Here is a 144,179-nt window from a genome sequence, read left to right on the forward strand (position 1 = left end):
GGAACATGGAATCCCAAGCATGGTGACTATCAATTACTCTCTGCTTGAGACTTAGTGACTCCTAAATAGTCTCCAAAACTTCTTCCACACGCCAAGGTGAAACCTAGGGCCTATTAGCCTTGTTGGCATGTGGCCCAAAATGGATCCAAAAATGCTCCCTAAAGTCTTCAAAAGCTAGTAAAATCAGGCCAAAGATCAAAACAATTGCAGGAGAAGAACCCTTAGAATGGACGAAAAACACTATCGGGAGGCAAAAACCCAAGGAAACAATGAAAAAATGAGTATCGAAGGTCTGAATAGTGAAATGCACAGTAGCCGTCAGATCTGGCTGATCAAGGGTCCAGATCTAATTAGCGGTTGCAATCGGCGGTGGAAATCGGCGGATATCGGCGCGGACCATATGAAACTTGCGATGGTGACCGATGGAGTCAACGTGGACCATCGATCAAGCGTGTAGATCGACGACCCATGTTGCATCAAATGTTCACTATCGAAGATTACAAAGAGTGCTTGCAAATGGCCTGGGGCATGAGCGATATGCGATTGTGATTAATCGCATCACGATATTGCAATTGGCAAACATAACGGAGCAGGGCCTATACACATATATATATGTGTGATATGGTCAACCGGACCCGATAACATTATGAACCATATTATCTATATATTGAAATCCGAGAAACTCCTTTTTCCTTTGTATTTGCGTATTTCGTTTATTAAACGAAATACAAAGGATGTAGCACCGATGCGATATTACGGACCCGAAATGGTTTATTAATGCTATTGAACACCATTTCAAATCCGATAAAGCGGGATTTTCACATTTTAATGTATTTTCCAATATAAAGTGAAAATCACAAAATAGGCAGTATTTCGGGAGAGCCAAAGGCGATAAGTGGTTTGGGCTGGGCTCTGCCTGATCCCATATAACGGCTGCCACATGTCTAGGCTGAGGAGAGTGAAAACCACCCTCATCGGGCGGTTAACTCCCGTACGAAAGAGTTGCCCAAAATGGATCACAACCGTTGGATCTAGAGCTCCCAGATCAATGGTGGAGATGTGATATCGCTACAAAGTCGGACCCAATAGAGGAATAGATCATATTTAAGGAATTTTGAAGTCTAGAATGAACAGATCTTGGCGAGATTTCACAGTGATGCAACGTTTTTCTGTGTAAAATAGAAAAAAATCATTTAGTATTCGAAAGGATGTCAAAAGCCCAAAGACCCATTCCTTTGCGAAACAGAGGTCGGGAAATAGAGGCCGAGAGACAAAGGTCGTGAGACAGATTGCTGGGAGACATATGGCCGGAAAGGGAAAAAAGGCCACAACACGATGCAGCCCGCAACAGAAGCGATCATGGAGTGTCGCTAGCACGAATGAGCCACCTGACAGCGCATCACATTTACCAGAATTTGGTTACTATGTTGTTAGAAGAAAGACCTTTGGCTCATATCTGTTAAATCATTGCATCAAGCAGTTAGAAGCCAGAGGGGATAGATCAAGACACCTTGAGCCTTAGAGAGCCCGAAGGCATTGTAAAAGGCTGATAAATTGCTGAAAGTTAGAAGTAGTAAGGGTTCAACTTTTGGATATTGTGGATACTCTGCTACTCTAGCTTCTCATCTTCATTCCAGCAATATAAGCTTCTTTTGTTGTTACATGTTCAATTCCCATTTTCTCTTTTGTTCTAAGCTTGCACTTGAATAGGTTATTTGTGTTTTCTTCTGTGTCTAATGCCAGATAACTGTCATCTTATCTCTGCGTTAATAAATTAGATTTGCAAAGCTTCATTTACTTCCTGTCGCTGGCCATTCATATGTGTGTATGTACGCATTTGCTGGTACAGTCAGTATTCTTCATCTATCCATTGAATCTATAAACTATTGAACATTAGTGGTCTAAAGCCTTGTAAAGCTAAGGGTGTTCATGCATGTCTTGAGTGAAAATAGTTTTGAAATAGTCATCTGACTTGATACAAACCATCATCCATTCCAATAGTTCAGAGAACAATATTGAAGATTTATATGTTACCAGGCATCTCCGAGTTACAACCTAGGAGAGCTTCCTGGAGTGATAACATAATTGGCACTGCTGTCGGGGAGAGGAGACTGAAGCTCAACTTCCCTGGGAGACGACACAGATTCAACTTTGATGATAGGAAAAGTCTGGGCACTTTTTCGGTTGTAATCGTCTATCTAGTGACTCTACTGGAGGACGAACCTCTTGGTGATTCCACTTCATAGTTCTGGCTCAGTTTGTGAGGCATACTCAGAGAAATACTCAGAAGCCACAAGCTGACCCAGTACTTGACCCTGAAAAAATCATCAAAGAAAGAAAGGTATTGCAGAAAGGAGCATCAGGTTCAGGTAAATCTAAACAATATTCTATATCTCTTCAAGAAAATCCTACAATAGAACAAATACATGTTGAGAGCATAACATCTAATACTAGCAGTGAAGAAAATATCTCAGAAATTCATAAAGCTCCTTATTCTTTAGTTTCTCCTTCTGTTCTAAGCCCAAAGAGAGCCTCTCCTCCTATCCCTCATACTCCTTTATTCTTCTCAATCACTCCTCAACCCTCTATCATTCAGATTTCCAATACCATTATAGCCACCACAGCTATGGAAGGTCCACAACCTACCAAAATGGAAAGAATCATAGTTGCTAGGTATGGACCTCTAGTACTGCCCACTCCTTTGAATTCCCTTCCTACTGGAGAATATCAGAAGTATAGGCTTAAGTTCACTGGGACTTGAGGTGTTACATCTGAGGAACATCTTGAAACATTCTATAGCTATGCTGATAACCTGGACATTAGTGAAGATGATGTATGGATGAGAGTATTTGTCCAAAGTCTAGATGGAGAGGCTAGAAAATGGTTTAGAGAACTGACCCCAAGGTCTATAGTAGATATTGACACTTTAGATGATGTATTCCTAAAGAATTGGGGGGATAAGAAGGATCTACTCTACTACCACACCGAATTTGGGAACTTAAAGAGGGAAAAGGTGAGTTGTTGTTTGATTTCAATAAGAGATTTAACCACATGTACATCAAAAATACCAGCTAAAGTAAAACCCACCACTACCTCTGCTAAACTCACCTATGCTAGTGCCTTTGATTCTGACTTCTGTCTACTGTTGAGGGAGAGGTGATGTGCTACTTTGGCTGATATGCAGGATGCAACCTTGGAAGTAGAATCAAACATCATGGCTGTAGATAAGCTCAAGGTAAATGTTGATAGAAGGAGACAGAGGGGCGAGTCTTCATCATCTTCAAATATCAAGATAGATAAAATGACCAAGATGATAGAGTCATTAGCCTCTAAAATCTCCAAGTTAAAGGTTGAGAAGCACCCTGGGAAAGGAAGAGTTCCTAATACCTTTGCTCCTAGAAATCCAATTCCTTATAGAAGAGCTAATGAGTAGTTGCAGATTTTTCAATGAAGAAAAGATGCCAATGAATACCAAAGGGTGAAGACCCCTTTCCAGAATGTAGTCATGGAAGAAGAGCAGTTTGAAGAAGATGATGAGATCCATTGTTTGGAAGACAAAGGCAGTGCCTCCTTTTTGACCTCAGCTGCCTATGAAAAGTCATTATTCAATGACTAGATCAACCAAGAATGGGATGGTGAAGTTGTTCTGCAAACTGAAGATCGACACAGATATGATCTGAGGTCGAAGATGAATAATGCCAAGGAAACTCATGTTCAAAGAGTTGTTGTCCCTGCAGTACAGCAAGCTAATAAGCAGAAGCGACTGGCAGTTGATCCCATCATCCTCAAAGCTCCAACTCACGAGGTAAGAGGCCTTGATAAGTCTCCTTCTCCTTTTAGTTTTGAATCAGAAATCCAGAAGCTAAGAATACCTATACTTCTCATTGAACTAGTGAATAATGAGTCCTTCAAAAGATCTATCCTCAAGGTCCTTGAGCCTAAAGCCATCCAAGCCTCTACTGACTATGTAAATCTGCAAGATGATAAACCAGTTGTTTTTCTCAGCCCAATGACTAAAAATTATGATGACAACTCCCCATAATTCTATGTCTCTCTAAATATTCATGACAAAATCCTTCATAACTGCCTTATGGACACAGGAGCTAGCCATAATCTAATGCCCAAGGCTATCATGGATGAATTTGGTATTGACATTACCAAGCCTTATCATGACCTATTTTATTTTGACTCTAGAAAAGTGAAATGTTTGGGATTAATCAAAGACCTAGCCATCACCTTGTCTCATCTGCCCATGAAGAGCATGATGATGGATATTGTGGTAGCAGATGTACCACCCAAGTTTGGCATGTTGCTTTCTAGAGGTTGGATCAAGAGATTAGGTGGAACATTGCAAAATGATTTGTCTTATGCTACTATCCCAGTTTTTTGAGGTGAGAGTAGGATATTATACAGAGAAGCTCAGTTGGATTATGTCATCAGTGATGAAAGGAATCCCACTAATCATCCCATTTATGTTGTCAACATTGATTTTGGAGCTTGTATTCTTCAGATTGAAGAATCCTAGTTGGCCTCCATGCAGCTTAAGAAACCAGTTTGCCAGATCACAGAGGAAGAAGGCCCACAAATTTGGGACATGTTCTTTGATGGAGCTTGCTCTAAGGAAGCTGCAGGGGCAGGTGTAGTCCTTGTGTCCCCCACACAAGAATTCATCCATTTATCTTTCAAATTAACTTTTCAGGTCACAAATAACATAACAGAGTACAAAGCCTTGATATTGGGCTTAAACGCTGCTAAAGAAATGGGCATCAAAGGTTTGAAAGTGTTTGGAGATGCAGACCTTATCATTTAGCAGGTCAACAAAACTTTCCAAGCAAAGCATCCAAAGCTAAAAGCATACAGAGATGAGGTATGGAAGCTCAAGTACCCTTTTAATATTTTCAGCATTTCTTACATCCTGAGAATGAAGATCCAACTTGCTAATTCCATTGCTGTGTCTTCTAGCATGTTTATTCCTCCTTTGCCTCCTAAGTTGACTTATGAAGTTCAGGTGAAATATAGACCATCTTTGCCTGACAATGTCAAATACTGGAAAGTTTTTGAAGATGATGATGAAATTAATAGGTTTTTACAAGTCGTTGATGAATTTTCTAAAATGCACATCGACCAAGAAAACGAAACCATTGAAGAATGCAACCAGTCCAAGCTAAAGGACGAGATTGGTCAGGACAACATTGTTCAGCTGCCTAGTAACCATATACCCAAAGGATTGGTGCCCCTAGAGAAGCTGTTTGATCATAATGATGTACCTTATAAGCCTGCCAAAAAAGAAAATGAGTCTGTTGTTCATAAACATAATGTAGGGAGTCCAACCCATCCAAAGTACATAAATCTATCCACTCACTTGTCTTTTGCCTAGAGTTCCGAGTATTGCACCCTAATGAAACAATTTGCTGATATTTTGGCTTGGGAATACAGTGATCTTAAAACCTATGACACCAACACCATTCAACATAAGATTCCGCTAGAGAAGAACACCATCCCTTTTAAGTAGAAATTAAGACCTATCAGCCCTCTCTTATTGCCTTTGATTGAAAAGGAAATCAAGAAGTTGTTGGATGCCAAGATCATAGTTCCCCTAAGGTATTCAAAGTGGATAGATAACTTTGTGGTAGTAAGAAAGAAGAATGGAGAAATCAGGCTTTGTGTTGACTTCAGAAATCTGAACAAATGCTCTAAAAAAGACAACTACCCCCTGCCTAAGATGGAACACTTGCTGCAAAAAGTTTCAAGGGCTAGAGTCATGTCTTTCTTAGATGGATTTTCAGGTTACAATCAGATTGATGTACATCCAGAAGATCAGGAAAAGACCACCTTCACTATTCCTTGGGGCACTTTCATGTACTCCAAAATGCCTTTTGGATTGATGAATGCTGGGGCTACTTTTCAGAGGACCATGGACATAGCCTTTGTGGGAGAGAAGCACAAGTTTGTCCTTATTTACCTTAATGACATAACAATCTTTTCCAACACTCACAAGGACCATTTGCAGCATTTGAAGAAGGTGTTTCTAAAGTGCAGACAGTTTGGAATTTCTGTGAACCCAAAGAAGTCACAGTTTGCTCTAGAAGAAGGAAAACTGCTGGGACATATTGTTTCTGTTGAAGGTGTGAAGATCGATCCAACAAGAGTTCAAGCAATTCAGACATTGTCCATCCCAAGGTCAAAAAGGGACATTCAATCTTTCCTGGGTAAGATCAACTTTGTCAGGAGGTTTATTCCAAACTTTGCAGAACTAGTGAAGCACATCACTTCCATGCTGAAGAAAGGATCAGAAATAAAATGGACAGATGCTACAAGAAGCTCTTTTGAAGCCATCAAACAAGATATCATGGAAGCTCCCACTCTAATCAGCCCAGATTACACCAAGGATTTTTATATCTTCTCTTTTGCTTCTTATGATACACTTGCAACAGTTCTGTTGCAAAAAAATGATGAAGCCGTAGAGCACCCCATGGCCTTTTTAAACAAAACTCTGAGGGATGCTGAACTAAGGTATGACCTTATTGAAAAACAAGCTTATGCTCTCATAAAATATTTAAAGGCATTCAGAATTTATATTCTGCATTCCAAAGTGGTTGCATATGTACCTTCAGCCTTAGTAAAAGATGTCCTAACTCAGCCAGATATTGATGGAAAGAGAGCTAAATGGATTGCAAAATTCATAGAGTTTAACATAGAGGTGAAGCCCACTAAGCTTGTCAAAGGCCAGGGCTTGGCTAAACTTATGGCTGAGGAAAATTGCAGTTTGTTAGACATCAATTGCATGGGTTCAAATTCAGGTGATGAGCAGACAGAGGAAGCAGCAGAAGAGCAAGAGCAGAATCAGTCTTTGGCTGAAAATCTAGCCACCTGTGAATGGTATTCCAGTATAGTTCATTTTTTGTAGAAGCTAGAAGTCCCTCCAGGGCTTAGCTCAAGTCAAGCCCGAGCCATTAAGCTTAGATCAGCCAAATTCTGCATTAATAAAAACCTACTTTATTGGAGAGACCCATCAGGAATCCTCTTGAGATATCTAGATAAAGGACAATCTGTGGAAGTCATGCACTAGTTCCATTCTAGCATCCGTGGAGGGCATCATTATTGGAAAACCACAACCCATAAGATCCTGAGAGATGGGTATTATTGGCCTACTCTGTTCTCTGATGTGCGTTCTTTTGTGAGGTCTTGTGACAAATGTTAGAGGTTTGCAAGAAGACAATAGCTAAAATCACTGCCCTTGAAGTCAGTACACGTCAATGGTCCCTTCCAGTAGCGGGGCTTGGACTTTATAGGTGAGATCAACCCACATTCCAGTGACTAGCACAAATGGATCTTGGTAGCCACTGATTATTTCACCAAGTGGATTGAGGCTATACCCACTAAGAATTCTAATCATCAAGTTGTCATAAAGTTCTTGAATGAGAATATTTTCACTAGATTTGGTTTCCCAACCAAACTAGTCACTGATAATGCAACATATTTCAAGGCAAAAGAATTGGTGGACATGACTGAATCCATGGGCATTTAATTCATGCATTCTACCTCATATTATCCTCAAGGCAATGGCTTGGCAGAATCATCTAACAAGAGTCTTGTAAGGATAATCAAAAAACTATTGGAAGACAACAAAAAGAGTTGGGATTCCAAGTTGAAGTTTGCACTATGGGCTGACAGAGTTACCAATAAGAATTCCATAGGAAATTCTCCATTTAAGCTAGTTTATGGCGTTGATGTTATTTTTCCTATCCATCTTATTCTCCCTGTGGCCAAATTATTTCAAGAAGAACAAGATGAAATGAATGACATGGTAAGGAGAATGAATAACCTAGTTGAATTACAGCAGATCAGAGAGTAGTTGGTTGAGAAGTCAAAAGTTCATCAGAAGAAAATCAAAGAAACCTTTGATAGGAAGGCAAAAGTGGAAAATTTCCAAGTTGGTGATTGGGTTCTCAAATGGGATGCATTGAAGGAAAAGAAAGGTAATCATGGTAAGTTTGACTCCTTATGGACAGGTCCGTTTATCATCACTCAAATTTAGTAGAACAATACCTTTATTTTGCACAGTCTGGAAGGAGAAGATGTTTTTGGTGGCCCAGTCAATGGGCGGTTCTTGAAACTTTATTTAATTTAAGGCTTCAAAGCCTTGATATTTTAAATATTTTTTTCAGTTTTTAGTTTTATGCAAAACAAACTCCATGCCCAATGGAACACTAGGAGATAGATTTGTTTTTGGTTTTATTCTTGAAACCCCACAGGGAGGCTTTCATCCCTAGAAGGAGCTAGTGTTAGCCTTGTTGGCATGTGGCCTAAAATGGATCCAAAAATGCTCTCTAAAGTCTTCAAAAGCTAGTAAAATCAGGCCAAAGATAGAAACAATCGTAGGAGAAGAACCATTAGAATGGCGGAAAAACACTATCAAGAGGCAAAAACTAAGGAAACAACGAAAAAAATGAGTGTCAGAGGTCTGAACAGTGAAATGCATAGTAGCCATCAGATCTGGTTGATCAATGGCCCAGATCGGATCGGCAGTCGCAATCGGCAGTGGTAATCGGCAGATATTGGCGTGGACCATATGAAAATTACGATGGGGACCGGCGGAGTCAACTTGGACCGTCGAGCAAGTGCGCAGATTGATGGCCCACGTTGCATCGGAGGTTCACTATTGAGGATTATAAAGAGTGCTTGCAAATGGCCTGGGGCATGAGCGATATGCGATTTCGATTAATCTCATCGCGGTATCGCAATCGACAAACACAACAGAGCAGGGCCTATACACACACATATATATATATATATATATATGCGCAATATAGTCAACCAGACCGGATAACATTATGAACCATATTATATATATATATATATATATATATATATATATATATATATATATATATATATATATATATATATATATATATATATCTATATCTATATATATCTATCTATCTATCTATCTATATATATATATATATATATATATATATATATATATATATTGAAATACGGGAAATGCCTTTTTCCTTTGTATTTGCGTATTTCGTTTATTAAACGAAATACAAAGGATGAAGCACCAATGCGACATTACAGACCTGAAAGGGTTTATTAATGCTGTTGAACACCATTTCAAATCCAATAAAGCGGGATTTTCACATTTTAATGTATTTTCCAATATAAAGGGAAAATCACAAAACAGGCAAGATTTCGGGAGATCCAAAGGCGATAAATGGTTTGGGCTGGGCTCCACCCGATCCCATACAACGACTGCCACGTGTCCAGGCTAAGGAGAGAGAAAACCACCCTCATCAGGTGGTTAACTCCCATACAAAAGAGCCACCTGAAATGGATCACAACCGTTGGATCTAGAGCTCCCAGATCAACGGTGGAGATGTGATATCGCTACAAAGGCGGACCCAATAGAGGAATAGATCATATTTAAGGACTTTTGAAGTCCGGAATGAACAGAGCTTGGTAGGATTTCACAGTGATGCAACGTTTTTCTGTGTAAAACAGAAAACAATCATTTGGTATTCGAAAGGATGTCAAAAGCCCGAAGACCCATTCCTTTATGAAATAGAGGCCGAGAGATAGAGGCTGTGAGACAGATTGCCAGGAGACAGATGGCCAGAAAGGGAAAAAAGGCCACAGCACGATGCAGCCCGCAACAGAAGCGATCATGGAGCATCGCTAGCATGAGTGAGCCACCTGACAACGCAACACATTTACCAGAATTTGGTTACTATGTTGTTAGAAGAAAGACCTCTAGCTCATATCTGTTAAATCGTGGCATCAAGAAGTTAGAAGCCAGAGGGGATAGATTAAGACACCTCGAGCCTCAGAGAGCCCGAGGGCATTATAAAAGGCCTATAACTTTTGGAGACTGTGGATACTCTGCTACTCTAGCTTCTCATATTCATTCCAGCAATATAAGCTTCTTTTGTTGTTACATGTTCAATTCCCATTTTCTCTTCTATTCTAAGCTTGCACTTGAATAGGTTATTCATGTTTTCTTCTATGTCTAATGCTAGATAACTGTCATCTTATCTCTGCATTAATAAATTAGATTTTCAAAGCTTCATTTACTTCCTGTAGTTGGCCATTCATATGCGTGTATATATGCATTTGTTGGTATAGTCAGTATTCTTCATCTATCCATTGAATCTATAAACTATTGAAAATTAGTGGTCTAAAGCCTTGTAAAGCTGAGGGTGTTCATGCATGTCTTGAGTGAAAACAGTGTTGAAACAGTCATCTGACTTGATCCAAACCATCATCCATTCCAATAGTTCAGAGAACAATATTGAAGATTTATATGTTACTAGGCATCTCTGAGTTACAACCTAGGAGAGCTTCCTGGAGTGATAACATGGCCTACAACATACATACAAGTAGTTATGTGCACTTACCTGGGCACTACCTATATTATGGACCAAGAAACAAAGCTTGTAAAGGGTTCCTAGATAGCTTGGCTATTCGCAGGGACCCAAGGATGATCACCCCCAGACAGTACCAACCGCATTCAGCACGAGGCTATAACCAACTATTCAAGAAAGGGTTTACCTTGTCATCCTAATACCAGGGATACAAACGAAACATGACTCCTAGCGTTCAGAAAAATTCAAATCAAAGAATTCATAGAAAAGATGCAACCTTGTGTGAACTGTAGGGACATAAAAACAAGTCATCCAGACTCAAGAAGACATGATTTACAAAAAACAACATAAAAATATATTAGACCAAATCCTGAGTAAAATGGAAGTGTAGGTCCAGTCATCAAGGTGTGCATCACCGAAGATTCAAGGATGTCCCTCATATAAAATCATAGGTCAACAAGAATAACAGAGGAGTACCTCCTCAACGTTATCACATCTGATACAAGCTGTCATCAATGTAATTACCATACTGTAATAAGGAGTTCTCATGGTAATTATCACTACAACATATAAATTTTCTCCTAAGCTATCCATGTACCTTTAACATTGTACATCACATTAGCCAATTATGTAAATAGTAGTAACACAGTCATGTAATTTGCGTAGTAGCACCATTTCGACCATAAATGTATCACATTTTCATTATCATGGAAAGTACATAAAGAACACTTATCTTATAAATATTTGGGGCAACTAAGTTTGGGACTATAACTCTCCACCCAACCATAGACAACTATAGCTAAGCTTTACTTGTAATTGTCACCCCCAAGCCAGATTCCAAAGCATAAGTGTGGGTTCTTCTAAGTGTTTCTATCCAACCAACACAACTGAAACATGATGTCACAAGGTCACTGTTGCCTTCAATATCCACCAGTTGAGCACCTTATAAATCACACTCTTTAGGCATACATAGAGAATGCGAATATTCCACAAAAAAATAACTCCAACACACCTATCAAGAAGTCTCCTCAGCCTTATGACAAGCCACACTATCTAAACCATTTACACAACAAGCTTCACTCCAAAGATTTCCCAACTGTGCACCCTTATTCCCTAGATTTCATTCTGGGCTAGAGACCTCTTGATCTCCTTCTCTGGTCAATTTTCTCACTCACACCGTATTTTTGAACATTTTGTGTGTTTCCAATGTCACCTTGCTCCCCTCCCCCCTCGTGAGTTCCCACAAGGGAGAGTATGTAATCCTCCATAAGTCGCACAATAGTCATCCCCTAACAACGAAACCCATGTTGCTCATAAATTTTATCCTTTTCTTTGTTTTTTGTTTGGGAAGAAGGACATTTGGACTAGTCATTCCTTTTTCAATAGAATTCAATGCGTAATCAACACATTTAATTGCTTTCAACTAACCAATACTGATGTTTAAAGAACGACCATTTCCTCAAGCTATCCTCTTCCTCAAGAAATGTATTTCATGTCCCTCATTAGATATTTTAGAGTAATTGCAATTATTTACAAAAGAGAATGTTAACCAAGGGATGTTACATCATATGGAGATATAATATCATGACTCATCCTAGTAACTCACAATGCCCACAAATTCAAACTAATTAGACATCTACTATAACTTCATCAAGAAAATACCTCCAAATATATCACCCATCCCTCATTCAATTTGGATCTTCCACCCCCACTGCCAAACCTAATAAAACACAAGGGAATTCTTTTCCCTTTAATATTTCACTCCATCATGGATTTGTGTTTCCTTTCTCTTCTCGACAATCCTTAGGAATCCATCTTTCCATTTTCTATCATATTCTCTCATGAATCCTTCTTGTCTAGTGCTCTATTGTAGGTAGGAAAAATTTGATTAATTGAATGTTCTCTAGGAAATTTTCCCTCTAGTGCACAATGGACCATTGACTCTATTATGGAAAATTCCTGACATAAGTACATGGTTGCAGTTTTAAAAGTTTTTTTTTCTTTTTTCTTTTTTTTTAATCCATGGGAAATATCTCTATATTCCATTTGAGGAATATATATTTTTTTTGTCTTGAATGTACTATTTCATATTTAAGGTTTTCTTCAACTATTGTGGAAATTCTAGCCATGGTTATTCCTTAACGATCTCATTATTTTCCTTTCTTGATAACAACAATTACCGCAGCTTGTCAAAGCTATAACTAGCCACAAGATCAAGGGATTCTCTTCCATTTTGCAAGGATAACAACCATGGTTTCAAATAGGCCACTACATATCTAGTTAGATGAAAGTATCCTAGAGAACATGGATGTATAATGAATGAACTCTTCCCACAAGAATTTTCACATGATATATTACCCCTTCCATGGAAAGTGCGGGGAAACATAAAAATAAAAATTTGTGTTAAAGTTGATGGGAAAGCTTCACAAAGAAGCACTGGCTATAAGGTATTACTTTCTAGTGGAAAAATATCAAGGAAAAATCACCCATGCAACCTGTTTCCTCTTCCTCTATTGTGATATCATAACCCCTTCTTGCTCCTCAAATAGCCATTTTGGTGGATATTTTATTACTATATTTTCCCTTTCATACATGCTTTATCATAACTTATGCACACCATGGTAATATCCACACCATACTCTTAGCTTGTCACTTGGATTCATAATAATTCACTAATTAGGGCTTGGCCTTCAACTCTGCTCTAAGAATATTTATAAGGACTTTACATTTCTACAAGATAAAGTCATTATAACTCATCTCTCCTAGCTCAACTCTTGTCACATAAATGACATCATTATATCATATACATGAATATATATAAATAATACAAGGTTTGAAAGTGAGGATATTATAAAGTTTTTATAAGAGACATCTACATTGTTAGAGACCTTTTAATGTTTGAACTCTACGTGGGAAGTCATGGCCAAAGTTGAAAACCAAAGTTTTAACTAACAAACCTAGACATGTTAATATTTTATTGGATCAAAATACTTTCCTTGACTCATTTTTCATAAAGTTCCTACAAGCCCCCAACCTAAGTGGCAATGCTGGGAATGGAATGAAGCCAATGATTTTAATAAATATAAGTTTGTTGCTTGCTATAGATGGCTCTTTCATAAGCATATTTTGGATGGTTGATTGAATGATTTGGAGGCTCAAGTCTAACAAAAAAAATGGTTATTTTGGCTTCATAATGTTGGAAGCCATTGTTTAATCCCAAAATAATTTATTTTCATCATACTTTATTTAGGGCTTAAGCCTTGGTAACAAATTTTATAGCTATTTCACAAGCTTATATTGGATGGTTGATCAAATCATCCATAGAGGCTCAACTCTAAAAAATGACTTGGATTTTTAGGTTTCATAGTTAGGGAAGTTAATGATATAATTCCCAAAAGACCTTATTTGCATGGCCTTATTCTTAGAGACTTGACATTTGGGGACATATTGTGATTTCTAAACTACTATGGATGTTTTATTTGAATAGTTCGTCATAGTATATCTTATATATTTTCAATATTTTCTTATGTAATGGTTTACTTTAGATTGCAGATTTAATATGCTAGCTTAACATGAATTATGAAAATAAACTAAAACTAAATCGAAGGAAGCTAAAAAAAAACACATCATTCGATTAATGAATACAAAATGTGTCTTAGGAAGACCCCATATGGGTAAAACCCAACTAGAATGTAAGGCCTATGCCTTGCTCTTTTATTCTCAATTCTGAAATGTAAATACAAAGAAAGTGCACCCACTATGGAGTTTCTATGGACATTGTGGCCTATATGGCTATCATAGGATATTTTTAATTCATGTGTTATGCTTCAATATCCCACTCCTAGATGCTTTGATTTATTATGAAACAATGAAAACTATAATAAGAATGGAATCCCTTCCTTTTCCAGTGGCCTAATATTTAACATGTCCTAGTAATCATTTAAGGTTATATGATTTTTACATCCCTAAACTTTTGATTAGGGTTAGGGTTTTGGACCCCTTAAATATTCTTGAAAGTTAACACATGACTGGATTAACATGTGTGAATAATGGGAGTTGGTGTGGCATCCACTCGATATCATGGTGGTCAACATGACAATTTAACTTATATGAGGCATAATTACCTCATACAATATTAAATTGTTGGAAAGCTCATATTGTTGAAAAGCTCTAATTTTCGAGAATGATGTCAAGAGGTTGTGAACTTTGTTCACATAGTTTTGGCCCCAAAATTTGTTATTTATTGCATCAAACGAACTTGAATTTTTTTTCGATCCTAAATCACCAAAACAAGACCTATCCCTAAAATAGGTTGTAAAAGCCAATAACTCCAATTTTTCCACCTAGAAAGTACAAAAATAAAAGATAAATTACATAATGAACCATTTTGGATCACATTATCTCTCCTAGAGATCCCTCATTCTAATTCTCCTTTATTTAGTAAACCTATAAACCTTAAGCATCTTTTTGGGAATTGTAAATGTGCCAAGTTCACCTAAGAATGTGTTACTAAATAATGTTGGCAACTCTTCCCTACTTCTATACCTTGGAAACCTTCTCTTTTAGTAAGTAAAACTCCTAAGACTATAGAGTTTTCACAACACTCTAATTGCTAAAAATGGACTTGTTTTTTTTCTCATATGGAAAAAATATAATGATTCCATGTTTAAGTTAAAGCATGACCTATAAATGATTTGTCCTATTGTGACATCTCTCTAATATGTATACATAAATATATAAAAATTGAAGTGTATAATAAAAAGTTAAATGGGATGTGATGCATTTGTTCTCTCTCTCACACACACACATATAATTGTGTTTATGATACACATGTACCGACTCTTGTAATAATGGGGAATATAGCCAATTGGAGGTCACTCATTGACTATCCACTCAATTTCTTTAGTTCTACATAGAGTTAACATTTTAAAAGAAGTCCCCATTAGGAAGATTACCTAATTGCCATCTGTGACAACGGTACACCCTCATAGCTTACGTCTCCCGCTTACTTGGAAGTGATAAGTTTTCTTAGCTTATCTTTAATATTTCATCATAACTCACCCCTCTTCTTTGTGAAATGATAAGTTTACATAGCTTACCTTTAAACATTTGTAGATGAATTTGAACATGGGAATGAACATTAAGAAAAAACATTACAAATTTGTAATTTGTTGATAATGAATAGATATCTTTGAAAGTGATAAGTTTTTCTAACTTACTTTTAAAAACCTCTAAACAATAAATATTAAAACATGCTATTCTAAATTTAAAATATATTGATAATAGATAAATATCTTAAAAAATAAATAAATATAACTTTTTAAAACCATTAAACAAATTTTGAACATAGCCTCAACACTTAGGTAAGTCATTCCAAATTTGAAATTTTTTGATGATGGATGATGAATATCTACCTTTAACATGAACACTTAAGTAAATCATTCCAAATTTGAAATTTTTGGATGATGAATATCTACCTCTAAAAATCATGATACCCTTCGCTTAACATGCAACCCATTTAAAAGTAACTTGAATTTAATTATTAATGCTTATTCTCTTAGGTCTAAGAAATATAAAATATAAAATTTAAACTATTATGTGCTACCTTAATTGTGATATATATTTTTCAGTGGGGGAGAAGCATCCCCGCTGAAGAATCATCATACAACATATATCGCCGAAGCGAGCAGATTTACATATATTGCCATAGCGTGTAGAGATACGTCGTTACCGAATCAAATGTGCTGCAGCATCACGCAGCTCCCGCAGGATTCGAACGTGGTTGGAGGGTGCGAAAGCCAACCGCCCCAACCAACACATCATGCACTCCTTAAACCAATTTTCATAATAATTTCAACAACTTTAACACCACTTTTAAGATTTCTCGTGGTGGTTGAATATTCAACCTTCTTTTTCTTCCTTTAATAAAAAGTACAATATATGGATTGGTATGTATAGTTTGTAAATAAGAATATAAAACAAGGTTAGGAGAGAATCAAAGTTATTATAATAAAATTAAGAATATAAAAGAAGGTTAGAAGAAAAGTAGAGATAGATAATAGAGCCAAGCGTGGAAAATGACAAAAGTAAGGAAGTGATAATGAAAAATCCATGCATATGTAACTCTTTTTTGAAATGAAAGTACGTTTTCTCTTTTTGAAAAAAAAAGTTGTTATAATAAAATTAAGGACCGTTTGTTGTAAATCTGCAACTTCATCTTACCAAATAATATAACAAAAAGATTTCTTTTATTTATTTATGGTTTTGAATAGCTTTATGAACGCTTAAATACTTTAGCAACAGGACGTGCCATTTTGGGCTACTTTCAAATCGAAAGTTGTTCAGGGTGCAAAGCAGTTACAGGCATTAAAAAATCAGTAAACAGTGCGCTATAATAGGAGCCGGGAAAAGCTGAAGCAACGTCTTTTGCCTCTTATGGCAATAAATCTAGCGAATCAACTAATTATGACGACCCCACCATGTTCTCTTCCAGTTCATGCCAACAATTTATTCGGACTGCATAACCACCATGGTTATCTGTCACTGTTTTAATAAACTAAAGTACAAACAATATTCCAAGTTCAGCCTTCAATCCAGCGAGGACCTTGTCTGGGCTTGCCTGTCATCCTCGCTGTCCATAGCCCTACAACTGGCCGCAGGAAAATTTCTACTTCTAATTGCTTTTAAGAAGATAACATATGAGTACAATTGCTCCATCAGATATCTGGACTACTTCAGAGATCTGATCAAGAGCTAGCTCTGAGAACAAGCTCTGTTCAGGTGATCCAAAGGGTTTTGGAAGTATCAATATGACTTACTGGAAGTCAAAGGTGCTGCCAAAGATCAAGAAATATTTTGGCAAAGGAGATGCCAACAGCAAAGGGGCAGCAGAAGCTGCCAAATCCTTCAACAAGGCCAAGGCAATAAACTTGCTCTGTCTCTCTTTAATTTCATTTATTGTTTTCTATACCCTAAATCAAAATCATCAATCATGTTTACCTGGTATAGATTCTTGACTTTGGATTGATTTAACTCTTAATCCATTAGAAGCAAAAGATCCTCTAAACTTTGATCATCATTATACTTGTTTTATAACAACCCTGAAAACAACTTCTCAATCTATAAGACACTATTTCATGGAATGATAAACCACCTTAATCAGTTTTCATTGGGTGATTTTCTTTACAGAATTCCATTGAAAAAGAAATTGAAGAGAAGAAACCTGAACTGGAGCCAAAGATAATTGAGATATACCAGGACTCCAAGCCAGAAACTAAGGTAAATGCACAATTTCTTTGGCTTTATATATATATATGAAAATGAGTTTTCTGATCAAGCCAAGAACATCAGTAATAATGGAAAATATATATGGTTGGATTTTGTGCCATTTTATAAACCTGAAATTTTTTCCTTTCCTCAAGAAATATTTTGATCTCTGGCCTCTCCACAATTTAGAAATATTGCTTACATTGCACCATATTTTCTGGCAGTTGCTTTTCAAGGAGCCAACTGAAGACAAGGTGAAACAAAATGCCCAAGCTGTTCAGGATCTGTTACAGCGGCTTGTGGAAGCAGGTGGAACATATTAGAATTAAGCCAATGCTAAAATTATAGCCTGACTTTTCTCAGTGCGATTGATAATTTTAATTACTGATTTCAGCTAGCTATTTTTATGTTGATTTGGATAGTAGATTTGGGAATATTTTGAAAATTTGCTGGAAATGAAAATATGATTGACATTGTTGATTTTGATAATTTGATTGCAAATTCCTAGAATATCCTGGAATCTGATGGTTAAGAGAAACGCCATTAACTTCTCTGCCCACGGATCAGATTATGAGATATTCCCTAAATCTACAATCCTCATGGACATGAAAATCTGATGAATATATACATGTAATCAAATATCTGAGTTAACTCATATTCATGAGATTTTCCAAATATTCCAGAATCTACAATCAAGTTATGCTCATATTCTTAGACCATAATGAGTTAATTGATGTTTCTCATGTGAATACTGTTTGTTGTATATTGTAGGTTGTCCAGGAGCACAAATATTGAAGGAGGCTGGAGATAAGTATGGCACTGCTCTATTGTCTTCTCAGATCCAATACCTGCTAGGGAAGCTCTCTCCATTTGTGGCCAATGAAGAATCCCCTGTCATTGCCAGAGAGCTTGATTTGGTGGAAGGGGGAGCCGAAACTGCAGAGGAAACTGCTAAAGACATCTCAGAGGCACCAGCTGTTCCTGCAGGTGATGAGAATGTGAAAGAACCAACAGCCAAGGTTGAAAAAGAAGTTGAGATTGTGGGCACCGAGGAGAAAGGCCACCTATAAACTGAAACAGGCGTTCAGAGACGTGCTAAGGAAATTATGGCCAGGTTTCCGCTTATTTATGATGATTTGTTTATGGATCCAGAGTTATTTTTTCTATTATTTGCAGTCCCAGCTTCTACCGATATTCCCTGCCATACTATGATTTGTGCCTTGTATTAGACATGCTCCAATGCAAATTAATTTCATCGTTGTTTCTATGTGGGAATAGATTGTTTCCTGCGTATATTTGTTACAGAGATATTAAAGTTCTGAGAGCTTTTTTTTTCCATCGATGAATAATTTCTATGTGCTAAATATAATTTCTATCTACAAAATGTTCATCATCTTTATATTGATTGTATATATCTAAATATTTTAGAAATCTGATAAATATAAACCAGACCAACGGTTTAATCGCATTTATTTCCATTCAATTTTTAGAATATTTGAACAGATAAATAACTCACGCTGTTGATTAGTTTTGCATTTTAACATTACAATAGCATTTCTAAAAACAGTAAACCAGATACATAAAAGCATAAGAAATAAATTAATTTTGAACTCAAATGGTTGGAATGAATATAAAATTATTGTTTTTGGGATAAAACTAAATTTAAAATTAATTTAAAATTAAATTCATCTTAAATTCATTTTTATTTATTTATTATTATTAAAATAAAATAAATATTATTAAAAAATAAATATAAATAAAACAGAATTTTATATTTATATATGTGTTAGATTTGTTTTTCATTTTTGTTTTGAAGATGAACTACATTAGATAGTTAGAAATCTTGATGTATAACTATAGATGTGATTAATTCATGATTAATTTGAAAGACATTTTGAATAACAATATGAATCACAGAAGTCTAAAATCAATGAAAATAAAATAATATATAGACTTTGTCTCGCTGTGATGAGATGGAAGCCTTAAAATTAATGAAGTGCTTGGAGATCAAAGATAAACAAAAATTGGTACAAATTAAAAACAAAACTTGGTACAAATTTAAATCGCTATAATGTGATATAACAAGGATATTTAACACCCAATTTAGTGACATGGATATTTCTTTAAAAAGATGTACCTTAGTTTCCTTTCCATTCTCTAAATCTCAAGGTTAAAATTTTATTTATTTTTTATTTTTCAAATTTAGTATTACTTTAAAATAGCCTCCTATGAAAGAGAAAGTCATAAAAAGATAAAAATAATTGCTGGAAATAAATAACCCTATTAGCTATGTAAGTACAAATGCCAGTGGAGTATACAATAGAAAATCAGGAGTGTGAGGAAATCACTGGAGTGGGATGTTTGGCATTGGAACCTATGTGAGCATCCAAAATTTCCAAACATAGAAGCTGGAACTGCTATGCACACATGATGTAATCACTGGAGTGGGATGTTTGGCATTGGAACCTATGTGAGAATCCAAAATTTCCAAACATAGAAGTTGGAACTGCTATGCACACATGATGTCATTCAGGACAAAGAAATGTCATACTGCTCCTCTTGTTTCTCCTTCATAATGATGCCTAAGAGGGTTTTCAATTGACCATACCAAGGTTAAGATGATTTATCTAAACAATTTAAAAGAAATAATTAAATATATTACTTTTCAATATAAATATTTTTCACATTTTAATGTATATTACATACGTTTTATAAATTGCAAATTACATATTCTTTATACTTCGATTGGAAAAATATTTATCCAATGCAAATTTTAAAGAGTAATATTAGAAAAAATTATATTATAAGCATAATGTGGTTTAGTGGTACATACTATACCAAGAGACTTCCAAGAAGATACTACACTTAACTACTTTTCTAAACTGAAGCCATAATTGATAGTTATAAAAGTGAAATCTCTAAATAATACCATGGAAATAGGCATTTTTGATTGCATATTGGAGCTACAAAGTATGAAAATCATTGGATCCATATAAAGAAACTATATTTTCCAAATTTGGGTATGGCAAGGGAGTAGGAGGACACATCGAGTTCACCACATAGGCTACAGATAGAGCAAGTGAAGCTACCTATTGTCGGAGTGCATCCAATTGGCTTCTCAAGCTATCAATTTCATCATTTTGTCGTTGGAAGCCATTAGTTGGTCTACACAAATTTGGAGTGAAGTGATTTGGTGTTGAAGCTTATCAGTTACACCACCGTTAACAGGGAGTCAACCTTCACTGCTTCTCTATATGGGCCATGCCAAAGACTGGGGGAGAGCCTACATCTTCCTACTTGTCAACATGTGTGCTCAATGCATTCCACCATAATTTACTAAATCATAATTCTCCAAGCTTCCAGTTTCCAAGAATGAAGGAAATGTGAGCCATAAAATTAGGCACCCTTGCCTAGAGAGAGCCCAACCTCCAAACCGACATCAATTTCCACATTGTTCCATTCGAGCTACTGTAATTTCCCATCGATCTCAGACAAATGAGGAATATTGACCTTTTTGCATTCATGATGAAGAATTTAAAACCCAATTGTGTGCCTCATTTTAAAGAACCCCACTATGTGACCTCTTAAGCCTCTATCTGGTGGATGCCATCATGGCCACCATTCATGTTGTGAGAGATTATTGGGTGGAATTAGGTGGAACCATTCACCCATAGGGTTCCGAGGGGGTGAGTGTTTACTTGATTTGCTAATGAGTCTTCCATCATATTGAGTTCCTTAAGGACATGGATGGAGTGATGTTTAGGGGTGGAAGATAGGATTTCTAATATTCTCTTGAAAATGGATTGGAGTTTGGGGTTTATTGGATAGGAATCATGTTGGAAATGATGTTTAATACTGAGAGGGGGGTGGGGGGGGTGGGGGGGGGGGGGGGGGGGGGTTGAATCAATATTAAGGCTAATTTAAATTTAGTGCAAATATATACTTCTTTTCACTTGGAAACCATTCATGTGAACAACCATGAGCATGTTATGTAAACAACAAATCAACTCAACACATGAATATACACATTAACACCATGAGCAACATACACATAAACATAGAGGATTTAACATAGCAAACCAAAAGGGAAAAAAGAACATTATGTTTGGTTATTATGATGCAAAATATAAGCTCCTACTCTATTTATGCCATATATCTTTGTGAGCATCCACTCACAGGAACCACCAACTCCCTAAGACTTTTTGCTAGCACCCACTAGTAGGAAGCACCAACTCCCTAAGACTTTTTGCTAGCACCCACTAGTAGGAAGCACCAACTCCCTTCTTCTGTAGACACCTGGTGAACCTACTAGGGGGGCGGGGGTGAATCAGTATTTTCAAACAATTAAACTTTTCAATTTCATATCCTGATTTTTGTATGTGACTTTATTGAAATGAACCTGCGTGTGTACGTGATTGTTGTTCATACAACTAGTGTATATCCAGTGCAACGTATGTTCCAGTTAATTCATCTTTTGCTTATCTTAAGATAGTGCATCAACACTTCATTAAGCATTAATTAACCAATAACCATGTGTAGTAAGAAAAAAAATAAAACATCACACATAATCATCACACATGAACACCAAGATTTAAGGTGGAAACCCAATATGGAAAAAACCACCGCTACTGTCATCCCTGTCTTCTTTTTATTATAAAGAGAAACTTCTTACAATCTTGTATTGACGCAGACTCATATCGGTATGAAGGCACCCACCTACAAAAGGCTACAACCATCTCTCGTTCTCCAGCATCCACTGGAAGGGAGCTCTAACCCCGTGATCTCATTTACTAGCACCCAACGGAAGGGAGCTCTAACCCCCTGATCTGATTTACCAGCTACCATTGGAAGGAAGCTTCAAATTTCTCATTGAATACTCCAACTCTCAACACCTTCGTGGACCACGTTTCATAAATTTTCATACTAGAACCACCTGATACAACACCTCACAACTGTAGGCCACGTTTCTTCAAATTTTCAGACTGGACCCACAATCAACATGTAAGCCCAAAACCAAATATCAAATCTAAAACCAATCACTCAATCATCATCCGAAGCAACCCATCTCTGACCCAACTGAATCAACCAATCACTCAATCAACTGAAACCCAAATCAATCAACGTATTCTCAAACAACCAGAATAGTTAAATCATGGTAACTAGAATACTAATACTGAACCCAAACACTGCGTCAACTTATTGAATCAACTAAAACCCCAGATCAATAACCTATTAGAATATATACACTACTTTACTGTAGCAAACCTCCCTACAGATCTTAAACCACTGAAACCTGAGAGTGAACCACTGAATCCTGAAAATTGAACCACTGTCACTCTGAAACAAACACTGAATCATACACATATCCACTGCATCATTATGAAATAATCACAGAACCATTATTGATCTTTAATCACAAAAAACTAGTAGCTTCATCATTCTTCAATCAATCAATCCTCAATCAAAACATCATTATTAAGCCTAGATCATCAAGTAAGACTTCATTGACAGAAAACAGAAACACAGTAAGACTGATTAAATTGATCAGACATCCTTTTCATCAAAACCCTAGTTTATGTATGTGCTTTCCTCAAAACAAGCCCGCGTGTATACACGTTTTTCAAGAAACAAACTCACATATAGATCAGAATATATACACGAATTACTAGTATCAAACTCGTGTGTATATGCTCCTTTAAGGTTATAAAACCTGCATACAGATCTGCATTTACTAGCACAAAACTTCATTGAATCACAGAACTTCAGACATACCCATATCTCGACATACATAGAAAAATCATGCATCAAGATACTATCAACACTGATCAAATCAACTCATAATCAATATTTTCATCTCAGATCTATTGGATCTGATCCATCATCAAATTCTGAGGTGCATACTTAGTTTTAGATCAAGAAAAACATCAAAAACCCATTGCATGCATATTTTCTTCAGATCTAACTATTTATAAAATATTCATCACTTGCACACCTTTTAATTTTGATCTACATCTCCTTATATATCTTAGCCCTTATCCAATACCGTAGGTCAAAACCATACTTCAACTGATGGTTTTCTTAGACGAGATCAAAACATATGTTGATGGGCTCAATACGACAGGGAAATACCATGGTAAGGACCCTTGGTATTTAAAATACCATGGTACATAAACTGTACGCATCTTTGCTTCTTCATACGTGCATGTGTATGTGGATTTGACTCACAGAACCCGTGTATACTCCACTGTTGGAAATAATACTGAGAGGGGGGGTGAATCAGTATTATCAGAAAAACTTTTTCATTTTATGCTCAGAAACATATACGCTACTTCAGTTAAGTGAAACAACGTGTACACGCTACTGTGTCTAAAGAAACCAGCGTATAACAAGAAAACTTATGATTCAGTAGCTTATCTTCAGTGAATGCATCAGGACATTATTAACCATGATAGTAAAACAGGTGCAGTATAACAGAACAGATCATCACACAGAAAACACACACATGAACACCATGATATAAGGTGGAAACCCAATGTGGGTGAAAACCACCTGCTGCAAGTCGTCTCTATCTTTCTTTAATATGAAACTTCAGTTTACAATATTTTGTACTGGTGCAGCCTTATACCAGTACGCAGGCTACAACCTGCTGAAGGCTTCAACCTCCTCTCGTTCTCCAAACTTCCTTGGAAGGGAGCTCCAACCCCCTTTGCTCTTGTACTAGCTAAGATACTAGTACGTATGTGTTGGCCTACAATATTCTTTCCTTCAGGTACCACTTTTCATACATTTTCAGACTGGATATTCCTGAAGCACAACATTACAATCTGAAGACCACAATTCATTCAACTTTCATAACAAATCATTGAAGCACAAAACAACCAATACTAGCATCATCAATCTTTGAATCACTGAACCACTGAAACCCTGTCAACACCAGTCACCAGAACACAAAGCAGACTACAGTACTCTGCAATAGCAGTCAGACCCAACTGCAACCCCAAAAATCAAACTTCAAAAGATATACGCTACTTCAATGAGAGAAACCCGCGTATACACGCGCTTTTACCAAAGACAACCTGCGTACAGATCTAAAAATAAATTCTCTTAACATGCAGCTGTACCAGACATCAGTTAGACCCAGAACATAACATTGCGTCAGTATGCAAATCTAGAAATACGCATAATCAACCATATCATAATAGTGCATTTCAAACCATTAGATCCCGATCTGTCCTTAGATCTAGTCTTCCATCAACCGGTGTGATCTCTCCTTAGCTTAGATCAAGCAACCCAGAACCTGCATACCAGATCTCTTTCTTTTTCAGATATTCAAGACTTTTCAATTGTCTTTGCCTAATGATCTTCTTCTCCTTATATAGCCTTAGGCCTTGCTCAATACCAAGGGCCAAAACCATAGAAATCCAATACCATCAGCTTCAAAACTAGGGATCAACATGTCTGTCGAGATACTTTGGTCCAAAGACATAGGCTCAAGTACCGAGGACTAACTACCATGGACCAAAGGGAGGCTTCTCGACATGTACGCCCTTTTCTGTTCATGAAGTTGCGTGCATACACGACTTCGTATATAGCGAACCTGCCTATTCGCGACTTAGTATATAGCGTACCTGCGTGTATACGCAACTTGGGCTTAATGAACCTGCGTATATGAAATTTCTCTTCATACTTGTAGTTTGGACTGAGATCTGTCATCAAAGAGAGTTGCCATCAAGGACAACACCTGTATCGTAGCGCCACACCTGTGCCTAAATGCCAACAATCTCCCCCTTTGGACTTGATGGCAACCCCAAGATCCTTAGAACCATTCTCCCCCTTTGTCATCAAGGGCAAAGGGCTATGCTCCCCCTGAGTACATGCTGATATCTCTGCTTGGCTGTGATGAAACATGCTCCCCCTGACTGTAGGCAATATCTGCAAAAGATGTTCTTCAAAAGAACCAAGACCTTCCTATCACCAAAAGACTCAATACATACATCCATACTCCAAGAGGGGATACATCAGAAAGTTACATATAACAACCAATTATATTACATCATTCATCCCAGGCATAGTGGGGAAACCAACATAGGCCGTTACATGACCTTGACACCATAAAAGAGATACATGACATAGAGACAACAAATCTAGACCAAGACTTATGAAAGTCACAAGCAGCATCTGATAAACATCTTTTAGATCAGCGACCAAGATTTCCTTCTGAGCTCCTTCTCCTAAAATCAACAACAGTTGTGTACTAGAACCAAAAGCATCTAAATGCCAACAATGCTTTATGAGACTTTAAGCTGTTCCCCCTGAACCTGTGCCTGCTGCACCCCCTGAAACTGTGCCTGAAGAATTCTGGCATACCCATCTCAGACCTTCTCCAACCAGAATCTGCCCTTGCTGTTCAGAACTCCATATACGCGACTTCTCCTCCATAAAACAACGTATGTACGCGGATATGCTTTCTACAACACGCGCACGTCATACACGCGACTTTCCCAGCATAAATCTGCGTATATACGTGGATATCCCTTACGTAACTTGCGTATACCAACTTTTCTGTAGAACAGACAAGCTTCAACAGCAGGATGAGGCATCAACTACTCCCAGCTTTTGTCTGAGATATTCAAAAGTTTCCCTGGGCAGTGGTTTTGTGAGAATATCAGCAACTTGTTCCTTGGAGGGAACATACTCCAACTTGACCTTCTGCTCAAGCACTTGTTCCCGAAGAAAATGGTACTTGATTGGTATGTGCTTGGTCTTTGAGTGCATGACTGGATTCTTTGAAATGCTGATTGCACTTGTATTATCACATAAGATAGAGACTGGTGAGGTGCAAGTGATTTGAAAATCCTGCAAGGTCTGCATCATCCAAAGAAGTTGTGTGCAACAAGATGCCGCAACCACATATTCTGCTTCAGCTGTAGATAAGGCAATCGAACTCTGTTTCTTGCTGAACCAAGATACTAATCTGGAGCCCATAAAGAATGCACCACCACTTGTGCTCTTCCTGTCATCCATGCTTCCGGCCCAATCTGCATCTGTATAAGCATGAAGTGTGAGATCTGTATCTCTAGGATACCATAATCCATAATTTTGTGTCCCTTGAAGATATTTGAAAATTCTCTTCACTGCCTGAAGATGAGTCTCCTTTGGATTTTCCTGAAATCTCCCAACTATTCCGACTGCATGCATGATGTCTGGTCGGGTACCTATCAAATAAAGCAAACTCCCAATCATGGATCTATAAGTTGGTTGATGAACTGCTGCTGATTTATCATTTGCACTGAGGCTGCATCCTGTAACCATGGGTGTACATACTGGCTTTGAATCTTCCATGCCATACTTCTTCAAGATCTGCTTGAGGTACTTGGTTTGAGACAAGAAGATGCCTCCTTCATTTTGTTGGATTTGCAATCCAAGAAAGTATGTCAATTCTCCAAGTAGTGACATTTCGAATTCTTTCTGCATAACCAAGGCAAAGTTTTGACTCATAGTCTCTTCATTGCTGCCAAAGATAATATCATCTACATAAACAACAAGTATTAGCAATTTGTTATTTTCAACTTTTATATAGAGATTGCTATCTGCTGATCCTTTTGAAAAGCCTTGTTGGTGAAGATATTTGTCTAATCGATAGTACCAAGCCCTTGGAGCTTGTTTGAGACCATAGAGAGCCTTTTTCAATCTGCATAAAAGGTTTGGATCATTCCCAAGAATGAAACCATCTGGCTGCTCAATATATACTTCTTCTTCTAAGTCTCCATTCAGAAAGGCTGATTTCACGTCCATTTGAAATACCTTGAAGTTTTGAAAGCTTGAGAGAGCAAGGAACATTCGGATGGCCTCAAGTCTTGCAACAGGAGCAAAGGTCTCTTCAAAATCTATTCCTTCCTTCTGTGCATACCCTTTACAAACAAGTCTGGCCTTGTTTCTAATTACTTCTCCATTTTCATTCAATTTATTTTTGAAGACCTATTTTGTCCCTATGACATTCTTATCTTTTGGTCTAGGAACCAATTCCCAAGTGTTGTTCTTTTCGATCTGCTCAAGTTCTTCATCCATTGCTTTGACCCAACATTCATCTTTGCATGCCTCTTTCACATTTTGTGGTTCAGTGGAAGAGAGTAATGCCAAATAGCTTGAAGCTTCTGCAATTCTTCTTCTTGTTTGTACTCCTGCTTCTTTCTGCCCCACAATCTGAGATTCTAGATGATTCTTTTGAACATATCTGGATGGAGTCTTCTCTTCTATTCTTGTCTGCTCGTCTGGTTCTTCTTGAGGTTCTTCTTCTTCATCATTCTGCCTTTGAGGGTAGCCTTCATCTTCTTCAATGTCTTCATGATGAACTTGCCTAGGAATATATCCCTTCTCATCAACCACTACATCAATGCTGTCAACAATTCTACCAAGTCTTTTATTGTAGCACTTGTATGCTTTGCTATGTGGAGAATAACCAAGAAGAATGCCTTCATCTGCTCTTGGTTCAAGTTTGCCAAGTTTCTCATCAGTATTCTTAATATAACATTTGCTCCCAAAGATTTTGAAATGCTTCACCGAAGGAGTCTCACCACTCCAGAGCTCATGAGGTGTTTGAGTGCTGTTTACTCAGACATTTGTTTTGTTAAGAATAATAAACGCAGCATGTGCAGCTTCACCCCAGAAAGTTGCGGGAGTACCTGATTCATCAAGCATAGCACGAGCCATTTGTTGGATTGTTCTGTTCATTCTTTCCACCACCCCATTTTGCTGAGGAGTTCTAGCTGTAGAGATTCTCTTCTTATCCCATTTTCTTCACGGAAATCGAAAAATTCGTTTGAGGTAAACTCCCCACCTCTGTCAGATCTGAGGCACTTAATTTTGTGTCCTGATTCATTTTCAACCAAGGCTTTGAAGGATTTGAATTTTTCGAATGCTTCATCTTTGTGCTTCATAAGCCCTAACCAGACAAACCTGGAGAAATCGTCAATGAATAATATCAAATATTCTTCTCCTCGAGGTGTCCTTTTCCTAAATGGACCGCATACATCTGTATGGACTAGCTCAAGAGGTATGCTGGCTGATCCTTCCTTCTCTGGAAAGTTAGTTCTGGTTTGCTTCCCAAACTGACAAGATTTGCATATAGTGTTGTCTGGAATTTTGATATCTGGAAGACCACGAACTGCCTGATATTTGCATGCTTTCCTTATTTGTGAAAAGCTTAGATGCCCCAACCTCCGATGCCATAGCCAGTGTTCATCATCCTTGCTCAAATAGCATTGTTGTGGTCCTTCTTCAAATATGTATAGATTATTTGGAGTCCTTCTTCCTTTGATCACTGTTTTACCTGTATCAAGATCACGAACACAACATCCATTTGATCTAAATATTACCTCTGTTCCTTGATTGCACATCTGACTGACACTCAGAAGATTATGCTTCAATCCATCAACATACAAAACATTTCCAGCTTTGACCTTCTCTTTCAATGGAGCAACACCTTTTCCTTTTATGGCTGCAGAGATATCGTTTCCAAAAGAAACTTTCTTCCCCTTTTCTAATGCGGTATATGATTCAAGCTTTTCTTTGTCACCTGTCATATGCTTCGAACATCCGCTGTCAATGTACCATAGACTTTCTTGACCTTCTGCATAAAAGGCTATCCCACATCTTTCTGGTTGCGGTTCCTTTATTCTCCATGTTCTGACATTTGAGGTTTGTTCCTTCTGAGTTGTCTTCCGGAACCTGCTCCTGCATTCAGAGTCTTCATGACCAAAGTTATTACAAATAGAGCATTCAATTTCATTTTCAAGAACCTAAAAGTTGTTATAAGTCCTTTTCATGGTTCCAGTCATTCTCCCTTGCTTTTGAGCTTCTCTAGTCATGATTGTCTTGTAGGCAACACATTGAGCTGCTTTGTGACCGAAGTTATGGCAAGAAAAGAATTGGCTATTAAAGAAACTTCTGCGATAATCAGATCTATCATCCAACCGATTGTAGCTTCTATCCACATTCATTCTTGGAGCAAATTGGGAAGATTTTACCTGTGGCTGATTGTAGCTTTTGTTTGTCCTTAAGGCAGTTTGTCCCCGAATTTCTTGATGGTCTTTATTTGTTCTTGAGGTAAACTGTCCTTGATTCACCTGATGACTTTTATTTGGCCTTTGCTCGCTTCTCCTTGCTGCATCAAGATAACTTTTAGAGGTAGAGGCTTGAGATGTTTCTCCATTATATCCAAGACCTGTCTTGATCAGAGGAGATCACTGCACATTGATAATCTCATCCAAGGTTTCAGATCCTTTAACAAATTTAAGATCAATCGCTTTTGTTTTCTCAATCTCCTTTCTAAGACAAACAATCTCACATTCCAATTTTTCAAGATGTTTTTCCTTTTCAGCTAGTTGACATTGTAGAGAATCAATAATAGCACTCTTCTCTTCTAAGCAAACTTTGAGATCTTTCATTTCTTCACAAAATCCTTCTACATCTATAGCATCCACGTAGTCATCATCTTCAAAAGCCATTAAAAGTTTATATCTATTACCTAGTTCATCTTCATCACGATTTGAAAGACCATCACTATCTTCATGAGTGTAATAGCTTTTCTTCTTTTAATTTTGTTTCTTGTTCCATTTAACAGGTTCCTTTCCCTTGTCATTCTTATCTTTGTGAGGACATATGGCAGCATAATGACCTACTCTTCCACAAGCAAAGCATTTAAAAGGTAACTTACCTCTGAACCTTCCAGAACCCCTTTGAAAATTTCTGACAAAATTTGATTCTTCTTCTTCATCTTCTGGCATGTGACTTGCTTCATAATAATCTCCTTTGCCTGAAGCCTTGAAAGCAGCTTCTCTTCTGTCTGATGGACCTCCCTTTCTCATTTCATAAGAAGTTAGAATTCCATGAAGCTGAGACATAGTAAGAATTCGTAGATTTTCCTTTTCTTCTATTGCAGACACTTTAGATTCAAATTTGGGGGACAATGATCTTATAACCTTTTCAACCACAATAGCCTCTTTTATTTCTTCACCCAAGTTTTTCATACAATTAACAATCTCATCAACTCTAAGGAAATAGTTAGCCACACTTTCATCATTATACATTCTGAGAGTCTCATACTTAATCCTGAGAGTTTGAAGTTTAGCACGCTTTACCTGTTCGTCTCCTTCATAGCTCGTGACAATCTTGTCCCATATTTCTTTTGCAGACTTATAGTGCATTACCTTCATGAATTCCGATTGGGATATACATCCCAATAGAGTACTGACTGCCTTCGCATTTGTTTCATATTTCTTTTTCTCGTCTGCATCTGTAGGAGTAGCTGAAGGAAAAGTGTAGCCTGTCTCTACGATGTCCCAAACTTCTGTACCAAGAGATTGAAGATAGGCAGTAACTCTTACCTTCCAATAATTGAAGTTTGTCCCATCAAAAACTGGTGGCCTGATTGATGCTTCTCTCTCATAGTTGCTCATGATGAACGATCTACCTTCAAGCGATCAAGCTTCTCTGAAGGACCTGCTCTGATACCAATTGCTGGAAATAATACTGAGAGGGGGGGCGAATCAGTATTATCAGAAAAACTTTTTCATTTTATGCTCAGAAACATATACGCTACTTCAGTTAAGTGAAACAGCGTGTACACGCTACTGTGTCTAAAGAAACCAGCGTATAACAAGAAAACTTATGATTCAGTAGCTTATCTTCAGTGAATGCATCAGGACATTATTAACCATGATAGTAAAACAGGTGCAGTATAACAGAACAGATCATCACACAGAAAACACACACATGAACACCATGATATAAGGTGGAAACCCAATGTGGGTGAAAACCACCTGCTGCAAGTCGTCTCTATCTTTCTTTAATATGAAACTTCAGTTTACAATCTTTTGTACTGGTGCAGCCTTATACCAGTACGCAGGCTACAACTTGTTGAAGGCTTCAACCTTATCTCGTTCTCCAAACTTCCTTGGAAGGGAGCTCCAACCCCCTTTTCTCTTGTACTAGCTAAGATACTAGTACGTAGGTGCTGGCCTACAATCTTCTTTCCTTCAGGTACCACTTTTCATACATTTTCAGACTGGATATTCCTGAAGCACAACATTACAATCTGAAGACCACAATTCATTCAACTTTCATAACAGATCATTGAAGCACAAAACAACCAATACTAGCATCATTAATCTTTGAATCACTGAACCACTGAAACCCTGTCAACACCAGTCACCAGAACACAGAGAAGACTACAAAACTCTGCAATAGCAGTCAGACCCAACTGCAACCCCAAAAATCAAACTTCAAAAGATATACGCTACTTCAATGAGAGAAACCCACGTATACACACGCTTTTACCAAAGACAACCTGCGTACAGATCTAAAAATAAATTCTCTTAACATGCAGCTGTACCAGACATCAGTTAGACCCAGAACATAACATTGCGTCAGTATGCAAATCTAGAAATACGCATAATCAACCATATCATAATAGTGCATTTCAAACCATTAGATCCCGATCTGTCCTTAGATCTAGTCTTCCATCAACCGGTGTGATCTCTCCTTAGCTTAGATCAAGCAACCCATAACCTGCATACCAGATCTCTTTATTTTTCAGATATTCAAGACTTTTCAATTGTCTCTGCCTAATGATCTTCTTCTTCTTATATAGCCTTAGGCCTTGCTCAATACCAAGGGCCAAAACCATAGAAATCCAATACCATCAGCTTCAAAACTAGGGATCAACACGTCTGTTGAGATACTTTGGTCCAAAGACATAGGCTCAAGTACCGAGGACTAACTACCACGGACCAAAGGGAGGCTTCTCGACATGTACGCCCTTTTCTGTTCATGAAGCTGCGTGCATACGCGACTTCGTATATAGCGAACCTGCGTATCCGCGACTTAGTATATAGCGTACCTATGTGTATACGCAACTTGGGCTTAATGAACCTGCGTATATGAAATTTCTCTTCATACTTGTAGTCTGGACTGAGATCTGTCATCAAAGAGAGTTTCCATCAAGGACAAAACCTGTATCGTAGCGCCACACCTGTGCCTAAATGCCAACATCCACTTTACTTCACCAAACCTGAGTGTGTACACCACTTTGCTTCATAGAACTTGTGTATACTCGGCTTTGCTTCATAGAAGCTATGTATACTCAAATTTGCTTCACCAAACCTCCGTATACTTCTTCAAACTTCATCTTTATCATTTCTCTCTCTTTAAACTGCTATGCCGTTGATCAAAATCTCTATCACATGTAAACACATCCTATTGACATCTTCATCAAGTAGGTTGTCATCAAAGGACAACTCATCAAGTAGGTTTCCATCAAGGATAACACATCAGTCATAATGCCAACAATCTCCCCCTTTGGACTTGATGGCAACCACTTTGGTGTTTGGTCACCACAACCTGTAGATACCTGTAAAACACATTAAGCTAAGCACCAAGATTTTCAAACACCAAGTTACTCTCCCCCTTTGACATCAAGGGAAAAGGGCTGACCAATGCTGAATGAAGGCTTCTGTAGATCTGAACTGTTAAGTATGAACACTGAAGACTGACCATGCTCCCCCTGAGCACATGCTGAAATTTCTGAAGGATGTACAATGAAGTACATGACTTTATGACTCATATGACTTGTCCTATCACCAAGGACTCAAACTTACATCAATCACCCAATCACAATGGGTTTACATATTTGACATCATTATTACATCAACTTCCCAAGCATAGTGGGGTTACAAATTACATCATATGTCCAAAAGGACTTGACCACAATAGTCCATACATGGATTAATTTTAGAATGAGTACATTATAGGTATTTAAATGACCTTTACATCAAATGATAGATATAACATGTGAGGACCAAGCATATCATCATAAAGTAAGATAGGGTAGTGTAGCATCATTGTTCATGTAAATAAGAATTATCACACCAACACCACTTCATCAAGAACTTATTTCACCAATATGCAACTCAAGCAGATATCATAATCAAGAACTTCAGCAACATAAGAAGCATCACCTATTGATAAGCATCATTATGTATCAAGCAAACATAATTCCAACAATGCATTATTATAAGCATAGCAAACTCTCCCCCTGAACCTGTGCTAACTGTTCATTATCAGATCTGATCATATCATCTCATTTATTAGTAAGAACTTCAAATTATCTTCATTAATCAGTCATCCATGACACTATCAACAACCTATAAAGGCCAAAAGCACTTCTAAATAGCATCAATAGACTGTAATCATCAACCATCAGTGTTAGAAAATGATATATTACAGAGCAATGGAACACATAAACTATATTGCAGAAATATAAACACAGAACACACATAAACTAGGAGAGACACAAATATACGCGGTTCACCCAATTTGGGCTATGTCAACGGAGAAAAAACCAGTCCTTCCTTTTATATTATCCAACAAACTGAAGAGATACAACCTACAACAGATCTGTTGTAATTCCCTCTTCACTCTCACACAATCTCCTCTCTCTTTCTCACTCAGAATACCAATCTACATAGACACAATACGATTCCCTCATATATAGCGAGGGGTTTCCTTCTAGGGCAAAAAACCATAAATTAAACATAATTTCTACCGTAAGATCTTCGCCTAATGAACGACCCAGATTGACTATGAAATTACAACATTTTACAACGAAATTTTACATCTATTTTTAGCTTCAGGGGCACTTCCCCTGATCCCCCACCCAGGGGGGCTCCTAAAGATTGCTGCCGGCCCCCCTGGACCCCCCTTGCAGCGCAAATATTATGAGCAGTGTTGTCGCCACATTACGAACTAGGGTCTAATGTGGTGATACCTCTGAATAAAGAAGATAATCAGGCTCCACACCCAACAATCAGAAGATAAAAGCCAAACAATAATTGACTAAAGCATATTAGACCCTTTTCCTAAGTCTGTCCCACTATTTCTTCATTATACCAAGATATATGCGAATATTTAGTTCAGAACTCGCATATACACGTGACTTTTCTTTATAGGATTCATGTACAGAAAGTGAAATACATAAATTTCACACCTTTAGCTCCCCCCAAGTCTGTTATATTTGTACATGTTTACTGTTACTACACTAGAGGCACTGTCAATAGTATAAGCAACATGAAAATAAAAAACAACCATGGGAATCATCATCAAGACAAAACATGTATTACTCCCCCTGAGATTACACATCATTGATCATGAGGACTGATAATCATCTTCTGTTCTCATGAGGTCAAGTACCTCATACCACTTCTGCAGTCACTGTTGGAAGTATTCTTTTAAGAAATAATGGACTACAATGGGCACCATCTTCTTTTACTCTGAGTCTGAATCTTTCTCATATCTGTGATAATTCCATTCTTCAAACACATATAATTTGTTTGGGTTTATGTATCCTCTTGCTATGAATTTTCCAGTTACTTCATTCATAACCTTACATTTGGTTGATGTAAACACAATTATATTTCCCTTATCTGCCATTTGACCTACACTTAGAATATTTTTCTTTAGCCCTTGAACTAATAAAGCATTAGCTGCTCCTCTAGTTTTATTAATTCTGGCTTTACCTTGTCCCAATACTTTTGCTGAAACATTAGTTCCAAGAATAACATTACCATGTTGGTTTTTCTTGAGAGACTCCATTTTACTCTTATCTCCAGTCATGTGATGAGAGCATCCACTATCTATGTACCATTCATCTTCATCTTCAAATGAGCAAAGAGAAATACCACACCTTATATGTTCTTCTTCTTCCTACTTATTATGAGAAATATTGGTGGATCCATTCTTTTTAGGTCTTCTAACATTAATGTTCTTATCTGGTTGCTTACCATGTTGTCTGCAGTGATCCAAAAACTTGTTCTTGGATTCTTTTGATACATGCCCAAACTTGTTACAAGCATAACATATTATATGTTTCATATTCCTTCTATTGCAATCAATGGCTTTGTGACCAAACATATTGCAAGAAAAACAATATCCCTTAAAGTACCTGGAAGCTGATGATCTTTCTGTGAGGCAGTTATTAGCTTGAAACATTCTACTTCTACAATTGGCTGCAACATGTCCATAATTATGACATATAGAACATTCAACATTATTGATTAGAGGAGAAAATTGATTAACACTTCTATAGTTAGGAGTAAATGATTTCCTTTGAAGATTTTCTTTCCTTGGTTGTTGATGAGGTTGACTTCTTATCTCTTTGTTGAAAATTTCATATTTTTCATTAGAATTCCTTGCCTTAGCTTGTGAACTATATTCTCCTTCAACAATTTCATGAAAACCAAGACCAAATTTGATGGTAGGATACCTTTGACTACTAATAATATTATCCAAAATATTAGTACTATCTTGAAATTGCAAATGTTTATCTTTTTCTTCTAATTTACCTTTTAGGATGTTTACCTCAACCTAATATTGATTTTCATTTTCTAGATACAACTTCTTTATAATTTCTTCAACATTTCTTCCTTCCTCCATTTGTTGTTTTAATTTGAGAATCTCTTCTTTCAGCCCATTTTCTTGTTCTTCAAATGGTTGAAGTAGTTCGTCATTCCGCTTATCTGTTTTTTCAAGATATTCTCTTAGAGGGACGATCTCAGCTTCAACACCTTCACAATATTGGTTAGATACCATACCAAGATGATCCTTGTTATCATAAGCCTGCAACTTATCTTTAAGATTAACAATATTTTTCAAAGAAAGATCAATTTTTGTTCTAAGATCAATAGTCTTATAACCCGTCTTTTTTTGAATCAACACCTCCATTTGTCATTTTGGACACATTGTTATATATAGCATTACCTAAGGAATCTTCCTTTGGGACTTCTTCATGTATTTCTTGTAGCTTATCCCACACTTGCTTTGTAGTAGTATAATGCATAACCTTATTTAATATTGAATCATATATGCTATCAAAGATGTTACTCAAAGCCTTACTATTCTTTTGCACTTCCTTGTCTAATGGAGGAAATTTGGTGTAGCCATTACATACTAGATGCCAAACATCAAGATTCGTTAGATTATACTTCATCTTCTCTTTCCATTGTTGATAATTATCTTTGCTCAACATAGGCACATCTGCATTGTCCATTGATTCTGACTTGCCTTGATCTGATGCTTTTAGAGGCATCATTTTTTAATCTATTTTCTCTTTAGAGTGCTTACTTTCACTTTTACCCATAAGTGCAAGTTCAATGGTTTCACTCTCATCATCACTATCATTATTACATAGACAAGGAAATGGATCACATTTTGAACAAAAACCCATACTTGATGATGCTTCGTCTTCTTCATTCTTGATCAATAGAAACCAGGTTTCTCCCAAACTTGAATATTTGTTGACATCTGTAACTGTCACTACATCTGATATATTCCTATCAAAGGTTTCAATAAAAATACCCTTTTCTTCTAGGCCATCAAACTCATTACTACTTTTATCTTCAAATGCCATAAGTAAGTGACAATCATGATCAGACTCTCCTTCTTCACCATTTGAAAGACCATCATTATCTTCATGTGTATAAAAACTTCTCTTGTTTTCAAACCTCTTCCTATTTATTTTTGCAGCTTCTTTTCCTTTCTCCCTATTTTCTCTATAGGGACACTTAGCAGTGTAATGAACAACTCTACCACAAGAAAAACATTTGAAAGGAAGCTTACCTCTGAATCTTCTAGTACCCACTTGGAGTTTCTTTACGAAGTTTCTCTCTTCTTCTTTTGATACATAACCTGATTTTTCCTTTTCTTTTCCTTTTGTAGTAGCTTTGAAGGTTGCTTCTCTCATGTCTAAAGGACCACCTTTCCTCATCTCAAATGCTGTCAATATTCCATGGAGTTGATCAAGTGCGAGAATTTTCAGATCCTGCATTTCTTCAATAGCAGAGACTTTGGAGTTGAACTTCGAAGTCAGAGATCTCAATTTTTTTTCAACAATATTAGCATATTTTATTTCTTCACCAAAATTTCTCATGGAATTAACAATTTCATCTACTCTAAGAAAAAGTGTTGCAATGATTTCATCATCATGCATTTTCAATTTCTCATATTGTATTCTGAATTTTTGAAGTTTAGCACTTTTCACCTTGGTCTTGCCCTCATAACTTTGAATAATCTTATCCCACATTCCCTTTGCTATGTTCAACTGCATTACCTTCACAAACTCAGACTCGGCCAGAATTCCCAAGATGGCATTTACATCTTTTGCATTAGTTTTATATTATTTCTTTCCTGCAATATCTAAAGGAATAGAGGCTGGATATTTATTTCCACTTTCAATGATTTCCCATACATCAGCTCCTAGTGCCTGCAAGCATGCTCTAATCCTAACTTTCCAAAATACTAACTCAGTTACATTAAATATAGGAGGTCTGATAGAAAATACTTCTTCATGACTACTCATCTTGATGGATCTCCTTCAAGTGATCAAGTTTCTGCTGAAGGACCTCCTCTAATACCAATTGTTGGGAACAAATAGTGAGAGGGGGGGGGGGGGGGGGGGGGGGGTGGGTGGCGCGGGTGAATCAATATTTTCAAACAATTAAACTTTTCAATTTCATATCTTGATCTCTATATGCGACTTTATTGAAGCAAACTCGTGTGTGTACGTGACTATTGTTAATACAACTAGCGTATATCCAATACAACATATTTTTTAGTTAATTCATATTTTGTTTATCTTGAGGAAGTGCATCCGTACTTAATTAAGCAATAATTAAACAATAACCATGTGCAGTAAGAACAAAATTAACCATCACACATGAACACAAGGATTTAAGGTGGAAACTCAATATGGGAAAAAAACCACCATTATTGTCATCTTTGTCTTCTTTTTATTATAAAGAAAAACTTCTTACAATATTGTACTGGCGCAAACTCTCACCAGTACACAGGTACCCACCTGCATAAGGCTACAACCTTCTCTCATTCTCTAGCACCCACTCGAAGGGAGCTCCAACCACCTGATCTCGTTTACTAGCACCCACCAGAGCTCCAACCCCCTGATTGGATTTACCAACTACCACTGGAAGGAAGCTTCAAATTCCTCATTGAAGCCTCCAACCCTCAACAATTTCGTGGACCATGTTTCATAAATTTTCATATTGGATGCACCTTATACAACACATCTCAACTGTAGGCCATGTTTCATCAAATTTTCAAACTCAACCCACTATCAACATTTAAGCCCAAAACCAGATCTCAAAGCTAAAACTAATCACTCAATCATCATCTAAAACAACCCATCTCTGACCCAGCTAAATCAACTGAAACCCAAATCAATCAACTTATTCTCAAACAACCAGAATAGTTAGATCACTATAACTAGAATACTAATATTGAACCCAAACACTGCATCAACTTACTGAATCAATTGAAATCCCAAATCAATAAACTATCAGAATATATATGCTACTTTACTGTAGCAAACCCGCATGTTTACACACTTTTCATAAATCATACCCGCATACAGATCTTAAACGACTGAAACCTGAAAGTGAACCACCGAATCTTGAATGCTGAACCACTATCACTTTGAAACAAACACTTAATCATACATAGATCCATTGCATCATTCTGAAATAATTACGGAACCATTACTGATCTTTAATCATAAATAGCTAGTAGCTTCAACATTCTTCAATCAATCAATCCTCAATCAAAACATCATTATTAATCCCAAATCATCAAGTAAGACCTCGTTGATAGACAATAGAAACATAGTAAGACTGATTAAATTGATCAGACATCCTTTTCATTAAAACCCTAGTTTTTGTACGTGATTTCTTCAAAACAAACCTGCGTCTATACATGATTTTCAAGAAACAAACCCACGTATAGATAAAAATATATACATGACTTACCAGTATCAAACCCATGTGTATACGAGCCTTTCAGGTTATAAAATCCATGTAAAGATCTGCATTTACTAGCACAAAACTTCAGACATACCCAGATCTTGACATACACCGAAAAATCATGTGTCAAGATACTATTAACATTGATCAATTCAACTCATAATCAAGATTGTCATCTTAGATCTATTGGGTGTCATCCATCATCAAATTCTTAGGTGCATATTTTTTTTTAGATCAAGAAAAACATCAACAACCCATTAAATGCATATTTTCTTCAGATCTAACTATTCATAAAATATTCATCACTTGCACACCTTATACCACTTTTATCTTCATCTCCTTATATAACTTAGCCCTTATCCAATACCATAGGTCAAAACCATACTTCAGCTGATGGTTTTCTTAGACGAGATCAAAACATCCATTGTTGGGCTCAATACCACAGGGAAAATACCATGGTAAGGACCCTTGGTATTTAAAATACCATGGTGTGGAAACTATATGTGTCTTTGCTTCTTTATACCTGCATGTGTACGCGTCTTTGATTCACACAAGCCATGTATACTCCACTTTGCTTCACCAAACCTGAGTGTGTACACTACTTTTATTCATATAACATGTGTATACTCAACTTTACTTCATAGAACCTATGTATACTCGACTTTGCTTCACCAAACCTATGTATACTTCTTCAAAATTCATATTTATCATTTCTTTGTCTTTGAATTGCTATGCCTTTGATCAAACTCTCTATCACATGTAAACACATCCTGTTGACATATTCATCAAGTAGGTTGTCATCAAAGGAAATGGATCAAGTAGGTTGCCATCAAGGACAACACATCATTCATAATGCCAACACCTACGAGAAGCACCAACTAAGAATTGACTTCTTAGATTTGTTGCAAGCACCAACTTGTAGCTTCATGGATTTTTTGCAACCACCAACTTACAGGAGGCACCAATCCCGAAGCTCTCTTCAAATATCCACTAAGTTGGAAGCTATTGGGTCCCTATAATACTAGTGATTCCCCCATTACTATTGTAGTTGTATCCCTTATTAATATTGTTGTGCCCCTATTGTCCCCATATTGTTATCACTGTGCCCCATAGAATCCCTCTATTGTTATTTTTGTGCCTTTATATTATTATTGTTAGGTCGGCTTGGTTATATTGTGACCCCTTAGACTCTTATATATAGAAAGGAGGTTTTGTCATTTGAAGCATCCAAGAATTGTTCATTTGTGTAATGTAAAGGAGGTTTCCCCCTCAAAGAGGCTGAATTATAAGGCGTTGATCTATCTTTTGTGAACTGGTTTCATAACATTTGGTATCAGAGCTTTGGATTCTAGGGTTTCGCTGCTCCAAACAGGCCATTGTGGAATTTGTTCTATAACTTTTTTTTTTCTGCAATGTTTCAGATGCTACAAGAAGACCCATTTGGGCCAGAATCATTCTGAACCTTGGGTCAAAATTTCAGAGCCTTTTGTGCTATATTTGTGGAGATATGATATGAGGAAGTTGGCCTTTTTGCAGACTCCCGAATTACATTCCAAACAGGTGACCTGGGGAAAATCGTCATAACGTTTGTTTTGAGCACCAAATTGAAATTTCGTAAGAAGTTACAAAAAGAGGACATACTTTAGTTTCCTGTGTATATTTTTTAGACCCAAAGGTCAAAACAGTGACACGTGGCACTTCATACAAGTTCGCTCTTTTGAAAAGGTATATAATTAGGTCATCTTGGGAGATTGTGCATAACTCTTTCTTGGAGAATCTAAATTCGATTAGACTGGTGGCATTGGAAAGAGGACATAGAGGGCTACTGCAGGTTGCAATTTTAGAACTGGATGATCCAAAATTATAGAGATACATCATATTCAATATTGAGCTCCTACAAAGTGAAAAAAGGTGTGTAATTTTTAAAATTTTGCATAAGATTGGTTTGAAAAATTAGTTTGAGGGAATTCAAAGGGAATAGTGAAGAATTATTAGCATTAATTAATGCCTCAAAGAAAGAAAATGGAAACACCTAGTAAGCAACCTAAAATCTCTAGCATGACTCATGAAGAAGAGGAAGAAATGCAACATGATATATCAAAATTACAAGACCAAGTACAACAAATTTCACTCTCACTAAAAGTAAATGAAGCCAAGATGAATGGCATGGAAGCTAAGATGAATGGCATGGATACTAAGATGGAAGCTAAGATGAATGGCATGGATGATAAGATGGAAGAATTGAAGATAAATTTGAATAAGTTGCTATAAGAAATGGTCACTAATGGTGAAAGGGTAGTAAAGGAAACTCATGATGAGAACAAAAGAAATGTTAATCATGATTTCATAAACTCTAATCTTGGATTGAAGACCCACCATATTCCAAAAATCGATATGAGGAAGTTTGATGGCAAGGATCCCACAACATGGATACTACAGATGGAGCAATTTTTCGATCTCCATAATGTGAAAAACACACAAAAGGTACATATTGCAACTTTATATTTGGAACCAAATCAGTTTGTATGGTATTGATGGCTTTTCTCTCGTAAAAAAATTGTCACTTGGGAAATTTTTATGGAAGAAATGATAGGACATTATGAGGATACAAAAAGCAACACTTTTTTAGCCAATTGATAAGTCTCAAACAAAAGGGTTCAATGATGGAGCACATTGAGGACTTCCAAAAATTGAACATAAGGGTAAAAAATATTCTAGAGGAGCATAGGATTGATGTGTTCATAGGGACTTTAAAGGCCAACATGAGGTTCGCCTTTGGGAACCTGATTCATTGGAGAAGGAATTCAGGTTAGCAAGAAAAATGGAAAGCAAAATTATGGCAACTTGGAAGCCTACCACTCACAACTATAAAGATGGAAGTGTTGTTGCCCCTAGCCTTCTACAACCTATAAGGTTGAAACCACAACAATTGGAAAAAAAAAGAGAAAAAGGGCTTTGTTACAGTTGTGATAGAAAATACACTAAAGGTCATAAGTGTGCTGAGAAGAAATTATTCTACATAGATTCTGAAGAGGAGGAAGAAAAGGAACAAGAAGTGTCAAAAGAAGAGGATATAATCCATAAACAAACCCTAGATAAAGAAGAAATGAATCTAACCATATCTTGTAATGCATTGGATGGAATTACCACTCCTCAAACTATCAATATAGAAGGACATATCAAGAAGAAAAAGGTAATAGTGTTGATTGATTCAAGAATTACCCACAATTTTATTCATTGTAAGATAGCAAAAGAATTGAATTGCTTCCTATATCCAACACCAGAGTGTCAAGTGATGGTTGCAAGTGGAGGAACAATAAATTGCTCTAGAAATTGCCATAATATCAAGCTATCCATGGGAGAATATTTATTTAATAGCCCAATGCTTTCCATTCCAATGGGAGGTGCTGATGTTGCACTAGGAGTCCAATGGCTACAATCCTTGGGTACAATAGCTTTTAATTTTCAAGAAATTTTCATGAAATTTTCTACGGAAGGAAAGGAAGTTGAATTAAGGGGTATTATAGGGAAACTGGGAAATATAATCAGCTCTAACGGTATGACAAAGCTTCTAAAAAAGGAACAACAAGGTGTAATTGCACAATTATGTTCGCTAGATGTTTCCACATCGAAATCACCCATTTCTCCAGATCTCCAAAAAGTCTTGGACAATCATTCCAAGGTATTTGAGACTCCCAAAGGTCTCCCACCTATTCGTGATCAAGATCATGCTATTCATTTGATTCCAGGAAGTGTTCCTCCAAACATCAGGCCATACAAATATCCCAATGCCCAAAAGAGTGAAATTGAACATATGGTTGTAGAAATGTTAGAGGTTGGTATAATTCAACCTAGTCAAAGTTCTTTCTCTGCTCTAGTAGTATTGGTGCACAAGAAGGATGGATCATGGTGCATGTGTCCAGATTATACGAAGCTCAACGAGCTCACTATTAAAGATAAATTTCCCATTGCTGTCATTGATGAATTATTGTATGAATTGCATGGATTTCTCGGGTTGACAGGGTATCGCCGCAAGTTTGTTAAGAATTATGGGAGAATAGCAGCACCTCTAACAACATTATTGAATAAAGATGCATTTTCATGGACTCCAGAAGCAACAAAGGCCTTCGAACATCTTAAAGAGGAAATGTGCCAAGCACCGGTCTTAGCTACACCGGACTTCACAAAAACCTTTATTGTGGAATGTGATGCTTCAGGAAATGGAATTGGTGTTGTTTTAATGCAAGATGAAAGACCCATTTCTTTTGAAAGTTTTCCAATCAAGGGAAAGTATTTACACAAAGCTATTTATGAGAAGGAAATGTTGGTAATACTACATGCACTTAAGAAATGGCGACCCTACCTAATGGGAAGACACTTCAAGGTAAAAACGAATCATGATAGCCTTAAATACTTTTTAGAACAAATATTATCCTCTGAAGAGCAACAAAAATGGGTCACAAAGATGTTGGGTTATGACTTTGAAATCGTCTACAAAAAAGGGAAGAAAAATGTTGTGGCTGGTTGACTCTCAAGAAAGGATGAGGATGTGGAAGCATTGTTGTGCGCCATTTCTATTATCCAACTAGATTGGATAAATGAAGCAAGGGAGGAATGGAAGAATGATGAAGAAGTGTGGGCACTTATTCAAAAGTTACAACAAGATTCCAATACATCTGATACATTTAGCTGGAAAAATGATTCGTTATGGTATAAAGATCACTTATACCTCTGTAAGAATTCCCAACTCAAATAAAAGATTCTTATGGAATTTCACACTTCTCCCTTAGGAGGGCACTCAGGATTTTTAAAAAATTACCATAGGGTTAAGAAGGAATTTTTTTGGGATGGCCTTAAATCAGATATTCAAAAGTTTATGGCGGAATGTTTGGTTTGCCAACAAAATAAAGTTGAAACAATTAAGACCCCAGGTATATTACAACCTTTATCCATTCCAAGCCAATGTTGGAGGAGTTTTCAATGGATTTTATCACAGTTTGACCCAAGTCTAAAGGAAACAGTGTCATCATGGTGGTAGTTGACAAACTTACCAAGTATGTACACTTTTATGCATTATCACATCCATTTAAAGCCAGTACAGTTTCTACTGCTTTTATGGAAACAATTCAAAATATACATGGAAACCCAAAGATAATTGTAAGTGACAGAGATCCCATTTTCACTGGAAATTTTTGGACATAATTATTTTCTTGTCTTGGTACTCAGTTAGCTCATAGCTCATCTTATCATCCTCAACATGATGGGCAAACTGAGATAGTAAACAAATGTTTGGAAGGATATCTTCGTTGCTTTGTATCTGATAAACAGACACAATGGGTCAAATGGTTGCCTTTGGCAATATGGTGGTATAACACTTCCTTCCATATTGCAGCAAAAATGACCCCATTTATGGCACTTTATGGATATCAGCCACCATCCATCACATCATATTTAAGAGAAAATTCTAAGGTTTAAGCAGTGGAATATCACATCGAGCATCAACAACAAGTTCTCCAAATCTTAAAGGATAACCTCGTGTTGGCGCAGAATATAATGAAACAATAGGTAGATCAACATTGCAACGAAAGAAGTTTTGATGTAGGTGACTGGGTAGTCCTATAGCTACAACCATATAAACAAATTTCCCTCAAGCAAGGTAAGAAGGATAATAAATTATCACCAAAGTATTATGGTTCGTACAAGGTGTTGCAAAAGATTGGTACTATGGCATACAAATTGGAGCTTCCTGCAGCTTCTCGAGTACACCCAATTTTCCATGTTTCATGTTTAAAGAAGGTTATAGGCAACAAGCTCCTAGTTCAAACAATATTTCCAGAACTTGACGAGGAAGGAAAAATTATATTGGAACCGGAAGCAGTCACAGAAACAAGAACTCGACAGCTACGAAATCAATCAATTTCAGAGTATCTCATCAAGTGGAAGAACTTATCTGCTGAAGATTCCACATGGGAGGATGAGAACTTTATACAAAAGCATCCAGAACTACTCAAGTGTTGAGGACAACACTTTTTTAAAGGAGAGGGGCATGTTGGGTCCCTATAATACTAGTGATTCCCCCATTACTATTGTAGTTATATCCCTTATTAATATTGTTGTGCCCCTATTGTCCCCATATTGTTATTACTATGCCCCATAGAATCCCTCTATTGTTATTTTTGTGCCTTTATATTATTATTGTTAGGTCGGCTTGGTTATATTGTGACCCCTTAGACTCCTATATATAGAAAGGAGGTTTTGTCATTTGAAGCATCTAAGAATTGTTCATTTTTGTATTGTAAAGGAGGTTTCCCCTCGAAGAGGTTGAATTCTAAGGCATTGATCTATATTTTCTATCTTTTTGTGAGCTGGTTTCATAACAGAAGCTCACTCCCTGTTTTGTAGGCTCCAACTAACACTCAATAATGAAACCACTTCTTTTTGTTTTTGGCTCTCACTCAACCTTATGATAGCTCTGCATTCACACTTTGTCTCTTTATAATAACCAAATATATGTCATCTGTTCACCTTAACAACCTTCATTGATACACAACCCCTACGACCCTCTACTCATTTTACCCACTCTTCTAGATCACACTCCACTCAACACTTGGCCTTCATATCGTCAACATGCTTGCTCTTGGCCTTGGCTATTCTAGAAACCCTCTTAGCCTTTCTTAGTAGTGTTCTCACACACATAGAGCTCTCCACTCAACACACAATGTGTTGCATTCCCCCCATAGTCTAACTTTGCGTTCTTGAGTTTTGATCCTCTGCAACATAGGGATTAATGCAGGTTCTATCACCTTCACTTAGCGATCATGATTCTTTGACATGGTTGACCACTCTATTATTACATCATGTTTCTTAGTCATTGTAGTTACATTAATTAGAGAATGGGCTCTAGAGGTTTTCCCATGCTGAGAATTTAATGTTAGTCCAACTTGCACACTTAAGGAGTACCAAAATTAAACTATTCCTGATAAATCTTTGAACATCAGTGAGGTTCTCCATAATTAGTAATTGACGCTTAGAGATCTCAAAATGTAATCCAACATGGATCACTGAGTTATGGTCAAATTTCCATTAACACTCTTTTGTAGATCATGGTCCTCACTACCATGTTTCCCTATTCTCTACATTTTCCATTAACTCCAAAAATTCCTCTGATGCATTGCTAAACTTAGTGAAGTCACAAAATGTTGTTGACAAATTCATACCATGCTAACCATGACTAGTGGGTGTTTTCACCTTTGGAAAAACTACCAAATATACAGGAACCTTACCAAATATGTTGTGAACTTGTTCATTTCAGTTTCACCACAGCTATAAGCGATGTCATTCTTGGAATAAATACCAAATATAAAGGGACCTTGCTAAATACATTGTTGACTCGTTCATATCGCAATTGTTAAGCGCTTAGCTCTTTTCATCACATACCATGAAAATTTTCATTGTAATAAGATCTAAGGCCCATGATATCCATAACACACAAAAACATGCACAAAACTAAGACTTGAGCACCCATTTGATCACTCGACAAAAACATTAAGTGTCATGAAAATTTCAATGCTAGTCTCGTCTCCCCCGATATTTCCATAATGATTCAAACTCGAATCCCAAAGGAAACTGCTAGGATCGTTAGGGTGATGTGTGTTGTGGGACTACTGTGTGTACCCATGAGGCAATCATAAAACCACTGCTCGCTAGCCTATATACCACCGTGTCCTGGTGCCTCATCACATTGGAGACTTAAACTCGAGTCTCTTTTTAAATCACCAAGATCATACCTCTGGGGTTACATGTCCATCCAATCTACACTTGTTTTCCACCTATGCACCCACATATCTATTGTTACCATGTGTTCATCCACGTTGCACTAGTTTTCCACCTGTGCACCCACCTATCCTCTACTTTCCATCTATACATTGACCATGCTGCAAAGCCCATGGGCAAGACACCAAATTTTAGTTTTGGCCTACTAACTTTGATCGACCATATTTTTTAATCCAAGAAGCCTGTTTTAGACAGCATACCATTGGACAGATATTTCTGAGAACTATCAAACTATGTCATTTATATGAGTATTTTAATTTTTATCCTAAGGAAAAACTTCCTTCAAATATATAACCCCCCCTTTGGCTCTAGCCAAGGCTCCAACTCCAACTGAACAAGCAACAATCCTCATCAATGACCCACACACTATGCATCTACCATCCTAACCTAGTTGAAATCAATGCTAGCCCAGTTAACATCAATTCCAACAAACTTGATGCCACCTACCATCTTAACAATGGAAACTGGCCAACAATCTCCCCCTTTAGCATTGATGGCAATACCTCATCACTCCACATTGATGGCCACTCCTCATATTACATCCATCCAACTCAATGACATCCAATGAAGTCTCTTTCTCTCCTCTGCTTGGGCCACCAATAAATTTTCTTCCCCTTTAATATTAATGCCAAAGGGATACAACATTATTTCTCTCCTCCTTTCAATTAATGTCTGAGGGTTGGGCTGCTAATGTGCATTCTCCTTTGCAGACGTCTCTTCTCAAGGGCTGATATCTATTTGATGAGGTACTTGAAGTCTTCCATCCAAACTTAGCTACAAACATCATGGGAAAAGAAACTTGTAAGATGAAGAATTAGTAAAGAAAGTCCTTGGGTCTTCTTGTAGTTTCTCCTCCAATTGTAGCGAATTCTGTATATATTTCTCCCTCTGAACATACACTTTTGTCTTGATAACTTTGAGTTACAATAAATTTCGCTTGAGGAAGCCTTTTCCATACTTCAACATACTATTGTAAATATATTTCTAAGCACTATCCAACTATGCCATTTCTAGGAGAAATTGAACTAACTCTTGAGGTAGAAATTCCTTCAAATCTATAACTACCCCTTTGGTTCTAACTAGGCTCCAATTCCAACTGAATAGGAAACACACCACATCAATGCCAAACATACTATGCATTTGACATCAATTCTAGCCTAGTTGACATCAATTCCAACTCACTTGATGCCACCTTCCATCCTAACAATGTCAACTATCCAACAATATCCCCCTTTGGAATTGATAGCAATACCTCATTTCTCCACATTGATGGCCACTTCTCATGCTACATCTAGCCAACACAATGATATACAAAGAAGTCTCTCTCTCTCTCTCTCTTGTAGTTGATTCTCTTCTATCTCCCTTGCTTGGACCACCAATAACTTTCTCCTTTATGAGTCTCTGGTTGGTCCATGTGTCACCCATTTTCGATCCTCTTGGCCTCTCGAAAGTTCCAAATTTTCATTCCACATGTCACTATCCTTGACTACCACATCACCCTGGGATTTTAAGTTGCTAATGTCATTCTGACATCATCCATAGCCTTTAGAATGCTGACATCATCATTCGACTGTGGCTCCACCTCTGATCCATGTCACATGGGGCTATTAATCATATCCCAGCACGTGTAATTATGTTTTCATATGTCCATGCCATTAGTACGGAGACATGGGGTCCTGAACTTGTGTCTATAGCTAGATATGTTACCATCAATGCCAAAGAGGGAGATTGTTAGACAATTAACGTTGTTAGGATAGCAGTTGGCATCAATTGTGTTGGTTTGTGTTACTAAAAACATGTTTTTGTTGTTGATGACTTAGATGAAAGATTTCCAAGGTTAAATAAAAGTATAAATTGGCATCAAAATAAAAATTATCCTTAATATTGATTCACCCACCCTCTCAGTATTAATTTTGTTTCCAATAATTGGTATCAAAGCAAGTTCCTTCAGGAACAACTTAATCGCTTGGAGGTAGATCAAAAGGAAACATGGCTAATAAATTTTGGATTACACCAAAAGGAGTTTCATTTTTTAATGGAGCATACTATGTGGTCTAGAAGCTTACAATGATAGCCCATTTGAAGTCCATTGATTTAGATATTTGGTTGTCTATAAAATATGGAGAGAAGAATGAATTTAATACAGAGGCTAAAAGGATCATCATGAAAGGGATATCAAAATCAAATGTTGATAAAGCGGGACACTGTGAGACATCAAAGGTAATGTTAGACAACTTGCAATGTTTATATGGAGGAGATATCCACAAAGCTCAAGAGAAGGATGAAGAACCTTGTTTCTTAAGTAGTGAGTCAAATCCTAAAGAAGTTTTTGCTAGAGATGAAAAGAAGAGAAGGAAGAGGAATAATAAATCATTCCATAAAGAAAATTCACATATAGAAGACCCTTCTTCCAATATGAAATCTAGTCATCACTCTCAAGATGATGATGAAGAATCATAAGAGAGGCTAGGCTTCTTAGAAGGTAAGCTATTGTTCTATGATAATTGTAAAGAAATAGGTCATTTATCATCTAGGATAGGGATTTTCATACATATAGTAATTTTTGTGAAGAAATACCTACCTTTGTATCAATAAATAATGAGGGTACCTCTGAAGAAGAGGAGAGTAAATCCTGTGAAGAGAATAGGACTATCCCTGGTAGTGATGATGTAGGAACACTTCTCAGGCCTATGCCAAAGATTCTTTAGATAAAGAAAGGGATATATATCTTGCTTGTGATTTTAATAAAACTTCTGATAGCGAAGAGAAGGATCTAGATGAACATATCTTCTTGAGGAAGAAGATGATCTCTGATCTCAAAGAGATTAGGGAGATTTCAGAAGCTAATCTCAAGCAAAAGGAGCAGTTGCAAGAGTACGAGCTTGAGGATGATAAGTTGAGCAAAATAACTATTGATCTAAATTATCAACAAGGTGAGTTTAGCATCTTGAATGAGATGTTGACCGATTAGTTGAATGAAAGAGAATCTTACTGTGAGAGACTACAAGATGAAGTAGTCTCATTGAGACATGACTTAGAAAACTCCAATAAAGAGTTGTCTCAATATTAAAAGCTCAAAAACAACACAATGACCTTGGATGATATTTTCAGTAGTTAGAGGTCTCCTTTTGTTAAGGTATGGTTGGGATTCAAAAGGGAATTAAGTTCCAAGAAAGGAAAGCTCAAAGAGCCAACTTTCTACCCTGAGAAAAATAAAGGTCCCAACAATAATAAAGGAAAAAACGTTGTTGCACAACAACAACAATGGAGAAAACAATAGTAGATGAAGATGGATGAAAACTAGAACAAGTATTGGTAGCATATAATTTTTAGAAGAAACAATTCAAAAGGCCCTGGAAAATACATGAAGTACCAACACAAGTCCTTTATTCCTCAAGGACATGGTCAACAAAGGTAAAATATTCCTAGGTATGGAAGTCAATTCCATGGTTATTGTTTTTCTTACAACAATTGTGGGAATAAAGCCATAGAATGTAAAGAGAATGTAAGAAAACAAAGTGTGATGGGTATTAGTGACCCAAGAGGCATATTGTTATCGGGAAAACTAGTTTCCATTCAGAACTGCTAGTCCCACTAAGATGGGTAGCTATCTTAGAAACAAAAAAACTAAAGTCACTCGTGTTTTCCTTTATGAGAGATAGATGAGAAAGAAGCAGAGAGTACCAACCTTAGTTTTTCGCTTGGCTCCTTGCTTGTTTCCTTTCCCCTTTGACAGAACTTCACCACTCTTTCCTTACTTGTCGTGCTTCAAAGAGCACCTGTAGAGTCAAAGCAACGTAATACCATCAAAGCATACAGATCTATAACCATAAACAATATAGGATCATATGTATATTAACCATACAAATGCATATATCAATACAAGATTCAGAGATACACAAGAATATGGAGGAAAAATCAAATAGCTTTATTGATAAAAGTAGTAGAAGAGAGGATTACAACCCATTGGTCTGACCCAACGCCATCCTCCCAACTGTTATCACAAAATCGTGTACTAAGGGCTGCTACTTAGCAAGATCTCATGCAACTATTTCAAACCAGGCTTTAGACTAAGGCTTAGCCTCCTTAGTCAGAGAGGGCTCTCTCACAGATTTTTGATATGGATTAATAACAAGAAAAGATGGCTAACTCTTCAAACAGTACATGAAAATAAGCTGGTTGGAACAACAAAATAACACTTCTTCCATTGGGCTCATGGAGTCAAACACCTCTGCAGTAAACTATTAACTACTCAATCATGGAAGCCAAGGCATATAATGTTTAAACACTCAGAACATTTCTCAAAAAGAACCTCAACTCATAAACATACACAGGAAGTCTGAGCACTAGGTGAATTCAGAGTGATTGCATGTCTATTGAGCTTTAAAACAGAAAGGATAAAGACAAAACCACATATATTCTAAGCCTTTGAACACAAGATGAATCTTGGGAAGAAAAAGTAATCTTTCTATTACTGTCAAAAGTCTTTTACATTAGCCAATATAAAAACTCTGTTTCTTTTATAAATCTCCAACCTCACTTACATCAGAGTTTCTCCTATATATAGGAAAACAAAACTAAAACTACCTTGAGTCTCCTCCTCCAGCATGAGGGGAGCTCGATGACCTATCATTAACTACCCTTATCTATTTTTAAACAAACTCATTAAATACATAAAGTATTGAGCTGTAATTACAAAGAGTTCTAATCACACTAAAACTCTAACTTCATCTCCTCGTATGCCTGATTCCTTTCTTGATCTTTGACAGCTGTCTTTTGTTGGTTAGGCTCAAGATGATTGAGCTACAGATGCAAGGAACACTGACTTTGGATACCTGTTAGCGCTGATGGATCATTTATCATCAGGATCAAAACACCTATTTTTAAGGTCCCTGTCTCCTACCATCCTTCGAAAGTTCAGCAACATGTCCCAGCTCTTTTAATAACCCCAGGTATGGAATGCTGCCATGTTTCTGATGTGCTGTAGGTTGTATTGATGGACAGGTGTCTCTCTTCCACAACTCCCGCTCACAGTATCACAATAGCTGCTCTGCGTTTAAAATCACCACCTACAGCAGTTTCGTAGCGCGCTACGAAACTGCTGTGTGATTTAAAAAAAAACACAGTCTTCCTCTAAACTCCTCACAAAATTGAATAGCTGCTGTTTGCTAAGCTTCACGGTTGCCATTTGAAGGATACTGCCATCGTAGACAAACCCACTGGTTGCAGCTGTTGCTATTGGTCATTATGGAAAAAACTACCCTGTTGGTGGCTTCCTTTAGATATGCTTGTTGATGTGTTGCTTTCAGCAGATGAGTCATAACAAGTCTCAGTTTGTGCCTTGATTTTTTCAAGTGAAGCTTTCTTACAGGATATAGTATCTGAAGGTTGGGAGATTTTATTTTGAGAAACTTCTCCAGTTTCCAGGTCTCGAAGGGAGGCAATGATTGCTTCCATGACCATCCTTTCTTCATCATCTATTGAAATTGAAACTCGAGCAAATCTATCCAAAGGACAGTCAGAAACTTGGTTGCCTGTGGGAAATGCTGCTACAGTATCAATACAATTTTTTGACAGTATCAATACAATTTTTGTCAAGGATGCTGTCACTGCTTTTATCGCATTTATTGGATGTACCTTCAGCATCGCTGTTTTCTTTCCTCTGTGCAGGGATCAACGAACCTAATATATTTCCAATATGTCTCATGACCCATCTCATCCTTAGGTACATCCAGGTCGGGACCATATTTCCTAGTCTCGTGCCTGGAACCATCATAGAGCTTGCTGGTGCAGTTTTCTGGGCACGGGAGCAAATGAATGTGGCCCCTGCCTTGTTTTTTGCAATGTATATTGCACATTTATGCCAATCCTGTTTTCCCCCATGCATACTTTCTGTCAACAATATCAATCTCCTCTGATTCTGAAATGAATTTAACATTTCTCATATTGCCATGCACTGTGTTATGCAAACTAGGGTGATCGATCGGAAGTCGGCAAAAATAGCCACAAGAATGACATCTTGTCTCACAATAATGTACAGCATCTTCATTAGTTGTATGAACATGGGGTCCTTCATGGCTCCTCTTGAAGGCTGGTACTGGGACACAACAATCCTTTCGTAGACTGTTCTGCTCTGATACATGCTCATACTCGAAAGATCCTCTGCGCCCTTGGAACTGCCTTGTTTGGCGAACTAACTCGGTAAAAATCTCACATATTCCAGGCAACCCGCATTTTTCAGGGCACACGTGTTCATTCCCACATGATACTCACACCACTCTTACAAAAGATTACTTGCAAGCCTCCAGAGTTGTTTGTCATCTTGCAAACCACGATGCAGATATAGCAACATATGTAACAGGGCAGCACAAGGTTTGCAGTCACCATTCTGTAAAGAGAAATTAGGTGCTAATTTCTCACACAGAGGCCGATAAAGTGACCAAAATTAAACCCAGCAAATCGATGACAGAAGACGCAGCAATGGTCTGATATCGACCAAAATATGTATCTGCAATTTCGCCCTCCGTCCCCAATATAACAGGCATTCAATCAAGAAGCCACGCCAAACCTTAGAGGAACGTGTAGTCAAAATAGTAAATGTAAAGAATACTATTCCTTCAGAATCTTGCCATGTGTCATAAAGAACTGCAAAGACAAGGGGTTTTTTTATCCTGAAAATGTATATAGAATGGTTGCTTTTTCACTCCATCCTTTTTCCACTCGTAGAAACCCTCAACTGACACAAGGCAATGACAACTTGGAATAAGTAGACGAAAAGAAGCCTTCTCATAAACCGATTCTGATCGAGCATTGGTTTCAAAAAGGACCACGATTTTGAGACTTGGGTATGAAACAGAGTTTTGATGGACCTCCGTTGGTGATCATGAGAACCTGCCACAACAACTGTGAGCGCAAAGTAAAACTACCACTGGAATGTTCCCCTTCAAAGCATATGCAGACAACGGCAACCTTGACCTCCATTCGACTTCATAATGATTTATATTACCGTTATCCCCTTTTCACACATATATATATATTTATTAATGCATCTCTCAGGCGCAACCTTTTCTTAGAATTTGAAATATCTTCCATTCCATGCCCCTGTCTCAATCTGCTAGTCCGAGATTCATTTGATTTGGATCAGCTAAGGACATAAAGGAACAAGGCAATACCAATCGCGTAAAGGCTGCCAAGGTCTGCAAGGAATAATACGGATCCCATGATCTCCTCAGTATCGATCTCAACAATATAATCAGAAATCTCATAAGCTGTAGCCCCAGCGTTTGCCAGAAATAATGAAGTGACAACAATAAGAATATGCATATTGCAAACGAACCATATAATGCTCTTCCTTCAATGGAGTACAGGCCCATATATAACAGCTTGACAAACCTTGTTTCCTGCAGTGTTTCCATCAATTCACCTTAAATATCTATCATTTCCCAATTTCGTAGCGCAGCCAGTGCAAGGTCAGTGTTTTCGCTACGAAATCACTAAAACAGGTGGCGCTGCGAAACTGCTAACGGATTTATGCGCTGCGAAAACACCCTGTTTTTAAGCTAGGCTAAAAATTTTTGGCAACAGAATTTTCAGTGATAACACCAGCATGAAAGCCCTCTTCACCTCATGAAAAGCTTAGATCACCCAAAAATACAATGTTGCACAAAGAAACCAACAACACTTCCTTACAAAATACAAAATTCCAGCCTCTGGATCTCTAAGATGAGGGATCCATATATAGATGTTTGCAGGTTGGTGAGTCAACTTCTGGGATTTTGATTAGTGTCATCTCTCTGATAGTTCTTGGTTCCACTTGGAGATTTCATGATCTCTTACTCATCCCTGGGTGAATTCAGAGAGGCAAGTGTCGAATGAGCAACTTCTAGAAGATTCTCTGGGTTTATACCTAGAAAATTGCTTCTGCCATTTGTCTGCTCTCGCTCATCGCACCCTACAGAAGGGCTTTCCAATATGCATCACACTTTTTGCATGTGGCAGGTGAGATGCATCGCACCCTTAGCATTAAGCAGTCTGTATGGTCCAGTTTTGACCAGTTCTGAGTAGTTTTTTAGGGAGAACTTCTGGGAGATGATGTAATCAGTTGACCTTGCTCCTTTAGGGTATGAAACAACACTTTTAGGGACTTAGAGGCCCTTGGTTTATGGACATATGTGATTGGGGTTGCAGTGACCAAATATGTCTATAACACATACGATGCCTAGGAATAAGCATGTTTGTAGCATTAGTGGCTTTGAAAATAATGTTGTCATATATAACAATATTTTCCCCATTCTTATATCTTTCTGAATGCTACAATTGTGGCAATTTTGGGCATAAGACAACAAACTGTAGATATGAGAAGACAAGGCATGCGTCTTAAAGTATGCATGCAAATGTAGTAGCTCAAACTTCGAAGACGAACATAAATAATAGATAAGGGAAATTAGAGTTCGTCTTTAATGCTATATGTAAATGCAACAGGTTGAATAGTAGAAGAATAAACCATCAGAGAGATTATTTCTCTTTGACGAATAGTCAGAGTATAATTAAGAGTAATGATTCTCTTAATCCTCATGGTGGACCCCTCTATAAGTATTGGTTGCATTAAATGTAAGTTGAAAGAAAGCAAGAGGCGTAACAACAACTTAACTATTTATTCCTCGCAAAAAAAAGAAAAAATGTAGCAAGAGGATTTGGGTAAAGAAAGAGGAGGCGAAGGAGAAGGGCCCTCTAGCCTTGCATAGTCAAGATAAATCCCAAAAAGGGGTATATGATAAAATGGAAGGTAATGTTCCTTTCAGGACTTAGCCTTTGATGGTTTGGAAAAGAAGGAGTATAATCTACTTAGGGGGACTAAATCCTCTGTTTATCTTCACTAAAAGAAGAGAATGGCTTCAAGTGAATCCAAAAGAAGTCAGATGTAGACATTAAGAGGGAATATACAGAATGGTGCATCTAAAGGTTTTAGGTATGATCAGACCCCTTTGCTGATTACAAATATGAATGTGCTTATTTATGTATATCAACATTATAGAAGTGGAAAGTTCAACCAACATGGTTCCTAGGGGAGTACACAACAACATTTTGTATTGTGAGAAGAAGAGGAGCTACAACATAAGTATGGAGTGTTAAGAGGACCAAAGATGAAATCAGGTCCATACGATCAATCCCCATGTATAAGAAAGAAGGTGGATGCAAAAAGATTAGAAAAAATAAGAGAGCATTGGCACAGGTGGAGCTAGCTTATTAAAAGTTGCAAGCAATATCATCTCATCTTAGGAGGAGTGATTGTTAGGAAATTAAAGGTTTGGATCTTATATTAAGTACCCCTATTTCATTTAAGTATAAAATTTTACTATGCCTAGCAATATTTAGTTCATGTAAATAAGTGGTTTTCTTTGCATGTTCCTTGGTTATCATTTAGAATCACTATGTCAAGTGGTAGCCTTTAGTTTAGTTGGAGTAACCTTGTGTTTTATGGACATCTCTTTTTTGGAAAAAATTATGGGAGTTTTCCTAGTGCATTGTCTAATTGCTATCAAATCATTGGTGCAAGTGGTGTTATTTAAGCAACAATCCTTAGTAGTAGAAGTGTGATCTAAAGGGAAGAAGAGTTGATGATTAGTATGCTTAAGAGAAGTGAGAATAGTATTTGAAGTAGTAATAATAGTGAACAACAAGCCAAATTCATCACTAACAATTGGTATGTGCAACAAAAATAATACCACTTGCAGTATGAATTAATACAAATATGCATTGGAGAAACAGAGGGTCAACAACCATGAAGTGTTTGGAGTTAGATGTGAAATAAAAGGGAAAAATATATGTTTAGGGGGAGCATATCATATATTCCCAGTACTCTTGAAGTGGAGAAGAGGCTATAAGAAGGAAAAAAGACTTGTGTTACTAATTCTTGGATTTGCAGGTTTTTTTTCCCATGTTGTTTGTAGTTGAGTTTGAAGGCAGACTTTGAGTGCCCCATCAAAGATATCTCAACACTTTAGAAGAGGCGTTTTCATAGGAGAATGACCAAACATTAGTTTCTCACAAGAATAATGGACAGTAGCAACCCGACCCTTAGACATTAATTGAAAGGGATAAATAAATCATATTGTAGCCCTTTTCCATTGATGTCAAAGGGGGAGAGAAAGTTATTAGTGGTCCAAGTAGTGGAGATATAAGTGAATCAACCACAAGAGAGAGAAATACTTCTTTGGATGTCATTGTGTTGGTTGGATGTAGCATGAGGAGTGGCCCTAAATATGGAGTAATGATGTGTTGCTATCTGTTAGCGCTTGAGATTTCACCCTAGGCTGAGGAAGGTAAACCTTCAAGGCAACATCAAACCATTTCACCTCGTAGCTAGCCCTACGGGGTATGAGAAGGCTCTCTCCGATCAAACTCGGTAGATCTTTCAATAGGATGAGCTGACCCAATTAGGAACACTAATATTAGGCTAGTAAACTGATAAGGAGGGTTGATTTAAAGTTTTTTGGGGTTTTTGGTGGCAATTGGAGGGAGTGCAATTCAGGGTGCGGGGATTGAGCTCAGTTTTTGCAGGTGGGTCTTTGGGGCAAGGTAGGAGTTTGTGCTGATGCCTTTAGCTGAGATGGATGATCAAGGAAGAAAAAAGAGAAGCTAAAGAGGGCAAACAATGCCTTTGAATCCTCTCTAGACAGTGGAAAACATAAACATTAAACAAATTTGAAAGCTGAGCATGGCAAGCATGAATTCAAACTTTATCACTTCATTTGTTTAATAAGCTGCAGTAAAGAAAGAGATGGAACACATAAACACACTTACAATTACAATAAGAGAACACACCATCAACACAAGAGTCCACAAGAATCCCAATGATGTCTGCAAAACCCTGGTCTTCCTTTTCCTCAAATTGCAGAGATACAAGTAAAATATACAATAGGAGCTTCTCCCTCAAGAGTCCAACCATGAAAATGAGCAAGAGAAGGCATAATATAGATGATCTAACTCCTTTCCCCACCTCTAGGGGTCGAGCTCAGCTTCCTAGGAGCTGTTTCAACTAATTCTAAACTGAGCACTAGATAATAGGCAGTCAAAACAACTTGCCTCTAAAACTTAGGAAACCTATCCATGCATTAAATATTTACCATTTACATCAAAGAATCTTCTAGAAGTGATGAAGGAAAGTAAAAGCATCTAAATGCCATGGAAATTACACAAAAATCCATCATTTACATGCCTCAAAAGTCAACCAAGATGAAAACAGTGTTTTGCTGGCCGAACTGGTCAAAACAGGCAAATTTCCCTGACTGGTCGCGCACATCACTCTGACTGGTCGTGCACATTCACAGCTCTATTTGAGGGCCTTCCCGGTGTCCAAATCAGGTGCAAGATAGCTCGTTGGAAATTTCTGCGAGTCTATTTTCCAACCCCACTGGAATTTCTGAATTTGGAGTTGATTTGACTCCTCAAAAGTCATTTCTCCCAAGACAGCTTTCTGCAACTCAAAATAGGGGCAGAAAGTCAAAAATTGCATGTATTTTGAGCTTTTGGAAGCCCAAATCTCCATAAAATCTGAAACCCATCCATAGGCAAGTGTATTTTTGCATGAAAATTCCAAAAATGCAAAGTTTTCCCCGTTCTGAGTTGCCCCCATGTATGGTCGCGCGCGGGGTGAGACCAGTCAAATGGCCAAAACCTGTAAAATTCCCAAAAATGCCAAAAATGCTTCAAAACTCTCAAAATTTATTGAGTTTGCTTCTAGGAGGATTCTAATGAGTATCATGGTGAGTGAGAGAAGCCTCGGCCAAGATGCAGAGGGGATCGGGCCTCTTTCTCCGTTTTTGTGCCTTAGCCAAACTCCTTGGATCCGGCGATTGTAATTTTGGCATTGCTCTAAAACCATGACACCTGTGAAAAAAGTGAAGGAGGTTTTTCTTCTTTGGCATGTTATGGACAAAAACCTCTCTCAGATTTCCAAAATTCATCTTTTATTGCTCTGAAACATCATTTGAGTGAAACTTGTCCCGATGTGTGAAACAAGGGATTTTGTCGAAATGAAGCGAAATGAAGGGGATAGGGGGCTTCTAAATTCTTGGGGAAATTTTTGGGAGTGGGGAGGGATGTTAGGAAGCATGGGAAAGTGGAATCTCAGAGATTGAGTGAGGGGAAGGGGTCGAAAAGGGAAAAACACAGGCCAAACCTAGAAAATTGCCAGGTTGTAGCTAGAAACTAGGGTTTGTGCAAAAATGAGGAATTTGGCGGATCTAAGGGATGGGGAGTGTTTGATAAGGTACTTTAAGGATAGGGGAAGGTGTATGAACATCAGGATACAAGTTTTGCCGATGATTTTACTGTCCAAGAGGAATTGGCTGCAAAACCCTAGGAGAGGGAAATGACCTTGCCCGGGTGGCAACTGAAGCATGGAACAGGTGTAAAATGACTCATTAGACACTGAGATGATAATGAAAACCCTCTGAATGATGATAGGCTCAGCTGAATGATGACATGGACTGACATTTAGGCAAAGCCTAGACCTAATGCCTAGTGACCAAATTTTGCTTGAAAACTCTTTGAAATGACAAAATTTGACTTGACACTTCAAAATCACTTTGTAAGAGCATATTTGATCACTGAAGGAAGGATGGAAAGACTGACACTAACACTATCAATTACAAACGAGGATATTGTTAGACAATTGGCATTTGTTAACCTTGGGTATGTTCCATGCTAGAGGAATTTATTTAAATTTTCACTGTTAGCAATCACATCAACATTAAGACAAACTGTAGATAGAACACAAATACAAATCGCAGAAGACAAGCCAAGACAAGAGGACACAAGATGTGGCGTGAGCCAGGGACAAACCCCACAATGTGTGGGGAAACCCTTGATCAATTCTTCTTTTATTTTCTTCAAAGTTCAACAAAGAAAGAGAGAGAGAGAGATATAATACATTTACAATAGAAGTCAACACTTTAACTTATCTAGATCTAGCATTAGATCACTTCGTATAACGATGAGATTAGTTGAAGACATTCTGCTTCAACTGATTCTCAAGATGACTCTTTCACCTATCATCATGATCCCCATCTCCATGATCTTATCATGCTGCCCTTCATGTTCATGATCTTATCATGCTGCCCTTCTGATTCCATCATTATTGCTTCATGATTCCCATATTATATTATTTCTTGCTGAAGCATTATAACTGCTTCTCCTTATAGACTGTGACACTACTTCGTATGCTGAGACATATAGATCCAAGTCATACTGCTCACTGTGAAGTATTCTTGTTCCCATCTATACCACAGTGATTATTACCAAGACTATGGACTATCTACTACATGAGTATCCAAAGTTTGTCATCTATCTGAGATAGAAATGCCGAGATGCTCAGGCTTCATCCTTTCTTAGCTGCTCTCTCCATACTAGAATTAATTTCAATCTACAGGTATGCTGAGAGGGTGACCAACCTTGGTTCTACTGCTCCTTTACCCATACGGGGAGGTAGCTTGAACCCTTAGACATATCTCACCTCAATGCAGATCTGATTGTGACTTCCTCCTTCGTGACTGCAGCTCTATATGTTGACTACGGCTGCACCTCAGGATTGCGGCTCTTCTTCGTAACTACAGCTCCATGTGTTGATTGCGGCTGCACCTTAGGACTGCGGCCTTCGTAACTGCAGCTCCATGTGTTGACTGTGGCTTCACCTCAGGACTGCGACCTTCGTGACTGCAGCTCCATGTGTTGACTGTGGCTACACCTCAAGACTGCGGCCTTCGTGACTGCAACTCCATATGTTGACTGCGGCTGCACCTATGCCTATGGGCTGCGACTTGACTGCGGCCTTTTATTACTGTGGACACCATCTATGTCACAACATGCTGTGTATACATATATTCATGACCTGTGCATATATTTCTGTGTATGTTGTCTCAATGACGAGTGTATTAGGCTTCATGTTACTGCGGCTAGGTGTCTTCCATGATCAGTGTATATTTTGCCACCTATGTGTATATATATTTCCACGCTGTATTATGTTTATCCATGACCTATGCATCCATTGTATTAGGCCTGTCCTACCAGTGTATACAGCGTATAAAGTCTCCACCATTTGCTGTTTATATGAGTCTTCTTTAATAGTAAGTAAATGTCTTCCTTGACCTGCGGCTAAGTGTCTCCATTACTACGTTGGATTAGGGCATCATCTTAGGGCATACTTCATTAGTGATTCTCCTTATCCAAAAACCCAAGACATGGAGAGGAGATCACATGAAGTGTGTCTAAATGACCTCAAATCCTCTTCTATTTATACTAAAATGTATAGGTTGAATAGACATGACATTTGGGTTTCTTGAGCCTACATCAGATGCTGGTCGGCTAGATAATAAATCCATAATCAAAATAAATTCATATCTCCATAAATACTTATCAGAATCGGATGATCTTTGGATCAATCCTACACCTCTCGATGAGAGGGATCCAATAAAAATATCAGTTGCCATAAATAAGCTGACCCACATGGAATTTAGCCCTAGTTTCCAATTTAACACTCCCTCTCAACTAGGGAGAACTCCATCCACTGATCCATAATTCCAACTGTACTATCTCTGCCATCAGTACCCTGCACTACTCGGCCCAGCTCTGCTCAGCTGTTCTAACTCTGCTCTGTTGGGTCTGCTCTGCTCAGCTCTGCTGGCTCTGTTGGCTCTGCTCAGCTCTACTGGCTCTGCTCTTCTCAGCTTTGCTCTGCTAGCTCTGCTCAACTCTACGGGCTCTGCTATGCTCTACTCAGCTTTGTTGAACTATGAAGAAGAAGAATTGATCGAGAATGTCTCATACCATTCTCCAGTGACCCGAAGTCAGTCTCAGAGTGCGTACCACTGGTCCCAGACCAGTCTCAACTGACCCAAAGTCAGTGTCATCTTGGGTACCACTCCTACCACTGGTCCCAGACCAGTATCACAATCTCAGAGAGTGCACCACTGGTCCCAGACCAGTCTTAGCCGACCCAAATCCAGCGTCATAGTATGTACCTCTCTCACTGGTCCCAGACCAATATTGCACTAACATAAAGTCAGTCTCAGAGTATGTACCACTGGTCCCAGACCAGTCTCAACCAACCCAAAGTCAGCGTCATAGTATGGTACAACTCCTACCACTGGTCCCAGACCAGTATCATTGATCCCAGATCAATGAAGGTCATCCTAGCGTAGGGAGTACGGTAGATACAACGATGCATCCATCGGTACTACTATGGTCCATAACTTCATTACCCTGCTCATTGATCAGATGAGAGGTACTTCCCATGAGTCCTAGACTACATGGGTAGGATGCCTCAACTGGAGAACTCAATCAATCCTGTCCTCACAAGAGAACACTTCAATCCTGCTACAATCGCCATGGAGAACACATCAATCCAGGCCTCACAGGAGAACATATCAATCCTGCTACAATTGCCATGGAGAACACATCAATCCAGGCCTCACAGGAGAACACATAATCCTACTACATAGGAGAATGAATCATCCTGTTCCACAAGAGAGCGAATCATCTTGTCCCACAAGAGAGTGAATCATCTTGTTCTAGTGTACCACCAAGAGAGGGTGAGTCACCCTATGGTCGTATGTTGCTTCAGTAAGAACCACAAGCCCTTAGAGCTCTCAGAGCTCAATGTATGCAACATGCAGGACCCTTGTACAAGGATTTCTTGACGACTCCAAGTCGTTTGGGAAAATCACAGATTAGATCTTTCCTCGGGGCTTTGACAATGTGTATCGACTTGTACATCATCTTAATGCAATGGAGCCTCCTTGCTCATCGAATTACCATATCCCAGATAAGGTAGTATTTGATGTCTATCCACTGGAGCAATTTTCAAATATGAGATTCCTCAATAATCAAATCCCACCTTTGGTTGTCATAGAGAATCACAGTGTTATTCATCATGTGTACTCACTGAAGAGTTTCCACAGCCGGGCAACTTCATACGAGGTCATACTTGTAGTTATGTATTCGGTCTCAATGGTACTTATAACAATCGATTTTTGCTTCCAGTTTGTCCATGATATCGAAGTAGAATCCAAAGAGAACCAGCATTGAGAAGTGCTCTGGTGATCCTCCACACTACCTGCCCAATCAGCATTTGAATAATCATGCAGTTTCATATTTCCAAAAATCTATCTCAATTCATGAGAGATGGTGTCCTGAAGACATCTCAGAAGATTCTTGGCACCAATCTAGTGAGGCTCAACCAAGTATGAGCTCCCCGTGCTAACTGCAAAACATATGTCCGGACGGAAGTTCACCAAGAACATCAATGCGAATGAGTTTTAGAAACTCAGAGGCATTTCCCAAATCAAGTCCGACATCACTACCATATAACCTCTGAAAGTTAAGATCCTTGAGGTAGTCATAGGCTAGCAGTTCATCTTTCCACATTCGGAATCCAACTCCCTCTGTCTTCTACAAATGAGAGGGTCTGCACCTATCAGACATAGGTGTCGGTATGAGAGGTCTATCATCCACAACCTTCAGATGGTTTGGATAGATTTCACTCCTAGTGAATCTTAGCTTCATCAGACAGCTATTGATCCTCTCATACTATGCTCGAGGTGTCTTGCTTCAAGCCATAGAGGGCTTTCTTCCACCTGTATACATGAGATTCTTGTTCATGAATTTCAAACTCCACGGGTTGTTCCAAACCTATGGACCTGCTACATGAGGGGGAATGGTCCCCTTGTAAGATTTTCCTTCGGTACATCTCAAACATGTACCTTCATGCTCTTTTTGAATTCAGGCATCTCTGTCACCATCTGACTCACAAACCTCTGGTGCTGTGTCAATGGACATGGTCCCCAGTGGACTTCCTGCAACTTGATACAACCTTGAACTCAAAAACATCTTCGAAAATTCAATTTTCAAACATGTACCTTTCCATAGACAAATGCCTACCATAAAACCTTTGACTTCCATTCCCTTTTCAGGATAGGTGGCATTGGCTGCAAGTGTAATCCCATGATTGTTTCCATCTCTACCAAATTAGAGAGTGCACCCTTCTATCTGATGAAGTGCCTTGAAGCACTAGGGTTCCTTGCTTCCTTGAAGAGTCAGTCATGTCTTTGATGAGCTACATCTCTGTCATTCAGACACCTTTCACATAAGGGCCGAACTCATAACCAAAACATCTACCTTTACTCTTTTCACCCTTAGATCTGAACTTCAGGTATGCCATCAAAAGTTCTGATAATATGCTCTGCTTCGACTTCACCCTAAGTGAATTTTGAAGAACCCATTGATCCTTTTGTCTTATCCCAACTGTCTTTGGTGATTGCTCTTTCACTCTTGCTTGGGCATTGTCTTCACCTCAGCTCTGATACCATGTTAACTTTGGCTATGTTCCATGCTAGAGAAATTTATTTAAATTTTCACAGTTAGCAATCACATCAGCATTAAGATAAACTGCAGATAGAACACAAATATAAATCGCAGAAGACAAGCCAAGACAAGAGGACATAAGATGTGGCGCAAGCTAGGGACAAACCCAAAAATGTGTGGGGAAACCCTTGATCAATTCTTCTTTTATTTTCTTCAAAGTTCAACAGAGAAAGAGAGAGAGAGAGAGAGATAGTACATTTACAACAAAAGTCAACACTTTGACTTATCTAGATCTAGCATTAGATCACTTCGTATAACGATGAGATCAGTTGAAGACATTCTGCTTCAACTGATTCTCAAGATGACTCTTTCACCTATCATCATGCTCCCCATGTCCATGATCTTATCATGCTACCCTTCATGTTCATGATCTTATCATGCTGCCCTTCTGATTCCATCATTATTGCTTCATGATGCCCATATTATGTTATTTCTTGCTGAAGCATTAGAACTGCTTCTCCTTATAGACTATGACACTACTTCGTATGCTAAGATATATAGACCCAAGTCATACTGCTCACTGTGAAGTATTCTTGTTCCCATATATACCACAGTGATTATTATTGAGACTATGGACTATCTGCTACAAGAGTATCCAAAGTTTGTCATCTATCTGAGATAGATATGCCGAGATGCTCAGGCTTCATCCTTTCTTTGCTGCTCTCTCCATACTAGAATTACTTTCAATCTACAGGTATGCTGAGAGGGTGACCAACCTTGGTTCTACTGCTCCTTTACCCATCTGAGGAGGCAACTTGAACCCTTAGACATATCTCACCTCAATGCGGATCTGATTGTGGCTTCCTCCTTTGTGACTGCAGCTCTATATGTTGACTGCGGCTGCACCTCAGGATTGCGGCTCTTCTTCGTGACTACAACTCCATGTGTTGACTGCAGCTGCACCTCAGGACTACGTCCTTCGTGACTGTAGCTCCATGTGTTGACTGTGGCTGCACCTCAGGACTGTGGCCTTCGTGACTGCAGCTCCATGTGTTGACTGTGGCTGCACCTCAGGACTGCGGCCTTCGTGACTGCAGCTCCATATGTTGACTGCGATTACACTCTATGCCTGCGGGCTGCGGCTTGACTGTGGCCTTTTATTGCTGCGGCCACCATCTATGTTACAACGTGCTGTGTATACATATCTTCATGACCTGTGCATATATTGCTGCGTATGCTGTTTCAATGACCAGCGTATTAGGCTTCATGTTACTGCGGCTAGGTGTCTTCCATGATCAGCGTATATTTTGCCACCTATGTGTATATATATTTCACGCTGTAATATATCATTTCCACGCTGTAATATGTTTATCCATGACCTGTGCATCCATTGTATTAGGCCTGTCCTACCAGCGTATACAACGTATAAAGTCTCCACCATTTGCTGTTTATATGAGTCTTCTTTAATAGTGTGTAAATGTCTTCCTTGACCTGCGACGAAGTGTCTCCATTACTACGTTGGATTAGGGCATCATCTTAGGGCATCCTTCATTAGTGATTCTCCTTATCCAAAAACCCAAGACGTGGAGAGGAGATCACATGAAGTGTGTCTAAATGACCTCAAATCCTCTTCTATTTATACTAAAACATATAGGTTGAATAGACATGACATTTGGACTTCTTGAGCCTACATCAGATGCTGGTCGGCTAGATAATAAATCCATAATCAAAATAAATTCATATCTCCATAAATACTTATCGAAATCGAATGATCTTTGGATCAATCCTACACCTCTCGATGAGAGGGATCCAATAAAAATATCAGTTGCTATAAATAAGTTGACCCACATGGAGTTTGGCCCTAGTTTCCAATTTAACAACATTGTTAGGATGACATGTGGCATCAACTATGTTGGTTTGTGTTGTTGTTACATGTTTTTTTTGTTGATGGATCACATGAATGATTTCCAAGGTTAAATGAAAGTATAAATTTCCATTCAAACAAAATTAGCCTTAAAATGATTCACCCCCCAGTATTAATATTATTTCCAACAAATCCAAATTCAAATGCCTAATAGTATTGTTGGATTCACCCATAATAACTAAGTTATGAATTGCAAGTTTCTTGACTATATTTATTCATTTGAGCAAGGTGTACAACTTCACTTAGTTATTCAAAGCTAGACCCAAACTCCAAGAACAAGTTATTTCAATTTTTTCACTCGAATCTAAAGACCATACCCCCACCCCACTACACCTACCACTACTAAATATGTAAACTTTATTAATAAATACTTTTAATATTTTTGATATGATTATCAAGAAAATTTGGATATTAATTTTTGAACTTCATTGAAATTCAATATTCTTCATTTAATGCAAAATGTAACCTAATTTTATCAAATAGAATCAACTTAATTGATAATATTTATAATCTCTTTAATATAATTATTAAAAAAAAGTAGACATTAATTAATGAAATTTTATTAAATTTTGATTCTATAAATTCAATAAAAATACAATCCAATTTCTATTATAACATATACTTCTTAAATACCAATAATTAATAATTAGATATTATTATATTTATAAATTATTTTTTTATGTACAAAAATTATATATATATATATATATATATATATATATATATATATATAACATTCCTCACACTAAAAAATTATCAACCTAAAATTCCTTTTATGAGAAAGATGATTTATAAAATAATAGTCATAAAAAAAATACATGTAATGTAGAATACCTATGTTGTTAATATGATTACAAAATTTGTTTAAACATGTCCATCTAGCAAAAAATTCATTTGGAGCATGACATTGTTGTATGTTTGGTTTGGAGTTTCAGAAGATCTACAACCCTAGGTTGAGTATCATTCTCAACCCATGTCTTTCTTTATTCCACCAGGTAATTTTGCCTTAGCTTCTCTCTTTCCCTAATATGAAAACATCCTACTTTATTCCCCTAGGTACCTTTTCCTTAGCTTTTGTCTTTCCCTTATATGAAAACTTTGTTTTGTTCAATGATATTTGATGGTGTTGTCGAAGATTTATAGGACCCACTTGCTGAGATCCATATTTGGTCCTTCTTGAGGTCCACCTCCCTCTAGTTATTTCCTCCATCAATGTTGTCAGTATGTAGTCACCTCAAAGTATGACTCCTTCACCCCTGGTGGCGTACACAAGCCTTGTCATGAGTCGCCTCCCCTTGTAATTTGTGGATGTCATAAATTATACCGCCAATGACTCCTGCAAGGTTTGACTTGATCCTTTATTCGCCATCATATACTCGTTCTCTAGTGGTTTTGACCATGTGGTTATAAGTGGCCCTCTCTCTCTCTCCTTGCACTCCATTGCATTCCCCATGGTTTCTCTCACCTTCATCTCTATCACAAACTTACGTTGTTGTTTTCCCTTGACCCCCCGATGTTGATGCACATCAACATTTCAAAAGTCCCACAAGCCATTCCAGATGCCTTCCTATCTTCAAATCCATTTATACGAGCATCACGTGGCCTGTCCACCATGAGCCTCCTCCAAAGAAAAAAATATATCTTTAATTCCCATTGAAGAATGCACTTCATGCCCTATTATAAAGTCAAATAATAAGTGGGTTTATCATAAATAATTATGTGCCTAAGCCCTCCTTATCTTTTTCAAAAGAGTTTTGCCTCCCTCTCAACCCCTTTATGTACTACTAATCATAGTGGGCCTTTTATCATATTCTAGACCCTATGTCATGAAGTTGTGGAACTTTCTCATACAAGGCCCAAACACTAATACCTTTGGTTTAAGCACCTTTGTATCAAAATATTTTCATTAAAAAAATTATGGTGCCTCTTCCCCTTGGCTACCTTGATCATTACAAAAGTCTCACACATGCTTACATGCCAAGGGTGGTCCATGCCACAAGTTTCAAGGCCCATCACCACCAAAGGCCCCCATGTCATCAAATTACAATGCAACAAATGTAGTTTATATATGTAGCATTGTATTCCCCAACCTTGAATGTGGCACAATGTTTCCTTTTTAAAAGTAAAGAAAAGAAAAGAAAATATGTAGAAGCAAATAATGTGCAGAAAGGATCAAGAAAAAATATCAGTGCATGTACATTGTCATATCAGTCTTGAACAACTGAAACAATAATTGGAAGTATATGTCCATTTGAATTTCAAAGAATTCAACTGCATGGAATATTGGAATCTGTTGGCAAATACAACCAAGGTCAAGTGAAATATGGGAAATAGATATCAAGAATGATAAAGAGAAGAGAGTTAGATTCTTCAATGGGAAGGCATTGTATGTAGAATTGGCTCTACTATTAATACGAATGGATGAAGAAAGAGATGTGCACGCGGGTTGTGAAAGTGAATACCAAGGTTGATATGTGATTCAATGTTATGGTTGCTTGTTGGCTTCCCCTTCAAATTAGAAGAAGAATATTGAAAATGGAAAAGAAATAAATAAACAAAGATAAATAGGGTCATAATTATCTTACTAGGCTACAATTTTAACAAAATAACTTTGGATAATAACTTAGGTAAAGATAAAACAATGGAGGAAGTTGGGGCAATATCGTATTATCATGTTTTCTTGTTAGTGGATTTAGTGAATTTTGTCAATTTTATGAATGACAAAGTTTGATTTGTTGACTATCCTCTCACTTTATCTTGAATTTTAATTTTATTTTATTACCCAAATTATTCTTGAGGAACATAGGCTTTTGTGCAAGATTATGTAGTGAAATTCACATGTAACTTGTAATATAAAAAGAAGAAGAAGAAGAATAAAGGAAGAGAAAGTCCAAAAAAATATGTATTAAAAGCAGACATTAAATTTATGAGCGATATGTGATGAAATAAAAAAAAATCATATAGGTTCCAACCCGTTCAACGAATCCAATGACTCAATAGTCATCCAATGGTCAATCGAGGAGGATATAAACTAATCATTTGCCTCGGGAGATCTATAAAGAAAGAAACAAATTTTAAGAAGAGATTGCCTCCTTTTCATACCCAGATGATTCCCATTTTGTGAGTGAGGGCATGACCAATTAGTAAGGTTTCTTTCCTTTATATCTAGTTCCTTCTTCATGCAATTAACCTCTTCTTGTATGATTTCATTGATGGTTTGCAAGTTTCCTTTTTTGAGTGTCTCCTAGAATGTGAATGCATAGCTCCATTGGTTAATAGTCGGGAAATGGTTAATAGTCAGGAAAAGGTTGAGATCATTCATTGCATTTCTTTTATTGTTTCTATCACTAAAATTGGTATTAACTACATGACAGTTTTACAAGATATGATCTTCTTGTTCTCTATTGACCAAATTACATTCAACTATGCATCACCTTCTCACTTTCATGCATATTGCATCTTGCAGAGAGTACCTAGATGTTGAAAGTGTAATAAAAACAAATTCTCTTTTGTTGGTCATATTTCCCTTCAATGGTTTCTTGCACTTGGGCTTATCTTTCTTTAATGATGTTTAAAATTTACTTTTAATTCTGTCTGTAAAAATGTGTTATTCTATATTTCACTGTCATAAGTTTCATAACATATGTGTTTTACTTTGGATGTCATGTAAATTCTATGACTTTTACTTCATTTTACTTTCTTTTATGTAGGCCCTAGTAAATGAAGTCCTAAATATTACCTTTTTGTTTTAGTTTATCTGACATTTCCTTTTAGATAGTCATCCCTTTTTATTTTGTTTTTAATTTTGCACATAACTTGTTTATGTTTTATTTTCAAATAATTTTTAATTGAATACGACTTGTCCAAATACTTAATGGTTTTTAAAATAATCTTATTCACTAACAACTTAATCATATATTTTACATTATCAAATAAGATTCTAATTTCTATATATATATATATATATATATATATATATATATATATATATATATATATATATATATATATATATATATATCTATATCTATATATATATATATATATAATTAAACTATGTCATAAAATAAAATTAATATTAAAAATGTCTTTACTAATTTTATCAATGGTTTGTGCTTATGGTTATTAAGTTTTCAAATGGGAGGAGGTATAATTTTTTAATGGTCCTAGCACAAATAATATTGTAGTTAATTCATTCTCTTTGATTAATAAGTTAAATGCAACAAAGGCTCTATTGTACTCTGAGGTCAAAACCTTAGAGCATTGATTAGTTAATTTCCTTCTTTTGTAAATAATTTAGTGTTTATGGTTAGTGTAGTTAGCAAGTATTTTGTTTCTCTCTTTTTTTTTTTTTTTTTTTTTTAGGGTTGCGAGCTGCTTGACTCTTCCTAATCAGCTGCAATTTCTTTGACAAGCAAGAAGGTTGAATTACGCCACTCTTGGTGTGGATTCAACTCCTCCTCACACAAACTCTGGGATAACATTCTCATTACTTCTTGTTATACAACAAGAAGTTTTAGATAGTGATGTAGTGTCAGAGTGACACTTTCATTTTGAAACCATCAACATATTATAGTGACCATACTGGGGACTGATTTAGTTCGCTCTCCTTAGTTTGTCATTTCATAAAGAATGCAAAAATCATTCCAAGACTTGTTTGAATGCTTTCCTTGACATCTTTACCTGATATTTGGCAGTCTCTTGCCAGGTTCTTCCCTTGATCATGTGAATAAATTCCTTGATTTTTGTTAATCGACAAGATTTTACGAGATCAATACTGCCTCTCGCTTGTTTCATCTTATGGATTTTGGAGTCACGGAAGATTGGAACCCTGATCTTGTTGGGCCTGCTCTTTTTGAGAAATTCATCAATGATTTTCCTGACTTTCAGCATTTTGAACCCTAGTGTAGTTTTTGTAAGAGTACCCATGACCTTGCAACTTGTGAAATACTTTTCGAGGCCAAGAGGTAGTACAAGCTAGTGAAGGAAAACTAGGTTTCTTCCTATGGATGGGAGTATACAGGTTTTTAAATTGTCTCCTAATCCATGTAAGGAGGTTCTTCTTGCTCCTTTCTTGACTGAACAAGACTCCCTGCGTCATGTGTATCCATTCAATGACCCGCTTTTTCAAGAAGATCCTAAACCTCACATAATAAATGATAATCATGATCCTACAATTGATCTTAACCATCTTCATCCCAATGAAAATGTAAATTATGACGATTTTGATGAGGATAGGACTAATCTTATGTAGGAATTTGGAGTCATTTAACATTCAAAACAAGAAAGAAATGCATAAAATGAGAAACTAAAATAACACAAGTTAACACAAAGAATTACATGGTAAAACCCTGACAGTGTGTTAAGGAAGCCTCCATGGGGCAAGGGATTGGAATTCTTATTTCTCAAAATGATTATCCAAGTTATATATAGCCTCTCGGGCAATTACCAATTAATATGGCCTTCTTCATTACATAACTTCCTTTCGTTTTAAAAATTGGTTGAACGATAAAGTAAATTTTCCCAGATAATTATTATCTACATTAATTTGTTGTCATCTTTTTTAGCAATATCCACCTTGACAACAATTTTCCTAATCCCTTGCCCATGCCCATTCATCATCTCTTCTGCAAGCCAAGAGAAGCCAAACACCATCACAACTTCTCTACTGAAACGAGCTTCGTGAATATGTTTGCACAATTCTCCTATGTATGTACTTTCTTGAGAGTAGCTTTGCTGCCATCGATCACATGTCTCACAAAATGGTACCTTATACCAATGTGCTTAGTCTTGTTGTGATAAGTTGGATTTGTCTCCAAATGAATAACACTTTGAATGTCACATAATACATTCACTTTCTCCTGCGTCCTTCCAAGCTCATCAAGTAGACATTTCAACTAGATTGCCTCTTTACATGCATCTGAAGAAGCTATACACTCTGCTTTAGTAGTAGGCAAAACAACTGTTTCTTGAAGCTTTGACATCAAACTAATTTCTCTACCTACAAGAGTAAAGAAATATCTTCTAGTATATCTCCTCTTGTCCAAATCACTTGCATAAGAAACATCCACATATCTGCAAACTGAACCTTCACTACCATTAAAGATGATACAATGGTCACTTGTGCCTCTCAAATACCGGAGCACCCATTTTACTGCTCACCAATGTTCTCCTGGATTTGCCATGAACCTGCTGACAACTCCAATTGCATGTGAAATGTCAGGTCTTGTAGATACCATCACATACATTAAGTTGCCTACTGCATTTTCATATGGTACATGAGATATATACTTTTTTTCTTCATTAGTTCTAGGACTAAAAATGAAGAAATCTTAAAATGGTAAGCTAATGGAACATTAACAGGTTTCACATTGTTCATACCAAAATTTTCAAGTACTTTCTCCACATACTTGTGTTGTGATAACCAAAGCTTTCCATTTTTTTTGTCTCCATGTATCTCCCTGCCCAATAGATATTTTTCTGCTCCAATATCCTTCATATCAAACATCCTAGAAAATTGAGCCTTTAACCAATTGATCTCTTCCATGCTTTTCCTCACAATAAGCATATTGTCAACATACAAGACCAAGATAATTAATATGCCATTGAAAATTTTAAAGTACACACCATGATCATACTCACTTCTAGTAAAGTTTTGGCTCACGATGAAGGAATCAAACTTCTTGTACCATTGTCTGGGAGATTGCCTCAAGCAATAGAATGATTTCCTGAGCTTGCAAACTAATCTTTTGTTGTGACCTTATACAAAACCTTTTGGTTGTTCCACATAAATCTATTCATCCAAATCTCCATGAAGCAAAGTTGTTTTAACATCTAAATGTTCTAACTCAAGATCAAGTAATGCAGTTAGTGCTAACACGGTTCGAATAGAAACAATTTTTACGATTGGTGAAAAAATATCATGAAAGTCAATACCTTGAACCTGAGAATACCATTTTGCTACTAGCCTCACCTTATACCTTTCGATACTTCCATTAATATTTCTCTTCAATTTAAAAACTTATTTACATCCGACAACAATTCTCCCTTCAAGAAGTTCTACAAGATCCCAGGTTTTTTTCTTCGCTAAGGAATCCATTTCTTCGTCCATATCCATTTTCTAGTTTTTTCTATCTGCATCATTCATTGATTCCTGTTAACAAGAAGGTTCCCCATCTCCAGTAATCGATGCAATAGTGAAGCATAATCTTCATACCTTTTGGGTGTTCTTGTCTCCCCTGTAGACCTCCTTAGAGTGACTGGTTGTTGAACTGGTTCTTGAATTTCTACAATTTCCTTTGCATCTCCTTCACCTTTTTCTTCGAAAGCTCCCCTTCCTTTTTACTTTTCGAAAAAGGTTTAACCTCTAATTGAATTTGTTGATTCAATGATATCTGTTCCTATTCAAATTTTACAACATTTAACTTTAAAAGAGATGATTAATCAAATGTTACATCTCTACTAATGACTATTTTCCGTGAAGAAGGATCCCACAACCTGTATTCTTTCAGCACATAGTCATACCCAAAAAAGAGATATCATTTTTCTTTTGGGCCTAGCTTTGAATGTTGATTCTTTGGAATAAGAGAATAGGCATCACAATAAAAAATTCTTAAATGTGAATAATCACAAAACTGACTCGACCAAACTTCTTCAATAATTTTACAATTAATGGCAATTGAAGGTGATCTGTTTACCAAATAACAAACACTAGATACCACTTCTGCCCATAACTCCTTCTGCAACATGGTAAATTTTAGGGGTGAATTTTAGGCCAAGGGTGAAATTTAAGGGGTTTTTAATTTTAGAGGGGTGAAATTTTTATAAAACACCCATTTCATATATTTAGCCCAACTTTTATTTAAAAAATAATTATTTTTTTCATTTTAGCCCAAAAAAAGGGGCGGATAAACTATGAAAATACTCATTTGACTTGATTCACTTGGTTTGGGAGGTTATATTCCATTACAATCACCTAATTTTCTACTTTGCAATGTTAAATTCACTTGCAATCACCCATTTTCTGGTTTGGGAGGTGGTTTGGGAGGTTGTATTTGGTCCTAATCGCCCTCATCTCATTTGTTTTGTGAACGTCTCTTGTTTTCAAATCCGGTTTTCATCGATGGCAAGGGTGTAAATAAATAAAAATATAAACAAAGTGGAGATATGGTAAATAAATAAAACCTCTTTTTATATTTAGTCCATAACCCTCTTTCTATTTAAGAAGGGTCAAAAAAGAGGTTTTATTTAAGTGAATCCTATGGGCCAAATACCATATTTATAAAAGAGGTATGGTATATTGATAAAAAATAAATAAATGAGAGATATGGTAAATAAATAAAACATCTTTTTATATTCACTCCATAAGTCACCTTATATTTACGAACAAGCAAGGGTGTAAATAAATAAAAATACAAATAAAGTGGAGGTATGGTAAATATATAAAACCTCTTTTTATACTTACTCCAAAGGTATGGTAAATAAATAAAAATATAAATAAACTAGAGGCATGGCAAATAAATAAAACCTCTTTTTATATTTAGTCCATAACCCTCTTTCTATTTAAGAAGGCTAAAAAAAAAGGTTTTATTTAAGTGAATCCTATGGGCCAAATACCATATTTATAAAAGAGGTATGGTAAATTAATAAAAATATAAATAAACGAGAGGTATGGTAAATAAATAAAACATTTTTTTATATTTACTCCATAAGTCACTTTATATTTACGAACACGCAAGGGTGTAAATAAATAAAAATATAAATAAAGTGGATGTATGGTAAATAAATATAAATAAACTAGAGGTATGGTAAATAAATAAAACCTCTTTTTATATTTAGTCCCTAACGCTCTTTCTATTTAAGAAGGCTAAAAAAATAGGTTTTATTTAAGTGAATCCTATGGGCCAAATACCATATTTGTAAAAGAGGTATGGTAAATTAATAAAAATATAAATAAACGAGAGGTATGGTAAATAAATAAAACAATTTTTTTTTTTTTATTTACTCCATAAGTCACCTTATATTTACAATGGGCAAAATTATTATTAATACCATGCAGAAAAACATTATTAACCCTAATATTAGTATTAATAAAAATAAATATGGCACATGGTATTGACCCATGGTATTCACGTGGAATAGAAGGGGGAATTAAACCGACATAGATCCATTTTACTCTGGATCTACTAAGCGCCGAGAGGGATCAAATATCATGATATGCAAACTAGCATAGAGGGAAACAATATTTGATCCCTCTCCCCGCTTGGTAGATCAAGAGTAAAAATGGATCTTGTAATTTAATGTCACTTAAACATTTTAACTCGGTTAAAATAAAAAAATAAAATAAAAATCAATTATTAATTTTTATAACCCCGGATGCGGGTGGTTAACAGCTCAATGGTTATGTGGAAGGCGTATCACATGGGTAGGTGTCAGCCCCCATGCGCCACGAGTAATAATGCTGGTCAGGCGAGTTGGGCTCGCACAAGTTCATTTATGAAGACATTAACTTCGTCCATCCGTTGCAAGGTTAACAGTGCCATGGCGCTCCATAAGCGAACTGCTCCCGCGGCTTTGTTGCATTCCTCTGCAACCCCTTGGATTGCAGCGCTGTGCGTTTTTCTGAGTCTCTCTGCTAGCGAACACAGGCACGGTAGTGCGCCAGGTTCATATGATCCATTTGATGTTCTGTTGTTGTTTCGTTCAGAGCACTCTTCTATTTGCATTCACCCTCTGAACGCTGCAATGCCGCGAGAAAGGCCCAGGTTATTGAGCAGACGTGGTGGCTCTGGTGGCCGAGCGGCCTCTCAGCGGTCTTCTGAAACAATGGAACCTGGGCGGAGCAGTCCACCGGTCACAAGAGGCGGAAGAGGCAGGGGTCGTGGAAGAATTGGGAGGGTCGAATGTGAGCATGCTGCTCATCCCACTGTGCGTTATCGCATTCCATGCTCTCTCGCTAATTCCACTTTCATAGTCTCTGTCACCATAGAAAAATGTGAAGATAACAGGGACCTGGGAGCCGCCCATCCTGAAGCACTTGCCGAACAGAGGAATGTGAATCCAGTGGATAACCTGCGCCCGGTCATGGGGAGTGCTTCGATGCTGGACCCGACCGTTCCTGCTGGCCCAAGTGCACCTGTTCGTGGCGTACCCATAGGCTCGGTGGCTCCACATTCTGACTCGGAGGACTCTCTTCAATATGGATGCAGAGTCGTCGAGGAGCCTTATACTACTGATGATGACTGATACAGCATGACTATGTTTTGTTCTCGCAGCTACGGTTTGTCTCAGGTCTCTAACTGTCAATGTGTCGTTTATACTTATCATGACTATGTATTGTTTCGCGCAGTTACTGTTTGTCTCAGGTCTATGTCCGTCCATGTGTCGTTTACACTTAGCACTGTGGCATGTTGGTCCAATGTATTGTCTCTGCTTTGTTCAAATCTGTGTTGTGTCGAAGAGGAAGTCAACTTACTGATGAAGGTTCACACTGTTTTGACCTCATGAGCTTTTTGTAATATGCCATTCACAGGGCAGAACTCTCAAGGCCACGGCCTTGCTGTAACTTTTTTGTATCAATAATAGAAGTAGCCAGATTGAGAAAAAATTATTAATTTTTATAAATTACTAATAGTAGTTTTTAAGCTCCAGGTTTATGATAACCCATGGTATTGACCCATGGTAATACCATGGTATTGACCCATGGTAATACCATGGTATTCATGTGAGCATATACTATTTAAAGGGGAAATTCTATAAGCTTAGATCCATCTTAATTCCGGGTCTACCAAGTGTTGAGAGGAATAAATAGATTTCATCCCTCTAAGAGTGGTAGATGTGGAGTTAAGATGGATATAGGTTGGTTTTTATGATAATGAAGATATTAAATAGACTTAGGAAATTATATTGTAAAAAGCATCTTATGGTGAATGGTTAAAGCTACATTTAGTCACTTCACAAAATTTAGTAAAAAATACCAATATCTCCATTAATATTAGTTTTTCTGATTTAACAAAAAAGAAATTCAAAACAGTGAAATCTTATCACTCTTTCCTCTTCACCCTCGCAAAAGAGAGATAGTTTCTGCTTAGATTTCCCACCATTTTTCAAACGTTCTCAATATGATATCATCATGAAAAAGTTAAGGTACTGATGTTGGATTAGTTGTTTAAAAAATATGCTAGTTTGTACAACCTTTTATCTTCTCTGTTATTCTTAGTTTGTCATAATGATCTTTAGGGGTTGGGCCACTGCACTATATTGCCTTAAAAGGAAGAGATTGTGCACCAAAAAGGAAATTAACCCACATGTTACAGTGTTGTTAAAAAATGCAAGATGTATGAAGGTAGTGAATTATGCTAATAAGCAATTTAGATTGGGAGAGACGTAATTAAATTTTATTATTTAATTGAATATTTCCAATTAAAATAATAATAAATCTACATTTATATATTTATATATTCATTGGAAGGCTTCTGACAACGGTCGCTTCTTTCCATTAGGTCCCCTTTGGGCATTTGGGATACCTACTACTTTCTTATATTATATAGTTGGGGCTTGCTACTTGTTGGCGTGTTGGGGTAAAAAAACTTGATGTGTGTTTTTTTTTTTCTTGCAGTTGGAGTCTATGGAATAAGAAAGAAATTTGATTTGCATTTTCTCATCCTGATAGGTAAATGTTTGTAGATGAAGATTCCATCTTAGCAACTCTGTCACAAGGAAATTTTGTATATTTTGTTGTTGCTCAGTACAAAATCAAGCATTTTTTTTTTAAACTCAACATTGGTTGCATTTAGGAGCAAAGAGTTGTCTCCATGTCTTCTTCATGCAAGAAAGTTGTATGGTCCAACGATCCTGCCATATGACTGTTGACAACTAGCTTGTAGTACAAGGCTATCTTTGATGATGAAGCAATAGTAGTAGCTTGGTGGTGGGGAAGATTTGGAAAGTTAAATATTCAATGAAATCCATGATTTTTATGTGGTTGGCCCTAACGAATAATGTTTTGACGTGAGAGGTTCTACAAAATAGGGCAAGGTAGGGTCCTGGAATTTGTACTCTATGCAAATGTGAAGGGGAAACAATAGACCACGTGCTGGTGTTCATTTGTATTTTTTCTCAGGAGGTATGGGGTGTTATTCTCCCCTTATTTGAGGATAGGGTACTTGGCAGGAGGCTTCCTTGTTGGACTGTTTGATGATAGAGCACTCAAATAACATAGATCATTGCCCTTGATTGCCTCTAGAGCCATTTGGACAGGAAAGAAGGAATAACAATTTTGTAGACAAGGATATCCCTCCTTTTCAGGTACATCATCAAATAAAATACCTATATGAAGGCATAAAAATGACTCCAAAGGTTAAAGTTCCAAGGTGGGTTGCAATCTGGAGGTTGATAAAACTTATCCATGGCCTTTCTTTGTTGGTGCTTGCCAAGGTGATATTCTTGTTATATATATTATCTGCAAATATGTGTGATATTATTGTTCTATATATTATCTATGATTTGAACCCAAGTCAGTTTCTCCTGCATGTGTGATATTCTTGTTCTGTATATTATCTACGATTCGAACCCAAGTCAACAATGTGCAGGAGGAAAATTCAAACTGGTGCTGCTTTTGGTGTCTTTCATGTCTACCTCTGCTAGAGAATTATCCACAATACATCAAGTTCTGGATTCACATGTCTCCCAATATTTGATTATTTTTCACATTTTGAAGTGGGCACAGAGGATAGCTCTTGTTTCAGGTGCAAACATATTCATTGTAGGTCATAATGGGCAGTGGAGTAGTAGGGATGGGCTTGTTGGGTCAATATAATTTGAACCCAACTGCAAATTTGATGCCCAAAACTTCACAACTAGTTTTGGGGGTTCCCTGGCAACAAAAAAGCAGAAAATTAGGAGGTTTGAAACTTTGAGGTTGTTCCCATCATATAAACCTTTTTGTATCACAACAATCTTGACAATGGGAAATCCTTTGGCGTTCATGCTGGTGTAACCCTGCAACTTCCCAGGTGTGCATGTTGTTCACAATTCACTCTATGATTTATTTATTTATGTATTTGTTTTTGGTTGAAATTGCTACATGTATAGATATCCTATGTGACATCCTTGATAATCTTGCCATTTGAAGACCAAGTGAAGAAAGCACAGATCATAGTTGAATATAGTTTAACTTGGAGATGTTTAGAAGGTTCATTTGTGAATTGAGTTGCTGCAAATAAGCTTCTTATCTTCATTTAATGCTACTTAAGAATATGATGGAGAAATTCAAGAAAAAATAGTAGTTGTTGATGACAAAAACCACATAATTTTTTTACAGATGCTAATCAAAATGAAATTGTTGAAATGAATATGATTGAAGGTGGTCAAGTGATGTGAAGCATTAATGAGCAATTTGCATTGCTAATCCAAGTGACCCTACATGAGTGGTTAGCAGAATCCATGATGAATATGAATTGAAATGATCTTTACGGAGACTAATGAAGAAATCCTTAACATGCCTTCATTCGTGTTGGGCCATAAGGTGTTCAGGTGGTGGGGACCAGAGCTACATAAATCTTTTATTTTTGGTCTATTAAACTCCATAATTCAAGGTAGGAACCATTTGTTAGTTTAAGATACAACTATTCAGGTAAGAGAAATGAAGGTCAGTAAGTAAGGGGGCCCTGTTTCATTTTCCTACTTGCATAAACCCTGCTTGAAGGGGAGGGACTTTAATACAATGAATCAAGAAAGAAGATTGCATCATAAGACTACAGGTAAGGTTCATGGGTATGGGATTCCCTCAATTCAACACTTCATGACATGGTATAATGACTTTCATAACTTATATATTTCTTGAAGAACAAAGTGTAATGACCAAATATCATATGGAAGGATGAACTACCTGAAGGTCGATGGCTTAAAAACTACTCGGAGAGCGAATGAAAGTGTTTATAATTTTCTCTGCAAATATAAGAACTTCTCCTTACAATGAGGCTGCAAATTTGTAGAAGCAAGAAATTCCTTTGTCACATCTAGGCTGGCATTTGAGAAATTGGTTTGATATGGAATCAACAAGGTAGTGATGGAAACACTTAAGGAAATAAAAGTTGGGAGAAAAGTAAAAAAAAATTGTACAAACATTAATCTCTCATAGCTTGAAAAAAGTGGTAGAGAAAAGATTAATCTCTCCTACCTTGACAGAACTGGTGGTCAAGATCAACACCTACAAGAACTTTGTTGTAGAATATTATCAAAACTAATAGAAGGATATGAAAGAGTGTATAGTAAGAACCTTGACAAACACAGCCACTGAAGCTTGCATCATTGTTTGTAGGAAGAGAAAATTATGTTTCTTTTTTCAAACATGTATGTTAGTATATTACAGTTTAATGAATATGTTTTCCTATTATCATATATGCTTTCATACTTTAACAAAACATTCGCCAAGACTTCACAATGTTTTATTATTCAATGAAAGATTTGCCAAGATCTTACAAGATTTTATAATTCATTGAAAGATTCACCATGACTTTACAAGATAACATAATCTAGTGAGAGATTTGCCAAAAAATTATATATACATATTATATTATTGATAAAATCGCCTCCCATTTTTCCTATGTATCATGGGGATTCACCCATTTATTATACATATAAATTTAGGGTGGTTCTTAAAATTTTCCCTATTCTACAAGTTATCATTGTTGATCATGCTTCTGGCTCTTTCCATAAGAGTATGATTCATGCATTCAACAACGCCATTTTGCTGAGGAGTATAGACAACAATTTTATGTCTAACAATCCCTTCCTCCTTACAATATTGTTCAAATTCTAAGGAAGTAAATTCACTATCATTGCTAGTTCTTAAACATTTAATTGATTTGCCTGTTTTATTTTCCATCATATCTTTAAATTGTTTAAAAAAATTAAATATATCAACTTTTATTTTCAACAGATAGACCCAGACTTTACTAGAGAAATCATCAATAAATAGTACGAATTATAATTCACCTCCATAAGATACAGTAGGAGATGGTCCCCAAAGATCAGAATGAATATAGTCCAAAATTTCTTTACTATTATGACTTCTAGTTTTAAATTTCTATTGACATTGTTTTCCATATACACAATGTTTACAAAAATCCAACCTCAAGGATTTTAAATTAGGAAGCAATTTTCGATTCATCAGTACTTGAAGACCCTTCTCACTCATGTGACCTAGTCGTTGATGCCATATGTGAGTATCATCTTCTTCCTTTTTAGATATATAGTCAATGCCTCATTGACCTGAGTACTTCCTTTGAGTCTGTAAATATTTATGATCTTCTCTGCCTTCATAACAATTAAAGTGCCCTTTGAAACTTTCAACACTCCATTTTGACCTATAAACTTGTAACCTTCTGATTCCAATACTCCCAAAGAAATCAAATTCTTTCTTAAATGAGGTACATGTCCAACATCATTTAATGTTCTAACTATATTATAATATATTTTAATTCTGACATTTCCCATTCCAACAGTCTGACAAGATACATTATTACCCATAAACACATAACTACCATTCATAGCTTGATATGAAGTGAACCAATTTCTTTGTGGACTCATGTGATAAGAAGCACCAAAATCTAACAACAAATTTTCATAATTATGAGAGACATTGTAAATAGGTAAAGCTTCATCTACCATACGTAATTCAACAGATAAACCTTCATCAATCATACCTGACTCAACTTGATTTTCTTCCTTCTTTGGGTTTTCAATGGAATCCTTTCTTTTCCAACATTATTTCTTGAGGTGTCCTATTTTATTGCAGTACTGACATTTGGCTTTACATTTCTCGCCTTTTGATTTTGATATGTAAGAACTTCTTGTTTTCTCCCCTCTTTCCTTGGACGGTCTCTGGCTACCATGGCTTCTAGTGCGGAAGTTTCAATGCTAGAATTCCTTCGTACTTCTTCAGATAAAAAATCTCCAACAAAAAAATAAAATTCCAAATATCTGGTTGTGCTCAAATTGATAGAAGTCACAAAGTGATCCGAAGACTCGAGTAAGGAACATAACAAGGTAATAGCTTTTCCTTCTTCCTGAAATTGAACTTCCATATCAGAAAATTGGAAAATAAGTGTATTAAAAACATTCAAGTGTTATACAATTTTAGTACCCTCCTTCATCTGAAGTCTATATAGTTTCCTCTTCAAATAAATTATTTTGGTTAAATATTTGGTCATATATAGTGTTTCCCATTTTACCCACAAACTTGATGCTGAGGTTTCTTCAACAATGTTGAAGAGAAGTTCATCTGCCAGGCACAACCTGATGGTATTGAGATCTCAAGCACTCAAGTCCTCCTAATCCAAGTCTGTCATTCCAATAGATTTCTTTTTAACCCCATATAAAGCTTTGTGTAACCCTTGTTACACCAGCAAATCCCTTACTTGCAGTTTCCACAATGCAAAATTATTATTGTCTGTGAACTTCTCCACCTTAAACTTAACATTTGTCATTTTTTCCATTTTTTCCTACGTTATTTATGACAATAAAAAAAATGACTTTGTGCGAGCTTCTTAACAAGACTCCGATGTCAACTGTAAATTTTTCCGTGACTTTGTCTCATGTACAATGCAAGACAAACAATTATTAAAAAATGGTGGTTTCATAGGTTCTCGGTGTCGACTCTAAACTTATTGTGGGCCCCGAGCTCTTCTTTGATATCTACCTGGCTTGGTATTCAACTCCTCTTCCTGAGATTTGATACAAATTGTAGGAATTTGGAGTCATTTAACATTCAAAACAAGAAATAAATGCATAAAATGAGAAATGAAATCACACAAGTTAACACAAGGAATTACATGGTAAAACCCTGACAATGTGTCAAGGAAACCTCGACGGGTCAAGGGATTGGAATTCTTGTTTCTCAAAATGTCTCTTTAAGTTACATACAACCTCTCGGGAAATCACCAATTAATATGGCCTACTTCATTACATAACTTCCTTTTGTTATAAAAACTAGCTGAACGGTAAAGTAAATTTTCCCAAATAATTATTATTTCAATTAATTTGATGTCATATTTTTAACATCTTAGTCACAAAGAATGCTTTCATGATATGGATGAAGATTCATTCTTTAATGAACCTCGCATATACGATGATGACCATGAGCTTAATGTTGGCTTTGACCTTCTTTATCCTAGTAGCAACGTTATCTATGATGAGTGTGAAGAAGATGAGTCGAACTTTGATTGTGAGGAATTTTTTCATGATATGGATTTAGATTCATTCTTTAATGAACCTCCCATATACAATGATGACCATGAGCTTAAAGTTGACTTCAACCTTCTTTATCCTAGTAGCAATGTTATTTATTATGAGTTTGATGAAGATGAGCCGAAATTTGATTGTCAGGAATTTTTTCATGATACGAAAAATGATATAGTTCCCAATGAGCCCCTCCCTGAAGAAGTCCTTGCTTATGAAAAGTTGAGTCTTGATGATGAAAACCCTTCTCATGACATGGAAGAAAATGAATTGTTCTTTAACAAACTTTAAAGAGAAGTACCTTCTTTAAATCTTGAAAATGCTTCCTACTCTCACAATATTGATGATGAGGTATTCTTTAATGAATTTGAGAAGGAAGTTTTTGTTCTTGATTTTGGCAATGATTCCTTGGTTTGACCAACTAAATGTGAAACGTCCATGTCTAAAGCACCTCATGCATTCATCTCCCATTTAGTTTTTGCAGCAAAGTATGACCAAGACCACATCGATACATCTCTTGATATGAGCCTTGAGCTTATTGCACATTAACCTTTCTATCTTACTGGTATGGTTTGCGAATGTAAACACATAATTGTTAGTTAACATGTCATGTGTTTTGGCGAATAATACTTTTGGTTTTTGGTTTAGTCATTTTCCTTGCCACTCACAATGGTTGCTTGGCATGGAAGGCACCCTGACCTAATTACCATCCAACAAGTCATTAATATTGCATGTAAGATTCAAGATGAATTCTTATATGTTCAATTTCATCCTGTATGATCATTAGAAAATATTGAATCCTTAATCTTGTACATAAATAAACCCCCTTAAAAAATTCATAATACAAAAAAAAAACATAAAAAATTTGCTTCATGTTGCTTGTTTTGTTTGCTTTTGACATCATGTCATTCTCTTCTTTCCTTTTATGTTATGTCAATGAATTTAATTTGGAATTTTGAGCTTTATGTTCTTCTAGTTTAGTCTTGTTTATGTTTGTAGTTATTGTCACTTTTACTTGCTTTTAACTTTCTTTTACCTCATGCTAGTAATCATTGATTAAAATTCCCTCCCCTAATATGCATTCTCTACTATCGCTATGAATAAAGGAGGAGGTGTGTCAAATTTGAATCAGTTGATGGTGAAAAAGAAGATATATTTATGCATTGTGTATCACTAACGTACCAATTTTTTGAAGAGAACAAGGAAAACAAGAAATATTTAAATGCCTCTCGTGCTCATATTTACAGTGCTTGTTGGAACTAACTTTTATTTTCCCACATGAAGGCTCCCACACAAATGCAATTCTCGTAACAACAGTGGAGTTCTTTGCTTCCCTCTTCTTCCTTTTGAGTGTACTGGCTTGCCCTATGTGGCATCCCTAAAAACTTGTCTTTTGCCACATTGGTGACTTCATGTTCTCACCCCTAATGTTTTATACCTTGTCCCGCTTCGTTCACCCCCTTTACCCTCTTATATTTTCCCCTTAGTTTCTTGGAATCACCAGAGTCTTTCTGAATTTTGGTTTGCATGGTGAAAACCACCTTGTGGAGTCACCAATGTTGATGCACATCAATGATTCAAAAGCTCCACAAGCCATTGAAAGTGTCTTCCTATATTCAACTCCATTTATATTACCATCACGTGGATTGTCCATAAAGAGCCTCCTCCAAAGAAAAAAAATCTCCTTAATTTCCATTGAAGAATGAATTTCACACCCTATTATAAAGTCTAATAATAAGTGGGGTTATCATAAAGAATTGCATGCATAAGCCCTCCTTGTCTTTTCCAAAAGAGTTGTGCCTCCCTCTCGACCCCTTTGATGTACTACTAATCATAATGTACATTTTATCATATTATAGTCCCTATGTCATGAAGTTGTGGCACACTCACATACATGACCCTAACACTGTGACTTTTGGTTTAAGCCCCTTTGTATCAAAATATTTTCGTTGAAAAAATGATGGCGACTATTCCACTTGGCTACCTTGATCATTTCAAAAGTATCACATATTTACATGCCAAGAATGGTCCATGCTACAAGTTTCAAGGCACGCCACCACCAAAGGCCCCCATGTCATTGAATTACAATGCAATAAATGTAGTTTATATATGTAGCATTGTATTCTCCCGCTGTGAATGTGGGACATGTTGATTTGGAAAAATGACCCTTTCAACATTCTAAGGGAGACCACTTGGTCAGGAACTTAAAAAAATTCATTTTCCATTGAAATGGTGGTTCTGATTGGTTAGACTAGGTCCAATTACATTTTCTCTTTCTCTATTGGCTTAAGCTATGCCTTTTAATTGCCAACAGATAAGAGACATTAGATCGATTATCCCTGAAGATCATGCAAGGGAATGATCCTTAAGTTGACTTTGTGGCTCAGCCAAACCACTCTAAACTTTTCCTCTTTGGGGGGAGGACTTCTAAGATGTGGAAACAAGAAAAAGAATGAAAAACTTAACCTATGATGCACTTATCCTAGACCTATCTCAATTGAAGGAAAGACTAATCTTTCTTTCAATTGAGAGAAAGCTGAAAGGACGGTAAAAGAAGCATGTAGGAATTGGAATTGGAATGAAGGAAATAGACCAAGGAAATAGTTCACGAGAACTAATCCTTGTTAAAAAAAATACAAACAACTAAATGCCTGATAAATAGTTACCAGACACTTAATTGTAAATAGCTCCAACACATAATAAAAATATGTATAAGAACGAGAAATTCATGTCATAGTACTGAAGTAGTTCAAATAAAATTCCATGTAGAAAATAAAAATATCTATAAATATAAATGATTAGATAGCTAGCCTACCTATAGAAATAAATATTTGTTCTTATATAATTTCTAGTTTTCAAGATGCATTTCTGATTATTTCTGCAAGGTAGCTTAATCAGAATTTTTAATGGGCTAGAAATTAACGTTTAACAATAGTGCTAAAGCCAACAAATAACTCATACAATAGAAATGTAATGGAAAACTGAAAAAAATTATTTCAATAATCGATGCAAACAATAGTGCTATACAAAAATTACAAAAATAAACTTTATTACGAATAGGAATCAAGTTACATAACCTCACAAGATTACAGTAGTGCAAATCCCTTATTGCAAGCAACTCGATCTCTGTCTGCAAAGAAGTCTTCAATTCCACTACAATAATGCAAATGAGTGTTGAAACTCCTCAACAAATAGATTGAAAGCTCCTAAATTATTCTGCCTCTTCTCCTGGATTCGAATTCCCAAGAACTTAGCCCAACCTGTTATAGACATTTTTGTGCCTTACAGCATTGAGCATGAAATGTCCATAATCTAAGGGATCCAAAGTCCCTAAACATGTTGTTCCTACCCCTAGAGGAACAAGGCTAACAAACCACAGCAATTCACAGAAGTTCTCCACCAGAAACTGCTCAAAAACAAGTCAATTCAGGATCATTTCAGTGGCTCCACTAGCTATTTGCGCTGAATGTTAAAGACAACACTGGCTACCTACGCTGAATGTCAAAGGCAACACTGGCTACCTGCGCTGAGCGAGAGTGGACATGTGGCAAGTTCATTTCTCAAGGTGTCAAGACCCAGGAAGCTTCTAGAATGACACTTGCCTCAGGGAATTCGACTGGTGATGAGTAAGAGGTTCCAAATCTCCAAGTGGAAGCAAGAACCTCCAAGTGGAATCAAGAACTGACAGAGGGAGAGGAAACTAGTCAGATCTCAAGCTGACTCATCCTCTCTCCAATCATCTATATATGGATCTCTCCTCCATGAGATCTGGGGGCTGGAATTTTGTTATTGCAAAGAATTTCTGTTGGTTCGAGATTGGAATCATTGGGTGCTTAATGCTTTGAAGGGGGTGAAGATAGGAATTCCATTTGCTCGGAAGGAGATGCTGGATTGGAGCCCTATGGGTTGTATCTCTTACTGAACCTTGTTATTCATCAATAAAGCTATCTTGGTTTCTCCTATATACTGATGTATTTTTGATGTATGATTGCATTAGTATGTTTAGTTTATTTCTAATCCTGAACTAGTTATGAATATGAATCCATGTCTTGTGTAGTGTTCTCTTCTTGTGATCTTGCAAAAACCTCTTGAAACTGGGAGAGCGAGAAGGCAAGTAGCTGGGAACTCTCCAAGAGAAGAGAGACCGGATCGAGGGACAAACGGAAGACACCGGTTAGTCCATCCATCTCTCTTCATTCTTAATTCATAAAGGAAGAATACTAGAATAGCTGTCTCTGTTTGTTGCTAAGGCACTGTCACACCTTAGGTGGATAGGATCGTCCTGCATAGGCATTTTTCCCCACAACAAATTGGCGACTCCACTGGGGACATCTGTTTAGTCATTTTATTTGTGTTTCTATCATTGTTTGTTTCGTAGACTCGACAGCAACAATCGAACTGCATCTGCAGCAACAATCGAACTGCATCTGCTATTCCCAGATGCAAAGTAGACAGTTGCTGCTTTGATCCAATCACTGGACTTGTCTATGATCTGAACAATGGACTCACAAATGATTTGTTGATCCTTTGTGATAGATCTTAGTACCCCCTCAAAGCATCCCTTTGATTGCACCTTGCTTGTTGCTTTTATTTGGCCTGAAACAGTAGATTAAATAGCAATCTGTGACCCAGAACCCAGTGAGAAACAAGAGTTTCTCCTTCAGCGCAGACCCTATGAAGGGATTCTGCATTTCAACGCAGGTCCCGTGAAGGCTACCTGCGCTGAATGTCAAAACCCCTGTGTTGAGGTTGCGCTGAACCAGTTTGCCCTTGTGCAGCTGGGGTTCTCTGCTCTGTTTTGCCTTGTTTTGATCTCTGATTTTTGCAGCTTGTAACCAGCATAGGTACCAGTCTGATAACTCCTTTTCTCTGCTTAGATTCCGCCTCCTTTTGTACAAAAAGACTATGAGTGTTTTTATGTGTTTGTGGCATCATTTGCAGTTTTCCTTTGCATGAGTGAAATAATCATCCTGTAGCCCTTGATTCAGATCTGTCGATTGTGATCTTAGGAGAGAGTTCATTGGCTGTTTGCAGTTGATTATACACTTACTCTTGCTTATTGGTTTGAGTTTGTCTCTTTTAAGTGTCGAACCAAGTATTCATTTCGAAAATCGTTAAGTGTTGTAATCTCTTCTACCCTCTCTGATTTCGAAAAAGTAAACTTGTTTGTATTTGTCATTTAAAAGCAAATTCAAAGTTGTACAAAAAGCTTTCTCTGTAGGCATCAATACTAAGAAAGCGGAAAACAAACACCTGCATTGTGCATTTGCATTTTGATAGTTTGCATGATTGATTTAGGAAAAGTACATTAGAGTGTGTTGATTGCTCTTTGAGAAAAGATGGTGTCTTTCTTTTCCCTTAGTAGCTAGGATTTTCAAAGTTGAAAAGATATAAAGCTTGCTTATCATCTTTAGACTGCATTTAGGAATTGTATCATACATCTCGTGGTGAACCTTGAAAGGAAAACTTCTAAAAAGATCAACCTAAAATAAATTGAATGAACTTAACAATGCTTTGCAACATAACGCACAACATAGAGGTCTAGGCTAGAGACGTGTTCCGGCGTCGTAAAGCCTGGTGATTGTCGATCTCGTGGATGGTGGGTGATTCCTCCTGAGGGACGATAGCGCTAGTACGGATTGTGCTCCCACGTACCGTCGCGTATATATTGGGAGACCCCTATAGGCATAAAACCTTTATCCTTAGGAAGTCGTGTCGGCCGCCCTACTGATCGCAATGCACTGAACACAACATTCAGGAAGATCGACCGCCCGTACCCTAAAAAGTATTCTACGGTTTTGCGAAAAGTTTGGCACACCCTCTGCCTAGAACTCCAGAGCAGTTCCTTTTGGCCTTTTTCAGACTCTATAACGGAAAAAGTCCATCCGAGCATTTGTCACTTCGGGCTCGTTAAAACATCGAAGGAGACTAGAGTCATCTTTAGCTTTTTCTCGACTCTTTAAAATTGAAAAAGCAAGTTGTGTCTAAAGCGTCGTTAAAAATTTATTTTAAACGGAACAATCACCCTTATTCCTGCGTTGATCTTTAGGTTGAAAAAATGGAGCACACCAACCAAGGAATTCCCCTTGGTGGGAATCCTAGTCCCTTCTCCTCTTGGGGAGATGTTGGTGCGCCCCATATGGCCACATTGTCGCTTCCAGGACTGACAATTGGCCTGCTAGTCTGGCTCTTTTCGACCAATGTCGTTCAGAACACCACCATTCCTGAACAGTCGAGTCAATAGTTGGACCAGACCAGAGTTGCCCATCAGCCTTCTACTTCATATAATTCTTCCTCTCCTCCTTCCTCTTCGCTTGACGGAACTGGTAAAACAAAAAACCAAGTTCCTAAGGAGAAGAAGGAAAAGAAGAAGAAAGAGAAGAAGAAAAAGGAGCCAAAAGCGACTGGGGGCAAACAAGTGTCGTCTGACAAAAATCCACACACAGCACTGACTAGGCCTAAATCGCCATGTGTCATATGCAAGGGAGACCACTTCCACAGAGATTGTCCCCGCATCCCTCGGATACTAAGGTACTGGTCTCCCCATTTGCACAATTTGGTAGCGTCGACCTCTAATAGCCATGTTGACAGCTCACCGTCAACTAGTGAAAGTGAAGTCCCAAGACAGAGAGGGAAAGCTAGATTTCCCTGCAAACTGTGTGAAGGCGACCATGCCATCCACCGTTGTCCCTTCTTAGACGAGGCTAAAAGAGTTTTGGAAGATCGCTTGATTTTACGAGCGCAACTTCCTCCTGGATATCAAAAACTCCTGCCAAGTCCTTCACTAGTTGAGAACTCGGCTGACCCACCCAGGTGGTCAGCCGAAGCACCTATCATTGAAGATGAACCATCTGGATCCATGCCTGACGAAAGTCAAAAGGTTGAGGCAGCAGTTGAACTGGTTTTGCCTTCAGAGGCTCTATCTTCGAATGATACCATCACAGAGGAGAATAAAGACGACACCGTCCAAATTCTCTTCATCAACACAGACTCCGACGAACAAGGGGGCAATTTGCCCATTCCTTTATCACAGGAAGGAACTTCTTCAGAGTCATACCCGACCGTCTATTCGGTCCCACCACCAAGCAACCTAGTTGTCTCGTTCGACTGGAACCAACTAGGCAGACCCCGGTTGCCAGCAAGCATACCATTCAGAATTATCGTTCAAATATACAGAATGGTAATGGCTGGCACTACCATTGATGAGGGGGCATCTGTGAGTATCCTTTCCTCTATTGCTTGGAAAGCGCTTGGTTTGCCAGCGCTTTTGCTTGAAATGAGAAATCTATCAGGCTTTGATAAAGGAACCAGTCGACCTTTAGGGATCCTCCCCAATGTGCCCATAACATTGAAAGGTAAGACCGTTCAAATGAACGTGATGGTCGTTCAAGGACCCTTGGATTATAACCTACTCCTTGGACGAGACTATATATATTGCATGGGAGCCATCATCTCCTCACTCTTTAGAGTAATGTGTTTTCCACATGAAGGAAGAGTGGTCAAGCTCGTGGAACAACTTTCATTTCCCGGATCACGCATCGCAAATAGTCATATACCATCCCTAAATGGTCTCTTCACGCAAGAAATGTCTCAACCCACGGTCTGTCCTCCTGATGAGTGCGAGTAATCCGGGAGGATATGACTGGAACCCAGGGGGCATGCGTCTTGGTTTGCTTCGGCAGGAAAACTTTGGGTATAGGGTAGGTTTCCGCGGGAGAATATGACTAGTCTGTACCCCGCCCATGCTGGAAGAGGGTTATTCTAGAATAAGATTCTTTTTTCAAAGTTATGTGAGTTGACGAACTAAGTCTCTCGCCTTTGTCTATTTCGGTAGACATTGTCGAGGAAGTGTTTTGTTTGAAAGATTAACGAGACAATCTTTGGGTAACTTGAAAGAGGTAGACCTCTCTCGGTAAAACAATTGTTTTGCCGGACTAAAGTAGGGGTAACCTTGAAATCATACTTTATGCCTGGGGGCATGCAAACCTTTTGGAGTGCAAGCAAGGGGCGGCTATTTTTTTTTTTAATTTTTAGGTCCTTCCCTTTAAACCTGTAGGTCTAACCCTTTAAACTCGTAGGATTAGTCGTTTCCGAACTTGCATAACGAAAGGATGCGGGGCATAGATTTGTAAGATGAAGCTCCATAAAAAATAGAATCTTAATGAGACATTCTTATCATATGACTGGGTAATCGAGCAGTTTTAGCACACAGTTCATGCTCGTTAAAAAATAAACGCAAGATCCGAGCAGTTTTAACGCGGACTTCATGCTCGTTAAAAAATAAACATAAGCAATGAGCAAGTGTTTCCACCAGTGTTTAAGCTCATTTTAAAATAAAAAATGAACCAATCCTGGTAAATAACCGCTGTGAATGTAATATGATCAGCCATTAAAGCCTTGGTCGTGTTTGCCCGTCACCTCCACTTTTCCATTGGCCGATCGTTCACCTCCATATGATTGTTTACCCATTTTGAGGAACAGCTGCGAAGAGTGATTTCACCTAGCCATCCTTGTGACACTGCCATGATTGGAAAATTCCAACCTGTACCTGGAATTAGCTGCTAACCCTGTTTATCACTCGTTCCTCAAAAGACGAGTCTTCTTTAAGCTCTTTTCAACTGACTCGTAAAATATGAAAAGATTGTCGAGTCCTTGGCCTTCCAGCTCGTTAAAGGGACAGGAAGTGCTATCCTCCTCTAGATTTTAATCTTTTTGGACCTGAGGGATTATTGCACAAAAAGATCGAGCGCTTGTTTTATTCGGCTCGTTAAAACTATCGAAAACTCATCCCTTCTGTATTGTTTTATACTTTTTCGGACTTAAGGGATTAGATGACGAAAAAGGACCTTTGGAGTTAACTTTATGTACCTTTTCAGACTCTCTAAAAATGAAAAGGACCGAGTTATCCTTGTCGTTAGACTCGTTAAAATCATTAAATAGCGACAAACTTGTCTTTAGACGAGAACGAGTTTCACTATCGCTAGGCTCGTTAAAACATAGCGATGGGCTTGCCCGAAGGGCAGGTTATAGAACAATCATATGTTATCCTCCTCAAGCTTGACAAAAATAAAGAGGTACTGGTCAGCAATGACTGAGGAAAAATTGGGAGAAACTCAAGAAAACTTTGATGGTAGCAAGTCGCTCTTGAACATGACACTTTTCCTCCGTACCACAATCGGGTTGGGTTGTTTCATTCACCGGTCATATCCATGGTCTCGCCATACCATCCATATTTGGGGTAATGCTACCAATCCATCGCATCAGTGTCGCCATATGTTCAAGAGAAGTCGTTCAGAAAAGTCAACCGTGTCCCATCCACTGCCATACATTATCCTTCATCCTTTCATGACCGCCACCCTGAATCATATGTCACAGATCGTTTTCACCTCCATTAAAATCATTAGCTCCGTTCCCTGTCACTGATGTGGGATTCATTAAGGCCCTCCTTTGACGGATCGCTTCTTGTCGACATCAGCTCATTATCCAAGAAGTTGATCTAGGAACAACCCCTTCAGTACTTTGAAGCTTGCATGCCTCAATGGCAAGTTTCTCACTTCCAGCGACAGGTATACATCAATGACCTTCGACCAAAAGATTTTGCGTGGTGTTCGACGCCAAGTCCTTTATTCACACCACGTGAATTGTACTGCAGTACCTTGAGGGTCATTATCATTATCGGTGATTCCTCTCGCGCTTGTTAACGGTTTACCTCATTGACCGGTAATCAAGCGATGTCTTTCCATGTTCGACTTCAGAACATTTCTCACATGGATCGACTTGTACTTAGAGTGAAGATCGAACGAGTTTGAAGACCTCAGATCTAGTTTCATCCATCCAGGGTGCGATATATATTTAGGAAAGATAAAGACATTGACATGTACATCATTGCAGCAGATAATCATCCTACTCAAAGGATGATAATTTCATCAAAATTATCAGTCTACCATCAGACGATTGTCTGTTCTATGTACAGAAAAATGAATTTATAAAGCTGAGCATGGGAATGCCCGCCTCAGCTAGATCATGAAAGCAGTATGAAAAATAATGTATTCTATTGTATCTTATTACAGGTCTCCTCCTAGCATTGGATGAACTTCGGATCCCCCTGATAAAGAATTTCACCCGATAAACAGCCTCATACTTTAGGGGGCAACTGTTATAGACATTTTTGTGCCTTACAGCATTGAGCATGAAATGTCCATAATCTAAGGGATCCAAAGTCCTTAAACATGTTGTTCCTACCCCTAGAGGAACAAGGCTAACAAACCACAACAATTCACAGAAGTTCTCCACCAGAAACTGCTCAAAAACAAGTCAATTCAGGATCATTTCAGTGGCTCCACTAGCTGTTTGCGCTGAATGTCAAAGCCAACACTAGCTACCTGCGCTGAATGTCAAAGGCAACACTGGCTACCTGCGCTGAGTGAGAGTGGACATGTGGCAAGTTCATTTCTCAAGGTGTCAAGACCCAGGAAGCTTCCAGAATGACACTTGCCTCAGGGAATTCGAGTGGTGATGAGTAAGAGGTTACAAATCTCCAAGTGGAAGCAAGAACCTCCAAGTGGAATCAAGAACTGACAGAGGGAGAGGACACTAGTCAGATCTCAAGCTGACTCATCCTCTCTCCAATCATCTATATATGGATCTCTCCTCCATGAGATCTGGGGGCTGGAATTTTGTTATTGCAAAGAATTGCTGTTGGTTCGAGATTGGAATCATTGGGTGCTTAATGCTTTGAAGGGGGTGAAGATAGGAATTCCATTTGCTGGGAAGGAGATGCTGGATTGGAGCCCTCTGGGTTGTATCTCTTCCTGAACCTTGTTATTCATCAATAAAGCTATCTTGGTTTCTCCTATATACTGATGTATTTTTGATGTATGATTGCATTAGTATGTTTAGTTTATTTCTAATCCTGAACTAGTTATGAATATGAATCCATGTCTTGTGTAGTGTCCTCTTCTTGTGATATTGTAGAAACCTCTTGAAGCTGGGAGAGCGAGAAGGCAAGTAGCTGGGAACTCTCCAAGAGAAGAGAGACCGGATCGAGGGACAAACGGAAGACACCGGTTAGTCCATCCATCTCTCTTCATTCTTAATTCATAAAGGAAGAATACTAGAATAGCTGTCTCTGTTTGTTGCTAAGGCACTGTCACACCTTAGGTGGATAGGATCGTCCTGCATAGGCATTTTTCCCCACAACACAACCGATGGGTTTTTATACATGATTTAGAAATAATAACCATTTCCCTGAATCTATCAACAACAGAGTTATTAAAAATACAATGAAATAGAAGGACTGCTTTGATAGGGATCTGGAAAAATGCCAATTAAGAATGAAATCCCCTGGTGATTTTCAATATATTTCTACTAATAAAGAATTCATTTGCGGACTAGAGGAATTTCATTGCATCGTTTTCATTTTCAGCCATATATCGGAAGCTCTCTGTCAAAACAAAAATCAAAATTAGCCATTGTATATTAAAAATAGAGTAAATTTTTTTTGAACAAACTCTCATTAAACTTGAAACCAATATATATCACAACTTTTCTATTAATAAGACACTGACCCCCTAGAGGGTGACAAATGGTAACCATTGATTGGCATCGGAGAAATGCATATCAGAAAAAAATGCATCTTGGAGTTTTAACATGGCACACTCTGCAAAACTTATGATATATGGAAAGTTCTGATGAGGAGAAGATGGGATATTATATTAAATCATTGTGATAAAGCCCATTAGATCCACAACCATATTAGAGATTGGAAGATTAGGTCTTATAAGATATTTTAGATGTGTGCCATTCCAAAAGTACTAATATATGAGCGGAAGCGATTTTATAATTAAAATAATTCTATTACCATATCGGGTCTGAAGGTGATGATAGGTGGATAGGTGGCAAGCGCAAAGGTATGTCAGAGATATTATGATATAAAAAATTTGTAATGTGGTTACATATGAGAGCTCTGATATGGAGCGGTTGTGATATCTTTATATACCATTTTTAATACCATATCGGGTCCGACATATCGAAGCTTGGAAGATATCGGAAGTTGGAGGGGAAGGCGCATTGGGATATCGACGATGGATGTTTATTGGCGGAGTGATATATTAGAGGTTTTAACAATGTGACACACACAAATCTTCGATATGTAAAAGTTACAGGGCCCCGATATGTATTACAAAGGATTAAAATACAACCACTCGTTATAAGCCTTCGACTATGTTATATGACCATTTTATTACAAAAAGGACACTTTTTAATAATAAGTGAATTATAACCGCTCAAAAGCCAAAGCCACTTGGTTTTGTTAAATAATGAAACTATAGCCACTATATAATAAAAAACTTGGTCTCGGGGGCTATTTAAGGGATAAAAATAAAATACTATTTAGAAATATAAATAAATATTTTACAAATAAAATTAAAAATAAAGGAATAAAACCATAAAACAAAAAATTAAAATACATTATATACATATCATTAGGCCAAGGAAGTGAAAAATATTCAATCGACAATTAGGTGCCATTTACAACCAAATGTCCAAATGAGATCAAACGAGTTATGGTAGGAAGATAAGAACAAATCGAACTCATTGAAGCAATACAAACTCTCAAAATAAAATAGTAATATGACCAACCATTCAATTAATGGGTCCCCACTATAGGAATTTAGAGGGTAAGTTCCTCAGACAGAACACCAAAGGACACCGCTCACAAATAGATTACAGATCAATACACCAGTATTCTTGACGTGGTTATAACCCTCAAAGAGGGAAATAGTCCACGGCTTGAGCCAACGCGGCCACTTCAGACAATTTATTTATAAAAGAATGAAAATTTACATAAGCTTCTCTCATGAATGGTTACACTAGAAATGACCCTCCATGCTCTTTAAATAGAGATTATGGACCAATCGGGTGTTAAGCCACAGATCAAGTGCCGGTAATACCGAGGAGAGAATGAAACATTGGATCACTACATATCGTGACCGTCAGATTGTAAGTTACAAAAGTACATAGTAAAGAAACACACTTTACCTAACTCTACACTAGACCAAGTTATCCTTAACTATTTCCTATGTGTCAGAATATCCTAACATCCCCCCTTAAGAACAACTTGGGATAGGATTGAAGGATGTACAAATATGACACAATAGGAGAAGGAAGGAGGCATTAGAGCCTATCCCCCCTTAGTGACAACTTCCTGAACTCCAACCATACATTGAAGTTTAGTAAACTTCGCCTCTGTCAGAGCCTTTGTAAAGATGTCTGCAACTTGAACATCTGTTGAACAATATTGCACTTCAAGAACATGGTCATGAATGAGATTTATGATGAAGTTCATGTGCAGTTCAATGTTTTTGTTGTGCTGATGTTAGACTGGATCTTTTCATAGTTGAATGGCACTTTGATTATCACACCAAAGTGTAGTCAGATGCTGCTACTGAAAGGAAAACTCTGACAGGATCTGACAAAGCCACAGGGCTGCCTTACTAGATTCTACGACACCACGATACTCTGCTTCTGCTAAAGAAAGAGAAATGGCACTTTGTTTCTTGCAAGCCCATGTAATAGGTCCTGAACCAAGAGTGAACACATAACCTGCAGTAGACTTTCAATCATCAGGGTCACCAGCCCAATCGGAATCAGTGAAACCAACCAATAGAGGAGATGCTTCTGCACTGTAATGAATCCCAAACTAAACTGTACCTCGAACATAACGAAGTATTCTTTTAGCTACTTTCCAATGACTTTCATGTGGGTTTTGCATAAACCGAGCAATAAGGCCAACAACAAAGGAAAGGTCAGGACGAGTATGGGTCAGATACAAAAGTTTTCCTACAAGTTGATGGTATAAGGTAGCATCAACTTCAGGGGAAGTACAAGTGACTAAAAGTTTGCCTCTAGACTAAAAGGGAGAAGGGGCTGGCTTATAGTCTTCCATGTGAAAATGGTGTAGAAGATCACAAGCATACTTGGACTGGGAAAGGGAAATACCTTCCTTGGATTGCAAGAATTGAAGACCAAGAAAATAATGCAAGTGTCCTAAGTCTGTCATTTCAAACTTCTTTTTAAGGCTAGACTTCACATGGTTTATAAGGTTTGGATCACTACCAGTAAGGATAAGATCATCAACATAAAGAACAATAATGATAAGAGACTTGCCCACTTTCATGGTGTAGACATTATTGTCAGAATGACACTTAGAAAAGCTAGTTTCTAAAAGAAAGCTATCCATTTTGTCACACCAAGCCCGAGGGGCTTGCTTGAGACCATAAAGGGATTTCTAAAGCTGACATACAAGGTTGTAGTCTATTTGTATAAAGCCAATAGGTTGTTCCATATAGATTTCTTCATGCAAGTCCCCATGCAAGAAGGCATATTTAACATCCATCTGATGGACTTCCCATTTGAAAGAGGCAGCAAGGGAAAGAATAAGGAAGATAGAGTTCATTTTGGAAACAGAGGAGAAGGTTTCAGTATAGTCAATGCCTTCAACTTGTGAAAAACCCTTAGCAACAAGACAAGCTTTATGTTTATCAACTTTTCCATCTAGTCCATACTTGGTTCTATAAACCCATTTTCATCTAACAAGTTTTCGTCCCTTTAGAAGAGGAACACGATCCCATGTATCATTTTCCAATAATGAACGATATTCTTCATTCATAACTACATCCCAATCTGGATGGCCTAAAGCTTCTACAAAGGTGTCAGGATCATAATTTGTTGAATCTTTAGCCACTAAAGAAGAGGGTCTATCGAACTGAGAACGTGTACGTCGCTGATCTATAGGATCACTGACAAAAGAAGTTGTTGCATCTCGTGTAGCATGAACCCATTTTGGAAGCTGAGGAGCTGAAGGAGGATCCTGAGAAGGTGGGGGAGGATTGTCATCCTTGCTGTCATCATCTGAAGAAGAAATATTTTCAGAAGTAGAAGGGATAGAGAGAGGTGGCACATACGCTGAACTAGGCTCGTAAGATGATATATTCTCAGCAAACTTAACATCTCTTCTAATGATAACATTTTTGGACTTAAGTGGAATAAATCTATATCCTTTGACATCTTCAGAATATCCAACAAAAATACATTTTTCACTCTTAAGTTCTAAAGCTTTATGTTTCTCATTTGGAATATGGGCCCACACTTCACTTCCAAAAACACGAAAGTGACTTACATCTGGTTTAATTGAGCTCCATGCTTCTTCTAGAGTGTTATCAAGAAATCTAGTGTCTATTTAGAGCTGCTAGTCCCACTAAGATGGGTAGCTATCTTAGAAACAAACAGATTAAAGTCACTTGTTTTTCCTTTATGAGAGAGAGATGGGAAAGAAGCAAAGAGCACCAATCTTAGTCTTCCCCTTGGCTCCTTACTTGTTTCCTTTCCCCTTTGATAGAATCTCGCCACTGCTTCCTTACTTTTCCCGCTTCAAAGAGCACCTGTAGATTCACAACAGCATAATACCATCAAAGCATAGAGATCTTTCACTGTAAACAATATAGGATCAGATATATATTGACCATACAAATGCATATATCAACACAATATTAAGAGATACACAAGAATATGGAGGAAAACTAAAATAGCTTTATTAGTAAAAGTAGTAGAAGAGAGGATTACAACCACTTGGTTTGACCCAGTGCCATCCTCCCAGCTTGAAAGCCCTCTTCACCTCACACAAAGCAAGATCACCCAACAATGTCTTCAAAGAGAAACCAACAGCACCTCTTTGCAAATTACCAAATTCCAAGCTCTGGATCTCTGGGATGAGGGATCCATTTATAGATATTTGCAGGGGGTGAGTCGGCTTCTGGGATGTTGATTAGTGTCATCTCTCTGATAGTTCTTGGTTCCACTTGGAGATTTCATGATCTCTTACTCATCCTTGGGCGAACTCAGGGAGGCAAGTGTCAAATGAGCAGCTTCTAGAAGATTCTCAGGGTCTCCATTTAGCAAACTGCTTTTGCCATTTGTCTGCTCTCGCTCATCGCACCCTATAGAAGGGATTTTCAGTATGCATCACACTTTTTGCATGTGGCAGGTGAGATGCATCACACCCTTTGCACTGGGTAGTCTGTATGGTACTGCTTTGACCAGTTCTGAGTGACTTATCATGGAAAACTTCTGGGAGATGATATAATCAACTGACCTTGCTCCTTTAGGGTATGAAACAACAATTTTAGGGACTTAGAAGCCCTTGGTTTATGGACATATGTGATTGGGGTTGCAGTGCCCAAATATGTCTATAACAGTTGCCCTCTAAAGCATGAGGTCGTAAATCTTTTGATGTCAAGTGAGATGCTTTATAATGAGGATCCGAGGTTTTTCGCACAGGAAGGTGACCTGTAATAAGATACAATACAATACATTATCTTCATAACATTTTCATGATCTAGCTGAGGCGGGCATTCCCATGCTTAGCTTGATAAATTCATTTTCATGTACATAGGACAGACAACCGTCCATGTGCAGACTGATGATTCTGGTAGAGCCATCATCCCTTAGTTTGGATGATTATCTGTGCAACAATGATGTACATTTGATGTCTTTATTTTCCTGATTATATCGCAGCCCATATGGATGAAAATGGATCTGGGGGCCTTCAAAATTCGTTCGATCTTCGCCCGAAGGTACAAGTCGATCCATGTGAAAAAGATGTTCTGATGTCGAACATGGAAGGACATCGCCTGATTACCAACCAATGATGTAAGATGTTAACAGGGGAAAGAGGAATCACTGATAATGTTGATGACCCTCAAGGTACTGCAGTACAATTCACGTGGTGTGAATACATGAGTCGATGTCAAACACCACGCAAAATCTTTCAGTCGAAGGCCATTAATGTAAACCTATCGCTAGAAGTGAGAAACTTTCCATTGAGGCATGCAAGCTTCAAAGTACTGGAAGGGTTGTCCCTAGGTCAGCTTCTTGGATAATGAGCTGATGTCGACAAGAAGTGACCCGTCGTAGGAGGGAATTAATGGATCCCACATCTACGACACAGAATGGAGCAAATGATTTTGTAGAGGTGAAAACGATCTAATGATACAAGGTTCAGGGTGGCGGTCATGAAAGAATGAAGCGTGAAGGTATTGTAGTGGATGAGACACAAGCTAGGTAGGTGAATTCTCTGAGCAACTTCTCTTGAACACATCAGCGACACTGAAATGGATTGGTAGCGTTAACCCCAAAAGTGGATGGTACGGTGGACCGATGGTACTATGATCGTTGAATGGAATAACCCAACCCAACTTAATCATGGTGATGGAGTGAAAGTGTCATGTTCAAGAGCGACCTGATACCAATAAAGTTTCTTCAAGTTTTCTTCCCAATTTTCCCAGTCATTTCTGACCAGTACCTCTTTATTTTTGTCAAGCTTGAGGAGGATAACATATGCTTGTTCTATAATTTTCCCTTCGCGCAAACCCGTCGCTATGTTTTAACGAGCCTAGCGACAATGAAACTCGCTCTTGTCTGAATGGACAAGTTTGTCGCTATTGTTTTAACAAGTTTAATGACAAGGATAACTCGGTCCTTTTCAATTTTAGAGAGTCTGAAAAGAGACGGAAAGAAAACTCCAATATTCCTTTTTTGTAATATAATCCCTTAAGTCCGAAAAAGTATAAAACAATGCGAAAGGGATGACTCTTCGATAGTTTTAACGAGCCAAACAAGACAAACGCTCGATATTTTTGTGTAATAATCTCTTAGGTCCAAAAAGATTAAAATCTAGTGGAGGGATAGCACTTCCAATCACTTTAACGAGCTAGAGAGGCCAATTGCTTGGAAATATTTTCATATTTTACGAGTCAGATGAAAAGAGCTTAAAGGAGACTCATTTTTTGAGGAACGAGTGATGTTTTTAGATAGCAGCTAGTTCCAGTTAAGGTTTGGAACTTTCCAATCACAGCAGTGTAAAGAAGGTGGCTAATAGGATCACTCGTCATAGCTGTTCCTCAAAAGGGGTAAACAATCAAATGGAGGCAAATGATCAGCTAAAACAGAGTGGAGGTGATGGTAAGAACACGACCGAGGCTCAAAAGCCGATGATAATCATTCACAATGGTTATTTACCGAAGGTGGGTTCATTTTTTAATGAGCTTGAACTTTGGTGGAACATATGCTCATTGCTAGGTTTAATTTTTAATGAGCTTGAACTTCGCATAAAATTGCTCGTGATAATGGTCATTGATATTCGATTCACCGTTAACACATTGTTCTTTTGACGGTCGTACTACTTGTTCAATTGCTCCATCAAACTGATTAGAAATGAGGACATATGCTTGAAAAATGAGTTAAAAATCTAATACCCTACTTAAATTATGTGAAAAGTAACTTAAAATAGTTTTTTACCCCTCATTTTACCATTTCTTTTGGAGTTGTGACTGTTGGAGCTCTGGAGGTGTTTTCCCCCTTGATTTTCATCAGCTGATTCCGAGAGATTCTGTGGACGATTTTTGGTGCCGTCTGGACCAAGTAGGAGCTAAACCTGAGCTCTTCAATTGCATTCTTTCCTTTTTGAATTCTGAGCATGTTTTCCTGCTTTTCTAGGCCCCTGGGGTTTGAACATTTCATTCTACCCCCATCGCACCTAGTATACATCGAAAGGTGTGATGCATCCCAGGCTGGCCACTGGCCAGTTAGGATGCATCTCACCTGGTGCACAACTAGGGTGCGATGGGTGCAAGGATGAAAACTTTTGCACTGATTTTTCATGGAAATTTTTCCTGTTTTTTGCCAAATCAGGGTCCTAATTCTTCTCTTGTTTGTTTTCAGAGATTCATTGGAGCAAAAATTGTTGTTACATGGCATGAACGCGAGCATGAAGAAGAGGACATGGTTTCCCTTCATGATCCGGGTACGGTAACTGCATTGCGAAACTATGGCTTGCTCAAGTTCTTCCGCATGTCTAGCATGAGGCAACAAATCAACTTGTTGCAATATTTCCTCGATGCATGGGATCCTATCGACCAAGTGTTCCAGATAAGAGGCAAATCCATCCCCATGACTATTGAGGACATCTATTTCTTGACCGGTTTATCGAGGTGTGGCGCCCCTCTCTCACTATCAGGTTTTGCCCGTGGGGGCGAATCCGTGAGGGATTATATTTGCCTATACTGTAGAGAAGTATCTCAGCCGAGCAGGGACAGCAAGATCAGTATCTGAGATGTCACAGACCAGTTCTTGAGGACTATCTTATTTACCTTTGCTAGATTGGCTGGTAGCGCGGTCCTTCACTTGGCCAACAGGTCCTATATGCAGTACGCCTTGGAATGTCTCGAACCCAAGGTATTCAACTGGTGTGATGCAGTACTTCCGGTGATCGATGAAGGGTGTAGGGTAGTTGTCCTTTGGACAAGCTTGGTTTACATCCCTGTAATCGACACACACTCTAATTGTTCCTTGCTTTTTCATCACAGGAACAATGTTCGATACCCAATCAGTTAGAGGAACTGGGTAAATGAAACCAACATGAAGAAGTTTTTCAACTTCTGCCTTGATGGCAGTGGCTTTCTTTGGGTGCACCTACTGAAGCCGTTGTCTTACTGGTTTGACATCTGGATACATCTTAATTTCATGTTCAACTATGCTCGAGTCGATGCCTGGCATTTCTTCATATGACCATGCAAAGACATCTCTAAACTCGCGAAAGAGAGCGTAATATACTTCCAGTTCTGAAGAAGAACAAGATTTGCCGACATGAATATTTTCTACAACATCTGGTTTGGTCGAGATATTTATGGCGATAGTTTCTTCAATATTGGACAGATTTCACTCAAAATCCATTGTATTTACAATATTTGATAGAAAATCAAAGGCTTATGGATGATTAAGGTTGTCGGGGTAATCTTCATTGTAATCCGGAAGATGGGAACGATGGTGGTAATCTTCCCATGGTTCCTCCAGTATGTTCATTGACTGAACAATTCCTTCGTCTATAGAATGTAATTGTGACCAAGGATCTGAAGAGGTACCATACTCCTTAGACCTATCTACCTAAACTCTTGATGAGTGTTCATTATGGTTTTCCTCCCATGTCGAGAACATTGATTTCTACAATATTTATATTGGGCTTGGAGGTAACATCTGGTGACGATCCATGCTAATATCGTGTTTGGGCATCTTCTGAATGGAAGATACCATATTGCAGGTTCCCACCGTTGCCACTTCTGCCAGGTTGTTTGGAGGTGGTAGGGAAAAAGTACCCATCAATGTAGGGTCTTTTAGTAGGCCTACTCCGATATTTTGAAGTGACTGAGAGCTTCCGTGGATCATCGGAATGATTCCCGTAACTTGCGAACTGTTGGGGAGGAATGTCTGTTGTTTGATGATTGTAATTCCCCCTTGGAAGGGAAATGCAATCTTTCTGAAGTATGTCGACACAACGGCAGCCATAGCATAAATCCAGGGCCTTCCTAGTAGGATGTTGTAATCGAGGTTTCCATCGATAACTTCAACATCAATTTCTACTGTTTTGCCCCCCAGTTTGACTTGCAAGTTACTTAAAATCCTGTATGGAGTATATTTTCATCCATCAAATGCTTTTAATGTCATCGACAATCACGACAAGGGTGGTGAGCCTAAAGTTTTCCAGCAACTCATTGACATAATACATGTAGATGCCCCCTCATCAATAATTGTTCGATGAACAGTTTTGTTGAGGGCTTTCACTTGAATGAGGAAAGTGAGCTGAGCTGGTAACTGCGGGTCATATCCTTTATGATTAAAGGCCACAAGATTGGAATCCGCTGGGTCAATCCCACCTATTGCTAATAATAAAGCTTGCTTTTGGGAGGGGCAATTTTGTAGTACCTCAAGTGTCGACATAGCGGACGGTGATTGGGCCAGGTCCTCTACTATATTATAATTATGTGCCGCTCTAGCACGAGGATTAAATTTCGATTTGTGTACAACTCCATTTGGTGGCTTTATCATTAGCTCAGGAATGATGGGTGGCACAACTTCGGTCAAAGTCGTTGTCGAACTACTAGGTTGATCAGTAGCCTTGTTGTTCTACAGCTGTGGATTCCCGTAATCTTTATTCCTTGTCGATATCAAAGCATCATTTTGCTGTTTCGAAATGGACAACATAAGGACTTGGGACGGGGAAGCATTGTCACTAGCAACCAAATTGGTTCTTGGGTTTGGAAACGGATCAGTCAATACTGCTGAGGTTTTTGAATTCTTAAAGAATTTCTTAACTTCAGCTTTATATGGAAAATCTCTCGTCCAATGATCCTCATCGCATATGAGGCATGGCTGTGTAGGTTTATTTTTCCCAGAAGGGTTTGCAGAAGATTTTTCAGGAGACGAATCATCCTGTTTGTTATTTTTTCTCTTCCCTTTCTTCTTGCCTCTTGGTTGCTTCGATTCTTTGCCTTTGTCAGTTAACACGGCATTAACCTCTGAGGCTAGAAGTTCTTCATTTGCATTTTGATTAGAAATCTTATGGGATTTCTTAGATGTAGCCTTTGTTGATTTCGTGCTCATCGTACCTATCATGCCATCACCGGCATGAGAGTCTTTGTTTGATTTAGGAGGAGGAGGAACGGAAAATTCTGGTCTCAGAGCATCAGGGATTTTGTCATAGAGCGTGCCAGACTGAGTGTAGATCAAGTCTAGATATTGCGCACGAGCAATGACCTGCTCTTCAGTGAAAACCCCTCCCTTCGCCACATCTTTTATTATAGAAGGTAACAAAGACTTAATAAACCATTCAGCTAGTAGTTGATCAGGGAAATATGTTTTTACCATTCTACGATGACGTCGCCTTTCATGAATATGATCGGATATGTGAGTGGCTGTTGTTTGCTTGAAATTGGTAAGAAGCTCTGTTCCTATTTCATACCTTATTGGTAATTGAAAATGCGTTTAAAAGGTTGTGGCAAGGGTGCTTAAGTTATCGAATGAAGCTCTAGGAAATTCAATGTACCATTTTGCTGCCAGACTAGTTAACGTTCGGTGAAAAAGGCGAAGCTGAATCGAATCATCATTGAGAGTGTTGGACAAACACCACAGATGAAAGATCATCACATGATTCGATGGGTCTTCACCCGGATTTCCATTAAATTTAGGAATATCTGACGGAAGTTTATGAGGAATCGCCAGCCACCAAGGGGCATAAGTAATTGGATTGTTCATTAGCCGATTTAGATATGGTAACTCTAGAGTCGCCACGAAGGGCAACTGTTGATTCAGGTTTGGCGAAGCATACCCAGGATAAGATGGGATTGCCTAAGCAGTGGGTCTTTGCATACTAGCATAATGTATTTGATGCTGATAACTTTGATAAGGTGGTTGGGCATAACCAATTTGAGACGATTGGTGATAACCGTTTTGAATATACGGCTGCCCATTACCTGCAAAGTTTTGTTGCTTAGGTCCTTGGTAAGCTTGTTGGAATTGCGGTTGTTGATGTTGCACCAGCCATGGTTGTGAAACCATTTGTTGTTGCCTAATACTGGACATTTGACCAAGATGAGGGGTAATAGTACCCGTTTGAGCCTGAGTCGCTCCAGTTAAGGAGCCACTAATTGGCGATTGCGGTTGTATCATGGAGACAAGAGGCTGTTGTACAAGGACCTGAGAAACTTGAGGTTGGCATGCAATAGGCAATGCTTGTACTTGCGACACTGTCACAATAGCTGGTGTAGTGGGGATATTCGACACAGGTAGACTCGGTTGCATTGAGTATACAACTCTTGGTTGTTGAGGCAGTATTGGCACCCAACCACGGGATGTGATTCCATTTGACATGAATTCAGTTGTGAACTCTCATATGGTTGTTCTCCAGGAGGGAACAATGAAAGGGTGTAGTGCCCCCCATATGGCGGCAATCCAGTGCTCAAAGGAATGATTAGTCTTTGGAGACCAGACTACCCAAATTGATATTGTTGTGAAGGATCAATTTGTTGAGATTCAACATAAGAGATTCCAGATATTATTCTGGATGAACAAACGGGAACAGACCATATTGTCAAAACTGTCCCTGGGTGGACTCCTTCTAGTGGTTGAGAGCTAGTTGGGACAGATGGTATACCAGCAAACATCATCGGAGTAGTGGCAGGAGGTTCTGCTACCGCTGTATCGGACGACACAGTCCTAGATGTCGATGGTTGTCCAAACATATCGAGTCTATCCAAAAGACTTCCTAGCGATTCTACAGGAACTTGCAATGAAGGGGTATTAACTTCTGAAGTAGAAGGATATAGGTGGATCCCAGTCCCAAAATGCGATGGAATACTGGATGGGAGATCCTCTGTAATCTCTTCTATAGTAATCAATCCGGGTGGAAGAGGCAGACCATCAAGTTCGTAAAATATTTCTGGTGCCGAAGAAGGTATAGATTCTGCAGCGACAGATGCTGGAGGGGTAACACCTTCCGAATCAATTCTAGATGGAGCTGGTTCAGGAATCGAAGTGTTTACTGTTACACTAGGATCAGTTCCAATGTCCTCTTGTAACTGCGGAACTTCTTCTGTAGAGGTAGGGATACCAGAAATGGTTGGAGTAACCGGAGTCTCAGAGGATGTTGAAACACAAGTTTCAAACAAACCAGGAGACTTTGACCCAGTTAAATGAGTTTGCTTGGCCCGGAATGGTTTCGTTTCCAAAGTCAAAGACGGTTGACTCTTCAGTCTCTGGGAACGACGGGGTTTTGATTAACTTTCTTCCACGATTGTGGATTATTCGATCAACTCAAAATAAGAGGGAAGAATGTTATTTAGAATTAAATGAATTTTAGACGCTTTGAAACAACTTGCTTTTTCAATTTTTAAGAGTCGAGAAAAAGCTAAAGATGACTCTAGTCACCTTCGATTTTAAATGAGCCTGAAGTGACAAGTGCTCAGATGGACCTTTTCCTTTAAGGAGTTTGAAAAGGAACGAAAGAGATTACTCTATAAATCTAGACAGAGGGATTACCAAACCAATCGGAAAACTGCAGAATACTTTTTATAGTACGGCAGTCAATCTTCCCGAATGCTGTGTTCAGTGCATTGCAATCGATAAGGCAACAGACAAGACTTCCTAAAGATCAAGGATGTAGCCTATTGTGGTCTCCCAATATATATTCGACGATATGTGGGAGCACAAGTCCATACTGGCACTTGTCGTCTCAAAGAGGAGGAATCACCAAACCTACGATGAAAGCGACAGTTACCAGGCTTTACGACGCCGGAATATGTCTCTAGCCTAGACTTCTAAATGTTGTGCGTTAGGTTCCAAAGCATTTTTATGTTCATTGAATTTATTTTACAGTTGATCTTTCTTAAGAATTTTTCCTTTAAGGTTCACCGCATGATGTAGATATACAATTCCTAAAATGAAATCTAAGATGATAAACAATCGTTTAATATTTTTTTTGCAATGAAAATCCTAGCTACTAAGGAAAGAGACATGAAATCCTTTCAACATAGAGCAGAGAGCACACATTAGATGCACTGTCCTAAATCAAAATCAACAAGCAGTCTAAATGCAAATGCACATGCATGTATTTGTTTTCTCTTTCTTAATGTGTGAATGACAAAAAGAATGCTAAGTACAAATCTGAATTATTCCTTCTTTCAAAGTGACAGTACTAACAATTTTCTTTTCAAAAAACGAAAAGGAGACAAGACGACACTTTACAATTTTGAATTGAAAACTGCTTTCGACACTTGAAATACTACTAATTCAGATCAAATACAAGAGTAACAGTGTAATCGACTATCAAAAAGAGAAGGATTCTTTTCCTTGATTGAAAACGACACTTGTGACACTTTCAAATCCAAAGACGACAGTTCGATTAAGCTACCATTTTGTAAATGAGAACTATGAATAGTGAAAAATACATAAAAACATTCACAAATATTTGCACAATGGAGGTTGGATGATGCAAAGAAAGGGGGTTTCAACAATGGTCTACTGATCACAGACAACAAAACTCCTGAATAAAGTTGAAGAGAGTGAAGAAAAAACCAAAATCTGGAGGCAGATCTAGTCTTGTCTGATCATCGCACCTATAACATAGGGAAACAGGGATGCTGTTGTTGGGAAAAGTATCCAATACGGAATGACCCTATCCCACTCTAAGGGTGATAGTACCTCAGCAACAATCAAAGCAAAGCTATCTAAGATTTCTTCTTTATGAAAGTAAAATAGGGGAGAAAGAGATCCACTAACCGATGTCTTTCGCTAATGGTTGATCCAATCTTCTCTCCTTGCTGCTTGCTCCCAGCTCCTTGCTCTTTCACTGGCCCAGCTACACCAAGATCCTGCAAAATGGCAAGAAAGGGAAACTACAAGAAGCATACATTCATAATTGATTTAAGGATTAGAATAAATCAAATACACAAGTATAACAACACATCATTGAGACACATGTATATAGAAGAACCTCAAATGCTTTATTAATGGAAGAAGTAAAGTTCAGGAAGTGATACAACCATAAGAGGCCCAATCCAGCATCACCTTCCCAGCAGAAAGAAATCTCCTCTTCACCTCCTTCAAAGAAAATCACCCAATAGTTCTAAACTCAAACCAACAGCAATTCTTTACATTCACAAGATTCCAGCCTCTCTAGACCTCATGAGAGAGATCTATATATAGGAGTTTTGGAGAAAGGATGAGTCAGCTTGAGGCTGGCATGAAGCTGACTAGTGTCCTCTCTCACTTCAGTTATTCTTCAGTTCTTGAGTCCACTTGGAGGTTCTTACTTCCACTTGGAGATCTAGACCCTCTTACTCATCACCAGTCGAATTCCTTGATCCAAGTGTCATTTTGGAAGCTTCCTGGGCATTGACACCTTGAGGAATGACTGTGCCACATGTCCAAACTCGCCCAGCGCAGGTAGCCTTCTTTTTAGTTGACATTCAATGCAGGTAGACAGTGGAGCACTTGACATTCAGCGCAGATGCTCAGTGGAGCAGTTGACATGATCCAGAATTGCCTTGTTTTTGAGTGTTTTCAGGTGGAGAACTTTTATTCAGTGCTGTGGTTTGCTGACCTTGTTCCTCTGGGGGTAGGAACAACATGTTTAGGGACTTTGGGATCCCTTAGATTATGGACATTTCATGCTTCATGCTGTAAGGCACAAAAATGTCTATAACAGATGAATCCCACCTACTGCACACGGGAGGTGAGATGCATCCAGATTGCCAAGAAGAAAAGGTGCGATGGTCCAAGGATGAGACTTTAACTTGGTTTTTGGTCATAGTTTGCAGCTTAGTTAAGGGATTTAGGCCGAGTAAATGATAGTCAGTAACTACAAAGTACAAGGGCTGATCTAATGAGGTTACTCAAGCTACCTCTAGGGCACTTAGGATGTTTGCAAGTCAATTGTTTAGTTCATAAAAAAACCTGGAGATTGACTGAAGCAGCATTGATCTACTTTGCACTTGCATAGCAAATGCAGTTCGAAGGCTAGCTGGCTTAACTTCAAGCTCCGTCTGTGGTTTATGAATCAAACAAATAGAGACAAGAAATCAAACTAATCACTCCTTAGTGGAGTCGCCATTTTCTTATCGGGAAATCTAATGTCTATTCAGAGTTGCTAGTCCCACTAAGATGGGTAGCTATCTTAGAAACAAACAGATTAAAGTCACTTGTTTTTCCTTTATGAGAGAGAGATGGGAAAGAAGCAGAGAGCACCAACCTCAGTCTTCCGCTTGGCTCCTTAATTGTTTCCTTTCCCCTTTGACAAAATCTCACCACTGCTTCCTTACTTGTCCCGCTTCAAAGAGCACCTGTAGATTCACAGCAGCATAATACCATCAAAGCATATAGATCTTTCACTATAAACAATATAGGATCAGATATATATTGACCATACAAATGCATATATCAACACAATATTCATAGATACACAAGAATATGGAGGAAAACTCATATAGCTTTATTAGTAAAAGTAGTAGAAGAGAGGATTACAACCACTTGGCCTGACCCAGCGCCATCCTCCCAGCTTGAAAGCCCTCTTCACCTCACACAAAGCAAGATCACCCAACAATGTCTTCAAAGAGAAACCAGCAACACCTCTTTTCAAATTACCAAATTCCAACCTCTGGATCTCCGGGATGAGAGATCCATTTATAGATATTTGTAGGGGGGTGAGTCAGCTTCTGGGATGTTGATTAGTGTCATCTCTCTGATAGTTCTTGGTTCCATTTGGAGATTTCATGATCTGTTACTCATCCTTGGGTGAACTCAGGGAGGCAAGTGTCAAATGAGGAGCTTCTAGAAGATTCTCAGGGTCTCCAATTAGCAAACTGTTTGTGCCATTTGTCTGCTCTCGCTCATCGCACCCTATAGAAGGGATTTTCAGTATGCATCACACTTTTTGCATGTGGCAGGTGAGATGCATCGCACCCTTTGCACTAGGCAGTCTGTATGGTCCTGCTTTGACCAGTTTTGAGTGACTTCTCATGGAAAACTTCTAGGAGATGATGTAATCAACTAACCTTGCTCCTTTAGGGTATGAAACAACACTTTTAGGGACTTAGAAGCCCTTGGTTTATGGACATATGTGATTGGGGTTGCAGTGCCAAAATATGTCTATAACATAGAGTGATATTCTTTAAAACCTTAGTAGGAGTGCGATTTACTATGTAATTTGCACAGTTAATGGATTCTGCCCAAAAATTAAGACTAAGTCCTTTAGATTGAAGCATACAGTTAGCCATTTCCTTTAAGGTGTGATTCTTCCTTTCAACTACACCATTTTGTTGTGGAGTATATGGAATAGTATGTTGCATTTGAATTCCATTCTTAGTGTAAAAGTTGATGAATTTGTTGTTAACATATTCTTTGCCATTATCAGATCTTAGCTTAAGAATTTGATGTCCATATTGTTTTTCAACAAAGGCCTTAAAGGACAAGAACATGTTAAATACTTCACTCTTGAGTTTTAAGAAGTATACTCAAGTGCGTCTGGAGAAATCATCAATGAAAGTGAAGAAATACTTGTAGCTAAAGAATGAAACAACTAGAAGTGGACCACATAAATCACTATGCACAAGTTGTAAAGGGGCTGAGGTGTGCCAAGAGGCACATTTTTCAAAACTATCCTGATGATGTTTTCTGAGTACACATCCGGAATAGACACCATCTCTGCAAGATACCATTGGAAGACCTGTCACCATATTTTCTTTACGTAGATTCTAAAGGGAGCGATAGTTTAAGTGACCAAATCACTCATGCCAAAGTTTGCTCACTTCATCATTATGAGCAACAAATATCGAGGGAAGATTTGATGACCCAAAGTTGTTAAACTTATACAACCTTTTAGAATCATCAACAATGCCAGTAGCTAAAATCTATCTAGGATCTCTTAGGTCCTTAATTACAACATCGTGAGGTTAAAATTCAAATATTTTACCTTCACCTGAATGAGTTATATGATATACATATAGAAGGTTGTAGGATAAGCTTGGAACACATAATACATCATTAAATTGACCATTGTCTAGATGAACAGTTCCAGTCCCTACAACATTAAGAGATCTATCATCACCAACCTATATATTTTTGGTGTTACAATCATTTAAAGAAGAAATCATGGCTTTGTTTTTAGCCATGTGATAAGAAGCTCCAAAATCAACGAGCCACTCATGAGAATGAGAAGAAGAAGATACATTTAGTGCATAACCAAACCAAGATGTTTGACAACCACATGCAGAAAGTGATATTCCTGAAGATGAAGTTGAAGTTGAAGAATGCTCCAAATGGATGTTATGCTCCTTCATTGCTGCTTCCAAGGCTTCCATCTTTTTAAAGCTTTTGGATTCTAAGTGGCCATTTCGATTACAAAAGTGGCAATGTCTATTAGTCTTCTTCCCTTTGTTTTTATTTTCCTTATCATTTGTTGAAATGATTTTTCATTTTGAGGCTGAAATTGCTTAGGACCCTTGTTTGGTTTAGAACCATTCTTTTTAGGATATTGCTTCTTAGGATTATTTGAATTTGGTTGCTACCGGGTAGCTAAGGCTTTCTTAGAAGAGTTTCCAAGATTAAGAAGACCAAGATATAAGAGATTTTCTTGTTCTCTTATTAAAGAATCACAAAAGGCATCAAAAGAGGGGGACTTGTAGTCTTTCCCTTGAGAAATAAATGATTCTCTAGTAGAATGGAAGGTGGAAACAAACACAGAGTATGCTGGTCCCAACTTAGTAATAATGGAATAGATAAGGCTACCATCTTCTTTCTTAACCTTAACACCTTCCAAGAGAAGTCTAAGGGTCTTGAACTTGGACAAAAAATCTTTAATAGAAGAAAAATTATTGGGTTCCAATGTAAGAAACTCATTTTCAAGTTGATGGGTTCTAATTTTTTTTTTAATTCCAAAAACTTTAGTGAGCTATTTCATTGCTTCATTAGGAGTATCAAGTTCTGTGATATGGAATCTAAGGTCTGGAGAAATAGACATCCCTATCAACCCACATGCTTGATCTTGCCTATTTTCCCATTTGGCTGCCTTATCTTCATCATGAGGTTTGGTTTCTTGGCCTGAGGCTATTCTGTAAAGACCTTTACTTCTAAGTAAATCCACAATGTAGGGCCACCATTGGAAGTAGTTGGTGCTATCAAGAATGACTTGGCATGGAATTTCCATTTTAATAGAAATTGAAGCTGTAGATGCTGAAACTAAGTGATCTAATGGAAAGATATTGAAAAATTAGGCTGATTAACAAAAACAGCTCTGAAAACGGCTTTCGGATGAAGAAGTTATGACTTTTTGAAGAAAAGTTGTTGAAGATGCCAACGAAGTGCATGAACGTGCGGAAATGAATGATAATATTATATTTTAAAAAAATTGCCCCCTTTCCAAAATCTAATTAACTCACTTTTCAAAAAATTATGTGACTCAATTTTATAAATAAGTGAAAGTCACTTTTACAATGGTACTTTATGAGCTACCCACTAAATTGTAACTTAAATAAAAGATAAAGAGACTTTAGAATTATAAGTGACTCACTTTTTTATAATGGGTGAGAACAATTTTACATAAAGTAACTTTAAAACATAAGCTACATGTGCTTTTTGAAAAATTAACTCAACAAAAAGAAAGACTTGAACCCAAGACCTCTATTCTCATAAAGTAACTTTGGACCAAGTGACCTAGTTTAAAAGGTTCGTAATTTTTGGAAAAGATGAAGGGTTTTTTTTTTGTTTTTTAGTCACTTAATCTTTGGGGTGCATGCTTACTTTAGAAAGCTCTTTTTTTTCCTACAAAACAAAAACCACAAAACCCAACACGGACATACAAAAAAAAAACAAACCTTATGGTTTGAAGTTAGCTTTACCCGGAGACTATAAATTTTCCTCAATGTTTTTGATTTTCTAAGATCATACTAAGGCACGGTGGAAAATAGCATACACATGAGAAAAATACTTTATTTCTGTTTCTGATTTTCCCAGATCGCACAGAGTGGTAGGGCAAAGATCATACTCAGAAATTAAGGGTATAGATCTGGTAATAAAAAAAAAAGAGATAAATAAACCGAAATAAATAGAGAGAAAATAACTAAAAACTACAAATAAACACTGTATACCTCCAAATCTTTAAAATGACGTAGATAGGGCTACTGGAAACATTTTCGTGTGAAACGAAAGGGGTTTCTCATTGGAACAGATGCTCCTAATACAATAGAACAGTCCTCAAAGCTTGAAAGGAGTCAAAAACAGTGGATCTAGGGAACGACAGTCGGATGCAGTTCTACCGGCTTCAGATTTGGATCACTAATGGATGTAGCCCTCAAATTGCTTTGATACCATATAGGAATTTACAGGGTAAGTTCCTCAGATAGAACACCAAAGGAAACTTCTCACAAATGGATCACAGATCAATACACCAATATTCTTGACGTGGTTAAAACCCTCAAAGAGTGAAACAGTCCACGGCCTGAGCCAACGCGGCCACTTCAGGAAATTTATTAATAAAAGAATGAACATTTACATAAGCTTCTCTCATGAACACTTACACTACAAATGACCCTCCATGCTCTTCAAATAGAGATCATGGACCAATCGGGTGTTAAGCCACAGATCAAGTGTCGGTAATACCGAGGAGAGAATGAACCGTTGGATCACTACATATCGTGACCGTCAGATTGTAAGTTACAAAAGTACATAGTAAAGAAACACACTTTACCTAACTCTACACTAGACCAAGTTATACTTAACTATTTCCTATGTGTCGGAATATCCTAACACCCATAGTGAAAATTAAGTGAAAAATGGGGGGGGGGTTGTGTTTTTATCACAACAATGGTGACACACTGGAAAGAACCAGTTATCTCTGAAAAATGATGAAACTCTAAGGAAAAAGGAATAAAGTTAAATCAATCAAAATGCTAAGACTTGGATTTTCAATGAAATCTCTTATAATGGATATCAAAATGTTATCATTTTGTGTATCTCTAATATTGATTATACGAGTCATGTTACAACAACTATTTAATTGATGATAACATGAACTAAAGAACAAAAGCGTATAATTGTGTTTAGTAAGAAAATTTGAACTCTCATTTTCATAGGTAGATCCACTGATGCTAACAAATGTCCATAGTCTCAATAGGGTTACCTCTTAGCCTAAAGGAAATGTCAATATCCCATCTATGTTTAAATATTTCAGAGGAAACCTATTTTATTAAAACTCTAAAAACCATTGTCCTGGCTTGGGGATCAAATAATGACAATGCCATTCACAAGACTTGATAGTCATGAACAAGCTGAATCGTGATGAGATCTCTTGTCTTACAAGGAATTTCCATAAGCTATTATCCTGGCTTGGTAACTAGATATGATAATGTCATAACCATCAAGACCCATGATCATGGTAGGCTGGCTCTTTACGAAGACCCCCTATCTTTCAGGTATTTTACAACTTTTATGTTAATAGATAGGGAGACTAATCTTCTCCTTAAGAGATTGGGTTGACATGGCAGAGTTATAGAATACTAAACTTTTTTTTATGTTGCTTTGTGTTGTTTTAGTAATCGTTGTTTATAAGATAAGTTGTTGCAAAATAGAGTTATCTCTTATATTATAAAGTGAGATTATCAAAATGATAAGTAAAAGAAATATAATAAGGGTTTCAAATCTAAATCTGAAAAATAGCAATTTGATAATTATTATGATGTTGTTCCTTTTACCAATGAATTTCATTAAATAAGAGTAAATATTTCCCATCTATTAGACCAAAGATGGGTGGAAAAGGCCCTCCAACTAAAAGGTTGGTAATATCACCAAAATCACACACAAGGGGATTTTCAAAAGGAAACAAAATGAAATGTTATGAAATTAGATCCAAAAGCAGGAGTGAAGAGAAATGCAAACCAAAATAAAATAAAGCAAATCATTACAAGCAAAATCATGAATATGCATAACTGAAATAAGATAAAAGCAATATCTTGACACAAGGCATTAAGATCTTGTTATGTGTTTGTCAAGTAAAAATGTTGTCTCATTTAATGAATTTCTCATTCATGATTTTATTAAAAACAAATTAATTAAGAGTTGTGAATAAAAATTGTATTTTAAGAGCTTAACAAGAATTTATTTCCTTAATCAAGACTTTCATTAAAAACATATCACAGAAATGAATAGGAAAATTAAAAGTTAAGGAAACCTCCCTGAGTAAGGCTTGAAAAAGACTCCATTTAGAATTTATGTTTATCACAACTGTCTTATTCACAAAAGCTAGATCAAACCAAAACCTACAAAAAGAATAACAAAAATATAAGAAAGAAATAATGTAAAAAATAACAAACTAATAGATGATAATAAATATGAAAATGCATACCTAGAAGAATTTGATAATAAGTTTACCTCATTAGTCTTCGTCTTCTTTCATGTATTTTGAAATTTTTTAAAATCATCTTTTTATTCAATATACAAAACATTAACAAAAAGAAATCTAATCTATTCCTAATCCTAATCTAAAAAGAAGATTAAGACTAGGTGAGATCAAACTTCTAGTGTAGCCATTCAAGTGCTTTATTTACTGTATGTACATACAATTCAAACATTAGTAACAAAAGAACAATTGTAATTAAAGGAAAAAAATAAGTCTAAATTTGTTATGTACTTCTATTGCTAAAGTATGTACAAACATCAACTTATTTACAAATAATTTATTTATAAACCATATCTCTTGAAAAGTTCTCTCCAAGGAAATATTTATGGGATCATAAAAGTATGGATGTATATTTGTCAAAGATTCAAAACTAACCAAAGGAGAAGGTAGCAAGGCAGATTGTGAAGGAAGACTCTCAAGAGTTAAATTTGGACGACAATGAGATAATTGAAATGAAATGAATATCAAGTTAATTTGGAAAAGAAAAGTTTCTTGATATTCTGGATTAAAATTTCGAATAACATATTCATTGTCTTTAGTTAATGCATCTTGAGTGTGTTGAACATGTCCACATAAAAAATCAGAAAAGAAAACATAACAAAAGAATTGAAATAAAGAAAACTTAACCAAATCGCTATGGACATTAAAATTACAACATAATGTTACATGGAAACTCTTGAAGCTATCATTAAATTTAGTGATTGAATTGCCACTAAAAGGGCATTCCAATAAAATGCTATAGATGCAAGTTTTCAAAAGAAAATAAGAATGAAAAGTATTAGAAACCTGCAAAACTAACTCATCAAAATGTTTAGGATAAAATTTGTGTTCAAAAATAGGGACAAAATCATAGCATGTGAATCTGTTGTAGCGGCTACAACCACCCTCCAAAATTTTGCCTTTAGCTTCATTTTGGAGCCTCCCTACCAATTTTTCACAACACCTTGTCTTGCTTTGTCAAGTACACAAGCTTCAGTGTTTTTCTTGCATAAAGGCAGCTGGTCGATCACAACTTGATGCATTCCCCTCATAGGCTATTCATCCTGACCTGGTCCAGCTGTAGGCTAAGGAGCTCCCCCAAGAAATTACACAATTCTAGAGGGAAACCAACCTTCCCTCTAGAAATTGCGCAATCCTGTCTAGCATCCTGCTGGGCTCCAGAATTGCACAATTCTTCCAGTCAACCCTCACAGTGAAAATTGAGCAATTTTTCCTAGCAGGGCTGCTCAGCTTAGAATTTGCACAAATCTGGGCAATAGTCAGCTTCTCTACCCAGAAATTGTGAAAATCTCTTGGGAAACCATCCTAGCTCCCAGCTAGAAATGCGCATTTCCTTCCAGCAGTTGAGCAGCTTCATGCATGAGCACTTTGTTTGACTAGTTCCACCCGAGACCAAGGAAACTTGACTTGCATGCATGTCTTGCTTTTTCTTGGAATATCAAAAGGCAACATGCAAAAGGTATCCCATGATTCAAGGAGCTATTTTTAGCAGCTGGAGGTTACATGCAAAGTTTGTTTAGGAACTTTCCTCCAAGTGTCGCTTTTTCCTAGATTTGTGGCATGCACGTCATGAGCTCAAAAATTATTTATTCGATGCATCAGAGCTCATTCTTTCACATATATCTTGGAGCTCTAACATCCCACAACATATCCAGGACCCTTTGACACATCCAGCTCAACTATTCACAGGTTAGTGGCCTCAACTTGTCTTTTCAGCATTTCTGTCGCTTTTTGTGTTTTCGCTTATGTGAGTACTGTTTTCTTGATTTCTTTGAATGCTTGCTGTCGTTTACATGTATACTAGCTTGTCCTAGCACTTTTTTAGTTTTCGTTTCTATCTCACTGTTGTCACATGCATGAAACTATTTTGCATGAACAATTGCCAATTGAGTGACTCGCTTCACTCACTTGCATGTTGATCTATTTACTAAATCTTTCATTCATGTTTGCATGCACTATAAATCACTTATACTTTCCATTAGTGTCACCATGCATTCACTTTCATATTTTCTTTCAGTTGCCCGTCAGTGAGTCTGACCAACCTTGGCCTGAATTCAGCCTTCACCGAGACAATATTACACAATCTGGGGAAGGAAGGCTCTGTCTTCCTCTCTAGAAATGCGGATTTCAGCACAGGCACTATCCTCCAAGACTATATTTCACATTTATGAGGGACAGTGACTGCTGGCAAAGAAAATTGTGCAATGCAGTCCCTGAGTCTGCAGTCACTCCTAGCTGGAATTTCAGATTGTGCAATCCCAGTAGTTAGCAGGAATTCTGGATTGCGCATTGTGCAAATCCAACAACCAGTCTTTCCTCTCAGATAGCCCATACTGCCTTTTGTGTAGTTCTGGTAGCCAGTCACCTAGCCTCCCAGAAGACATTGTGCAATCTTGCCTATCAGTTCCCTAGCTATGTGCTATGTCATTCCCCAAATTTTCTCTAGTTTTCGCTGATAGATTTCTTGCCATACATGTTTCTTTGTCTCCAGATATTTCAGGTTTTCATCCACCTCTTAGCAGTATAGGATCAATGGCCTCCAAGAGAGTAAGATCATAGGACATTGACAGAAATGCAGCTGGAGCAACAGTTGAGCGAGTGTCCTCTAGTCTACCGATCTATGAAGATACAAAGTTGTTTCTAGACAAGGACATCAAGCTGAAATGGCAAGAGGTCAATGAAGCATTTGCAGGCACTTTTGAGGAAGACCTCAAAGACCGTCAGGTGTATGTGAACATTCACAAGTCCAGCCTGTACTGGATTGCATGTAGATACCTTGTGTTCCCATGCACAGGCATGATACACTAGATCATCTCCCACATTGATACCGAGACGATGACCTTGAGCAATGTTAGTGGAACAAATATTGCAACCTTCTGGGCATGAGATTATGATGAGATGTATCAAATTTGAGATCCTGTGACTATTATGAATACTCCCTTCAACTTACCCAACAACAGTGCTAACTCCAGAGACATTCTGAAGAAATGGGTAAAGGAGCCGACTCGATTCAGGTTGACACCCAACCAGATCTACAAGACAAAGATACTGTGGAAGGTGTATCAATACTTGGTCATATTTGCATGTCAACTATATGGCCAAGAAAGCATGGAAACCTTCCTACAGAGTTGGGTGATCACACGGGACCAACTGGCCAGAGAAGGAAAACCATGTAATTGGTCTGACATGTTGGCTCATCAGCTGAAGGATCAACTAACAAAGGCTTGATAGTCACCTGGAGGTATGCATGCAGAAATTTACATGTCCACCTACATCTTAGATGCAAATTGTGCCCGACAGGAGTTGCCAGGCTTGGAGTGGGCATGGTCACCGGCAGAGGTTGTTGTGAACACATATTTCAAGTTGTTGTCCTAATGCAGCTTCAGAGGAGTAATCACATAGCTGTCCGATCACTTTGTCACCCCATTTTATAAGATGATATTCGAACAGGGTCGACCTTGCATGTCAAAGGAATCAATGGACACACTCTTAGAAATTGTTGATTGGTATGCCTCACCGTCTGGCACCTTCATCTGAATTTTCAGCGCGGAGAAGCCTCCGCATGTTCTATCGAAGTTTTCCTTAGACATACTTGTCATGCAGGAAGTAGCTTATCACATCTCGGTAGGATCGACAACTAGACTACACTGGAAGAAGAAGGCACCTTGGCCTGATCTTCCATTGCAAATTGGGTTATATGAGATCCGGAGTATCAAGCAAGCGGATGTCGAAGTAGAACAGATGAAGAAGTATCCATTCGACCTCTAAAGTTACAATCCATATGACCCATATTGTATTGTGAAGGTTCACTACATGAGAGTTCAGTTCAACTGGACCCACTAGGCGTTTCATTGGATCGAGGAGGACCCATAGAGATATTGCTACAGCTTCCCCAGGCCCAATGAACAAGTCGTATTTGCTATGGAGTGGTTAGTGAAACAACATCAAGCAGCATCACAAAGAACACCAGCACCAACACCAGAACCAAAAGTAGCAGTAGAGGTAAGCATACCAGTGCACGACAAGGGAAAGAGGAAGATTATCGATTGCATGGAGGAGGAGCAAAGCTGCAAGTTCCAAGCAAATCCATCAGTAGAGAAAGTAGCTATGACTATAGAGGCAAAGAGGCACCAGCGCATCATGAAAATCACACAGAGGTAGAGGGATAAGAGAAGAATGGAAGAAGAAGAGAAGGAGTTGCATGAACTGAGGGAGCAACTCTGGAAGGAACAACAGATGCGAAAACAGGAGAGGGAAGCACAACAAAAAGTATAGAAGGGGGCACAACATATGCAAATAGATGAAATAGTGCCTGTAAAGGTAGTGGATTCATCAGAATAGTTGGCATCAGGAAGACAGGGTGAACTATCGCACGAGCAAGACTTCACTCATGAGATAGAACAAGTACTTCAAAAGTTGGATGTAGACATGGAGCAATAAGAGTTGGAACAGGACACCGAACTCATGCCTTAGCACCAAGAGTTTGAATTACCTGCTTCATTGCATTCAAATGATGAGCAAGTCTCAAGTGATGAAGGAGGCATTGAGATCCTTGGTGGTCAGTCATAAGGAGAGATGCAAAACATCTCATTCGAAAAATATCAACATAAACTTATGTAGTTTTGTAGAGTATCAACTCCAAAGGATCATACATCTCTTGCGCAAGTTGAAGAATGAGTGATCGTGACTAATGTGTGCAAACATCCTATAGCCTTGCCTGATGCAACCAGAGTGTATGCCAGAGCCACTAGCTCAAGTGTTGGCTTTCTAATAGATAAGAATGAGAAAATGGCAAAGGAACTATAGACGTCCAAGCAAGGAGGAGAGTTGGTGGCAACGTCTACCTTAGCTAAAATGAAGAAGGAAATACTAGATGAATTATTGTCCCTTGACATGGTTATGCGAGCATTTTATTCCAAGTTTGGTACCGTTCATAAAGTAGTCGTTCATCTCAACAGATGGTAGCAGCGATGTGCTAAAAGAGCACGTATCTTGACGAACTTGCATTCCTTTGTTGATGACATGCAAACATGGACGATGAAATACAAGGGAGCCTTGCTTCACTTGCCTAAGATGATGAGGGCCAATGCGGTCGAGTTGAAAGCACATATCTGGAGTCAGATCCAGAACTATGAAGAGCTCCTACAACTCATCACTAGCATACAGGCTTCCCATGCACAAGTATTCAAGAGTATGGATGTTGTGGTGCACACACATGCAATCCCATCTATTGGGACTCTCACCTAGGTGAAGACAAAGGCATAGGTCCGGATAGAGCTTAACTCATACTTCGACGAGTTGATGCGCATTTCCAGCCTAGACTTGCCCATCAATGCAGACATCATGCACAAGTATGTTGCTGGTTTGGCCGCATTGAAGACAATGATGCACATGCTTTCAGACGATTTGGATAGAGAAGCCCGAGCATTGTACCCATATTCTATGGAGGCAAGAGTCAGGTTTCAGACACATGTCACCACAGAGCACATAGATACCATCAAGGACTACTGATATTGGCATCAATATGTTATTGTCGATCAACATGAGGATGTTGAGGAGTTGGACTTCCACGGTTGTCTAAGTCAGAGTGATTTCTAGCATGGCTTTCTCAAGACATTATGCTTCACATGGGTACATGTGCATTGTAATGTAAAGTCATGTCAAGTGTAAGTCAAGTGTTGATAGTTGGATGTAACAGTCATAGAGTAGATCAAGAGTCGTGAGGGTAGTTGAATTGTCATAAAGGGGAATGTCTAGGGTCACCTCACCCTTTGCTATAAATAGTCCCTCATAACTCATTTTATAGGGTTTTGGTCAACCAAGCTTCATATAAGACTATCTTGGAGAGATCTTGGACAGTATTGTAACAAGCCTTGGCTTCTCCACTACACAGAGCTAGTATATCTCTATTGAGGAGCAGGAAATTATGGCTATAATGTTCCACTATTGGAACTAGTGGTTGGACATGGATGTATTGTATGATTAGAACTTACACTTCTTAATATAACAAGAGCCAACACATTTCATGCATATGTGTTTTTGTATTCTATGCTATCTGGTTTACTCTAAATGATATATGTATTTGATTTCTTATGCATGCATGTATAGACCATTCTTTATAAGTATGTATGAATCTTTCTGAAATGTGATGTTGGTTTAACCATCACTTTGGATTGCTCACTAAATTTCCTTCCATGTTGTGATGTATCTTTGATCGTGTGTCCCCTTCCAAGCCGAGTGCTATCACAAGTTTCCAAGGGGCGCACTCATCTCAACCCCCATGTGTTAGAACCTCTCGTGCACCTTCCTTGACTCACTGCAACTGTCACACCCTTACTACCAACAGAGTTATCTTACTTGCTTCTTTGGAAATCGCGGTCAAGGCATTAGCGTACGACCCACTGCTAGGACTCCTACACCAAACGATCTGAGGTATAATGGGGACTTCTTATCGGGGATATCCCATGACATGTTGGGACAAATCGAACTCATTAAAGCAATCCAAGTTCTCAAAATCAAATAGTAATATGACTATTAGGGTCCCACCCTAACCCCCTTATTTATGTAATACGATCAAGTCATAGTTATAGTTAAGTAAAGAGTCAATAAAGCCCATATTAATAATTGTAAGTGGTTAACCCGCATTTAATGAAGGGACCACATGGGCCATGGTATTAGATAGATGGTATTAATAAGAACCATGGTATTGCATGTATGAATCCTATATAAAGGATAGAGACTCCCCTTGAGGAGCATGGTGCCTTATTTTGTACTTGAGCTCAGCTCTATTGAAGGTTGCCCCCTCGAAGAGGCAAGTGAACATTGCTTTCTGAATAATAAAATACTTGTTGTTATTTCTCATTACTCTGTGTTTTGGGTATATTTCTTTGCATATTTGGTATTCTGGTATCGTCTTGTAGGTTAAGAGAATAGCAAGTGGTATCAAGAGCGCTTTCCAGGGCCAGTGGGATCTCCAATTTTTAGCAATTTTTTTTTGGCTAGAGACGTGTTCCGAAGTCTTTAAACCACGGGATCTGTCATTGAGCACATAAACCTACGGATTTGGGGAGGCATGCACACAGGAAATACAAGAGGTGGTCATGCTTGTTGGAATCCCTTGTAACCCCTGTGGGTACCCCTTTGAGTAGTAGCGCATTAGACAGAACTGCGCACGGACTGTCTTCCAAGTACCCTTTGGGTATATCAGAAGCCCCCTAGCTCCCTTGAAACCTTGCCATAGATAAACCATCTGTCATCTTGCTGCTACAGTACGCCGAGAACAACACTCAGAGAGATTACTCGCGTGCATGATAGGGTAGTCGGGTTGTACGGCTAAGGGTACGATTGATCCTCCTTGGTTAGTGCCCTAAAAATTGGGCTGAGTACTACTGTCAGACCCTTATTTATATTGTGATCTGTAGCACCTGACACTACTGGAGACCATAGTTCCCTTCTCTATCTTTGGATCACGCATAATCTTTGCCAGATCAGATCTCACAAGTGGGGTTTTGTCGCAGTAGTAACAATCAGTTCCGTCGTACAGATCTATTAGATCAGCCATTCAGATCTCTCAGATCCATCAGATTCGCCATCCAGATCTGAGTAGTTGTGTGGGTTCCTATACCTGGGTGTGATTTTCGCAGGACTTTTGGCAACATTGACATTTCTAGGATTCGGCTATTGCAGTATTCCTAAGCAAGGAGTAAAACTCCGTTCGGAGTAAAAAAAAAAGAAAAAAGTCTGAGACACCCCAGGGCCATTCAATTGGAGCGGTCCCAAATTTCAAGTACATTGGATCAGTGCATGGTACAAACTAGAGCTCAAGCTATGGCAAATGAGAGGATCGAAAATATTGAATCAACATTGAACGAGGTACTATCGTCACTGAAGAACATAAATGAAACACTCTCAAAGGGCAAGGAACACGCGGAGGCATATATGGGCAATGAAAACAGTGAGGGTGAGTCTAGTTAGTTTGTTCACCTCTTTGGCACCCACCACTAGAGTTATAGCTCAATAAGCTCTAGTTTTTTCACCTCTTTGGCACCAACTGTCACACCCTTACTACCAAAAGAGTTATCTTACTTGCCTCTTTGGAAATCACGGTCAAGGCATTAGCGTACGACCCACTGCTGGGACTCCTACACCAAACGATCTGAGGTATAATGGGGACTTCTTATCGGGGAGATCCCATGACATGTTGGGACAAATCGAACTCATTAAAGCAATCCAAGTTCTCAAAATCAAATAGTAATATGACTGTTAGGGTCCCACCCTAAACCCTTATTTATGTAATACGATCAAGTCATAGTTATAGTTAAGTAAAGAGTCAATAAAACCCAAGCTGGACATGTATAAATTTGATGGCTCTCACCTGGCCACACGGATAACACAACTGGAGCAATATTTCACTCTGAATTACATCTTGGATAATGAGACTCAGCTTAGTGTGGGTATCATGTACTTGGACAATGAAAGATGGCAATGGTGGCAATGACATCAACATTTCTATGGAAGGCCCTTGACTTGGGAGGCATTCAAAAAATCTCTTATGGATCGCTTTGAACATGAATCTGAATTTTTGGGTTGTCTCACTAAGTTTCGACAGATAGGAATAATGAATGAATATATTACAGCCTTTTAAGCCTTAGCTTTCCGCACTGGAGGTCTACAAGATGAGTTCTACACAGAATGTTTTGTCAGTGGGCTCAAAGAAGCCATACAAGCCCACGTCCGTCAGCACCACCCTAGCTCTTGGCTGCATGCTTGTAGGATAGCTCGTGAAGTCGAATGTGCATTAGCAGCCCAGTCCAATCACACAAATTTCATCGCCAAGGGTCACACCCCATAGGCTCAAAGCACTACCCAAACACTCAAGGTTCAAAAGGTGTCACCAGCAGAAATGGCAGAAAGAAGAAAGCAAGGATAATGTTACTACTATGATGAGAAATACTCCCCCGGGCATAAATGCAAGGAGCCCAAATTCTTTCAAATTGATGCTACTGATCACAGTTCATCGCAGGAAGCCCCACCACTTGAGGAACTAGAAGAGGAAGAAGAGGACAACCAGCTGGACAATGTACCTGAAGAACCAATTATCTCGTTGCATGCTTTGGCAGGGATTTCTTTGCCTCAAACTCTCAAAATTAGAGGTTTTATTAAGCATCGCCCAGTAGTATTCTTGATTGATAGTGGAAGTACACATAATTTTATCCATCAAAGAGTCGTAGAAGCAGTGCATTGTTTTGTCCGAGAAGTTTCTAACTTCCAGGTCCAAATTGTTGATGGGCGAACAATGAAATGTGAAGGCCGCTGTGAAAATGTCAAACTTCAAATGGGGGATTATCAGTTAAAGACCCACATGTTTGCCATACACATGGGAGGGTGCGACATTGTCCTCAGTGCTGAATGGCTTCGCACACTTGGCCCAATCACAATGGATTTCCAGGAGTTATATATGAGCTTTAAGCAGAACAACCACACACATACCCTCTACAAACTCCAGGCGGGAGCTCCCTCTATCATCAGCTCACATCAGATGGAAAAATTGTTAAAAAAGGGCCACCATGGAGTTATAGCTCAATTTAATGCCATCCAGGCCTTCGAATCCCATTCTCTTCATATTCATCCTGAGATGCAACAGATCTTAAACAACCATCTACCAGTGTTTGAAAAGCCTCATGAGCTTCCACCCTCGAGAGGGGAACATGATCATAGCATAACTTTGGTCCCAGGGGCCCAACCACCAAATGTACGCCCATATAGATATCCGTTCATCCAAAAGAATGAAATAGAAAACATAATCAAGGAACTCTTGGAAGCAGGCGTCATTCATCCCAACATTAGTCCTTATTCATCACCATTGGTCATGGTGCTCAAGAAAGATGGGGAATGGCGTATGTGTCTAGACTTCAGAGCCCTTAATAAGTTGACAGTCAAAGATAAATTTCCCATCCTGATTGTCGATGATTTTCTGGATGAAATAAATGGGGCTCAATTCTTTACTAAGCTTGACCTTCGCTCAAGCTACCATCAAATTCGCATGAAAGAAGTCAACATTCGAAAGACTACTTTTCGAACTCATGAAGGCCATTATGAGTTCTTGGTCATGCCATTCGGTCTTTGTAATGCCCCATCCACTTTTCAGAGCCTCATGAACCACCTGCTCAATCCATATCTCAGAAAAGTTGTCCTTATTTTCTTTGATGGCATCCTCATCTATAGTCGCACCTAGGCTGCGCATCTTCAGCATGTAGATCTACTCTTACAATTGCTCCACAAGCATAAATTATTTGTCAAGATGTCCAAGTGTTCTTTTGGGATGGAAGAAGTTGAGTATTTGTGGCACATTGTGGGGTGTGAAGGTGTCAAGGTGGACCCCAAAAAAATAAAGGCAATGCAGGATTGGCCTCAACCTAAGACCTTGAAGAGCCTCAGAGGATTTTTGGGTCTCACAGGCTACTATCGCAAATTTTTCCACAATTATGGTCGCATTGCTAGGCCCCTCACTCAACTCCTCAAGAAAAATTCATTCCTCTGGAATGATGAAGCACAACAGGCCTTTACAGCTCTCAAACATGCCATGTGTTCCACTCCAGTCTTAGCACTACCCGACTTCACCAAATCTTTTATGATTGAATGTGATGCTTTGGGTACGGGTATTGGGGCAGTCTTAATGCAGGAAGGTCGACCCTTGGCCTTCACGAGCCAACAACTAAGTGGGAAGAATCTGGGACAATCTACCTATGAGAAGGAGATGATGGCCATATTACATGCAGTAGATACCTGGTGACCATACTTATTGGGGCGACATTTCCAAATCCACACAGACCATCAAAGCCTTAAATATTTTTTGGAGCAATACCTATCCTCACCACAACAAAATAAATGGCTCGCCAAAATGCTGGGATATGATTATGAGATAATTTACAATAAAGGGTGCGAAAATATTGTAGCAGATGCATTATCCTGCCAATTTGAGGAGGAAAATACCCTACTTGCAATTTCCCTTCCCATTCTAGAATGGATTGAAGAGGCTTGCAAGGAATGGTTTTCACATCCCTGGATCTCCCAACTCATTAATCAATTGCAGGCAGATCCAAATTCCACAACGGGCTACTCGTGGCAGGATGAGATTCTTCGCTACAAGGACAGAGTTGTAATATCCCCAACATCCACCCTCAAAAGCCGCATTTTGGCGGAGTTGCACTCATCTCCCACTACAGGACATTCATGCTTTTAGAAGACATATGCTCGCACTCGAAGATCATTTTTTTGGATAGGCATGAAAAAGGAAATTCTTACTTTTGTACCTGAATGTGATGTTTGTTAGCACCACAAAGGAGAAATAGTCAAATCCCCAGGCACATTATAGCCATTTCCCATCTCGGCCTCAATCTGGATGGAGGTTTCTATGGATTTCATTACGGGTCTTCCAAAGTTAGGAAACAAGTCAGTCATCATGGTGGTTGTGGACAGACTTTCTAGGTATGCTCATTTTTGCACCCTACCCTACCCTTTTACATAGACTTTGGTCGCTTAACCTTTCATGGATCAGATCTTCAAATTGCATGGCATGCCCACTTCCATTGTGTCTTATCGTGACCTAGTATTCACCAGTAACTTTTGGCAGGAACTCTTCCAATTACAAGGTACCCAGCTACAACTCAGTACTTCCTATCATCCACAAACTGATGGTCAAACTGAAGTAGTCAAAAAATGTCTGGAAACCTACCTTAGGTGTTTCACTTCAGAAAAGAAACATCCCTGGGTACAGTGGTTACCTCTTGCTGAATGGTGGTATAACACCAACTATCATGCCACCACCAGAATGACTCCATATGAGGTAGTTTATGGTCAACTCCCTCCTTCCCCTACTTCTTATATCAAGGGATTCTCGAAGGTACAAGCAGTGGATCAACTCCTACAGAATCGCATAACCATGCTGGCCCACCTTAGTGAGAATCTTCATCAAGCTCAAAACCGCATGAAGCAACAGGTAGATCAACATCGCTCAGAACGCCAATTTAAAGAAGGGGATCAGGTATTTTTGAGGTTGCAACCATATAAGCAAACAACAATCAAAGACAAGGGTTTTCAGAAACTATCTCCAAAATTCAATGGACCATATCAAGTACTTTAGCGCATTGGAGAAGTTGCCTACAAGCTAGCTTTGCCACCCACTGCAAAAATCCATCCAGTTTTCCATGTCTCATGCCTCAAGAAAGTGATTGGGTACAATTGCAGAATTCAAACTAGTTTACCTGAATTGGATGAAGAAGGGTCAATCTGGCTCCAACCTGAATAGGTTCTTGACACACGAGAACGGCACCTGCGTGGCCGCATGATCAAGGAAGTCCTCATCAAATGGAAAGACACCTCTCCAAAAGATGCAACTTGGGAACCAGCCACCATTCTTCAACAATTTCCGTAGCTTCAGCCTTGAGGACAAGGCTATTCTTATGGGGGAGGGCATGTTAGGGTCCCACCCTAACCCCCTTATTTATGTAATAGGATTGAGTCATAGTTATAGTTAAGTAAAGAGTCAATAAATCCCATATTAATAATTGCAAGTGGTTAACCCGAATTTAATGAAGGGACCACATGGGCCATGGTATTAGATAGATGGTATTAATAAGAACCATGGTATTTCCCCATGGTATTGCATGTATGAATCCTATATAAAGGATAGATACTCCCCTCGAGGAGAATGGTGTCTTATTTTGTACTTGAGCTCAGCTCTATTGGAGGTTGCCCCCTCGAAGAGGCAAGTGAACATTGCTTTCTGAATAATAAAATACTTGTTGTTATTTCTCATTATTTTGTGTTCTGGGTATATTTCTTCGCATATTTGGTATTTTGGTATTGTCTTGCAGGTTAAGAGCATAACAATGACCAACCATTCAATTAAATGGTCCCCATAGTGAAAATTAAGTGAAAAATGGGGGGATACCACAACAGGACACTATTTCCTTTTTTTAAAGGAAAGAAAAGAAAATATATATAAGCAAATAATGTGAATAAAGGCTTAAGACAATTCCATTGCATGTACATTGTCATATCAGTGGTGAACAACTAGAGCCAACATTGGCATGGGTATATGTCCATTTGAATGTCAAAGAATTCAATTGCATGGAATACTGGAATTTGTTGGCAAATGCAGCCAAGGTCGAGTGAAATATGGGAACCAGAGATCAAGAATGAAAAAGAGAAGAGAGTTAGATTCTTAAATGGGAAGGTGTTGTATGCAGAATTGGCTCTACTATTAATATGAATGGATGATGAAAGATATGTGAACACAGGTTGTGAAATTGAACACCAAGGTTGATATGTGATTCAATGCTATTTTTGTTAGTTGGCTTCCCTTGCAAATTAGAAAAATAATATTGCAAATGGAAAAGAATTAAATAAACAAAGATAAAGAGGGTTGTAATTATCTTACTACACTATAATTTTAACGCAGTAACTTTGGATAATAATTGAGGTAAAGATAAACCCGTGGAGGAAGTTGGGGTAGTATCGTATTATAATGTTTGTCTAGCTTTGGAGTTAGTGAATTTTGTCAATTTCTAATTGAAAAAGTCTCACTTTGTTGATTATCCTCTCACTCAATCTTGAACCTTAATTTGAGTTTATTACTCAAATTATTCCTCAGGAACATGGGATTTTAGGAAAGATTATGTATCTTGTAATATAAAATAAAATAAAAAAGACAAGAAAAGGAAAGGAAGAGAAAGTCCAGCAAAATACGAATTAAAAGAAGACATTTAATTTATGAGCCAAATACGATGAAAAAAAAAAAAATTAAAGCATTTTCCAATCGCTTCAATGAATCTAATTGATCAACACTCATCCAAAGACCAATAGAGAAGGATCTAAACCGCTCATTTGCCTCAAGAGATCTATAAAAGCACGCAACAATTTTGAAGAAGAGATGTTGGGCAACGGATCCCCCCATAGCATGTTTTTGGGGCTTAAAGCCCGAGGTTTGGTCAATGTAATGTAAAGACCCCCGCAAAATGCGGGCGCAGAGCGTGAGAGTCTAGGATAAGTCATAGGGTTGTCCACCCTAAAATAATGTAATTTAATGTAAAGTTGTGTCAGCCTACCCATGATTCGCGGACCATGGGATTGTATAAATAGAGCAAGGCTCTAAGTGTAAAGAGAGTTTTTAAAAGAAAAGTAATAGATAGAGGCGAAGACATGGTTAGAATATAGAAGTGGATCTGAAGTGTATTGGGCCATAGTAGGTGATAGAGGCTCTGTAGCTGAGTGCGCAGAGGCCTAGTAGAGTCCGCATCTGAGTGCACGGATCCCTGCAGCTGAGTGCGTAGGGCAAAGTCGGGTATGTAATGAACTGAACTTGAAAAGGATTATTAATAAAGCTAAGTTTATTTGGTATGTTATGCCCCTATACCAATAGGTGTCATATATCATGATTGACTTGGTTTAGCTTTGTAATATGTTCATACCTTTACTTGTTGCAAAGGTTTTCCATATTTGTAAAAAAATAAAAAAATAAAAAAAATGTAAAGAGGGTATACCCTAAAAGAAAAATCAAAGGGTGAAAAGAAATAAAAGGAGGTCAAAAAATGAAAGAAAATGAACCCCAACCAAACTCGATCTTATCAAGATGATTTACTATCCGAAATGTTTTCCAATAAGAACGAGGAAATTTTTCCCCGTATTCAAGATTGGTTTGTAACCGAATGTTTAAAAAACAAAATAGTAAACGAAGACATAGATGGAAGGAGTACCCTTTTTGAAAGACCAGGAAAGTGTGCAAGTCTAAATGCCACTACTTTTTTACTTTTGTATAATAAATTGTGTGCAGCTTGTCACCTATGCCACAATTCATGAATAGTCAAATAGTTTAAACTTGACTAGTTCATATTTCAATTTTCATGTTTTAGAAGTAGAGAATAAAGATCTGACCAAACAGTGTAATCTTGGCAGATAAGTAGATAGGTAGAGTGAAAAAAGGAGCTCAACAGTTTAATCTGAGCCCTTGGATGTAATAAGTGTAGACTTAGATAGGCACCACCATGTAAAAGAAAAGGAAGTTTGATAAGGGTTTGCCAGTCTAAGTGCACCCTAATAAAGAAGTAAAAATGCTAGGTTAAGTAGGTAGGGTAAGTAGATGATGGTTGCAGAATAATATGTGGTGAATGATAAGTCTAAATGTGTGAATCTTTTACTTTCATCATAAGGCAAAGGCATGTATCACATGGAAGGCACATCAAGCAAGCAAAGTAAAAAATAATTAACTTCCCTACTCATTTCCCCTAAATTTTCACTAATTTCCCCTAAGTGCCAAGGTATCTATCAAGTTAGAGGGGCTCAGAGCATTTCTCTGACTATTGGAGGGACCGGACCCTCGGCCCAATAATTTATAATGCCTAAGTACTTAAACCCCTTCATCAATATTCACCCCCCTTCATAAGTATTCATTTCCCTAATAAATTTTTCCTAAGTAAAATCCTATTTTACTTAGGGAAATTAAAATATTTTCCATAAAAACCCTCATATATCATTAGCCTAAGGTATAAGTGTTGTATGATGAAATATATTTTCGGAAAACATTAGACTTAGCGCTTTTTCCATTCATTTGGTCACATTAACTACTAATTTATATTAATATATAGTTCCCCTATAAAGGTTACCCACTCCCGTATTATTATAACTATGCAAAAAACCCCAAATTTTATATATCCCGCCCTTGGTTGCAAAATAACCATAATAACACCAATAATTGGGATTAATTAGTTAAACTGTAACTAATTAAGAACCCTGACCCTGCCATGTTAATAAAAGGATTAATTAACCCCCACGGTTGATTAATAACTTCATCAACCAATCACATCACCCCCGATGTAATTAAAAAATCATTAATTATGTCGGGCCCGCCCTCCATTAACATTCTACCACCTCATCTCCCCAGTATCCATCCAATAAAATCCCTCAGATCCAATGCTTGTCGCGCATTTCGCACGACCCTTTGCAACCAAACTTTAGCGCGCAATGGCAAGTGGTTTTGCAAATAATGCGATCGCTACGTGTCAAGCACTGTATGGAATCGTGCGGTCGCGCCCAAATACCACCTCCCCTCCATTAGCAATGTGATGAAAACCGCTTACGGCCTCCCACTAACGACAAAACATCAAAATCATTCTCCCGCTGACTCCACCTGTCCAAATCCTGAACCCGCCAAAGTTTTGACTTTGTATAAAAAACAAAGTTAAACAGTTTTCGTCCTATTCTGTGAATACATGCATGCAAACTAAATGTCGAGGTCAACCAGCTCGTGCACCCAACCATCAACCACCCTCAAAATTGCAGTCCGATGCCGCTCCAAGTCCGCCATTCGCCCCAGTGAACCTGTACTCCATTGCCCGCCACTAAAAACAAGTATTTACCAGCTTCCATCCAGAAACCCTGTAAATACTTGCTTTCCTCTACAATTAATTGGAAAAAACCCAAATTTCACCATAATTTTGTTACTGCATTTAGAATTCAAGTTCCCCAGACCCTCTGTTTTCACCAATTTCACATAAAAACCCTAGTTTCCTATCTGAATCCACAAGAACCAGAATGGAAACCCCCGTGGCCCTAAATATAGCACCTATTACTACCCCTCACCGTGATTTGGATTATCTGCCCCTAGCAGATAAAGATTTTCAAATAAAAGACCTTGACACTGACAAAGACCACCTGAAAGTATTTTGCCAATGCTGGGACAATCACTTAAATGGCTATGATACCATAGGACTTTGGGAATCAAACCTCCCAATGTATTTTCTCCCCTTTGTGTGCATTTTCCCTAACATTATCCATCAGTGTCATGCAAATTATGATCCCAACCTCAGAGCAGTGATATCCCCAAATCAGACTATTCTCTTCACAATTACTGCAGACTCAATTAATGAAATGCTTCAGTTTCAACCCAGTCAAGCCCTCACCCCCATTTCCCTTGGAGATTTGCTAGATAAATCATCCAAATTTTCCCAGTCTGAACTTAGTCGCCTTTGCCAGACTTTCATAGATAAGTAGCATCAACCCAAAGATCCCCCTCCTTATTTGTCAGTTTTCTTCACAGAGATTGGAAAAACTATAGTTGATATGATAGTTGCAGTCATGGGATTCAATACCAGTGAATATGTGGATGAATTGACCCTAGTTTTGATGTCCATCTTTACCCCTGGTCAGCCCCCTGTTGTCAAGTACAATTATGCTGCATTCATTGCTGAGAAAATCCATGACCAGTTCATGAGGCTAGAAAATGAGAAAGTGTTCAAGTATTCCACATTCATCTATCACCTTATCCTTTACTATCAGTCTGACAAGTTCCCATTTTCTGTAAATAAACTTGATACAAAGGGTAATCCTAGATCAGTCATTTTTTGGACTTCTATCTTTCACCATTCATTTGCTTGTCCTTATTCATACAATGAATTCATTGACCAGTTTGTCCACCCAGTGACCACCATGCTGACAGGAAATCCTCCTCCTAGGATTAGTGATGAAATCAAAAGAATCCTTTAGCTATCCAAACAATACAAGGTAGGTGACTGGTACTTGTACTAGAATCACACAGAAATTAGGATATATGGTTGTGAGCTCCCTCCATTCAAGCTACCAAAACATATTCCAATGAGGTTGTTTGCATTGGAATATTATAGACAAATGATAAACTCTGATCAGATTCACTTCACCAGGTCTAAGAAGAAAGCACAACTGAGAATTAAGGATCACCTAGGCCCATTTGTCTGCAACAATAGAGAAGCAGGCAAAGCAACAGAAGAAATCCTAGAACAAATGAAATTAAATAAAAGTTTTGGTTGGAGATATGACCCACACAGTTTCATTTGTGATAGGAGAATGAAAAATAAGTTATCACCATATTTTCATCACAGAATCCCTGAAATAGAGCAATATGCTAATATGGATGAATGGAGGGAAGGAACTCTTGTTGAGATGGATAATGATTAGGTCAATATAGATAATGTGATGAAAGATCTAGAAAAGAGACTTGACCTGGACTCTTTTGAACAGGTACTAGTTGGGACTTCTTAGAAGCCAACACCAGGAACTAGTGCCTCCACAGAAGATACTTCTCAAAGGCACTCATAGGAAACTAGTGCACCCCTTGCAGAACCATCACAAGGAAAAGAACAAGAAACCAGTACTCCAACATCAGGGAAATTAGATATGTCAAAGCAGCCTGAAATCTCTGAAGAACAGGCTCAACCACAAACCATTCTAGCTCAAGTTAATATGGGAGATCCCCCAGTTTTGCAAACTCCTCTGAATGAGGAAAAAAGTTTAAAATGAGACAGGGAAGTAGCTACCCCTGCCAGTGGTCCTTCAGACCAGCCTGGTGCTAAGAGGCATAGGCTAAATCCACACTCAAAAGAGGAATTTTTTGAAGAAACAACAAGGAGTTTGAGGAAAGAAGGTGGAGACAGTCAGCATACATTCCTAGTAGGTGGGACACCTTCTAGTTCATAAAGAAAGGAGTTGGAAAGACAGCAAAGTACTGAAGTTTCATCTTTCAGGTCTTCATCTAACAAATCCTTAGAAATCAAAGAAAAATTCAAGGAGATAAAGGCCAAAAATGAACAGCTAAAGGCCCAAGCTTACACTCAATATTTGAAGATGGTTCCTACCAATCAAACTAGGTTGATGTCAGCTTATGACATCAAGGAAGGAAAATGCAAATGAGCTTTCTAGTACAACAGCCCCAAACACTTGCAGACTACCTCAAAACTGATTTTGAGGTCTTGGCCAAGGACATTCACCCCATAGATCAAATATAATTGCATAAGAAGACAAGGGAAATGGTTTATTCAACATTGACAAGCAAGGCCATGATGGCACACAGATTGGAGAATTCACTAAATAATACCACTGCTCAATTATAGTTGGAAAGAGCCTCCTCGCAGGCAAAAGACAACAGAATCAAATCACTGGAGGATTTGATTATTGGATTGGGTCATAACCCAAAAGATGTAAAAGCTGCAGAAGCCTTGATAAAGAAGAAAAATGAAGATATAGCTACCTTGAGAAAGCAGCTGAAATTGCCACCACTTATGCATCCACAAATTGCTGAAGTAATTGAGAAGAAGACTGAAGAAGAGCTTATGGACCTAGTCCTCAAGCTAAATGAACAATTAAAGGAGACTGAGCAGGAATTAGAGAAATCACTAAAAAACAGGCAGAGTGAGTCGACCTCTCAGCCTCAAAATGTAGTACCAGTGGTTTCTACAGCAGTTCCATCTACACTTGCAACAGCTCTTGCACCAAATGTCCCTATGGCCACAGCTGAGACTATTACAGGAACAGGAATAGGTACAGGTACAACACAGGTAGGAACTTCCAGTCAGAGCATTGAAGAATTGATCAAATCCATGGAGGAAATGAAACTCCAAGTTTCTGAATTGCAGAAGGTAAAGGAGAAATTTGTTACTTTAGAATAGAAGTATGATGTGTCTAAAATCAATTTTGCTGAAGAAGTGAGGAAAAACAAAGGCTTGGCCCAACAAGTAAAAACACTGGAAAAGGACCTCACATTTGAAAAGCCTTTAACAGATATTAGGAAAATATTATGGACCAACATCACTCAATCAATCAATGAGGTTTGGTCATCAATACAAATCATTTTTGAACATATTGACTTAGTCAAAGTTGCTCTTCAAGAGATTGCAAAAACCAAGGAAGAGCTAGGAGGGAAGCCTGAAGAAGCTATCAGGCTAATAAAATTTCTGAATAGCAGAAATAGGCACCAATTGGAACAGCTAAATATTGAGGATAGAACTGGAACTATCCTAGAAATCAAGAAAGTATTGACAAAAAGAACTCTAATGCAGAACCTAGAAAGAAAATGTCAGAACATGCAAGAAGACATAGATGATTTTATGGAAAAGTTTGGCAATCTACAAAGTAAAGGGCTTCCAAGTCCTTTAGTAATCAATGATAAGTTAATGAGGCATGAGGATTATGTCGACAAATTGGGTCAGTATGCAAATAACCAAGCTATTTCATCTGCCAGTTCATCTGCACCTAAAGCATTACCCACAGGCAGAGTTCTCTATGACAGTTTGGAGAACCTCTTTTATGTTGAGCATGAATTGAAACACTTGTTTCTTGTACAACGCAATTTTGTAAAATACACAGAGGTTGATGAAATCTTCAGGAAGCTACAAAGGACCAGGATACCAAGGGATGATTGGTGGACAGATATGATAGACATTTTATGATTTACCTTGGTAAAAAAGTAAATTGAAGTATTTACCATAGTCAATTTTGGTAAAAGAAGGTGAATGAGGATACAGCAGGTAAAGAGTATTAGAACAGGTAAAAGAGTATCAGTAAAAAGATGAAAAGCAATCAGCCAGCACAGAATTACGAGCAGGACAACAAGATGCACAATCATAGGGCCTGCCTCCAGCTCATTCAACGAAAACAGGGACAGCAAGCCATCAGTTCACTTTCAGTTTCTATCTTCGAGACCATCTGTCTCTACTTTTATGTAAAATATATTTGATTTTCCTAGAATATATCTCTCTCAGTTAAGAGATATTTTATTGTAAATTTTTGTATAAGTACTTCCTCATTCAAAGTACTTAGGGTGGATTCTTAGACATTTTTGTAGACTCTTTATTTTGGAATAAAGTGTTGTTGAACAACTTTTGTATGGTTGGTTGGACAAAGTAATAAAGCAAAGGACTTTTACAGGATTCATGTGTCAAACAAGAAACAAATAAGTATTCTATATCTTATGTTTTTATAGTTCTCTTGTTTAAATATTTCACATGTGTTTCATATCTGAATGATAAACGAAAAAGTATATTTCTTTACTACATTCTGTCTTTAAAATCATTGATATTCTTAATGTTTTCTTCCAAGCTATCATAGGTAGGGAATTCTTAACTGCTCCCTGCTTTTTATTTTATCATTGTGACCATTTAACAAAGAATTCTTAATTGCTTTTTGTTAGTGATTACCCACTTTCCCTCATCTTGAGACTTTGTTGAAGGATTTCTTAATTGCCCTTCTTCCCTTTCAAGACCATTTCATCCTTTGAAGTTATCATTTGTATCTTGTTTAGCTATCTTTCCTTGTGAAGTCCTCCTTTGTTGAATCATTCTAATCCATTTAAGCCATCTTCAATTGACTCCATAGCCCAATGGCTTGAAATACCTTGTTCTACCCATCTGCTCCTGAATTCCACCGCCAAACAAAATCAAAACCCCCCAAGTTTTCATAACTAGCTTAATATCTCATAAACAAAGCTAAAGCATAAAGAGAGAGCCCTCTTTGAGTACATATTGGCTATATTTTGTATTTAAAAGTTGGTTTGTGGTTACCTCAGACCCCTTTCCTTCTTCTGACAACTTCAAGGAAAATTTGAGTGATAACACGACATATTGTGCATCTATTTCGTAGATCTATATTTTGATGTTATGCATTAATGGTATCTGTTTATTTATATGCACACACTTGTATGAATGCTTATATATGAAAAACTTCTAAGTAATTAGCCAATAGAACTTAATTAAGGGAGACTTGGGTTGTGTTATATTCTTTCCACGACTAGCCCACATAGTTAACCAGGGGGTTAGAGGGGGGGGTGGAGTGCCCCCTTAATTGCATAGTGGGGGGGTCACAAGGGGTTTGAGGGGTGAAAGTAACCCCACTCTATGGGGTCTAGGGCAGCGCCCTAGAAAATTTTGGTTTTGGAACCTATGTTAGGTTGGGCGGTCCCACCTATGGTTTTGTGCATGATTTTCGCACAAGTTTTTTGGACACGATGGTTTTTGGTCCATGATTTTGGATGTGATGGTTTTTTGGTCCATGGTATTGGATGCTTCGACATGTATAAATATGTATTATAACATTGAAAGGAAAATAATGAAAAATCAAGCTGGTAGTCCCGGTTTTGGCATCCAGGGGAAAATTTCTATGTATATTAGTTTTATGTGTTATGCTCTCGCATTGTTTATTTTATGTGTTTTAGATTTCGTATGCAGGTAATTTTCGTACTGGGTTAAAACCTACATTTGGTATCAGAGTTATTTTGGCTTCAAGGGGATGCCTTTGTTGCTGAGGGGTTTCACTCGGGCCTGTGGTAGACCCTATTCAGTGGGAGATCTGCAAGATTGATTCTGGTGGTGAAAGAAGATGGAAAGCAGTGGAAAGACAAAGATCGAGAAATTTAATGGTTAGAGTTTTGAGTTGTGGAAATTCAGGATGGAGGATCCATTGGTGGATAAAGATCATTGGATCATGGTAGATCCGGGTACTAAACCAACGGGAGTGTCCGATGTGTTGAGAATGCAACAAGATGATGGAGCTTAGTGGAAAGGAGTCGCCTTCACTAAGTGGGCCCGCAGGCTATTTTTGGCGCAAAGTCTATTTTTAGACTATATCTATTTTTAGACATATGGATCATGGTCTATGAGTTGCAGGATGCTGTTTATGGATGATTGGTCATGTTGGGAAAAATACATGGACTTCTATTTTTGGTTCACAGCGGAGTGATCAGAGTCTATTTTTAGACGACCAGGCTAAAAATAGAAACAGTCAAATATTATTAGCCCTTAGTAATATTTGGACTCTAAACATTATCTAATTCTCTTGGAGCACTTCAGTTCGAGCTACGGATGTCACACATGCAGCTGACAAAAGGAATCACATGGTTTCTTATGTGTTAGTTGAGCTATTGCATGGAGGACTTTAGTTAGAACTCATGCATGTGAGTTCTGTGGAGTTAGATGTGGAGTTGATGGAGTTGTGTTCAGTTTGACTTAGTTGAACTAGTTGTATTTTAGTCTAACTAAAGAATACACTAGTGATGAGTTGTGTGAATTAAATATTAATTAATTCACTAATTATTAACTCATAAAGAAACTAAAGAATACATTAGTTAACTCAATGCATGGACAGTTCAACAGAGACAGGTGTTAGAGGTAAGTGAAAGGGTGAGTTGTGACTATTAGTTGTGCATGAGATTTTGCACATGCATGGATTAAGTAATGCCAATGAGGATTGCGCAGTGTGGGTCAATATCAAGGCAATTGTAGCTTGTGCTCACATGATTCTCTTGTAGGATTGTGCAGTGGAGGTAGGCAAAGCAATGGAGGAGATTTGAACCTGTGACTTGTTCGGATCTGAGCTAGTTTTGTGTGTAACAGGTGGAGATAGTACTGAGTACTTGTGAGGAGTATTGTACTATGTATTGTTACATGTTCTCAATCAATATAATATACAGATAGTTGGGGGTTTTCAACTGTATGCTTTCCCCGGGTTACATACTATGTTGATATGTGTGATTGATGCTTCAATGTGTGCATGCGATTGATGTTTCATTGTTTTTGATGCTGCTAAATTGATGATCAACGTAGAGGAGATTATGTATTGTGCATGTATTCCGCAATAGTGTATAATTGGGATAATCTCTGTGAATAAGTGTCATATTATTCAAAATTTCTACATGGTATCGGAGCTGGTTTATTTGTAGAAAAAGTTCTACAGGATATCAAAGCGGGATTGATCATCAGATCTATTATTCAGAAAGTGTTTACATTTTATTTCTTCAGGCAGAGTCTGTAATCGGGCCAGGTAGCCTCTGGATTCATCCTTCTTTTGGAAGGTGAGATATCCAGTAAAAGCCCATACAATCGATTTCTGTACAAGAAATACTTTGTTCTCATGAATTTTAGATCAGAAGCAGTTGAGTTTTGAGCTGGTGGAATTCGAATTTGCAGCAGTGTTTTCTTGGTGTCAAAGTTGAAATGTCTTTCAACGGATTGCGATTGGAATATGCTCTTGAGGGAAGCTCAAACTATATTGCATGGAAGGACAGGATGGAGGCAGTGTTGGATGATAATGGGCTGAAGGAGTTCATAGAGGTTGAGGTCCCAAAGCCTACTGACACTGCGCAGGTTGATGCTTGGCAAAAGAAGATAGCAAAGTGTCGAAGGATTCTGTTGGAGGGCATGAAGGATCACATTGTGTCAAGCCTGCATGGAAAGGCTTCTCCATACTTGATGTGGAAAGCGTTGACAGATCTATTCCAAAGCAAGAGCGATTAGAGGAAGTTGGCGCTCAAGGATTAACTCAGAAAAATTAAGTGTGAGAATGGAGACAGTATGCCCAGGTATCTCACGAAGCTCACCCAGTGCCAGGATGAGTTGGGAAGTGTGGGGGTGACTATCGATGATGAGGACTTGGTGAGCTTGGATCTCCTTGGTCTTCCGAAGAGTTGGCATTCCTATCAGGACTCTGTCAATGGTCGGGAGAAATTGCCAGGATGGGAGAGACTTTGGTCGGATTTTGTGCAAGAGGAGATCAGACGGAGCACCAGAAACAGTTCTTCATGAATGCATGATGAGGAGAACTGTGCCTTAGCGAGTAAGGTGAAGAAGGGAAAGGAGAAGGGTTCTCTTTCCGAATCGAGTTCTTCCAATGATGGGAAGAAGGTTGACAAGTCGAAGGTGAGATGCTTTCGTTGTAATGAGTTGGGCCATTATGCTACTAATTGCCCATAGAAGAAATCCAAGAAGGTATCTAGGGAAGGATCTGAAGGTGAGGCACTTGCTTCAAAGTTTGAGTTGGATTTCACACTCTTTGCATGCATGGTTTCATCCATGGTGGGAAGTGGTTGGTTTCTTGACAGTGGAGCTTCTTTCCACATGACCGCCGACAAAAGTTTGTTCAGTACTTTGGAGGAGAAAGATCTCCAGATACTCATAGGGATGGGTAATGATGAGAAGTATAGTGTCTCAGGTGTAGGCACGGTTATTTTTCAGAGGGAGCATGGAGCTCGCCTTACCTTGACCGATGTCAAGTATGTACCAGGACTGAAGAGAAACTTGGTGTCGATTGCGATGCTGGAAGACAGAGGTTGTGATGTAGTCTTCAGTAAGGGAAAGGTTTTCCTTAGACACATCATCACTAGACAAGTGAAGCAGATTGGTTCACGGGTCAAGAACCTGTATGCTCTTGAGGTTCAAGATGCATGCAAAGCCTTGAGCAGTGAGGCAACTGATGGAGACTTGGTGGTTGAGAGGGAGCGTATAGTACCTCTCAACATGCAGAGCCAGAAGAAGTCTGAGACGATTGTGGAGGAGCCACGATTGATGCAGTAGCTTTAGGAGGTTGTGGAGCAGCCACAACAAGGAAAGCTGAGAGAAGATTGAGTAGAGACATCTACTCATGCAGAGACCTCCAGTAGGGGGAAACTTCAAGCTAGGTGGGCTGAGGGATCGCATGCATCCATACCTCCAGGTAGGAGGTGGGGTGATGTGGATTGATCGTCCCAAGGAGGAGGGGTAGGATCCTTGAGGTACCCAACCTCTTGGATGAGACCTTGCTATGGGAGCCCCGATGAGGAGTAGCAGGAGTTGACTGATTGGGTAGAGACAGATGCGGATGGAGCAGCAGAAAGAGCGACGGTGCAGGGAATCCCAAGACAGCGCATAGCTAGCAAGCTGCAACAATGTGAGAGGCACAAGTGTTTTGCACAGTGCTAGGTGGCACAGAGAGGTGTGCAATGGTGCGAGATGCATGGAGATGTTGTAGTAGCGTAGATGTCAGAGAGGGAGCACTTGTTAGCAGCAGGTAGAGCTTCAGCATCAGAGTATGTTCCTAGCCCAACAGAGTGGTTAGTTGGGAGTGTTTTTGTTCCAAGTGTTGTTGAAGCAAGTGGACCGGGAAAATGTGTTGCATGGAGAACATTCCAGAGTTGTAGTATAGGGGTTGCTGATAATACATATCTTGTTGAGAGGGATTCTTGAGAATGCAACAAGATGATGGAGCTTAGTGGAAAGGAGTCGCCTACACTAAGTGGGCCCGCAGGCTATTTTTGGCGCAAAGTCTATTTTTAGACTATGTCTATTTCTAGACATATGGATCATGGCCTATGAGTTGCAGGATGCAGTTTATGGATGATTGGTCATGTTGGGAAAAATAGATGGACTTCTATTTTTGGTTCACAGCGGAGTGATCAGAGTCTATTTTTAGACTACCAGGCTAAAAATAGAAACAGTCAAATATTATTAGCCCTTAGTAATATTTGGACTCTAAACATTATATTATTATCTTGGAGCACTTTAGTTCGAGCTACGGATGTGGCACATGTAGCTGACAAAAGGAATCACGTGGTTTCTTATGTGTTAGTTGAGCTATTGCATGGAGGACTTCAGTTAGAACTCATGCATGTGATTTCCGTGGAGTTGGATGTGGAGTTGATGGAGTTGTGTTCAGTTTGACTTAGTTGAACTAGTTGTATTTTAGTCTAACTAAAGAATACACTAGTGATGAGTTGTGTGAATTAAATATTAATTAATTCACTAATTATTAACTCATAAAGAAACTAAAGAATACATCAGTTAACTCAGTGCATGGACAGTTCAACAGAGACAGGTGTTAGAGGTAAGTGAAAAGGTGAGTTGTGACTATCAGTTGTGCATGAGATTTTGCACATGCATGGATTGAGTAATGTTAACGAGGATTGCACAGTGTGGGCCAATATCAAGGCAATTGTAGCTTGTGTTCACGTGATTCTCTTGCAGGATTGTGAAGTGGAGGCAGGCAAAGCAGCGGAGGAGATTTGAACCTATGACTTGTTCGGATCTGAGCTAGTTTTGTGTGTAACAGGTGGAGATAGTATTGAGTACTTGTGAGGAGTATTGTACTATGTATTTTTACATGTTATCAATCAATATAATATATAGATAGTTGGGGGTTTTCAGCTGTATGCTTTCCCCGGGTTACATACTGTGTTGATATGTGTGATTGATGCTTCGATGTGTGCATGTGATTGATGTTTCATTCTTTTTGATGCTGCTAAATTGATGATCAACGTAGAGGAGATTATGTATTGTGCATGTATTCCACAATAGTGTATAATCGGGATAATCTCTGTGAATAAGTGTCATATTATTCAAAATTTCTACACGATGAAGAATGGAGGAAGTTGGATCGGAAGGCAAAGATCACAATACGATTGTGTGTCTCAGATTCAGTATTTCTGAATATATCAGGGGAAGCTACGACGAAGGCTTTGTGGGACAAGTTAGGGACTTTGTACCAATCTAAGTCTCTGGTGAATAAACTGTTCCTGCAGAAAAAACTATATAACCTGAGGATGAAATTTGGAGACTCGGTAACAGAGCATCTGAACACATTTAATACTGTGGTAAGTCAATTAGCATCTGTTGATATTAAAATTTTAGATTAAGATAAGTGCATCAGTTTGTTGTGTTGTCTACCAGATTTGTGGGATAGTGTGGTCATTGCAATAAGTAACAATGCAACTGCCTTGTAGTTTGATGAAATAGTCTCATCCTTGCTAACGGAGGAGATGAGATGGAAAAATATGGAGAGCCAGAATGGTGATGCCTTGTTTGTACAAGGACGGTCCTAGAATAGAAACAAAAATAAGTCATCGAGTGGGAGATATAAATCTAGAGGGAGATCTAAATCTG

General features: G+C 38.1%; 1 protein-coding gene across 1 annotated transcript; it reads left to right on the forward strand.

Moving 5' to 3' along the window:
* Nucleotides 1-17,065: 17,065 nt before the first annotated feature.
* Nucleotides 17,066-18,974, forward strand: LOC149182737 (plasma membrane-associated cation-binding protein 1-like). Its single transcript, XM_089418619.1, has 4 exons — nt 17,066-17,290; nt 17,559-17,648; nt 17,861-17,945; nt 18,408-18,974. Exons 1-4 carry the CDS (start codon nt 17,180-17,182, stop codon nt 18,704-18,706), a joined length of 585 nt encoding a protein of 194 aa, XP_089274745.1. The 5' UTR covers nt 17,066-17,179; the 3' UTR covers nt 18,707-18,974.
* Nucleotides 18,975-144,179: the final 125,205 nt, after the last annotated feature.

Source organism: Pinus tabuliformis, chromosome 3_2 (assembly GCF_031772625.1).
Source record: "Pinus tabuliformis cultivar Carrire ecotype Pingquan chromosome 3_2, CPIR1, whole genome shotgun sequence".
Classification (NCBI taxonomy): domain Eukaryota; kingdom Viridiplantae; phylum Streptophyta; class Pinopsida; order Pinales; family Pinaceae; genus Pinus; species Pinus tabuliformis.

Excerpts from the sequence above, each read along its gene's own strand:
- LOC149182737 (XM_089418619.1), top strand. The coding sequence starts at position 17,180 with ATGACTTACTGGAAGTCAAAGGTGCTGCCAAAGATCAAGAAATATTTT. Across the intron at positions 17,291-17,558 it reads AATCCTTCAACAAGGCCAAG|AATTCCATTGAAAAAGAAAT; the intron begins GCAATAAACTTG and ends TTTTCTTTACAG. Across the intron at positions 17,649-17,860 it reads ACTCCAAGCCAGAAACTAAG|TTGCTTTTCAAGGAGCCAAC; the intron begins GTAAATGCACAA and ends ATTTTCTGGCAG.